The sequence below is a fragment of the Xenopus laevis genome, chromosome 3L, assembly GCF_017654675.1.
Source record: "Xenopus laevis strain J_2021 chromosome 3L, Xenopus_laevis_v10.1, whole genome shotgun sequence".
NCBI classification, from domain to species: Eukaryota; Metazoa; Chordata; class Amphibia; order Anura; family Pipidae; genus Xenopus; species Xenopus laevis.
Window position 1 is genome coordinate 99,760,131 of NC_054375.1, and position 124,153 is coordinate 99,884,283.

At 38.6% G+C, this 124,153-nt stretch overlaps 3 protein-coding genes and 1 non-coding gene across 7 annotated transcripts; 2 read left to right on the forward strand and 2 right to left on the reverse strand.

Annotated features, from left to right (window-relative positions):
- The first annotated feature begins 804 nt into the window (after positions 1-804).
- LOC108711324 (putative leucine-rich repeat-containing protein DDB_G0290503) lies at positions 805-41,777 on the forward strand. The gene is made up of 30 exons (XM_041586697.1): positions 805-962; positions 2,460-2,794; positions 3,866-4,002; positions 5,856-6,144; positions 10,289-10,386; positions 11,011-11,104; positions 11,730-11,855; positions 12,396-12,521; positions 13,333-13,437; positions 14,560-14,748; positions 16,656-16,867; positions 17,685-17,913; positions 21,571-21,650; positions 22,494-22,590; positions 23,834-23,895; positions 24,732-24,795; positions 26,597-26,746; positions 27,070-27,119; positions 27,643-27,751; positions 28,142-28,183; positions 29,484-29,615; positions 31,258-31,331; positions 34,477-34,561; positions 34,737-34,905; positions 35,712-35,794; positions 35,906-36,004; positions 36,767-36,874; positions 37,203-37,358; positions 38,130-38,190; positions 40,397-41,777. Exons 2-30 carry the CDS (start codon positions 2,606-2,608, stop codon positions 40,897-40,899), a joined length of 3,918 nt encoding a protein of 1,305 aa, XP_041442631.1. The 5' UTR covers positions 805-962; positions 2,460-2,605; the 3' UTR covers positions 40,900-41,777.
- A 3,595-nt stretch (positions 41,778-45,372) lies between these two features.
- On the reverse strand, positions 45,373-69,350 carry LOC108711325 (synaptotagmin-4). Of its 3 annotated transcripts, XM_041586699.1 has the most exons (7): positions 68,421-69,350; positions 67,216-67,278; positions 66,189-66,568; positions 51,571-52,385; positions 48,953-49,121; positions 47,829-47,995; positions 45,373-46,557 (listed from the first exon to the last, which is right to left on the reverse strand). In XM_041586699.1, the coding sequence occupies exons 3-7, from the start codon at positions 66,280-66,282 to the stop codon at positions 46,408-46,410; spliced, it is 1,395 nt and encodes a 464-aa protein (XP_041442633.1). In that variant the 5' UTR covers positions 66,283-66,568; positions 67,216-67,278; positions 68,421-69,350; the 3' UTR covers positions 45,373-46,407. The 3 variants fall into 3 exon arrangements, with proteins under 3 accessions (XP_041442633.1, XP_018108438.1, XP_041442632.1); XM_018252949.2 differs by lacking the exon at positions 68,421-69,350 and having other exon boundaries at positions 67,216-67,524; XM_041586698.1 differs by lacking the exons at positions 66,189-66,568; positions 67,216-67,278; positions 68,421-69,350 and adding an exon at positions 56,696-58,096.
- A 1,864-nt stretch (positions 69,351-71,214) lies between these two features.
- On the reverse strand, positions 71,215-113,954 carry arid3b.L (AT-rich interaction domain 3B L homeolog). Of its 2 annotated transcripts, none has more exons than XM_018252948.2 (9): positions 113,760-113,954; positions 109,160-109,702; positions 94,803-94,868; positions 88,915-88,987; positions 83,149-83,332; positions 80,740-80,888; positions 78,372-78,602; positions 77,269-77,352; positions 71,215-77,102 (listed from the first exon to the last, which is right to left on the reverse strand). In XM_018252948.2, exons 1-9 carry the CDS (start codon positions 113,793-113,795, stop codon positions 76,945-76,947), a joined length of 1,524 nt encoding a protein of 507 aa, XP_018108437.1. In that variant the 5' UTR covers positions 113,796-113,954; the 3' UTR covers positions 71,215-76,944. The 2 variants fall into 2 exon arrangements, with proteins under 2 accessions (XP_018108437.1, XP_018108436.1); XM_018252947.2 differs by having other exon boundaries at positions 80,644-80,888; positions 113,760-113,952.
- On the forward strand, positions 79,628-79,700 carry trnak-uuu. The gene has a single exon. It is a non-coding gene; the product is annotated as a tRNA-Lys (tRNA).
- Positions 113,955-124,153: the final 10,199 nt, after the last annotated feature.

A 124,153-nucleotide genomic window follows, 5' to 3' on the forward strand; every position in this document is an offset into this window, starting at 1 on the left:
TGGAACCTTTATTCCCAAATTATATCACCTATTATTGTGTTATGTATGAATCGTATTGTCATGATATGCATCTTGAGTATACACTCATGATATACACTCTCTGCTTTAACAGCACCCCCAAAAGTACACAATTATGTGAAATGTGAGAACTTTTCTGGGTTTTGCCAACAAATTCATTTTCTACAAATCTAGTATTAGCATCTGTATACAGACTTCGTCCAGAAAACCAGGTTGATTTTGGTTGATGTGTTTGCCCCCCCCTCCCCATAAATGTTTCTGCATATGTCCATGAGTATTTTTTTTGTTCTACAAACTGGTGCATTTTTTTCCTAAAAGGAGAATGGCTCAGTGAAAATACATAGAGATAAGATTTATTGGGGTGCAGTATTAGCAGCCTCAGTGAATCAGGGTTTCCTTGTCCTTTATATGACAGAAGATACTGTAGCTAAATCTTGTGTAATGACTATAACACACATCCCACTGTTATTATTAATTCATAAGATATAATTGACAGTCACACAATTGCCTGACACAAGCTCATCCAAGCAAGTATATGTAACATCACTATCAAAACTGCACTTGTTTTATCATTACTCTTGTGTTTATTTAGCAAGACACCGATACTTGTTCAGTGCTCTCTGTAGCAGACAAAACAGTAAACATTGGGAGAGAAGTCACTTATAATTCCAGGTTGCTGTGTCCGAATGACAAAATCCTTATGCCCCCTCCCGGAGAACAAAGAGTTAATCCCAGGCCTGCAAGAAGGGGTAGTAGCACTGGCGTGGGTCCTGTGCTTTTAGGTAGTGACAGTTGCCTAGTTTCACAATCACTGCTAGTTAATCATAAAAAGTAGCAGCTCACGCCTTGTTGCTGGCAGTCACCATAGCAGCAGTCACAAGCTTTCTTTTCCTGTGAAACTTAACTGGACTCAGGGGAGGAAACAAAATAATACCTAAAACCAGGTAAGTCATTCTTTTACACTATACTTGATTCTGTTAGTATATTAAATAGAATTGTGCCATAATTCTTATATTACTCCTAGCTCACCCATGACATTAACCTGCTGTCAGTGGTTCTGTGAGCTGTAGTTTAACAAAGGCTGTGGGATGTTACAAGGTCTAAAGTTAGGCGCCCAGGGTTTCATGATCTCTCAGGGTCCCAAAACTTCTCTGTGGCTGTATAGCCTGAGTATATTCACAAATTACTGGAATATTTATGATTAAATAATAGCAAGTGTTGTGTGCGAGATTGGACAGCTATCTTTAGACATTGCCGCAGGCATTTTCAAAGGTATTTCAGGATTGTCATGCCTTCCCAGCCCCCCAATGCAGCTGTCCTGGCCAATGCACATGTGCATTCGAGCAAAAGTTCTTCTTAAGGGGAGATTTAGGTAAAAGTCTAGAAGTTATGGGACCTGTTATCCAAAATGCTCAGGACCTGGGATATTGCATAATTTGGATCCTTATACTTCAGACTACTAAAAAATCATTTAAACATTAAATAAATGCAATAAGCTGGTTTTGCTTCCAATAAGGATTAATGATATCTTATCTTGGCTCGAGTACAAGGTACTATTTTATTATTACAGAGAAAAAGGGAATAATTTTAAAAAATTTGGATTATTTGGATAAAATTCAGTCTATGGAAGATTTCTGAGATTTCTGGATAATGGGTTTACGGATAATGGATCCCATACCTTTACTAGCTTTCCTAACTATTGCACATGAACCCATACTGATACTGTATACAATTACATTTGCCCATTGTCCAGGTTACATTTTCAGTTTATTCACAGGCTTAATTGATATATTTTGATGTATGTTTTTGCATTCTGCCTCCCATATAAATGTGTAAATATATAGGGATGCACCGAATCCACTATTTTGGATTCAGCCGAACCCCAGAATCCTTCAGATTTGGTCGAATATGAACCCTAATTTGCATATGCCAGATGGCACCAAAATCAGCCTGCTGCAATCCGCTGGTTGATTTTAGCCCCTAGCACCAGCGGTATTCTCCTTCTTCATTTCCATTTGGAACCATTGTTGATTTCTGCAAAGAAATATGAAACTTTGCTTTGCCGAAATCCGCAAGTTTGTTTGTGCCAGAGCTGACACAGGGCTTCAGACATGAATGACGATACTGCTCATGCAGCAGGCTGATTTTGGCCCCGTCTGTCCCTAGCCTATAAGGGTGGCTTTATGTTGTTGTTATACTATACATCTCAAATTACTCATCCATATGCTGGGTAATATAGCACACAACAGCAGTTTGTCTTACACCATTGTAACACCATTTGTGTGTTACTTTTGGAAGCCTTCATTGTGATAATCACATGACTAAAGGAACCAAGGAGATATTGGAATGTTTATGTTTCCCCCTAGTTTAATTTATCATTGTATTGACATTGCAGTATGTGGTTTGCTTTCTGACATCTTACAAAACTTTGTTTACCACAGAGCAAAGATTTCTAATCACAAGCTCACAATCACTAAGAACTAGGCAGAACAAAGAGCCGGTATGTTGCACTTTTGTGTCCATTTCACAGGCAAATACAATATTAGCTTGCAATATTAACATCCACTGAAAACACGGGACAGTGTAAATGTCTTACAGAGTGTGTAACGGTTATGTGAGTTTGCCCTCACGGTATGGCACAGGTGGGAGCTCCCAACATCATGTTGACAGTGGCAGGATATCTCCTTGTTGGTCTTACAAAGATCTTGGAAGCAGCAGACATGGTTTGGAGTTATCAAAATCCCCTGTCTTATCTGACCTGGAGAAAAATATTGAGGTTAGTGAGTTTCTGATTATCAAAATTGTAATGCCAAAATATAAATGCTTAAAAGAAAATATTTCAATATGAAGGTTAAAAGCCACCACTGGGTCCTGAAATAAAAGACCAGAAGCAATGTTACGTTACATATGGTAGATTCCTTATTATGAACAGTTGAGAAAACGTTTTTAGCATGCTCTTGATGCATCAAAATATATTCTGCTGCATGGAAGGTGATAGAATGCATCAGGGATTAGGATCCATCCTTATCCTCCTATAGACTGGAATGTACAGTATAACTCAGCAATGTGTATTTATATATGTATTTACATATAAACATTCCAGCAAACCAGTTATTATAATGTGGCCTGGTGAATACAAACCATTTATCAAAAACGCACTGCCATCTTGTGGCCTGCTCCAGAAATGCACTAAGGTGATGCAATCGTATTGTTACACAGTAATATCAACAAATGACTGTATATGTAAAAAAGGATTAGCAGTGTATCATCATACCAGTCTGGATAAATAAAGTCGGTAGTATCTCTCAAGCATTGTGGTAACATTTTAAAAATCTCTTATAAATACGAGTACATAAACTGTGAGAGCGGTTGCAAAAGTGAGCCTACAAATGATACAATAGGCCAGCCAGACAAATTCTCTAAACAATGTACTTTAAGATATAAGGAAAAATCACGTATCCTTGGGTTGTTATTGAAAACCGTAGTAAATTTAGAGATCAATCCAGAGTCAAATTCACCAGGTATCAGTTTATCAGTATACCGTTTGAATTCCTTTGAAGGATCACTATTAACATTAGTGCAATGATACCTGTTGTTCTACTGCCTGTTCTCAGATACAAAGAGCAATTGGTTTAATGTTCCATATTTTATTGTACTTTGTACCTTGCCCAAATTACATTTGCTCTTATACCCCAAATGGAACCCAAAGAATTGCACCTCACTCTGCATGTAGCTCTGCACTTGTGTCTAGTCTTAGGCCCACTATGTTGTTCTAAAGATGCTAAATAAGTTATGGCATTTGTTGTGTTAAAATTTAATTTTCTGGTCTGTTTTCTTTTTTTAAAAGACTGCAGTGAATTTAGAATCTAGTTTTCTATCTGGGCAATGGAAAGATTACAGCAGGAGTTCAGTAAGTCCACGTCACTCAGAAAGAGCAAAGTCTACAAGTCCAATAAGGGGGATCCACTCTTTAGAATATTCCAGGTAATATACAGTCTGCAGGACAATGGTAAACAAATGATATCCAGTTAAACCTGATTTTTTTAACAATATTCTATAGCCATTGACAAGAGCGGCAGCCGCAGAAGTGAGTAAAGTTCAGGGCTGAAACTAGGGGTTGGCAGAAGAGGGTGCAATAATGGGGGGCACGTACCTCTTCTGTCTAAATACCACTAATTCAGCATCCTGGAACTCCTGGATGGTCGTCAACACTCCCCTCCTCCACACTCATCACTCTCTTACATGTGTAGGAAATGGAGGGTGGCTTGCCTTAGGCAAAATAGCTGCTTGGCCCATCACTGGTAAAAGAGATCCATACAGAGATTCATACATGGTCAGATTGCTTGTTTGATTAGGTCACCAAGCAATCAGATCTGGGCAAGATTTGCCACCCACATGCTAAGCCAAATCAGTCCTGGGGCCAATGATCAGATCATCCCATGGAGCCTGCAAAGACACACTGGATGAGAGCACATCAACGTGCGGATGCTCCCCTCGTTCAATGGGATTTTGAAACCCAAGCAACAGATATCTGGCTGATTTATGGCCAGCTATTAAACAGGCAAGCCTGCTGGTAGACCAGTACACAGGCAGATAAGCTAGTGGCTTTGTCTGAAGGGGATGCCATGTATGGGCAAAAAAACTACTACAGACCTAGCTAATACATTTGTTATGCTTTATGGATTACCCTTTCCTCATACCGCCCAACTGTCCCGTTTTTTAGTGGGGCAGTCCCAATTTTGACAACTCAGCCCGTAGTCCTGATTGTTACTGAAATGTCCAGAATTTCTCTTTAATCTCCTGCACTGAACAGCCAGAAAAAGATACAAAGTTTCTAAAACTTAATTAAATTAAATTGAAGAGGATTCTGGCAGAGAGGCCAGAATACTGCACTTAGATACATTTGTAACCATTTAAGAAAAACAAAGATATAATTGTAACTATTTAAGATAAGCAGGTCTCTTGGCAGCTTAAAGGGCAATTCACGTTCATTAGTAAATTAGTGTAATAACACCTAAAACCTGACTGTAAAACCCCCTAGAAATGTGTTCAAACTTTCCATAACCTGCCAAATTTTGTAAAATGGGTGTAGTATTTAGGGGGTGTGGCCTTAAAATAGGTATGGTCAAAAAAATTTCGTGGCAGAACTTTTTTTCCCTCCTTCTATTTTTCAACTGTTTTTCTGCCATGTATGGCCAAAACAACTGCTACAAACCTAACTAATACATTATGATTTACCCTTTCCTCTGTACCCTGATAAAATCCATACATTTAATTAAGAGGCATTTAATTAATTGGCTAGTAGCCAATCTATCAAGGTCCAATGTTTTGTTTTCTTTTGTTTTTATTAAGGGATAACAATAATTACCTCTCAATAAGTAAATATATTGAACATTTGAAATTTAAATTGCTTGTTAATCCAGTGCAGAATAGAATTGTCCAAATTTTTCCTCTTTGCATGCTTCGGGAAGCAAAGATATGGAAGGGTGATATTTCTCAGCAATGACTACTAACACTCCACATGGCTGAATACCGTTCCAGTGCTCAAAGACGTCAAACACATTCTGCCAAATTGACACATCTTTAATTAATGCGTCAATCTGTATGACAGGTAGAAAGGTTTTGATAAATCCTACAACAGATTGAACTATTGGGAATCCTTCCCCAATCATTCATAAATTAACCCCTGAAAGATGAAAATCAAGAATTCATGGCATACTTTTAAGATAGAACATAAACCACATAAGAAATAGCCTAACAAAAGTCATTATTCTACGTCTACATCTGTTTAAGATTTTTTATATAAAGGGAAATGTTTTTCCTGGTTTCTCCTCCAGAATCCAGTCCAGTCCTCCCATTTCAAGGAGAAATTCACTGTCCCGTCTACCTACATCATCTTCTGAGGATTTCAGTCTGGAGCTGCCATTGAGCCGAAGAGGGTGGAGTGGGTCTGAGATGGATCTAAGGGCATCACTGACTGAAAGTGCCCAAAAGCGAGCAGATTTGGTCCAGAGACTGAGAGATACTCAGGTGAAGCTGGAAGGGCAATCAGAGGAGCTGCAGCAGCGAGATAAGGAGCTGGAGTTCAGCAGAGCCAAAATTGAACTACTGGCAGTAAAACAAAAAGTAAGTATACTTGAGGATCAACATGCTTAGACAGTTTTATGTCACTACACCAATCTTTAGCATTCTACATTTGGTAATGCAGGGATTTTATTAAAGTAAAAGCATGAAAATATATTATTCCATATCAGGGTTTAAAGGAGAACTAAACCCTAAAAATGTATATGGCTAAAAATGCCATATTTTATATACTGAACTTATTGTACCAGCCTAAAGTTTCAGCTTCTCAATAGAAACGATGACCCAGGACTTCAAACTTGTCACAGGAGGTCACCATCCTGGAAAGTGTCTGTAACACTCACATGCTCAGTGGGCTCTGAGCAGCTGTTGAGAAGCTAAGCTTAGGGGTCGTCGCAAATTATCAAGCAGAAAATGAGGTTGGCCTGTAATATAAGTTGATGCTACAGGGCTGATTATTAAAGTCTGGTGCTAGTTGCACTGGTTTCTATGCTGCCATGTAGTAATTATCTGTATTAATTACTAATCAGCCTTTTTACTGTGACATTTCAATTCTATGCGTACTGTAGATTTTGAGTTGGTCCCTAAGCTCAGTTATTGACAGCAGCACAGAGGCTCCATAACTCCCAACTGTCCCATTTTTTGCGGGACAGTCACGATTTTGACAGCTCAACCTGCAGTCTTGGATTGTTACTGAAATGTCCCGTCTGTCTCTTTGATCTCCTGCACTGAACAGCCAGAAAAAAATACAAAGGGGCAAATTCACTAAAGCGCGAATCGGGTAACGCTAGCGCAAATTTGCCAGCGTGACGTAATTTCGTTATTTCGCCGATTTACTAACGGGTGCTGGCGTAAATTCGCTAGCGAAGTGGACCTACTCTAGCGCTACTTCGCACCCTTACCCACGCAGAGTTACGCTATGGCGAAGGGATGTAACCACGGTAATTCACTAACTTGCGCATTTTACTGAACGTTACCTGCACCAGACTTTCCTTCGCCACCTCAGACCAGGCGAAGTGCAATAGAGTAAATAGGTGTCTTTTACTTTTTTAAGGGTGATAGGCTGAAAAAGATCGTAAATTTTTTTGGGGTACCCTCCTTCCCCCCTACATTTCCTAACATATGGCACCTAAACTGTACAGTGGTCACATGTGTAGGGCAATATAACAACTCTATTTTATTTTATGAAGCTTTTCCAGGCTTGTGTAGTGTAATGTATTTGCTGCTACATATATGTCCATTGTACTTTAACTTGGTGCCGTATGCAAATTAGGCATCCCTAGTGTAACTGTGCTTTCCTTGACAAATTAACGCTAGCGCAACTTCGTTACCTTTCGTCTCCCTGAGCGCAACTTTGGATTTAAGTTAATTAGCGGCAACCTGGTGAAACTTCGCCTGGAGAAGTGCGTTGCTAGTGTATTTTTGGCGCTTAGAGAATTTGCCCCAAAGTTTCTAAAACTTAATTGGATTTTGGCAGAGAGCCCAGAACACTCATCAGGTGCACTTCGATAAATTTGTAGCAATTTTAGATAAGCAAAGAAGAAATTGTAACAATTTAAGATAAGCAAGGTTCTTGGCGAAACTGTGACATGCAGCTTAAAGGGCAATTCACCTTTATTAGCAAAACTGTAACAACACATAAAAACCACAGAAATGTGTTCAAACTTTCATAACCTGCCAAATTTGTAAAATTAACATGGTAATTAGGTGGTGTGGCCACCTAATTGGCCATGGCTATGGGCATGGTAAAAGAAATTTGCCACGCTACGCTTGGCAGATCTTTTTGTCCCTGTTTCTATTTCCAAAATGTTGGGAGGCATGCAAAGCATGTGCAGTGAATCAGCAGAAAAGAAGATGGGTGCTACTGGGGCATATTTTGGGGCACAGATCTACTCTGCTAAAGGGCTGTGTTTGCCTTGGGCTGGTACAGAAGACAAAATATAATGTACAGCATTTCTTCACTACTTCTTTAGTTAAGCTTTAGTTCTCTTTAACTATAATGCATCTAAACCTCAGACCAAGTATCGTGCCTTTTCTAAACATGTTACTTTACAGAAAGTGAGCAACAATCCCGCACAAATAAGGTGAACACTGTTTCCAATTATTATAATTGTTGATTTATGAGTATAACAAATGCATGTCTCAAAGGGCAATGGCTCAGCTATGTCACTGATGTGGCTGCCCATGCAACCAAAATGACTTATAGCAGAGAATCAATCAATTGCTATAGAGTTAATAAGTAGGTACCATACTATAGGGATAACAAAGTAAAACTGGCAAAATTTGGAAAAGGAATATTGGCCTGGAACCTAATATTTGTGCTTGGATAGAGAACTGGCTGATGGATACAAAGACTGGTGGTAAATGGAACATTTTCTAATTGAACCAGTGTTGTTAGTGGAGTAACGCAGGGGTCTCTCCTTGGTTTTTGCTTTTCACTTGTTCATTTAATACCTGTAGGTGAACATTTTAAGTATTGTATCTATTTTTTTTCTGATGGGACTAATTTGGAGAACTGGGCAGGAAATAAGCTTGATGCTGATAAATACAAGTTTATGCACTATGGTACAATTCACATAAATGCCAGTTATACACTAAATGGCAGTGCATTGTGGGTATCCTTAATTAAGAAGGATTGGATGATAACAAACTGTGTAAAGGTCCCCATAGACGCGACGATTCTTCTTGCCGAACGACCGATTTTAGGGAAGCCCGACCAATCCTTCGAAATTATCGTGCGGTTAGTGGTATTCGAACGATCGTACATCTTACGATTTTTCGGCCGACATCTGTCGGGAAATTGATCGGCCAGGTCAAAAAATCTTTGTCGGTCCCAGTGCAATCTATCTATGTTTGCAGGGCCAAGCAGGCAGCTCCCCTTTGTTTTCCTGGTAAATTGGTCTTTTTAGTTGATGGTAGATTCGTACGATCGTACGATCGTTCTGAGAAGATCGTGGTCTCACGATCAGGATCTGATCTTTTAAAAATCTCAACATCTATGGCCAGCTTAACTCTATGCAGTGTCAGTCAGTGGCTACTAAAGCAAACAAATGATTGCCTTGCAAAAAATAATACATAAACTCTATAGATCTACGGTAAGGCCTCACTTGGAGTATGCAGTGCATACTTGCATTAAAATTGGTAAAAGGAATGGAATAATTAAACTATGAGGAAAAACAAGGTTGGGGCTATTTTTTTCTGGAGAAAAGGCACTTGCAAGGAGATATGATTAATTTTACAAATACATTAGAAGACATTATATAGTGAATAAAGTACCCCCTCTTGTAAAATATAAGGATATTATAAGTTACCGAGGAGTTTCATGACCATATAAAAACACGAGGCCGAAGGCCGAGTGTTTTTATACAGGTCATGGAACTCCGAGGTAACTTATAATATCCTCATATTTTACAACTGGGGGTACTTTATTAATTATAATACACAAGTTTCAGTGAGTCATGTGACAGAAATTACATCACTACTCACCGTTTATAACTGATGACATTACTACTCACCGTTTATAAGGATATAATTTACAAGATATTCACAGCTTTTGTGTATTATATACTGATAACCAATCCAAGTGATGTTGAGATGGCAGACGCCATTAATGCCTTTCTGAGGACTATTTGGACTGGAATTATATCCAGGGCTACTGTAATTTCAAGTTCTACAGCAGTGATCTCTGGGAGGAACATATTGTTCTCAGTGGCCTCAATGCAAGTGTTTGGTTTTCAATTTCAGGCTTGAAGGCAAGTTTTAGTTGCAAAAAAATGAGGTTTATGACCAAACCAAGCCTCCTGTAAGCTGTCAATTTATGGCTACCAGATATCAATCTTATAGAGAGTAAGAGGAGAGCACTCAAAATGCAGAATTAACTGCTTATAATTATTTATTCCAGTCTGTGAGACACAATTTATGGCTACCAGATCTGGAACTTTTTTCATGCTTGTGTTGCTTCCCAACTCTTTTTGCATTTGAATGTAGCTCATGGGTAAAAAAGGTTGAGGACCATTATTCTATAATTAATTTTTTATTTTGATGAGTTATTGCTTTTTTTCAACCCAAATTAGCTATGTAACTTGGGCACTTGAAGGTGAACAGCATCTTGAGGGTGAGGGAGGAGTTTGGGATGTTTTCTTTCCTGCAATCACACTATTCTTGATCTTTTTTTTATATTCTCTCTTAGCAACTGGAAACATCCATATCTCAGCTAGAAAAGGAAAAGGGATGGTTAGAGGTATCTCGCTATGAGGACAAGAGGCAACGTGGTGAACTGCAAGACCGGTGAGCAGAATTCTCAATCTATTTTAGAACAATGTTAGAGTTACTGTAATTCATATATTTTGCTGTTAGAAAGAAATATTGGCTAAAATGTTACTAGTTGTTCTTTTGCAGTGGTCCCTATACTTTGCTTCCATTTTAGGCAAAAATAGGAGTAAAAGCATATAGGGAGTTATGCTATAGGGTTAATGGGAGCACTCCTTTTCCTTTAACATTTATGAACAACCAAACACATTATCCCCTCCTTTTCTGTTTAAAAATCTGAAGCAGCGCACATACACAAAGCCAGGACTCTTGGCCTATCTTTCCTTACACTAATATTTTCTGGTCCTCTAAAAAACATAAAATGGGAGTTCTACTCTATTACACCTAGTTTAAGAGAGAGAGAGATTAAACAAATTTATTTCCTGCTTTAAAAACCCCCTACTGCTAAAACCAAGCAGTTTTATGTTTTCTATTTTACAGTAAATTGCATTTGGAGTAACAAGACCATTAAGTATCTTTGGCATGTGAAAACAAAACTATATTTCTCACTTACTGAATCTTTGTTAGTATGGCAACATGCTTTCAGTATTGCTTTGTTTTGTCTTTGTTTGAAACCTTACCTGTGGCCTATATTATTGCTAGGATTATTAATCTAGAAATGGAAGTAATGAAGACCAAATCTAACCTGGAAAATCTCAACTACACCAACATATTCAAGGACCAGAAGACTCCAATGGTAACTTCACAATGACCTTTGGAAGGAGTTATATATTTCTATTATAATCTATTTTTCTTAACACTGGTGGCACCTTATTTAAAGTCATGTGCTCATTACTTGCCATGGAAATGTTGTGAGATTGCAGCATTTCCTAAATTAACAGTACTTCCCTCCTCAAAAATTATTAACATTTCTAAATTACAAGCAAACTACAGTTATAAAACATATGTAGCAATGAATACAAGCAGCCAAAGGGTACAAGGCATCATTCATATGCAATGGCATTTTATGAGTTCTTTGATTGGTATCCCTAGGATTTGCATGTACTTATAAACAGGTCTGGATTGGGAATCAAAACAGGCCCTGGCATTTCATGTACACCGAGGCCCAAATAGCTTCCCACCAGCCCAATAAATATTGAGTGTCTATGGCAACTTACAGCAGCCCCTCTGGCATTTGCCAGAACCCACAGATTGCCAGTCCATGCCTGTTTTATAAATTCAAATTATTATCAACTCAATGTTACTTTGACTTGTGCAATAACTGTGTCTTTTTTTGTGCAACCGCATCTGTGACTGTAAATGAGCACTATTATGTTCACTGGCTGTAATATAACATTGTAAATGTTACTGATGGCTTAAAGGAAAATGATGAACTAAACCGAGAGCTGAGAACTGTACGTGAGAATCTCCTCTACCTTCGCAATCGAGTCAAAGTCCTGGAGGCAGAAAAGAATCAAGCTGTTGTGGAACTAAAGATTCTGAGAGAGGTGGGTCATTAAATTTAGTTGCATTGAGGGAAAACTTTTTTTTCCCAATTTTGAGGCCATGTTTAACACTTATCTGACATTTTCACCACTTCATTACTGCCTAAAAAGCCATTACATCATTTACAGTGTACAGTTTCTCTGCAGCATTTTGTGAGTTTTCATGAAAGAAAGTCTTTGCCACTTGAATTTGTCCTTTTGACTTCAACATTACAAATTTACATATGGTTTGATGTTAATTTATATTTTATCAATCATTAATGTAGATATTTGGAGGTACAACATAAAATTGAAATACATTTCAATAATAGCCAAACTGTAGGCCATGTCTATAACAGTAGACTAAACCTGACCATTCACATTTTCATCACACATGACAATGCGCATATAAAAGGTATGTTTGGCAGAGTAGTTTTACTGTGTATTCTTGACATTCTTTATGTGTTAAAGTGTTGATTTTTTTTTAGAAATACAACTTGGTCTCTTGTATTATAGGGGATGATTCAATAACAAATCAATATATCAGATTGTGTTTATTTTAAGGGAAGTCAGCAGGCCTTTAGCCAAACCAATGAGGCTAACCAGAGAGTTACAGACACACTCCGAGCTCATCAGGATCTGCAAGAAGAGCTGTCTAATCTTCAGCTGAACTTTAACACTACCAGTCTGGTATGGCTCAAGGGCACAATTTCTCAAAAATTAACTGATTCATCATGTCATCTGCTACGTATGTTATTAAGTTTGGATTTAGCCACTTCACTGTTAGCAAAAGAGATGTTTTCCTCGCTGTCTATGTCTGTTAATTAACAGTAACAATACTGACGGATTTGTTGTTATGCACGATTTCCTCAATAAAAAATATTGAAATAAAAAAAAAAAAATTAACTGATTCAACTGTGCTTAGATCAGAAATGACAATAAGTCAGCCGTAAGATTGCTCTAAGGAAGGAATATGTTTCACTTATATCCTGTATTGTAAATTCTAAATAGCTGGCAGTCTTTGCATAGTAATTATAAGAGTAAGAAGACATTGCTTCAGTGTTATGAGTAGATTGCCAGTGAGATAAACTAGGGCAGAAAAAATAAGCAAACAAAAACTATTTTATTGGCATCATTAACTATGTATTACACCAGGTGCAACTGTTTCAATACGAGGTCTGATATCCACTTTATAAAATATTTTGAGTAAGGTTGGGGAATGGGTGGCAACTGGCTAAATGCATTAAAACGATGACAAGTTTTCAGAAGTAATCGGGTGATCCTGGGATACCATAAAAATCCTACCAGGGGCTGGTCCACAGTCAAATAATAATATCAGCATGTCATGTGTCCAATTATTTTCCTCAATGAGTGATACTTCTGTCCTATTAATCATGTAATTTATAGCCTCATGCCATTGGTCTACTTAGTAAACCAGACAACAGATTTTAACAAGGAAGATAATGGCTTTATAATGTGATTCATATGTTAATGTTGTTAGGAGAAGGAGCTCACGTCCACAAAAATTATGAGACTGGAGGAAAAAGTTAAAGATCTGGATTTAAGACTAAATATTGCACAGTCTGACAGGGAGAGATTTCTGCAGGTAAGATATGTAACTGTATTACTGTATTACTTTGTTTTGCATGCACCAGTGTGTTTTTCAACTAATGTTTTCAGGACATACTAGTATACCTGGTGTTATAATTTATTTAAATGTACATTTAAAAAGGCCAGTTGACTGACAAATTATAGATTTGTAAATCAGTGTTTTGCATGGATTTTCTTACATTAAAATGTCATTGTTTGTTAAACTCAGATCTCTATATCAAAGCTTCTCCTTCTGATATTATTATTATTTGCATTTATAGAACACCAGCATATCCCACAGCACTGTGCAATAAATGGTTTATACTTTAAACATATACATCTACATACAAAAACAAACAGTAACGGACCACAAGGACCTTCAATAATTCCACCTTGAAGGGGCAAAAAGGCTCATTCCACCCATTTTTTGCACACTGCCTTTCTTAAAGTAAACCCATCTAGCTGGCATTTAGTCATCTAATCTGTAAAACTGCCTTGATTATATCTAAGTTATAACCCCTTTCATACAGAGACCAACTTTAAGATAATGCAACTGGTTAGGTCGGAGATTGCGTGCTATATTAATCAATGTTAATAGATTGATCTGAAAAAAGTTCATTTGAAAGAGGCGTAAGCATTTGAGGTTGTGCATCAAGTATGGACAGCCTGAATATGATCTAACAATGTTGCAAAAGAGTGTATGCAAATGCCCTCTTAGGCACCAATAGGATGCACACATTGTTTAGCATTAAAAAAAAAAAACTCTGCATTTACAAACAAAAAAATCTAATTAATACCTATTAACAACTGTCTTTGCAGAATTATGACCATGACCTCTAGGACATCAAAAACCCTGTTTCACTAGTCAACGTTAAAGTTAGGTTTCTAACCCTCAATGTGTGGCTCTAGGGAAATATATATGATCCAGAGCCTTCGAATCCAGTATCCTTTCTCTTATGCACGTTTTTCAGGGAAATGGAAATTACCCAAGATTAAAATATTAACAAGCTGCATGTTGTTTTATCAGTTTTGCAGCAAAAGTTGACTAAATATAGTTGTGTTTTATACCCGAATGCAAGCTTCTTCCCCAGTTCCCTGCTTTTACCAAAATTTACTTTAACTTTTTTTTTCTCTGCAGGATAAGTTAGAGCTGAATAAGCGAAATCAAGAACTGTCTCTAGAACTGGAACGGGCTCAGAGGGGTCGGGAGGGGTTTAATGACCAGGTCAGTGACCTCCACATTGAGTTGGTGGGAGCTAAATCCCAGGCCAACCGTCAGGACCAGGAGAAGGTGCAGATGAAGGAGGAGCTGGTGATGCTGAAACAGGTGTGTAGATGTTAGGTTGCTATGGCAGGGGAAAATCTGACAGATAAATGATTGTACAAGTACCTTTAGACAATTGCTATAGTGGGCAATGGCGGGGATGCAAATTGGGCAATGTGGTGATGTCCCGTGGTTTACTGACAAACACAGATACCAAAGTACTCAGTATCACCATGTTTGCTATTGCCTATTGCAGCCTACCACAGAGTTAACATGACTTCTGCAGAATACTTAATCGTGTAAAAGTGAATGTTACAGCACTATAATCCCTTTGTTAGGTTATATCAATATTTATTTCTTTATAGTACAATAATGATTTTTTCTTACTTTGTGAAAGGCTATGCAGTAAGATTCGGTTATGGCTATCAAGTTTCAATATTATAATGCCTGCACTGTGACCCTCTGGCATAGCCTGGGAGATTCGTTGAAATATACTTTTGTTTGCATTGTGCAACTAGGTATGCAGATCTTTACAAAGTTACAAACTAGAACACAAAGTAAATGCCGTACAGTAGATAAATTACACGGTACATTAGCAAGTGGTAAATATACAGAGAAAGCGTTACCTGTCCGCTAGAGGTCACAATGAAGCAGAATGGAGAAATGTTTCTTTTATCCTTCACAGTGGACCAGCACTCCAGTAAAATTTTAAATCAAACGTGTTTATTTAAACAACACTCTTGTGTCCAACGTTTCGGCCCACATTGGGGCCTTTATCAATGTGGGCCGAAATGTTGGACACGAGAGTGATGTTTTAATAAAGACGTTTGATTTAAAATTTTACTGGAGTGCTGGTCCACTGTGAAGGATACATACTATTATTCACCATTGCACCCACTCCGAACCGTGGAAGGAAGAGTGCAGGTACTTAAAGAACAGACTATATATGTATATATATATTATATATATATATATATATATATATATATATATATATATATATATATATATGGCCTTCTCACTCTTTATTGGATATTTAATTAACATACTGGGTGCACTCCTTATTTACCAGGGGCCTGGGCTCCTTTTTCCTATTGTTACAGTGACAGGACCTGATGATGATATTGGCTATCGATGTTAACTGCTACCCACTGTAAAACTGCTGTACTCTGCCTGTGACATGTATTGCCTGCCTATTCACTTATAACAAAAATGTCTTTAAAAAACCAACAGTAATAATAATTCCCACACAACATTTTCAAGTGATAAAAATATATCAATGGTTTTCCATAAATATGAAAGTAATTTTGCAGCTAAAGGTGTTCAAAAATAACCAGTCCAATTGTGTCTGTAAGTAACCGCTAAAACCTCCATATATCCAGGTGGGCATTTTTTATCATAATTGGAGGGGTGTGGGTTTTTTTAACTTCATAATTATTTTCCATTTCTAACATCTGTTTCAATGCATTCTAGTAATTGTTATAGTAATAATATGTAACAGGAATATACATTAAGATGAAGAACCTGTTCTGAAGTACCAGAGCCCCTTACATACGGGCCTGATGACAGTATCATTACCTGTTTCCAATACTCTTGAACTCTTGTATTCTTCACGGCAAAATTTACATTTTTATTTACATTACTGCTTAGGATTCCAATAACTATCGGTGTCATTTGTAGATAAAAAGGGCTCCCCTGCTTTAGTTGGCTGCTGCTGCTAAATTGTAACAGGCCAAGAAGTGTTTAGGCTTAGACCAAAGCAAACAACAATGTTATAGATTAAAATGGACACTGATATAATAGTTAAAGAGAATTTTAAAAATGCCAAAATTACATGAGACAAAATGACACTACTTATCATATCAGGGTAACTAATCATATACAGCTTATTACATGAAAATGTTGAATCAAATGGGCTCCAATAACTACAACTACCATCTTATATATACTGTCCATGGCATTCCCATTAGGTGAATGAGAAACTGGCAACCGAGCTGGGGCAGACACAGCATAAACTGCAGAGCACCCTTGATGAACTGCATCAGCTCCAGGCAGAACACAAGATTTCTACCAACCTTACAACTGCCCTGGAGGCAGAGCGTGCCCAGCTCTTGGGTGAGAAAGAGCTGCTGATGTCAACTGTGGAGGAACATGGGGAAAGCCAGACCATCCAGGAGCTCAGGTAAAGACACCTGATTCAATCAGGGAATTTGATGGGCTGAATTAACATTCTTATGTTTAATTGTAATTTATTATATATAAGTGTAATTAATATTAATTAAGTGTAATTTATGTACAGGTATGGGACCTATTATCTGGAAACCCATTATCCAGAAAGGAATGATCTTCTCCCATAGACTCTGTTTTATCCAAATAATCCAAATTTTTAAAAATTATTTCCCTTTTCTCTGTTATTATAGTACCTTGTATTTGAGCCAAACTAATATATAATTAATCCTTACTGGAAGCAAAACCAGCCTATTGGGGTTATTTAATGTTTTCATGATTTTCTAGTAGACTTAAGGTATGAAGACCCAAATTATGGCTCTGTCATCTGAAAAATCCCAGGTCCCGAGCATTCTGTATGGCAGGTCCCATACCTTTATACAACATATTAATTTAATTATATTTTTCATGCATGTCCTTCAGATTCAACCTTTCCAAACCATTTGCATGATGATCTAGAAGACAGCTTCCTACCCTTTAACCTAGCAGGGACTCTTACAATTTAACCTTCCGTTGGGAGAATTAATTTCTTTACTGACTGCAAAATATACTGTGTATTAGGTCTCAATTCAAGTCCTGCCAGCTTGTGAAAATTGGCTTAAATACTTGGTTATGTTATTAAATCTAGGGAGTGTTTGCACATCCCTGATTTTATTTAGTAATGTATGTGCATATACAGCACCAATAGTACCATATACTGTAATGATGTTTGTCCAGAAAATAGAATCACTTTAGAACAATTTACTTTGTTTAATTGTTCCTATTGTTCCCAGATCTTCTCAAGCTCAGTTAATTGAAGAGAGGGATAACCTATGCACCCGTGGCCAGAACCTGCAGGTCTCTCTGGAACAAGCGCATGAACAACTAGGTTCCCAGATCCAGGAGCAGCAGCAGCTCACCCTCTATTGGAAGGAGAGATGGCAGCAGACTGCTGTTAATTTAAAAAGCACAGAGGAACAACTGGAACAGGCAAAGGCTCAGTACCAGAGTACAACAAATAAGGTAGAGGACCTTAAATCTAATGTCTTTGCTGTGGTGTTGTGTGGTAAATACAGTATGCATTTGGGAAGTGCTATACCTAGTTATTTATATTGTCTTTTTAATTCTGCATCTTGCCAAAAAAAGTCTTATATAGATGTCCCATATTCCTGCTTTACTGATTTGTAATTTGTAGATTATTCAGTATGTCTTTATCTTAATGTCTCCCTGCAACCCACTGTAAACTGAACATTAATATACCTTTCAACCTTTTGTTATGCAAATCTTTATTCTGCAGAAAAAATTATATATTTAATATTATGCTTTCATTGTTGTAGTGTTTAATAGCAACCCTGCTGTAAAATGATTGTTATTGCTATGCAGCACCCTCTATAGCCCACCAGAGTATCCGAGGCACTATGGCACTATGAGACAGCCATGTGGGAGCAAAGCTTTATATCTTGTAAAATAAACTCTACATCCAAAGCTGTCTGTGTGTGGTGGGTCAATACTTTACATGTGTGTATGGCTCTATAATAATATTTTGTTAACCCCCAAAAATTGGATTTTCCTACTTCACAGCGTGTACATGCTGAAAGAAAGACATGGTAAATGCGTATATATACAGTATATATATATATATTTTTTTTTTTTTTTTTTACAATTTACAAAATTGCCTAGGAGCTTTTGGGGTAAGTCCCGCATCCAAGGAAGCAATACATATTATTATACATAGGAATGCTTAACCTCCCCAAAAAAAGAGACCAACCACCATGTGTATAAGTATATAGTTATAAGCTTTCCCATGAAAAGCCATCTCTTGGTAGCCTCTCATAAATAATACATTTAAAAAAATTATAAACATAAATATCACCCTCCTCCCCTGATAGCAAGACATTTAAAAAAAAACGTGTAGGCATCTTTTATATTGTTATACTTTTAACTCCACCTCCATTCTGTGATCTTCCGTATCTGTCGGACATTAGCACTTTATTTTTAGAGTAACAAAGCCTAAAACTCACACCTTGTAATCACTTTGTGCCCACTTACCCCTAAACTAAAGGTGCTCTTGAAGTGCTCTCTGACCTCATGTCTCAGTTTGTTTATGATTGTACCATTGTCTGTAATAAGTTTGTTTCTGATTGTTGTTATGTTTGTTATTACCCAATCCAGTGTACAGTCCACTGAAGAATAAGCTGGTGCTCTATAAATTCAAACTGTAATAATAACAGAGTGGGGCAGGACAGTGTGAAACAGGCTGATGCATGTCAAATAAGGGGTTGCAAAAGATCAAGAACAGGTTCTCCAGGACATAATTACCAGTTGCAACTCAGTTGCATTTTACTAATACCAGCTGACAGTATTATCTGTGGTCATATTTTCAACTAAAGTCTTTAATCTGACTTCAATTGCAGGATGCTTGTTATGCATTCCTCTTGGGTTGGGTAAACATAATCCATCAGGCTGCAGGAAACAGCTAGTACTCTTTAGGACTGGCTAAGGAATATGACTTGAACAAAAGGCAGGTGCAGCTAATGGAACTGGTGCCAATTTCAATGCCTTTTATTTTTTTGTGTTTTTCATCACCTTTCTCCCTGTGGTCCGTTTTTGTCCGCTATAGCAACAACAATGACCATAAGTTTCTGTCAGTGGCAAGGAATGTGCATCCCTTGGAGGCAGGTCGATAATGATCAGGGAAAAAAAAAATCTGTCATCTCAGATTTCCAGGTTCTCTAAAGTGTGACCCAGGCATGTTAGATGGCCATAGACGTGCAGATTTATGCTTATGTCTGACAAATCATCATCTGTTGCATTTTCCCAACTACCACTACTCATTCAGATTAAATAAAGTAGTAAAAAAACAAATCAGATGATATTCTGGGCATTAATTGACAAATAGTAGTGGCAGTCACCCCTAGATATCGTCAGATAGGCAATAGATGCAGAAATATTAACTTTCTAACCTGTCCGATTGACTAAATGACCGATCGCCATGGCATGCAAACTGTCGCGACAATCCCCACCTGTCCGAAAACCATATGAACATTCATTTCAAAGGACTTTATTTTTGCGTCTATGGCCAGCTTTAGAGTTTTTTTTATCTCGGGTTAGCCCACATGTAGACCACATTACATATTTTGATCTGTTGTCTAATAATCCCTTGACGGGGCTATAGTGCTTGAAAGAGCCATATTCTTGACCCCAAACACCCTGCAAGTTGTCTGTTTCTTCTTGTGCACTATCCCCTATATCTAATATAAGGCACTAAGTTTGCCCAGGAGCAGTAACCCATAGCAACCAATGAGATGTTTGCATTTAAACAACTGACCAGTAAATTCTACCTGCTGATTGGTTCCTATGTGCTACTGCGTTACGTAGTGCTTTTTATTACATAACCCCATAAGACATCGTTACCCACTTTTAGGGCATTTTCATTTTGTGGTGTTACGGACCCTTTAATAGTCAATGGCAATCTTTTAAGTCTAAAAAGTGCTCTTCTGCCGCTTGTAATTTTCTACATAATACTTGTGCTGCCACACAACAGCCACACAACAGTGTTTCCAGTGACTCTCTTGTAGGGATGCACCGAATCCAGGATTCTGTTCGGGATTCGGCCAGGATTCAGCCTTTTTCAGCAGGATTCGGATTCAGCCGAATCCTTCTGCCTGGCCGAACCGAATTCTAATTAGCATATGTAAATTAGGGGTGTGGAGGGAAATCACGTGACTTTTTGTCACAAAACAAGGAAGTAAAAAATGTTTTCCCCTTCCCACCCATATATGCAAATTAGGGTTCGGATTCGGTTTGGTATTCGGCCGAATCTTTCACAAAGGGTTCGGGGTTTCGGCCGAATCCAAAAAAGTGGATTCGGTGCATCCCTACTCTCTTAGGAAGTTTTGCTATCTAGTCTTCTTTTTTAAATGAACCAGCGGTGGAAATGAATGACAAGACATTTTATGCATAGGGATGAAGAGGAATAATGTTATCTTTCTCAAGTCTTGTGCCTTCTTGTATGCAGGAATGGTTTCCTTGTCCCCTAAAGAAATTAAAAGAAAAATATTTAGCATTTTCATTCTTGTAGATGAGACTAGAGATTAGATCAAGGTGATCTAGGATGATTTTTGAGGAAACAGACAATGAGTAGTGAGTACCTTTACACAGTGTCGGACTGGCTCACAGTGATACCAGGAAAACTCCCGGTGGGCCAAGGTGTCAGTGGGCCCTCCTGCTTCTAAACATTTGGCTTATTTCATGGCCATTCCCTATTTCTATGAGAATAAAGAGGCTAAATAGATGGAATAATAAGTTATAGTATGTAAATAAAAGAGAATAGGAGAATAGAGGTTGAGAGAGGAAAGGAAGAAAATAATACTTTGAGTGGGCCCCTGGTCTAAAGGTTTTTGGGTGGGCCACTGGTCTAAGGTTTTTGGTGGGCCCCTGGCTTCCCAGTCCGACACTGCCTTTACATGATTCATTTTAAAAAATGTGAAATATCTCTCTTGTTAAGCAGTACATTAATCCTCTAATGAAGGCTTTCAAGTTCTGGCATTTTAAGCACACAGCAAGTTCAGTTTTGGGCTCTGGATTATAATGATGTGAATATATACCAGAAGATTCTCAAGAGTCTACTCTGCTATTGGCTTTGCCTGTATGAACCATGCTTTTTTTCTTGATATGCAGAACTCTGAGATCCTTCAAGATTATGAACTGCTACAAGCAGATGCAGAGGAGCTGGCTGAGCTCAGGATGGCTATCAGCAGGTTGGTAGGCCATTAGCCTTATAGTATCCTTATATATTGCATTTTTCTTATGTCTGTTACATTGAGGGATAATCAACTTTTGGTTTAATTTTCGGCACTGTTATTAAATAGGTGGTTCACCTTTAATGGAACTTTCAGTATGTTACAGAATGGCTAATTCGAAGCGACTTTTTTATTTGCCTTCTTGTTCTTACTCTTTCCAGCCTTTCAATGGGAGTCACTGACCACTTCTAAAAAACAAATGTTCTGTAATTCTACAGATTTATAGTTAGTGCTACTTTATATTACTCATCTTTCTAGTCATGGCCTCTCCTATTCATATTCCAGTCTCTTATTCAGATGGTTGCTAGGGTAATTTGGGCCCTAGCAATGGATGGCTGAAATTGCAAACTGAAGAGTTGCTGAATAAAACGTTAAATAACTCAAAAACCGCAAAAAATGAAAAACCAATTGCAAATTGTCTCAGAATATCACTCTCTACATCATGCTTAATGGTAATTTAAAGGTGAACAACCCCTTTAAGCATAAGTCAGACATGAAATATTATGAGTTTTGAAACATATAGCAATCAAAGGTAATGTAACTAGGATCATGTGAAAATGTGTTTTCTAGCACTAATAGAGTGTTAATAATCAGTATTAGCTGGTGGTGTAATCTGAAAAAAGGTTCCTAAACTCCATTTTTGACCAAAGAAAAAAAACCTATGTATAGAATTGTCTATGAGTATCATGGCAAATAATATTATTGCAAATAGATACTGGTCATACACTACCTTAAAAAACAGACACGTCTTGTGAACAGAAGCATCTTGTATACATTGTCTATGTAAAATTCCATCTCTAGCCTGAAGAAAGAAAACAACCTCTTAAAAGAGCAGATAAAAGAGCAGGAACAGAACAAGCATCTGCAGCATCTTCAGAGCCACATCCAGGCTAATGTGGTATGTACAAATGAGACAGCTCGTGCCAGTGTAAAGAGTAGGGAACATATCAGCCAGCTGGGGGTATGCAATAAACAGCACAAAGACTATCGCTAACCTCTTTTCATCCTGAAATATGTAGTTCAGTTAAGAGCCTGCAAGACGTATGGAAATGTGAGTGTCAGCTTCATTATCAAGATGGACTGCAAATATACAAATTGTAGGGAAAGTGTTTCATAAAGTAGTTCCTGTCAGCAGACACCACAGTGTAATCTTTGAATTCTATAATGAAGTACACAGAATAGGAAATAATATTTCACTAACATAACACTGAGAATAAGCACTCTAAACGTTAGTATCCTCAACACCTAACGAAATTGGTATAGAGAAAAGGGGATAAAGGATGCACAGCAAATACGTTCACAAGGTCCTTTATGCACCCTCCAAAAACAGTTTGGAGGGTGCATAAAGGAGAAGGAAAGCTACTGAAGAAGTTTATTGCCAATAGATTAGCCACAAAAGTACAAGCTATAACACAATATTTATTCTGCAGAATGCTTTACCATACCAGAGAAAACAGCTCTAGAAGCTATCCGTTTTTTCAGAATAGCAGCTGCCATATTAGCTTGGTGTAACATCACTTCCTGCTTGAGTCTCTCCCTGCTCACTCATTGCTCTGGGCTCAGATTACAGCAAGGAGGGGAGAGAGGAGCAAACTGAGCATGGTTAAGCTCTAGCCCTGGAGGTTTAAGCAGAAAGGAGGAAGTCTGATACTGAAGCCATTGTGTACACAATAGAAGTAAAGAAATGCTGTGTTTCTTTTGACAGAGGACTCAGAGCAGCAATACTTTGTGGGTTTACTGGTGTATTTATATAGACCTTTCTGATAAAGCTTACTTAATTTTAGCCTTTCCTTCTCCTTTCAAATGAATAGCTAAATGAATTATAGAAATTATATCAGCCATATAAATGAGCTTTGCATGGCAAAGAATAAACTAACAGTTCAGTTTGTTTGTTAACCCTAAAGATGAACAAGTTGTGGTGTGCCTACTCACAAACATTAAGGGTATACCTTGTCGGTATCCACGTAGAAAACGACCATGCTACTGGTTCTTTTTGGATCTATTCATGACACAGATAATAACATGAATTTTGATTAAATCTAGTCTTGTTTCTAGTGTACAGTCTTACCTCTTCATAAAGTTTTTTAAGTAAATTAAATCAAGATTAATAACTATTCTATTTTTTTGCTTTGTCTTTACAGGACAGCACAGAGGATGTAAATTTGAAACTTGCCGCAATGTATTCAGAATTACAGCAGGCTCAGTGAGTCTCATTCCTCACCTGAAGTACAGTTTAAAGGGGTGGTTCACAACTTTTCAATTGGTCTTATTTTTTTCTTTATTATAGTGTTTGAATTATTTGCCTTCTTCTTATGTTTCCAGCTTTCAAATGGGGGTCACTGATCCCATCTAAAAACAAATGCTTTGTAAGGCTACACATTTAGGCCCTCTCCTATTCATATTTCAGTCTCTTGTGTCAATGCATGGTTGCTAGGGTAATATGGACCCTGAAATTATGAACTGGAGAGCTGCTGAATAAAAAGCTAAATAACTCAAAAACCACAAATAAAGAAAAATGAAAACCAATTGTTTCAGAATAGCACACAACCCCTTTAACATGCATTTTCTTTGCTCTGTTTTTTCATGTTAGTTTATTCCCATGGGAATATTAGCTGTCTGCTTTTAATTCTAAATGGTATATGTTGTTTTTTTTTGTTTTTTTTGGATTCTTAGCCTTTACATTTAGCTGATTTCTAGCCTACAACTGAAATTCTCCTCCAGTTGTTGAGGTCACAGTCCAAAAAAATATTAAAAGGAATGCCCAACCAAAAACTATTGTAATTCTATGTAATTCTAACCACACAAAAAATCTAAAAACTGAAGACTAGTTGCAAATTTTATTAGAATACTACTGTCTACACTAATTTTAAAGTTAATTACTCCTTTATGTTATGCAGAGCAAACCAGATTTTCTCACAATATTGCTCATTATAATGAAGACAGATCGTGATACTATATAGGCCTAGTAAAGAGCTATAAATAGGTAAATATCTTCTGTACACAAATTGTATTCGTGATGAATATTTATATTCTTTGCAGTGAAAGGTTAAAACTCTTGGAAAGAGAAAAGTCAGAAAAAGAACTGGAAATAATAAAACTTAAGGTAATGGTAATACAATCAATATGTAATTCTTTATTTAAATGATTATAATCCCAATATATGGAATATTTTATTGTACCCTCAGATGGCTGTATAAATGAATCTGAATGCTTGAGAACTACTGGTGTATCATTTTGCATGTTAAGACCAACTTCAGATGCCCCCTTGGCATCTCCTATTTTTTTCCTTTGAGTGAGTGGTAAGTGATGGCCAGGGTACCCCCTGCATAAAGAGAAGAGAAGGAAGGTGCACATCTGTAGATACAAATGTGTTTTGAATGCACTTGTAGCATGAAGATAGCCTTCAGCACTACACTGGCTCTTATATGGGGCCCTTAGTGGTCACCTGACAGCAGATATACCGGGAGAAGAATGGACAGCACTGATATCTTGCATAAAAAGCCTTTATGTAATGATTCATTGTCACAAACTATGACCACATTTCAGACCTATATTGGTGTATTTTCAAGCGAGGATGGAGTAGGCCTGAAATGTTGTGGTTTGTGCCAATGAATTGTTAAAGGCTTTTTAATCTGGATTAATTCATTGGAGCACTGTTCTTACTTCTGTGCACTTGCTCTGGCACCATAACCTTCATATTTACATTCATATAAATGAACATACCCTGCTATATTACTTAGTTTAGCACCTAAGCACCACCTCTGTTGGACATCAAGATGATGCTCTTTTGGGAATATCTTAATTGAGGAAAGTGAAACAACTGTCCCCACACTCCAGCTACACGTAAATCATAAGGATGTACCAAATTCAGGGTTTTGGCAGATCCTAAGAAAGAGATATATTCATTTTTCATGAATGAAACATTTTTGGAGAGTGATTTTGCGTAAAACTGTGCAAACGAACACCGCATTGTGCCATTAATATCCACTGAGGCTGTAAGATTTGCCTTGAAAGTCAATGAAAAAATCTTGAACATCAACTTGCTTAAATGCTGATGGGACACTACCCATTGACTTCTATAAAAATGTCTGCAGATTTTAGTTGCAATCAACTTTTTCCTTTGATAAGTGTTAAATATTCAGTGATGCATATTTGCCCACATGGACTCTTCTATTGAATTGTTTCAATACTTTTAAATGTACTTAACAATTAGGGGCCGATTCACTAAGGGTCGAATATCGAGGGTTAATTAACCCTCGATATTCGACTAGGAATTAAAATCCTTCGACTTCGAATATCGAAGTCGAAGGATTTAGCGCAGATAGTTCGATCAAACGATCGAAGGATAATTCCTTCGATCGAACGATAAAATCCTTCGAATCGAACGATTCGAAGGATTTTAATCCAACGATCGAAGGAATATCCTTCGATCAAAAAAAGTGAGCCAAGCCTATGGGGACCTTCCCCATAGGCTAACATTGACTTCGGTAGCTTTTAGATGGCGAACTAGGGGGTCTTTTTTAAAGAGACAGTACTTCGACTATTGAATGGTCGAATAGTCAAATGATTTTTTGTTCGAATCCTTCGATTCGAAGCCGTAGTCGTAGTCGAAGGTTGAAGTAGCCCATTCGATAGTCGAAGTAGCCCAAAAAAAACTTCGAAATTTTTTGAATCGGTGAATCGGCCCCTAAGCCTAATGTGTAATAACTGAACATTGCTACAGTAAGTTGTATCTGCAGATGACAAAGAGACAGGGCATTCCTAGGTATTTTTCACTTAAAGCATCTAAAATTGAGGTCCGGTCCTGTGATTGCAAAGTACATTTTTTTCTGCAGCACATAATAAGATGTTATATTTGGAAAGATAGTGAAATATGGAATATTTATGGACTAATGTCTCCACAGACTGAGAGTGGATCCATACTTCGCATTGAGCTTGATGCCTGCAAACAACAGCTGGAGTTGGAGAGAAGTCGTACCACCACTATGCAGGCCAAGATTGCAGCAATGGAATCCAGAAACAAGATGGAGGTTGCAAATAATCAGGTCCACAGGGTAAGGAATTCATTGCCTGTATTAAACTGCAGCTGTTATTAGCATGTGGGGGACTCACAAGGTACAATAGTAATCTAGCTAAGACATATAGCAGTTCATTATGAGAAAGGGTCCATACAATATGGTTCAAGTTACCATGTTTTTGCCACATGCCTTATTAACTAGCATGCTGTTACTTCTGCAAAGATGGAAAGTTTGTGAATATTTGCCTTTTTTCCATGTACATATAATGTTGGGACACAGTTTTTTGAAAGGATATGAGCCATTGCCTTGGCATGTTGGTGTTATAATGTTTTGTTAATGTTAATATTATATGTTGGTAGGATCGTGTAGACAGTTTGCAGAATCAAAGCTGGTCTCTCCCATCGGAAAGGTGAGTAAACAGCAGGCCAGTGTGGGTGCATAACATTGTACCTGCATATGTAAGAAATGTTGGAGATAAATGCATAAACTTCCAATGCTGTAACATTTAATTATACATCTGCTATAATGCTGTGTAATAATTGTGTCCACATACTTTTGTGTTGTGTCAGTCATTGCGCATTCATAATTTCTACACCAGGTGACACTGGGGCTTTTTTCCCAAACATATTGTAAGTTTACTGATGTTGGTTTGCCAAGAGGCATAAGTAAATGATGGAGCTTGACTTAGTTCACCAGAGGGAAATTTCACAGCTCTCTATTCACTTGTATAGGATTTCCAAGGACATATATAACAAAGTGTGAAAGCATAGTGAACTCTTTTACACCCTCTGATAAATTATCCTCTAAAAATCTTATAAAAGTGAACGGAGAGCTGTAAATTCCTTTCTGGTGAACTGTGGTGAACCCAATTCTCACTCCGATAAATATGCCTCATAGTGTTTTTCTGCTTAGTAAATGTTGTTGCTCTTCAGGCTAACATCAGATGAACTGAGTTCTGAGATTGAGAATCTTCATCAGCAGCTGCAAGAGGAGAGAGATGCAAAAAAGAAGAAAGAAGAACTGATATTTAATCTTAAAGAAGTGAGCAGCTCTTTTTATTCTTCTTGCATAAATGTAGCTGAACAAATGGAGTTACAGTTTCTCAATATCTCTTATTATACACATATCAGTGTCTGTGTGTGTGTTTAATATATTTATGTTTGATAAATACTTATCCAGTGGCTGTCATTAATTGAATTTCAATTTACCTAAAATTCACCAAACATTATCTCCCCTGGAAAGTTTAAGCACTTTCCCTACTGTTTAATCCAACTAGATTTACCATGCTACAGTACTATATGCAATTGTGTCAATAAAATAGGTCCTTGTGGATTCTTTTGAAGCATAGATAATGCAAAATAACCAAATCACAGCTCATATTTCCCCAAACTGACTGATCACGATTACTGTCTGTGCAATCACCGTCTCTAGGAGCTTGACGATCTGAAGCACAAGAAGCCTGGAGAAATCAAGGTACTTACTGAATATAGATATTTTTTGTGTGTTAATGTGTGTGGCATTAGACTAATCTAAAAATAAAAGATCTGCCATTTTCTTTCCTCATTCATTGAGAAAATTCAAAGTGCTTTTCCTGAATAAAATGTAGTATTTGCTATTTCACAGCAGACTATATTAACACTAGTCAAAAATAACATGTAAGAGTTTGTATGTTCTCCCCATGATTACGTGGGTTTCCTACAAGTTCTTTGGTTTCCTCCCACACTCCAAAACCGTACAAGCCCCATGTGAAAGAGACCTTAAGGTGGCCATACACGGGCCGATAAAAGCTGCCGACAGACCGTGTCGGCAGCTTATTGGCCCGTGTATGGGGGCCCCCGACGGGCTTCCCCGATCGAGATCTGGCCGAAAGTCGGCCAGATCTCGATCGGATGGGGTTAAAAATCCCGTCGGATCGCGGCCGCATCTGTTCGTTGATGCGGTCCCGCGATCCGACCGCCCGTTTGGCGAACGCTAGGATCCGATCGTTGGGCCCTAGGGCCCACGATCGGATCAGCCCGATATTGCCCACCTCAAGGTGGGCATATCGGAGGGAGATCCGCTCGTTTGGCGACATCGCCAAACGAGCGGATCTATCCGTGTATGGCCACCTTTAGAGTGTAAGCTCCACAGGGGCAATGACTGATGTTTAATCTCTGTAAAGCACTGTGTGAATCTGTCAGCATTATATCAATAAATATTATTTCTTATATCACCTTTCAAATCTAAGTCAGAAGTTCCAAAATCATTGAGCTGTCATAACCTATTAGGGATAAACCTAGAACCCAACATATATAATTCATTTAGAGAGTTATTTGGAGATAAAACGTATTCGCTTACCAAAATATTCTTGGAACTATAGCAGAATACACCAATGTTTCATATGTCTGTTACCTTATCTTTAGAGAGTGAATTGGACGGAAAGGGTCCAAAAACCACCATTGTCTAAATGTCAGTCCAAAGAAGAAGAAAAAAATAAACAAATAAAAATCAGGCACTGAATATTCGTTATTCTGGATAACCATCTAAAAATGTACATTGTCTGGGAAGTCTGGTATTTTCCCTCACACCACCAACATTTTTGCAATTTCATTTACAAATAACTTTGATTATTAAACATATGTAATTAATGTATACTGGAAAGTTGCTTATAATTACATTTTGTATTAATATGTAAACCATAGATTTTGGGTGGACGTTACTTTTAACTTTATGCTAGAATTCTATAGCATAATTAGTATGTATTAAACTGGTGATTTTCCATACTGCAATGCAGGCATCTCTGGAAGAAATGGACTCTGAACTAATCTTTGTGCGAGAAGAGCTGCAGAAAGTCTGGGACATGCTGAAGACAAAAGATACAGAACTTGAGGAACAGTATCAGGAACTGGAGTCTGCTCGAGGACAGGTATAAGTCTACAGCAGTATTGTAGTCGCCCAGTAAAGAACAACATAAATAGGCCTAGTAAAGAATAACATGATGCAGAAAGTGTAAAGGGCTCACATGAAAGTAGGTACAAAATGTGAGTAATAGATAGAAAGTAACAGGTATTGGATCTGTTATCCAGAAAGGTCCAAATTACAGAATGGTAGTCTCCCATAGACTGCATTTTATCTAAGTAATTTAAATGATTTATTATTTCTTTTTTCTCTGTAATAATAAAACAGTACTTGTGCTTGATCCAAACTAAGATATAATTAATCCTTATTGGAAGCAAAACCAGCCTATTGGTTTAATTTAATTTTAAAGAGATCCTGTCATCGGAAAACATGTTTTTTTCAAAATGAATCAGTTAATAGTGCTACTCCAGCAGAATTCTGCACTGAAATCCATTTCTCAAAAGAGCAAACAGATTTTTTTATATTCAATTTAGAAATCTGACATGGGGCTAGACATTTTGTCAATTTCCCAGCTGCCCCTGGTCATGTGACTTGTGCCTGCACTTTAGGAGAGAAATGTTTTCTGGCAGGCTGCTGTTTTTCCTTCTCAATGTAACTGAATGTGTCTCAGTGAGACATGGGTTTTTACTATTGAGTGTTATTCTGATATCTACCAGGCAGCTGTTATCTTGTGTTAGGGAGCTGCTATCAGGTTACCTTCCCATTGTTCTTTTGTTTGGCTGCTGGGGTGGAAAAGGGAGGGGGGTGATAGGGGGGTGATATCACTCCAACTTGCAGTACAGCAGTAAAGAGTGATTGAAGTTTATCAGAGCACAAGTCACATGACTTGGGGCAGCTGGGAAATTGACAATATGTCTAGCCCCATGTCAGATTTCAAAATTGAATAGACAAAAATCTGTTTGCTCTTTTGAGAAATGGATTTCAGTGCAGAATTCTGCTGGAGCAGCACTATTAACTGATTCATTTTGAAAAAATGTTTTTTCCCTTGATAGTATCCCTTTAACATTATTTTCTAGTAGATCCAAATTGCACTTTGCCCCATGGAGCACCATTGTCACTGGCCCATACTGAATTGGTCACTAAGGTTCCCTGGATAGAGGGTCCTGCCAAAAATAGGATGGGACTCTAGTGGAAAATAATTGTCCAGCACAAGCACAGCTACACCTCTGATACTCTCTGTCAACCCCAATTAGGCTAAAACATATTTCTGTACAGGGTTGGATTTGTATTTGAGGCCCCCCTAGGCTGTCCTTTGTCCTCAAATTAAGAAGTAAATGCAGCTGGACAACCTACTCACATATCCAAACCTGTGCCCCTAATCAACCAAAAACCTACCTACTCCCTTGCAATACGGGAATTTACTTTGGTGTTTCTTAGGGTCCTATCTGTCACTCGGCTGCAGAAATATCCCATACCTTCCAGTTAGTAGCACAGGCCATATACGTAATAAATTACCCCCATATGTATGGTTCTTTTATAATAACTGCCCATTTTGATTTATTTTGCTATTAAAATTGCATTCACACCAGTACATATGTGGTTCCATTAAGCTTTTTCTACTGTGCATGCCTTTCTGTGATATATACCTGATGAATGAGTACTGGTGTGGGTGAGATAGTCTGCAATTAATGTATTTTGCCTCCCTGCAGTACACAGAGTGCAGCACAGAGAAGGTGAGACTGGAGCAGGTTGTGGCCTCCTTGCAGCAGCAGTTGGCTGAGAAGTAAGTTATTCAGTTGCCAAACAGATATTGAGACATAAAGGAGCTGCTAGACCCTAATAATAACAGTGCTCTTCATTCCAAACATGAGCCAGTGGCCCACATTCTGAGAGTTATCACCATCTTTCATTTGATTTAGAGTGCAAAAAACTTTTTGTTGTGAAGAACATTCTCTCTCCTCCATTGAGTAGGATTATCTCATGTGACCTGACAGTAGTATCCTTACTACCACCAGTAAAACCCCATTCCCTGCTAACTAGGGCATTTGTGTGGAGGTGATGAGTTGTTAAGGTCATTTGAATGTTCACCAATTTTTTTAACGATTGTAAAAAAAAAAAACAGGAGAACACATATGTTAAAGGGGATTTAACTAAAGAAACTCTATAAACTGTGCTTCTCTGTGCATGATTACCATTTACATTCCTTATCTATTTTTGTGGTTTCAGAGATATTAACATTTAATTTTAATAATTTAATTTTGGCTCAACAGTGTGTCTGAAAGTCAGAGTGAGCAACCCTAGGGATAATGAACCCAAGAAGTGCATAGACAGGTAGAGGCAGATTTATTAAAATTTACATTTTCAAGTTTATAGAAGTTTTTTAAAAACTCAAATTGAGTTTCTTTTTCTCGATTTCTAGCATATTTATAAAGAACCTTGAATTGGACAAAGACAATTCTGAATTTGAAGTTGCTGACAGCGATCTTCAAAAAGGGCTGGCAAAAAGCCTGGTTTTAGCAGTTTAAAACTATCTAAGACTGGAAAAGTTCTGAAACCCATATAAATATCAAATTATTGTAAATTAGAGGACCACTCTGTTTGATTCACATCAATTCATTCTTTCGATTTAGAAACCCTTTAACATAATTTGTGCTAGTGCGGTAACCCCATAGTAATTAATGAGACGTGAAGAGTCTGTCCTGGAATCATGGCTAAGAAGCAAAAATAATTAATAGTACTACAATGTCTGTATGTGTGTCTTGATTTAGATATCATTAGGCCCCCAACTGGCATTCTGTAGCACAAGGACTGCTGTAAAATGCCATAGACCATTGCTATCCAACTGGCAGCCACGGGCTGCCAGTTGGACAGCCATGGTCTATGGCATTCCCTTATGTGGCCCCCCACCTACCTGCTGTTTGCTTACCATGTGTAAATTTTAAATGTTATCACTACAGAGATTAACTGGCCCCTGCATTGTTTAAACCTCAAATTCAGAGTGATCCCCTGTATTTTTCACACCTGTGATACCCCTGCATTGTTCACACTTGTGACACCTCTATTGTTCACACCCCTAAAACCTGTACTGTTCACACCTGAGACCCAGACTGAAACTACCCACATTGTTCACCTCTTCACATTTTCACATCAAAATGCTAATGGAGCACCAGCACTGTGTCACTGTATGTAGTACATATTAGAGTGGTCCTGATCAGTGGAAACTGTCTCCTGCTCTGTTCTGCCTTCCCTTGTGCCCTGCTCTACTTGTGTGTGATATACTCTGCCTGTTTGTGCCCTGCTCTGCCGGTGGGTGACATACTCTGCCTGCGTATGCCCTGCTTTGCCTCTGTGTGCCCTGCTCTGCCTGTTTGTGCCCTGCTCTGCCTGTTTGTGCCCTGCTCTGCCTGTGGAACATAAGCCTGGTATTTGTTCTGGGGGCTTGTTTGAAAATAAATTATTGTTAGGGGCCCCTAAGGTGTTGGCGATGCTGTGTTATCCAAGGGGAAGAGGAGGCATATGGATTTAAGGGTATGTCTTAATATGATGACTTTTTTCACATATAAGTGATAAGTGATGTCCCTGCAGTGAGCACCAACCATTTGGTTTTTTTGGTGTGTTACCACAATTAATGCGGATTTGGTCTTGTGATAACATGGGTGTAGTTTAAAGAGGGTGTGGTTTAAAAACAGGGAGTGTTCAACACTGGCTTCCATTATTGGCCCTCCACTATGTAGGCTGGAAAAATTTTGGCCCTCTGTACCACAGAAATTGGACAGCACTGCCATAGACAGTCACTATTGTGCTCCTCTAGGTTAAATAAATACCTTGATGAGGACTGGGCTGACTTGGTGGCATATAGGCAGCTGCTCTATAAGTGTGATTAGGCTATTCTGGCTCCCAGCCAGATCAAACATTACCAGGCAGCGAAATAGTATTTTACCATTTACTAAACATGGCAAACTACATGCAGTGTAAGCAGATTTCAATCTACAATGGTACCTAATCATTTTGGCCCTTCTAATATTTCTTATATCAACATCTACTGACTGTAAATACATGTAGTTTTGCTTGCAGTACAGTAACAAAAAATATGATGAACTTTGTGTCTGACCATGATCCATAATATATTACCCTGTGTTGGAACTGAACCCAAGCTTTGACAGTCTTTACAGAAGTCCTTGGCATGTAACCCCTTGCTTTTACTAGTTAATTTTTCATAATGTCTCTCTCCAATATGTCAGATATAAGGAGGAGCTAAAGAGAGGATGGGGCTGTGATAGGCAGAGTTCCTGCCTATCAAACCTGAAAGCAATACAAGGATGGTTTCAAACAAAGGAAAAGTAAAATATACTGGTGTACTCAGGGCCATATTTATATATAGGCACAGTTTTGGGGGCAGCCCTCTGGGTGCCTATTTTTTTTCTAAAGCCTCCCCACACTCTGCCACAGAATTCCATAGGAATGAGGGGTGAGGGGTAGGGGGTCTGAGGAAGAATGTGAAAGTGACATCACGTGCATGGGCCGCTGATGTCACTTCCTCTGAATACGTCATGTGACGTCAACATGCATGTCGCGTGACGTCATCGTGCACAACGCGTGACGTCCACGCACAACGTATGGGCGTGTTTAGGTCCGATGCCTAGGACAGCATTGGACCTAAATACAGCCCTGTGTTTACTACTGATGGTCATGTGGTTGGGAGCCATTTAGATCAAAAGGACAATGAGAAAACATGAAGAAAGATCTGCTTACAGACTAACATATAGCTAGCTAGCCATCAATTTTAATAGCTGATCTGGCAACAATCTAGAGAGTATTATGATGTCCTGCCTCTGGCAACACATTTTGTTTTTGCTTTCTCGTTTGAACAGTTAATTCAAAAAAAATCTGTTAACTGAAAGTAAGACTTGTTCTCATTCTGCTTACAGAGAGCAGATGATGAAACATTTCAAGCAAATGAGAGAGATGGAGAAAACTGAAATGGATATTGAGAAGTCCTCACTGAAACTGAAGGTGAATGCTCTGCTAACAAAGGCAGGGTTGACTTTTAGCGTAATTGTTTTAAAAACCTCATAAAAAAAGTATTTATTAATGTACAAAATTGTAAAAACTGTCACAGTAACAGTATAGTCATTACCGACCATATTCTGTCCTGACCCACTGTATTTGCCTACTTATCCCTCCACAGCTGGCAGAGCTGCAAGGACAGAAAGGAGATGTCACACCTCAGACTGTGCAGCAAATAGAGGGGACTGGGCCTAAATGGTGGCGTTCAAAGGGAACAAAGGTTGTGGAGTCATCAAAGAAATGTATTCGATGTGAAGCATTTTTGCAACAGTTGGATGAGACAATCAAGGGTGAGAGGCCAGAGATATATGTGGATAACCAAAAAATGTTGCCTAGGCTTAGCGTTTCTGAAATGTTCTCAAATGGATGGAAATGTTTGCAGATCTAAGATGGCCTTACCTTAAACTTGTATATACACACTTATGCATGTATGAAATATACACTGGTTTCCCCCTCACACTGCATGGCACATTGCTGTCCTGGCACGAATCTTGTTCATCTAGTTGGATTTACTCAAGGTTTTATATACAGCAAATTTTAAACTATTGGGGGTGGTGTTAAGCTCAATTTCTGATTCTTCTCAAATATTTTCTTCTCCAGCTGTGTGGTGTCCCGGAGGTAGAAAAAGAACAAGTTAGTTTCTTGGGACAACTCCACCCTCTATGAATTTCATTTTCTCTTCTTTTATTAATGAATTGAGATGCAAGTATACTGATTTGAAGGATTGGTATTCTACTATTTAATAAATTATCAGCACAAGCCACTTTATTATTAATGATTATATCTATTTATCTAATGACAAATACTAATTATGTTTATTAATGGGTCTATGAATTCGAGTTGGTAAATTAATAGAAAATCATATTATCACGGGAATCAACTGTATAAAGTAATTAGGCAACCGAACAAAAATTGATTAACAAGGGGTTCTTTCTCTTCACAAACTCTGAAAACTCAATTGATACTGACGGTAGTCAGACCCCTATCTTGGTCAATTATAGGATATTACAGGTGAATCTAAATCACAACAATACATTGCTGTCCTGTTAACTATTTCAAGAAAATGTTACAGCAAAGTAATACATTTCTTAACCAGGTTGCCAGGAAAGCAATACTGAGTTACAAGAAGAAAAGAACCAAACATTGGAATCCCTATACCAGTTACAGGAAGTCCTAACGGTGAGTGAAAGCAACACATGAATGCACCCTACTTACTGTGTCGCTTATTCATCCTGGACCTCTGTTTTAAACCACTTCTTAAGGATTGCCTTTTTGTCCGTGTGTCTGCAGAACCTCTCTAAGCAATCAAAAGTAAATGAACAAGTGGCCCAGAGTCTACAAGTGGACAACAACACTCTTAAAAACCAACACAGACTGGTGACAGAGCAGGTAATACAAACTGCCAAGAAGTGTTCCTAAAAGAAAGTTAGTGTAATATTGAACAAGCACCTTAAACCACCATTGCACACTTTAATAATCTAGGACAGTAGTTGTCATTCTATCACGATTCCAAGAATATCTGGGGCAGCAAATACATATTTACCCCAAATCTAAGCCTGACATTCAGTTTGGAATTTCAGGTGTATTTTTTTTCAACATTTATTTTTATTGATTTTTAAGTAGTTAGAAAAAGGGGAAGGAATAAGGAGAGGGGGTAATAGCCTGGGGGATCTGTACAGATACTATTAGTTAATCAGTTGAGCCACACATTACACCATACAAATTTTACACTTAAACAATGAAGTGGTCTTTCAATTGTATTTAGGAGATCAAACGGCCATTCTCTCCAATTCTTACCCTATATTTTTTTCAGGCTGAACCTTCAGTGCTACTGATACCTACTAAGGTATCTGCTCATAACCCATGACCTTTAGGACATCACCTGGGCTTTTTATAGGGTAATATAATATTTCAATGAAAGGGGCACACTTCGCTAGTGCTCTAGGAACTCATAGCAAACAACTAGCAGGTACCATTTACCAGTAAGCTGTCTGAAACCTGGCCAACACAAACTTTGTGCCTTTTATTACATAACCCCCCTTTATATTCTAAATTCAGTCCTAATCAGGTTATAAATCTTTGAAAGTTAATTTTGATTCTTGGATTGCTATGTGACTTTGCCATCCTTAATGTGTACCTCTGTGTCTGCAGCTAAAATGTCTGTTCAAAGAGAAAGAACTTCTGGGAGAAGCCTACAATAAGCTTCCAAAGGAGGATAAGCCAACAGAAGACTGGAATGTTCAGTCTAGATTAGTAAAGGTAAGTAAATAAAACTCCAAGCAAAAACACATTATTCTGATGGTAAAAGAGGATCTGTCATTCCAATAAAAGTCACTCAACCTGTAGTGGGTATTTAATAATTATCTTTCTAAATAGTTTGTTTGAATCCTCAACCTCATCCAGCACAGCAGACCAGGGAAGAAGTGCTGTTTGACTGAGCACTAAGGGGTGTGCTCTGTTGTAGATGACCTCTTTATCAAGCCAGTCTAAGACAGTTTGTGTAATGATATTGTTCTGATGCTTGAGGTTTGGTGATATATAACAAATTGAATTTTGTTTTAATTATTCATACCATGCTTTTTTTCAGAATGTGCATAGTTCCATAAATAGCCATAAAAAACAGCAAGAAGAGCTTACAGAGGAGACAGGCGATCATCCTGAAAAAGTCAATGCTTTTCTGGTGGAAACTAATAAAACAGACATGAGAAACTTGCAGAGACAGCTTAAGGAAAAGTCTGAGCAGGTAAAAAACTGCAACAAAGCAGTTGAAACCATGTGGTACATTAGGAATGCCAGCTGAACCAGCTCTAGGCAGAGCTTAGAGGCCCGACTCGGAATATCAAATGCAGTCACTTCCTTCCCGTTGCCTGTCACCCTTACTCACTCACTCACTAGTTAGAGTCCGACAAGTGGAGGGTAATAGAAGGTTGAACTGAACAACTGGATCTGTTCCCAGTTTGTCAATGCACATAAAGTACCACAATCACAAAAACATGCACAGATCCAGCTGTTCAACAGAGGGGAAAAAAACTTATGGCTAGAAACCCAACAGCCAGTGACCCTTCGCAATATACACTGGTAAACTACAACCTTACAAATGTTATTAAACTACAATCCATGGAACTCTTGAGCCTTTGTGAAGAGGTTATCCATCCCTGCCTTAGGCCCATGGCACACCAGGGGGCCTATTTATTATAGTGTGTAAAAATGGTATTCAACTACACAACTGTACACTATCATTCACCCAGCTTCATGGCATAAAATCCAGTGTATTTATCAAGCAGATAAAACCTGTGTTTACTCTGCTGGTGGAGAATCACCTGTTACCACTCATGAATGACTGCAATTAAAGTGAATGTTTTCACCAGTAATCTAAAACAATGATAAAACCATTTGTATGGCATATTAACAGATTCATGTCATTATGTCAGCTCCTCAGGATTTACATAATTTGCTTGAGTAAGTAAACACAAAAGTAAAATGTGTTTTATTTCTCACTCTGTTCTCATTACAGATATCAAAAATGGCTTCAGAAATGAAACTGTTACAAGAAAAAAATGAGTCTTTAATGAAAGGTAATTAATGAAACCAACAAATACATGTAAAAAAAAAATATATACTGCAGCACACTTTGAAGAATGCAATATATATAATATATAAATACATAAAACTTTCTAGATACTGTGCAGTAAAAATTAGTCAGACTACTGGCCACACACCCTCTCTTATAGAATACACCCCTAGGGTATTTTACCAGTCTGGAGGTCTGTTTGGTGTAACTGGCACAGTGGGGTGGCAGTGGTGAGTGAGGAGGTAGATTGGCCTTGTAGCAGCGACTCTGGTGGTGGTGGGGTTTGAGAGGACAAGCAGGCTCGCTGGCCTAGGCACATACCAGTTTTAAATCTGACTCTGTCTACTGATTGGTTGCTGGTGTTAAACAGCCTTCTACAGTCTGGCCTGCTCCACATTGTTCTTATCCATTGCTCAGTGTCCCACTGTAACCAGAACTACCCACAATGCAACCTCAGCCATCATTCTGTAGAGTAGGGTAGAAAGGGCTGAACAGAGAGGGGGTTATAATGTGAGTGGAATATTTACTCACACAAATAGGAAGAAGCCCAGATGCACCGCCCTGAGCCCTCAGCTTGGGGAGCTGATAACCGTAAATAAATCTGGTGGCAGGCACTCAAATAAAGGCGATCTTCCAACAAATTGTAGAAATCAAGTAGAAAAGATATACTGTGTCCTCCGCCTTACGCGTTTCGTGTTACAAACACTTAATCATAATCACTATGATTAAGTGTTTGCAACACGAAACAAATAAGGCGGAGGACACAGTAAATCTTTTCTACTTGATTTCTACAATTTGTTGGAAGATCGCCTTTATTTGAGTGCCTGCCACCAGATTTATTTCGGGTAGAAAGGGCAGCTAGGAGTGGCGGCACACGGGGAGATTTAGTCGCCTGAGATAAATCTTTGCTACTTCAGGCAACTAATCTCCCGAAGTGCCTTTATCGCAGGCGACTAAATCTACCTGTGTGCCGCCACCCTAAAGGGCAGAGTAGAGGATGTTTATTCTGATAAACACAGTGGTATATGGCTAGGGCCAGACAGGGCAGAAATCAGCCTGCAGAAATCCGCAGGCTGAATTCACCCCCCAACTACTAGCCGAATCTTCTTGTCCGCTCATGTCTGGAAGCCTTGTGTCGGCCCAACGCGAATAGACTCGACAGATTTCAGTGAAGAAATGCAAAACTTTGCATTTCGAGCTGAAATTTGCCAAGTCTGTTCACATCGAGTCTGTCTGTCTAGCGGTCTGGGACTGAAATCAGCCTGCGGATTTCCACAGTCTAATTTCTGCCACATCTGACCCTAGCCTATAGGTTCTAAGGCACTGATGAGTGGATCAACCTCAAACCCAAATGGGGTCCTGGAGGTTTGGGCCTAGGAATGAGCCCAGGTTATATGTTTAACATGTTGCAGCACATACTTTTTTTCTTTTTAAAATATGTTTATTAATTTCATAAACAAGTCAATTACAAAGCAGTACAATGAGTAAACAATCCAACTAAGGCAGAAAAATGTACATAGAAATACTTCCAGAAATCAGAACATAAAAAAATACACAACAGTTAAATCATTATGCACTTAGAAATGTTAGGCGGATGGAACTACTACATTTTAGGAATTTCTGCCAAAATCTCCTTAGCAACCCCCAGATGAAATAATAAATTCTTTTTAGGACTATCAAAGCTCATACTTTAAACAGAGGCTCTCCCTTTTGGTGATAAAATTGCACTGAACCTTCCCCTTTGGTAGCTGTTCTCACCCATCTGTGAAGTGATCAGAAGTGAGCCAGGTGCAGGTCATAAAATTAGAAAAGGACTTTGAGAAACAGCAGCTTACGGTGGGCACAGTATAGTAATGAGGTCATGGAATAAAAGGTGCAAAGTTTGCAAAGTCTAGTAATTTACAGAAATTAATTATCAAGCAGCATTTACTGGTAACCTGTTAAAAAGCAAATATCTTATTGGTATTACTATGGGTTAATGCACCTGGTCAAACTTTGCGCCATTTATTATATATGGTGGCAGAGTTCCAACAGCCACAGAAGGAAAATAAATTCAGCTGCATTTTAATTTTTAGCATATATGTTTAAAACTATAGAAGTGAATTGAAGCCATAATGGAAATGTATTTTATTTGACTCAGGAAATCTATTGATATATACTTTTTAGGGTGGACGTGCTTTTCCTCTGTAATGTTTTCATTTCCTGTCTAGCCAAGATGCGTTTCCAACAACAAGTCCAGCAAATTCGGAGCGTGTCACATCTAGATCCTCAAAGAGAAATGGTAGATCCTGCTGTACCACCTCTGTCTGGAGACACCTCTCATCACAAAAAGGATAAGTTTTTGGCATCAGAGAGCCAAGATTCTTCTAGAGGAGTGCAGGGAACACAAGCCTCTTTTCAGAGCTACTCAGAGGGGTCCTGGACTTCATCGCCTCAAAGCTCAAGACCTCAAACCCCCATCAGCCCAAAAGTTATGCCACCTGCATCTTTACTGAGACTTCAGCTCCCTGGTACAGTGGGGAAACACTGGGTAAAATCAAAAGTGGAATCTCCATTAAGCCCGAGAAGCCTAGTGGACAGTGAAGGCAGCCGTGATAACCCAGGGTCAGTTACTCCCAGGGCTTCTGCATTGCTGTCTCCTAGACCCTTCCATCCACCAAACTCTGCACAGGCCTTTAGATATGGAAAGAATGTGCAACACACAAACAGCTAAAAATATAGGCCATCATTTGGTGCAGTGCCAAAAACTGATCTAAGAGAGTCTGCAGCAGATATTAGGGTACTTAGACCAGCTCTCATTGCATAAATTTAAGATATAGGGGAAATGCATTTCAAAAAGATGGAATAGATACAAATATTTTATAAACAGCCTTTAACAAGAGAGACAGCACGAAAGAAAGTGAGAACATTAAAACAAGGGGATAAAACTAGAACAAAATTATATAAACAAAAAAAGGAAGTCATAAAGTATACCTGCCATCAATTATCTGCACAATGTCATTTTGATCATTCACTTAACGTGTGTCTTATTCTAGTTCAGGTCTGGACTGGCAATCTGTGGGTTCTGGCAAATGCCAGATGGGCTGCTGTAAGATGCCATAGAAAGTGACTATTTAGTGGGCTAATAGGGAGCTGATTGGGCCTCTCTATACTTGGAATGCCAGGGCCTATTTTGACTCCCAGTCCAGACCTGTTTTTGCCACTCTGCTCATACCTTTGACTTTGCTGCATGCTATTGTTTGGATGAAGGGCACAACTATTCAGTAGTAGTGTAGTGTTCAGGCCATGTTTTACTGTGTGTACAAATATATAAGAAACAATATTCCACATAATTTTTACAGGCCTTAGTATATTAGCCTACAGACTAATTAACTGCATGAACCTGTGTGCTTCTTAAAGGGATCCTGTCATCGGAATACATGTTTTTTTTCAAAATACATCAGTTAATAGTGCTACTCCAGCAGAATTCTGCACTTAAATCCATTTCTCAAAAGAGCAAACAGATTTTTTTATATTCAATTTTGAAATCTGACATGGGGCTAGACATTTTGTCAATTTCCCAGCTGCCCCCAGTCATGTGACTTGTGCCTGCACTTTAGGAGAGAAATGCTTTCTGGCAGGCTGCTGTTTTTCCTTCTCAATGTAACTGAATGTGTCTTAGTGGGACATGGGTTTTTACTATTGAGTGCTGATCTACCAGGCAGCTGTTATCTTGTGTTAGGGAGCTGCTATCTGGTTACCTTCCCATTGTTCTTTTGTTTGGCTGCTGGAGGAAAAAAGGGAGGGGGGTGATATCACTCTAAATTGCAGTACAGCAGTAAAGAGTGATTGAAGTCACATGACTTGGGGCAGCTGGGAAATTGACAATATGTCTAGCCACATGTCAGATTTCAAAATTGAATATAAAAAATCTGTTTGCTCTTTTGAGAAATGGATTTCAGTGCAGAATCCTGCTGGAGCAGCACTATTAACTGATTCATTTTGGAAAAAAATGTTTTCCCATGATAGTATCAGACTGCTCTGATGGGAGCAGCGAGTTGTTAATGGGAAGGAAACTGAAGAATAATCAATGTATTATTTAAATAGCACAAATCCAATACTGAATAACTTGTTTCCTGAATTATTTTTAAGCATTTTAAAAGGAGTGATGATAACACATAAATATTAAAAACAAACAAATCTGGCTATGAGATAAATTAAATCCACACTCCCATTAAGGAAGTATTGCTTCTCCCACAAACCAGCAAACAACTTCATATGTTCAGCTGCATTTCAAGTGTTTATTCCCTCACCACAGCCAGTGCTTTTTTCTCTCCGAACTGCCTTCCCTCTTCCATGTTGTGGCCCATACAGCGGTCTTGATTGCCTACAGAGGAACAACCACCTGCAGCACAGCATGGACTGCAACATGGCAAATGAGAAACTAGGTAGAAAGGGATATTACAGTGGATGTAATAGACTCAATGAACCTTGTATACCTGGGAATTGTCACACTAGGTAGGTAAACGTGTAGGTTCACAAGTAGAACACATGAGCCAAAGAGCATACAGTGGCACAGTCTATTTTTCCAGTCCCTTTCATTACTGGTCCCAATACATTGTCATAAATAAACAAAACATCTATGAAAACATACTGACATATAGAGGACTAGTTATTCAGGATACACAGTATGCACACATGCTTCCCTGTACCTACATTGCCCCAGTTAAAGAAACTATACATTAAAGTGCACCAGATTCTCTATATTCCTTTATAAATCTATTCATATAAACTAACTTTGGTTGGCATTAGAGAAGATAGGGGTCTGAGTCTGAGGGGTAAATGTTACTGGGTGGCTACAGCCTGAACATCCCTAAAATATGAATTCCAATTAAATCTATACATTTCATTATAATCTGTCCTGCATGTTAGTATAAACGTTGTAATCCCAAAGGCCTATTTTAAATTGGGGGCAAATCTTCTTATTATACTCCAAGGGTCTGGCCACATGTTTTCCGAAGTCGACTGTAATCGCCTCACGAGGAAACTTCAGGCGAATCGATCAGTGTGCCTGCCCCCAGGCGATTTACATTTTAGCTGGCGGAAGGCAGGGGAAGGCAGATCGGGGAGATTAGTCGCCGTGAAGAAGAATCTGCCTGTGTGGCCAGACCCTAAAAGCAGCCCTGCCTGCCCTGTGCATATCAGGGACAACAAATTGTGCAACATAGTGACTACAGTACAAAGCATGGGGTACCACTTCAGCTCCAGACATCTTGTACTTCTACTGTTACATTACAATAATGAAGCAGGCTTCTGGGAACATTAACTCATGAACTGCATAAAGAAACATTTGCAGGAAAGTGTCTTGTGACTTTTCTTTGCCCACACCCTAATGGAGCAAATTTCAGGCTGCGGCTGTCAGGGGGGCTGGGAATTTTAGTCCAACAACAGCCTGAGAACTGCAAGTTTTTCCATGTCCTTCTTTTTGTGTATTTATGTTGTGTCCGTATGCAAGTGTTCCATTTTCCATAGTTTGTTTTTCGTTCTGCAAGTTCTTCTTGTATGTATATGTATCTACTGGTGTTTGCATATGTGTATCCAATAGGTAAATGCGTGTGAACTCTCCCACCTGCACACTTTCTATATATACAGTATTTGTGCAGGTGTTTATATCTGCACAGTGATACTTTGCTGCTATATCATGTGTCTGTCCATTTATTAATTTCTTTCCTGTTCCAATATATATATGCATGTGTGAAAGGTGAATAAATCATATAAGAACCGCATGTTTGGGCTCTTGCAGGTGTGTTATTGGTGGGGCTTTCTAAGAATCTGTTTAAAATGTGAAATTAAATGAGTGAAAGGGAAAGATTACTAGAACTGAGTGAAAGGGAAAGATTACTAGAACTAATTCCATTTATTGAAGGTGGATGAAAAACAAAGAAACCAATTCCAAGGAGGAGGTTCCGGCTAAATATTCAGAAGGGTTTTTTTTACAGTGAGAGCTGTGAAGATGTGGAATTCTCTCCCTGAATCAGTTGTACAGGATGATACATTAGCTTTAAGTTGGATGGCTTTTTAGCAAGCGAGGGAATACACGGCTATGGAAGATAGCCCATAGTACAAGTTGATCCAGGGACTGGTCCGATTGCCTTTTGGGAGATAGGAAGGAACTAGCAGTTATGCAGGTTATATATAAAGACTTAAAGGAATTGTTCAGTATAAAATAAAAACTGGGTAAATAGATAGAACATTACTTCCTGCTTTGCAACTCTCTTGGTTTCCACTGATTGGTTACCAGGCAGTAACCAATCAACGACTTGAGGGGGGCCACATGGGTCATAACTGTTGCTTTTGAATCTGAGCTGAGGATCAATTACAAACTCACTGAACAGTTATGTCCCATGTGGCTGACTAACTCAGAGTTAGAGAGCTGAAAAGCAGGGAGTTGGGTTATGTTCTGTTATATTAGACATCCAGTCAATCCAGCCTTTATAGATTATATTATTGGCTTATTAGCTGTATTAGAGACATTTTTTATTTTGCACAGCCTATTTACCGGTACCCAGTTTTTAGTTTTACACTGAACTGTTTCTTTAAATGGTCAAACTTGATGGAGGTTTGTCTTTTTTCAACCTAACTTACTATGTTACTATGGTTAACTATGTTAAACCGATGTCCTACCTCAGCCTTATACATGGCTTCCCCTTGTTCTCCCATTATGATATTGTAGCTGAATGAAATGTTGTGCCAGTGACACAGTGATCTGATTCACCACTGAAGTGCCAGTTTTCTGTTTGTATATCACTGCAGTAATATATCTACAGTAGAACCCCCATTTTACGTTGTTCAGGGGACCAGAAAAAAAATGGTGTAAAATCCAGGAAAATGTAAAATCAGGGAAATGTATTATGCATAATATATAGGTGTGGCCACAAAACAACAATGTAAAATGAGGGAAAACTTAAAATGGAGGTGTATATATCCAGTATATGGTCGATATATATACATATATTTACTATACTACATATATCTATATAGTAGATTTATACCCAACAATGGGTACAGGAATATCTCATTCTCTGATCTTCTCCTACCATGATGATTTTACATTACACCCTTCTGCAGTCCAATCACAATATTGTTATAGCTTTAAGGTACTACATTGGTAAGTAGAGTGCCAAAAACAAGCATGCAGCGCCTAGTATAAAACCACCATTGATACTTTATTTAGACATGATGAGCACAAACGCATAGGGTTTTGAGGGTTGTGGTCCTGTTTATGTCCAAATAAAGCACCAACTTTTTGTAAAGGAGACAAATAGCATAACTAAAAACCCCTGCAGGCTTGTAGACAATAATGAATAAGAAATTGTGCTGGTTTTACTTTGGGCTAAAAATGATAATTAACTTTAAAAATGACCCCTTTATTGGAGCTCCCTATAGATCTGCTATTGTCCCTGTCTGAATTTCAAATGAGAGGTTGGCGTGTTCTAACAGTCCCTACCAGAAGCTCAATAGGAGGGGGATAGCCAATCACAGCCATGCAGTCACACAAGCAAAGACAGGCTCCAGTTCTCTATCATTGTTGGCCTAGCTGCTGATTGGTTCCTGTCCTACAGTGCAGTGTGCACATCCAGAGATTTAGCCAGCAGGAAGTGGAAAAGATGGGCAGTACTAGTAGGAATTTTGCAGAAATTTTCAATGAATCAACATAAAACACCTAATGAGCATAATGCTCTGTCTCATTCTTGTTTTTCATACATTATATTATATTTAATGGGATGTATGATTTCATTCCTGTCTCCTGTCATAAAACAGCATTGAATTGCTGAATAAATACCTAACGAAGCAAGTTTACAAGCTAATCTAATAATGACAATAGGGAAACTGCAAGTATGACTGGAATTGTCCCATGGTTTCTTGTACGCTTTCCACAACCAGAGAACTAAATTCAAACCTAATCAAGGTCTATCGCTTAGTGCAGTGATTCCCAACAGGTGCACTGACCCTTCCAGCCTCTAGATATTACCCCACCCCAAGCCAACTCTCAGCACTACCACTAACAGCAGGTTTAAAGAGTCTGTTTTATAAAAACTGACTAACTTCATTAGTTTCCTTGATATGGTTGTCCATTCCAGGAATCTCGGGTTGGAATTCACTGACACACACACACACACACACGCACACAAAATCAATTCAAGGCAGAAAATAAATCACTGGTTGCAAAATGGCGGAAATTCTAAAACACATCAGATTGGAGGGCATGCCAACGGGCACATTCCTTTGGGTCTCTGTCCTGCATCTCCTTCCAGTGAGCCAGCCCAGCTTCTGAAGCACCAGCACCAATTCGCACACGACCAAGAGTACGAGCACGATTATGAACACGGCCCTGGAAAAAAAAGAGAATCAAAAGGTATTCATAACTCATATCAATATGCACTTTGTATTTAACTAGTAAGCTGCAATCTACGGCACCACAGGAATAAATGCCATAGAAATAAATAGAATTAAAATAAAAACATGACATTAGACATAGCACATAGAAAAAGGTTTACTGACTCTGAATAATTATTCCAAAATGGACTTTCTTTCTTTCTTTCAAGGCCAATCTTTAATGGTTGCCTTATGTATCCTGCAGAACAGGATTGAAAATTGTAAAAAAAAGTATAATTATGTTATTATGATTTAGGTACTTCATCTAACTGGGTGATGATGTCATACAGGTGACACATAACAATAAAAAAGTGGGTGGGTGCTGCGAGTAGTAGCCAGAGTAGGAGCAACTGAGCATTTTGATTGACTTTTCAGTTATGGAGCATGTGCATGTGCAACTACTTAGTAGTTGTGACAGTGTTGCTTACACATCCATACACTTGGAGGCCTATTTATCAAAGGTCAGATTTTAGTGTTTTTAGAAGTGTTTAAAACCATGACTAAAACTATGAATGCCATGATATTAATAATAAGATCCAAATTAAAAACGTATCAATGGAAAATATGGAGCTAAAAAATACGAACACTTCTAAAAACCTAAAAAAATTCCTAGTAAAAAAAATATGCTCCAATTGACTTCTATAGAACCTCATCAACTTTTACCTGGCAAAGTTTTGTATTAGAGGTTTTTGTAGTTTTAACACTAAATAAATCTCTAATTTTTACAGCTTTTAAAAAAATAGGTAAAACCACAATTTTTTGAGATTTGTAGGAAAAAAATTAAATTTGATTGGTAATGGGACCCATAATGCCTGACTATATATATATATACTGTATAAATATATATATATATATATATATATATATATATATATATATATATATATATATATATATATATATATATCTCACGGGGTTTTCTGGATAAAGGGTCTTACAAGTCACCTATTTAAAAGCAAAGATCATATTGGTTGCTATGGGTTACTGCTCCTGGACAAACTTACTGCCTTTTATTGCATATGGTGGTAATTCTACTAAAAAAAATACATTTAAATATTAAATAAACCAAATAGGATTGTTTTGCTTCCAGTAAAGTGCATGAGCTCAAATGACAGGTGCAACACAACACCCCTGGGTGACACCTGCTGCTCTACTAATAAATGGCAACTGATTCCTTTAGGACTAGGTAGTTACTAGCAATATTTGCGCTGTCCTCTTTAAACTCACCTGCATGATCACAAACTCAAGAGCAATAGTGTCTTCCTCTAAGGCCTGGGCAGGGATATCAAAGAGAAACGGAGCATTCCATACAGGGCTGGATCCTGTTGCTGCGCGAGTCTCTTTCCTCTCCTTGACTACATTTTCCTGGATCAGGCGTATACTAACAAAGTGATCTGTGACAAAGGGATACACCAAATAAATGAGACAAAACTACAGAGGAAGGATTGGAAAGAGACAAAGCTGGTGGCACTTGGGATTACAAGAATAAAAAGCAGTGGGCAAGCAGGTGTGAGAGAGCAGAGCATTCAGTTAGGTTCTTGCTTGCACACACCCCTCATTGGTTCATTAATATTTTATATAAATGTTTTTGATTCAGCTAAGGTTCTTTCTCTTTGCCCCACTATGTTAATCTAATTCTAATATGTTCTCTATAAATTACAATGGTAAAAAAATACATTTATTGATTTTTCCTACATCTTTGGGACAATTAGAGCCAACTGGCCAACTGGCTGGGGACACTGAAGAGTGACTAAGGACATAAGGAAAGAATATAAAGGTCCTATACAGACACATTTGTTTATATGCAGGTAGCAATAGATGACATATGTGAGGTTGTGCAAATAAATAACCTAATAGTGTGATACTCTTTTATATTATTTTGCAAATACACTAGTCGGACATCCCTGATCTACTCTATTTGCCAAGCACATGCTCTTGGTTTTATTATCATTTTAAGGATCCCAACTGCTATTTTCATCACTGTTCACTAGAGATGCACCGAATCCCTAATTCAGTTTGGTATTCGGCCCATTCCAGCTATTTTTATCAGGATTCAGCTGAATTCAAACTGAATCCAAACCCCATATTACTGCAAAAAAAAATGGGGGACGCGCTCATCAGGTATTTCTACCCATGCGCCAGCTTTTCCCGTGCAGAAGAAGGATTCCGATTCATTTCAGTATTTGGCCTAGTCTGTACCCATGAATACAGGGATTTAACCAACCCTGACAAGCAGGGTTCGGTGCATTCCTACCATTCACAAGATACCATTATGAAGAAAAATACAGAGATACAGACAACTGAAATAAACGAATATCTTAATCTGAGACTGGGGAGATTTAATCTGTTACCTGTTGGGCCAGGAACACGTGCACGTGTCCGCTTGCCCAAGTTCTCTGCCTTTTGCACCATCACTTTTACACGACTGGCTGTGCACTGATATTGAAGAAGGATAAATATCTGTCCGATGAATTTTGGTTGTCCGGTTGAAGGGGAGATTACATCTGTTGTGCTCCGACTCTATAGGTACAAAATAAAATGTTATATTACAAGGTCTTTTATCATTAGTTTATAACTTTGCCAAAAAACCTCTAGAGCAATAGTCTCCAAGCAGTGGCTTGTGAGCATGATTTTGCTCACCAACCCCTTGGCTGTTGCTCCCAGTGGCCTCAAAGCAGGGGTTTATTTTTGAATTCCTGGTTTGGAGGTAAATTCTGGTTCTATACAAATCAGATGTACAGCAGAAGAGAGCCTCCTGTAAGCTGCCACTCCATATAGGGGCTACAAAATAGCCAATCACAGCGCATAATTGGCATCCCCAGTAATTTTTTTCATGCTTTTTTCACTCTCCAACTTTCTTACATTTGTATGTGGCTTATGGGGGAAAAAAATTTGGATCCCTGTTGCAGAGGATGTGGGAATTTTCATATAAATCATTGCTCGGGGCCAGATAATAAACATATTTGCAACACTGCTATAATACAATTATAATATTAATAATATAATAATATAATTAAACCTATCCACATGGGTTAAAGGGGTGGTTCACCTTTGAGTTAACTTTTTATATGTTATAAAATGGGCAATTCTAAGCAACTTTTCAATTGGTCTTCATTATTTATTTTTTGTTGTTTGCCTTTTACTTCTGGCTCTTTCCAGCTTTTAAACGGCAGTCACTGACCCATCTAAAAACAAATGCTCTGTAAATCTACACATTTTATTGTTATTGCTACTTTTTAATTACTGACCCTTCTATTTAGGCCTCTCCTATTCATATTCCAGTCTCTTATTCAAATCAATGCATGGTTGCTAGGATCATTTGGACCCTAGAAACCAGCTTGCTGAAGCTGCAAACTGGAGAGCCGCTGAATAAAAAAAACTAAATAACTCAAAAATCACAGATAATAAAAAATGAAATCTAATTGCAAATTGTCTCAGAATATCACTCTACATCAGTGATCCCAACCAGTAGCTTGTGAGTAACATGTTGCTCTCCAACCCCTTGGATGTTGCTCCCAGTGGCCTCAAAGCAGGAGCTTATTTTTGAATTCCAGGATTGGAGGCGAATTTTGGTTGTATAAAAACCAGGTGCACTGCCAAACAGAGTCTCAATGTAGGTTGACAATCCATATAGGGGGCTATCAAATAGCCAATCACAGCACTTATTTGACACCCCAAGAACATTTTTCATGCATGTGTTGCTCCCCAACTCCTTTTACTTTTGAATGTTGCTCACGGGTTCAAAAGGTTGAGGATCCCTGCTCTACATCATACTAGAAGTTAGCTCAAAGGGGAACAACCCCTTTAACATATGTTGTGATGATACTCTTTAGACAATTGAAAAAAATACACATCTCCAAGTAAAATATGGGGCAGGTTAGATCTTCCTATGCACTATGAAAGAGAAATTGCATAGACCAGATTGAGGCCCAGTACAACTGCATGATGGATGTGTTTCTGTTGAATTGTACTTAATACAATACCTATGCTGGCACAGCTTTATGGTCTCCTTTTGTGCTGACCTGTGACCTCTACCCTAGGCTGCACCACCAGATGTAAATGCACAGGGGAATTGAGGACCCTGTCCGTGATGGAGGAGGGGCTGGGGGGGGGCCTGGGAGGCCACTTTATGTCCCTGATTGTAGAACCATGTTTTCCTAGCATACAAGCATGTGTGCTGTAAATAGTATGAAACCCAAGCTCACTCAGCACACAGATCACTGCCACATGCTACTTCTGGCACACAGAGAATTGGTGCTGCTATGAACATATTAACAGGCCACAGGGGTGTGTGAATGGGTGCGCAGAATAGTCCGACAAGAACTCTGTCTGTTGCACCAGCCTATTTTTAGGGTAATGGCATGTATTGTATGTACAGTATGGGAGAGTGAGGCAATAAGAGTGTGTGAGACCATGTATTTTTACTTATGTTGCAAAACTGTATTGTAAATATGTAGGAGTAAGGAAATGAGTGTGTGTGTATATATTGGTATGATTGCTTTTATATTGTATCCTGCAACTCAGCTGTCCAGCTTCCTGCTCACTACACCATAAAAAGCAAGTAAATTTGCTTGACAAGGCTTGACCCTCTTTAAACCATGCTGGTGATTATATATGAATGAATATGATGTGTAATTCAAAGACCTTGATGTCCAACCAAAGGCCTGTGTTCCATATGTAGCCCTGTGAGGGATTTAATGGCTGCCATCAAGCCTGAATGACTACATGTTTTTACTTAGTATAAAAAGAATAGGAAAATAAAATAAAGTTTAGGAACAAATAGATAATATAACAGCTTTTATGGGTGATGAGTTGTAGTTGTAATTTCAATTAACTGTACTAAACAAAAGTCTATATTATTATGTGAAGGGTTTCAATGATGGCAAGAATTCCATACATATTCCAGGATATGCTGAATGCTCAAGTTATTTCAGTCTCAAAAATCATCTAAAGAAATGGCAGCACCCACCTTCTTAAGCTTGGTTTTGGTAACAGATAGTTCCTTTGTGAAGACGCATGGTTGCTGACTTTGCCAGTCAATATCTGTGCAGGAGAACAGCACATCTCCAATGAATCCTTCCCTTAGACTTTGCTTCTCTTGAGCATACACAGCAAGCCGTAAAGTGAGCTCCTTCATCTGCTCTGGGCTGTACTTACAGAACAAGAACTTCTGTCCTTTGTCTGGACCCTCATTCACCGCTGGTAGTGGCTCAATAAAACCAGGCATCAGATAGACTCTAACCAAGGACTCTCTCTTCTGATGGAACTTCTTGGGCAGATTAGAGAGGCCAGTAACTGTCACTGTGAGTGACTCTTCTTCTAAGGAATAGTGCAAAGAGAAGTGCAGGAATGGATGGGATTTATGTTTTGTTTTCGAAAGCCCACTTGGATCAGTGCGGGAGGCAGACATCCTCACAAGTTTTACATTATCACGTTCTTGAGAATAGTCCACTGCTAATGTGCTATGCCGATGTAGCATGCGTTTGGTCTTTGATGAAATACGGTGTAAACTGGACAGCGAAGCTCTAGAATATAAACCTCTTGTTGGTACATCTTCCCCATGGTCAACACTTTGTGCAGTGATGTCCTCATCCATGTCTTGGTAGCAAGTTGGTATTGGAACTGCAGCAGATCTGACTGAGATTTCTTCCAGCTCCTTGTCTGTCTCACTGAGGCTATGTAAAGAATCGCTTCTGTGTCTTTGGTGCCAACAGATGGCACATCCAAGCAAGAGGCAGAAACAAAAAAGTGCCAGGCCGGCTACCAGGAGTATCTGCAAGTGAACTGAAAAGGAAAACCATTAATGATTATTTTATTATTTAGCAAAAAATATAAATAAAATACCCTCTTCAGCCAGCCCACAATGACCATTGTATTATTGTGTAATAATTCTGCTGAACATAAATCAAATGTATTTTCAATACAGGATTCACAATACACAGGACCAGGGCATCTATTCATATTGGGGCACCCAGGAGGCCTCAATTATTTTCCCACTGGTCACCTGAGCTCCCTGGATGCTGGGTCCTGCTAAAAAGTAAAATGGGACGCAATTTAAAAAAAAACTCCTCTTGCACAAATGGTCATACCCCTGATCCACCCAAGGGCAATTGGCAATTAGGAATATGGTGTCCATCTGTATAGTATAACTAGGGATATAGTATCACTAGGGGCCTCTTATCTATTTCCCACAAGGTCTTGCTTCACAGGTCTGTTATTCAGGCAGCTTCTGCAACAGTGTTGTATTAGTCTGAACCAGCAGTGCAGAGAATAGCAAGGAACAGACACTTTCAAAAGCAATTGAATTTACAAATAACTGTTAAAGCAATTGGAATTCATAATTAATGCATACTGGAAAGTTGCTTAAAATGGAATTCCCTTAGAAATATGCGTTCCTTCATTTGGGTTTACTTCTATGTAGTTGATTATCTTAATTATATTATTCTGAATTACTGTACAAGCATAGGAATCCTATGCTGGTACAGATTTATGGTATTTCTCTGTGCTAATCTCTATGAGATATTCCTGCCTTAATTTTACCTGTTGATAACCACTAATTGTTGTTTTTGGTTGTAAATGGCAAACCATGAACCCTTAGTTACCAGGCCCTGTCCCTTGCTAGCTTTGTGTAAAAGGATTATAATATGATAAGAGGGCTATGGAATTTGGTAATGAATCTTGTGTCCAGCCAGCCTGAAGCATTGTCCTCTTGTCTCTGAAATATGTATTTAAACAAGCAAAATAACGAACAGTGCTATACAATAACTTTAGACAATTCTTGCTACTTGTATATCTTGCATGAAAATGTATTATGGGCGGCAGAGTTGGAAAAAAAAACAGCAATGGGTCTGATCATGGAAAGAAAAACAGCCTAATCTCCAGATCACTGATAACATACATTTAATCTCAAAAGTATATGCACTTTGATGAAGTATTAATTCACTTGACAGCAAATATTAAGGATGTATTGATAATAGCTAACAGCTGAGGTGTTGGTTAATATGTGTATAGGTATCTTATAGGTAGGAGTAATAGGAAAAGTTATAATGGTCATTTATATGACTTAAGCCTCCCTATGGTTTAATAGGGTGTTTGAGTTTAAATGCTTTGGCTTAGTATATATATTACTAAGATAGGTATCCAGAGTATTTTTAGGAGTGTGGCTCACGTGCATGCCATATGGTGCACTTCAGTTCCTTCAGCCCTTTTCAAGTGATGAAGAGAAGACAAATCATACACAGTTTAATATTATTGATATTCTGGTCAAACCATTAGATTACAATTGTGGAAATAGGTGCCCAGTGTTGGCCCACCAGGATACCTGGAAAAGTCCCGGTGGGCCAAGGCCTATTTCTATGAGAACAAAGTGGCTAAATAGATGGAATAATAGATTATAGTATGTAAAGAAAAGAGACTACTAGGAGAATAGAGGTTAAGTGAGGAGAGGAATAATAATAGTACGTAAGAGTGGGCCCCTGGTCTAAGATTAATTGGTGGGCCCCTGGTCAAAGGTTTTTGGGTGGGCCCCTGGTGTCCCAGTCCAACACTGTAGGTGCCGTTGGGGCAAAGACCACATCAATGAGCCAATGGCCAGATATTGGTCAGGGTGGCTCATTGGAGGGCCTCATACACAGGCAGATAAGCTGCTTACTCAGTCTAAAGGATCTGAATTGGCAGTTTAAAGGGGACCTGTCACCAAAAGAAATAATTCCAAATCCTGTTTTCTGATGATAGTCAAGCAAAATAAACTTCACTTGCACTATATAAATTATTTGAATTTTGTTTCTGTAAGCATTAGAATTCACAATCACATCAAGCAGCCATGTGACATTTGGTGGACACTGTTATTAAGGGAGGTTTTGCATTAAGTCAAAATCTTGTTTATGCACCAGAATAGGGCACCCGAAGCCCATCCCCATGCACTGGCTACACAATTAGATGGTGGGGAGGGAGGGGGAATGTGAGAAAGTCTAAGGCATAGATGAGGGGCAAGCAACAAATGATTGACAGCTGAGATTTTTAAATACGTTTATAACAGGTATGGATGTTTTAATGAAAAAAGGGCTTTTATTATACAGCTTTTTATGTCTGGATGACAGGTGCCCTTTAAATCTGCCCCTGTATTAGTCCAGCAGAGCCTGCAAGTGGATAGCTTTAGGCGCTGGACTCCAATATATAGTACAGAGGGATTAGAATGATCCTAAACACGCTTGTATAAGAGGTGGGGTGATGCCGGATTTTGGGAGGTGGTGCCCCAAGGCCGCAGTGACGGGCACCCGCCCGACGCTGCCGCATGGTCCTAGCGCCCGCCCCGAAAGGTCCCATCACCGGCCCTGCATTGTCTTAGCTCTGACATCGCCCAGACCCTTCCCACACGAGCGCGCTCTCAAGTATCCGAGCACTGGGGAGTTTTGTGTCCCCAATGCTCCTTAGGGAAGCGGCTTGGCGGCATGCTGCCCCTAAAGTTTTGCCGCCCTAGGCCTGGGCCTTTGTGGCCTTGCCACAAATCCAGGCCTGGGGAGATGTATACCTAAAAGAATCCCTATGAACAGTTGATCTGGATAATAAATAGTTAAGCAAGATTTTGTATAGGCAGTGTACCAGAAAGCACAGATATCTGAATACTATTCTATGGATACTCCTAGGAATTGCTAGCTACAGATATTCTCCATTTTGGGATTTGCACCGCCCTGCTGTTACATTCCAGCACTGTAGTTACAGCTTCTGCAGCTTTCTCTCAATGACAACTGAACTGTTTGCAACTAATATACAACATTCCCCTACAAATGCAGGGAGAACATTTTCCTTTCATAATTTAATGAGATACAGTATGGCACCTCCTAAGGCATAAATATGCAGATAAATTAAACAGATTTTCAATATGATGTGCTGACCAGTTTTGGAAATATAAAGCCTATGTGAACCCTATAAATTAACAGGGTTTATTTCCCTCAATATGATCACTAACAATAACAATAGAGGCACATGATGATGACTTATTCACTGAAGAGAAATGATCCCAGGGAGGGGTTTCCTATGTTAACAATATGATACTTTGTAAGGAAAAACAACAGGATTATGTTTAACTCAGGGCTGTCATGATGGATAGTTTTTTCCGTTTATTTGCAGTCGTGTTATTATTTGCCTTTTCATTATATGGGTAATCATTTATGTACAGCAAGTTGGGAAATATTAGCTGACCTGCCCCTAGGTTACATGTAGAAGTAAACCTTGGGGGTCATTTATCAACACTAGGCAAATTTGCCCATGGGCAGTAACCCATGACAACCAATCAGATTGCTGCATTCATTGTTCTGCTTGCAGCTGACTTCAAAAAGCTAATCACTGATTGGTTGCTATAGGTAACTGCTAATGGGCAAATTTGCCCAGTGTTGATAAATGAGCCCCAATGTGTTTAAAAGGATCATTTATAAATAGATACCCCCACTGACTCCTACAGAATCTCCACAGGTTTCAAGTACCAATGGTTTTCATTTGCATTTTCACAATTTTTGTGTTTTATACATTGCAAATATTTGAGTTTGAGATATTTTAACAAACATGTTCACGATTATGGGTTTTCACCTTTTTTCGATAAATCATGGAAAATCAAGATCTTTAATACTGATAAATTTGCCCCTTACTCTCACAAATACAAAAAAATGTATCACATCAATAAATAACATGACATTTGCATCCCAACATAAAATGTATTATTATTGCAGGAAAAAACACTTGTGTAGTAACAGAGATATAAAGAGCTATATCAGGGAAGGGTAATGTTAGCTGGTAACAGTGCTGGAGAATGGAAATGGCTGGTAAAAAACATTTTAATTCTGGGGGACCAAGAGAAACTGCATTGAAGATAAAATAGGACACTTAGTTGATAGTTTAAATGAAAAGGATTGTTGCAATATCCACTGCAAACCTGAAAAGGAAAAAGTGAAGTGAGAAGAAAATGGAGATGAAAGAGGAAAAGAAGCAGGAAATAAAGGGGAAAAGACAAAAGTGGGCAAAAAGCAGCAGTGCGAGCACAAATGAAGGGTGACAATCATGCAAGAAGGAGTGTCGTGTTCAGACATAGATAGTCCCACCTTCCTGTTGCTTATTGAGGAGGACCTGAATGAGCAGCCAGATAAAAAGGAATACCACCACACCCTCGATCATGCCTTTGGAACAAAAAAAAACAACTGAGTGACACAGAGCTCGGGGAGATGTCTGTTCTTTTGTTGACTCTGCCAGGCTGCAGGCACCTTCCACCATTCTTCTGAATGCAGATCCTCCACCAGTTTATGGGATATGGATTAATTTATGAAATCTTAATACCAATCCCTGCTGTAAGATTGCAAGCCATTTCCAGAAAAAGTATAACCTTGGCCATCATCCTGCTTTGAGCTTGTCAGCAGCAGGTTAGTCCACTGGTTTTTCTGCCCCTCCATCAGGTCCTGCCAGTTTATTGAGTTTACGGTCTATTTTGTGTCAATTGCAAATGGACAAAGGTAGCAGGGAGCTTCTGTTGTTACCATTGGCAGAAACCCATTGCAGTTGCCAAGAGAAAGCTTTACAGAATCAGAAGCCTCCTGCTCTCCCTCCTTCTAATACCGTTGTGAAATGAGATGAGTTTTTGGGAGGCGTTCATGCAGAGTGGAGCTCATATTAACTGATTTCATACCAGGCAGCACAGTAGAGTACATTAGTTTTGATTAATCTTCAAATAACATTTCTCTGTTATTTTTTGCTGAATGACGTGGGATATACTTTGCACTGATTTTACGTGTAAACAACATCAGAACAAAGTGCTGTAATGGTTGCAAGTGATCAGAGGATATACATTTACAAAGATTCTAAAATTCAGCTATCACAATGTTATATGGAAAAACATTGTAAGCTTTCATCTCCAAAAAACATCTATATGCTATAAATACAGCTATGCATACACCCACTGAACTGTAAAGTAGTTATCTCAGTAGAGACTGGGTCTTGTTTTTTAATTGTTTTTTTAAACTTTTTTTCAGGATGTTAGCAGTAAAGCCCAGTCCCATGGGGACACTGCTGCAGGAATTCGCCACACGACTTGCTTGTTTCTCATTTACATGGGGTCAACTGCTAACATTTTTTTTTTGAGAGTGGAAAGGGGGTTGTTTGATTTGCACTGCCCACTGCCTCTATCTGTAGAATGGGTTTGGGGTGACACTACCCACTGCCAGTCTTTATAATGTGCTTGGGGCTCCAATACACAATGCATTATAATGTCTCTATGTTGCTTGTGTCCAATCCCTCTCATTGTATTATGTACTTTGAATGCCAATCCTCACTACTTTTTTTGTAATGTTATTGGGGAAGGGGACCCGATGCTGTCACATGACATTATTGGGATGCAATTTCTGTCCCTGTATAATGTACATGATATGCAATTAATTTGCTTTCACTTTATACAGTATAATACCTTCCATCTCCTATGACAGTGATCCCCAACCAGTAGCTCGTGAGTAACATGTTGCTCTCCAACTTGTTGGATGTTGCTCCCAGTGACCTCAAAGCAGGGGCTTATTTTTTAATTCCAGGCTTGGAGGAAAGTTTGCGTTGTATAAAAACCAGGTGCACTGCCAAACAGAGCCTCAATGTAGGTTGACAATCCTCATAGGGACTACAAAATGGCAGCATTTATAGCACTTATTTGGCACCACAAGAACATTTTTCATGCTTGTGTTGCTCTCCAACTCCTTTTATTTCTGAATGTTGCTCAGGGGTTTAAAAGGTTGGGGATCCCTGTCCTATGGGATGCTATTCCAACAATTTCTCTCACTGTACAGTGTATTATGGACACTAGTACCTATCACTCATACTCTACAATGTGCTGGAGATGTTATTATATTACACACAGTTTTCACTCTTTAATGTGATTGGATAATATTACCATATATACTCGAGTATAAGCAGAGTTTTTCAGCATCCAAAATGTGCTGAAAAAGTCTACCTCGGCTTATACTCGGGTCAGCGGGCAGTAGCTGAGATTGCAGTCACTTTTAATCATTCCTATACCAACAGTTCACTTGGGGAGAGACTGCAATAGCCCACAATGCCCTCTGTTGGTTACATGAAAGAATAACAGTGACTGCAATATCACACAGCGCCATCTGTTGGTTATATGAAAGAATAACAGTACGCCCTCTGTTGGTTATATGAAAGAATAACAGTGACTGCAATATCACACAGCGCCCTCTGTTGGTTATATGAAAGAATAACAGTGACTGCAATATCACACAGCGCCCTCTGTTGGTTATATGGAAGAATAACAGTGACTGCAATATCACACAGCGCCCTCTGTTGGTTATATGAAAGAATAACAGTGCGCCCTCTGTTGGTTATTCGAAAGATTAACAGTGACTGCAATATCACACAGCACCCTCTGCACATGCTAGTGGGACAGTGGGACAATGCACACAGTAATCCGTTTGGCAATTCTCTGTCACCATCAACTTTGCAAAGAAGTCCGGTTGATCGCTGGGGGGGTCGCTTTGGCAGAATGTGCGCTGCTGGGAGACAGGGCTGTAGTTGTGTCTAGGCTTATACTAGAGTCAATAAGTTTTCCCAGTTTTCGTAGGTAAAATTAGGTACCTCAGCTTATACTCGGGTCGGCTTATACTCAAGTATATACGGTATCTATTGCTCACATTGAGCTGGGGATAATGAGTTGGGAAAAATGTTGCATTACCCATTGCTCTCATTGCCTAATGTGCTAGGATTACAGTTACATCCTTACTTTGAATGCATAATATGTCAAATTGCTAGTAGCTACCTTGTACTTACACCAGGAAATGCTCATTGACTGTGTTGTAGTAAGAAAGTATTCTTTGGTGGTACATTGACACTGTGAACTTGCAACCATATATGTGTAATATTGCACTCATGCCTCATCTCATTAATTAAGCGTCTACTTATGCAATTATGTTAATAACAATAAGGAGTCACAAGTGATGGTGTTCTACTTTGCTATAGAATCTGCATGAAATACGATTTCAGAATCCAGCAAAAGAAAATGTACAAACCTACAAGCAACTGAAGCTCTTCCCTGATATTACGTGCTTAATAAAATTATAATGACATGCACAGCTTCCCTGCATAAGCAAATAATTCTGGGGAATAAGATGAAGACTGTGAGCCTGCAGACAGAAGATAACAGATTAAAGAAAAGAATTAAGATGAGGAAACAAGGGGAAGGATAGCAAATGCTCCAAGTTAATAAGAAAGGATTAAGACATTGAGATTAGCTGCACCACAGTGAAGAGAATGGACACAGGGATGTTTATACTTTTTCCTTTATTTTGTTACATACAAAATGAGCTTAGAAATATAGTCAAAACTTTATGTGGATCCTAACCAAATCATTAAAGGGAAATCAAATTAATTGCCAATATTGTACCTATTTATTTGAAATACCACCCTTACAGTTTTAGCATTTGTTTTTACTTGTATGGGCAACATATCACATTAGACATCATGCCCACTGTGTGTTGCCTCAATGCACTGATTCTGTGAGTGTGACTGAGCATGGGGTGTAGCACAGGGTGGCATGGGAGGCCCTTAACGTGTTAGGAAGAGGCAGAAGCAGTGCTGGCCTTAGGGGAAGGGAAGGAGGATTTGGAGCACATTATAAGTATCATTCTAAGTCCTTGCTTTGAGTAAGGTTATGTGATGGGTAGTTTTAGTTACAAACCATAGCTGGTGGGGAGTGCTCTCCATTTAATTACAGAAATGTAGCTGACTGGGATGGATACATACTCTGGGGATGGGTTCTGATAGGTGAATCAGTTTCCAGTCTTAACTTGCCCATTAGAATTCTTGTGGTTGGATACTTGTCATGACAGGAATCCCAAAAAGGCTTGTGTTTAGTAGTGGTAGTACTTGTGGCAAGCCTTCCTTGGGGTTGATTGGTATTGTTAGGTTGCTTTAACCAAAACTATTTTTGTATAACTTATAACATATTGTGTTAGTTATTTTGTTATATTGTTCTCATGTGTTAACTAAAGCTGTGATCATCATGAATCCCAAAACTGGTTTCTCTCTTTGTTTTTAGTCACTAGGTTGGCTCAATGGTTTGTTAAGTACAGGTGAGATTGTTGCCTTTTATGCTGTTTATGCTGGGCTGTGACTAGGGTAGCCACCTGACCGGTATTTTACCGGCATGGACCGTAAAAATGATGGTTGATCCCAATGTTATTAAAGGGATGCTATCATGGGAAAAAAAAATTCAGAATGAATCAGTTAATAGTGCTGCTCCAGCAGAATTCTGCACTGAAATCCATTTCTCAAAAGAGCAAACAGATTTTTTTAATATTCAGTTTTGAAATCTAACATGGCGCTAGACATATTGTCAATTTCCCAGCTGCCCCAAGCCATGACAGTATCCCTTTAATAAGGAAAGAAGATAAATATATGGAAAGGCTGGTATTTTTATCTAAAAAAGATGGCAACCCTAGCTGTGACATAAGTCAGTGTAGGAAAATAGTATCTGCTTCACTGGAGGTTGCTGTAGGGTAATGCACAGAACAGGGGGCAAAAGTAAGTGAAATAGGGCTTGTGCTGAACATACATTTTGACTATTTCTTGAGCTATACAGGGCAAACAGGGAAACTGAAGCTTCTCCATGTTTGGTTCTTGGGAGGTAGATAATTAGATTGCTAGTATACAGCCCCTTTGTTGGGACTGTTTTGGTTCAGTCTATTATATGTGCCCTGGTAATCTAATTAACGGCCTCACAAGGACCAAACATGGAGGAGCTTCAGTTTCCATGTTTGCCCTGTTTAAAATCAAGAAATAACTAAAACCATAGATTTTTCATGATTAAAAAAATAGGCAAAAAGTATGATCAGTACAAGCCATATTCATTGCACTCATATTGAACAAGGGGCTATGCAGTCCCTTTAAAACACACCTGGCACAAATTCATTGCGTGTTTAGGATTATTGTCCTCTCAAGAATCAAATAGTCTTCCACACAGCTCTAAGCCAGACCGGATGGCATTTCACTGCAGAATAGAGAGTGTTATCTTTGGTCAGTCTATAGTAAATCCTGTGCAAGTCACACAGCATATATGATAAATAACATCTCACACATGAACTATGATGTCTGTCCATATGTTTTACAAACTGTTACTTTCATTTCTCATTCTGCTGTCTCCTCACATTAGCTTACCAAAAGCAAGTGTAAATGTTCAATCTGTATTTATCTGCAAACAAGACTTTCCCCCACTATTCAAAAGTGATATATCGCTATTATATGGCCCATGCTAAATGTTTACCTTTGTTTTGTTGACGAATTGGTTTGGAAACTGTTACTCTTCCATGAAGGCATTTTAGGGCAGCTTTGATGGTTGCACATGCTGTCCTGTCTTGTTAGCTGTCTGTTTTTAAATGGGTGTAAAATACTGGCCTTCAGATCCTATTCTCACTTAGGGCCTCATTTACCAAAATCCGAGTATTTGAATAAAAAAAAAGTCCAACCAAACTAGAATCCACGATTGGACCTTATTTATTATTAAAAAAGCACAATTTAATCGTAACTGGGACAAACTCTATAAAACTGAGCGAAAAAATCCAAATCCTACAATTTTTTCAGTATTTTTTTCCTGAATCGCTCTATTTTTTCGGGCTTTTTAACAAAAAAAAACAAAAACGAAAAAGTCGGATTTTCGGCTAAATCCAGTGCAAACCCTAGAAAGCTCCAAATAGGATAGGGACCTCTCCCATTAACTTCTATACAATTACTTGAAAAAAGCTGAAATTTCCACGCACTGCCTTAGCTAACTAGAAATGCATCAAATCCTCTTCTGGGTGAACCGCTATCCTGACATCCATTAGTTAATTTAAAAATGAGGAGAGCACTCCAGGGTTGCAAAATGCTGTGGTTGTGTTTATTCAAGACTTCTACACTCACAATAGTCTTGAATAAACACAACCACAGCATTTTCATCTCAAAAACTCGAGCATTTGGACTTATAATACTAATATACTATATATACTAAAATATACTATATACTAATAAATAACCCCCTTAAAGTCTGCATGGCCTTGCTTTAGTTAAAAATAACTTGGTTTGTGCAAATCTATCCAGTGTGCACAGTATGGGTAGGATTACCAATGAATATGACATGTACAGATCCCAACATGAAAATGGGTAAATATGTCTTCTTCATGCCCTTCAGTAACCAAGCTGCAAAGCATTTAGATGAAACTTCTGAAAATGGCCATGAAGTTTCCAATTTAGAGTATGGCATCTGCCATATGTTCTGTGGTACAGAAAGAAAACATAAATGTGAATTATGAGGATCTCCATGGGGATCTCCTGAGCAGTTTCATAACCAATATGCAGAAGTACAACCAATCTATGTGGTATGAAAAGATCTTAATAATTGATTAGTACAGGTATGGGATCTGTTATCCAGAAGCCCATTATCCAGAAAGCTCTCAATTAAGAAATAGCAGTCTCCCATAGACCCACTTTCATAACATAATTCATATTTTAAAAAATTATTTCCATTTTCTCTGTAATAATAAAACAGTAATTTGTACTTGATCCAAACTAAGATATAATTGGAGCCAAAACAATCCTATAATGTGTATTTCATGTTTACATTATTTTTTTAGTAGACTAAATGTAATCCAAATTATGGACTTATCTGGAATGCCCCAGTTTTTGGTCATTTTGCCTGGTCATGTGCTTTCAGAAAAAGCCAGCACTTTAGGATGGAACTGCTTTCTGGCAGGCTCCAACTCAATGTAAGTGAAGTTGCAGCAGTGGGACTTGGATTTCTACTACTGTGGAGTGCTGTTTTCATATCTATGGGATATGTTATCTTGAGGCAGGTTACCTTTCCATTGTTCTGTTGTTGGGCTGCTGGGAGGAAAGGGAGGAGGGTGATATCACTCCAACTTGAAGTGCAGAAGTAAAGAGTGACTGAAGTTTATCAGAGCACAAGTCACATGACTGGGGGCTCCAGGGAAACCAATTGCATGACTAGCCCCATGTCAGATATCAAAATTAAATATAAAAAGTGTTTCCTCTTTTAAAAAATGTATTTCACTGCAGAAATCTGATGGAGTAGCACTATTAATTGATGTATTTTGAAAAAAACATGTTTTCCCATGACAGTATCCCTATAAGTTTCCCTACACACACACACACACCTGTAAAAACAACATATTCAGTTTAATGACAGTTACTTTCACTGGATTAAGACATTACATATCCATGACTTGGGTCAGATACACCTTTCAAGAGAAGATTTTATTTGAATTTAATTTTCATTTTTGAAGTCGAGAAGGAGTTGACCGGGTCGGCTCTATAACATAGCACATAAGGTGCTCATGTCAGCACACGCATGTTGTTAGCACAATGACACACCTGTCTGGACAACACAAATGGAAAATTTCACTCTTTGTACTTTATGATTGATTTGTATGTAAACTAATGGGCTTTGGTGCAAAGTAAAATACAGTCTGGGAAATTTCCCATAGTGACACTAATATAGGATTGGATATGGAGTTTTAAAACATACAGGTGTAACAACTATGTGTGATAACCTGTACATGTTTCCCATTAATTTACTTTGAAACAAACATGAAAGCCAGGTGATTTCATAATATTTTAAATTATATATTGATTTTTAATGTCATATAAAAGCATTAAAAAATGTCAGGTGGGTTGATAGTGCCTAGAAAATACATTCCATAGAGAAAACTCGGCTGACCCAAGATGTTTCAGTGGTTGTGGCCACAAAGGCTCTATGTCAGCGCTGCGCAATATATTGGCGCTCTATAAATATTTGTTAATAATAATAATAATGTATGGTGATCCTGCCCAATGTCCAGAGTTTCTGGATTAGGGTTTTGATTATGGTTCATTCTATCTTTGGAATGTCTGTTCCCAAGCACCCTCTTACTGATCTATTGTGTATAACACCAGAAGGACCAGCCGTAAAAACATTTCACAGACGCAGAGCATAAGAAAACTGCTTCTTTCTGAAAAAATGGAAGAAGACTTAAGTGCACTTACCACTACTGAAATACTACCCTCATTGGGAACTTAAACTTGCAGGTACATATTCAGCTATGGCTGTGAACAGAGGGGTATAATGACTGGCACCCTGCATGGGTGCACCACTTTTTAGTGTTAGAACTGTTTCTCTCACCCAGAGAGAGGCTGTGTCAGATGAGCTCCAGCAAAGGAAGCATATGAGTAGTCATAGGTGGCCTTTAATTGTTTGATTCCTTCCCCTTCCTTCAAACAAAAGTAATACAAAATATCTTCATTTGTGTTGGTATGACAATATGCTTCTATGGGCATTTGTCCTAAACACTGCTGGAGGGCTCTGTTGACATATTATAAACCAGTATTATAAAGAATACTTAGAAATAATATTAAAGCTCTGCCTTTTTGTCTTTTAAAGAAGGCACATGACTACCACGAATTGCTTAAAGGGGTGGGTCACCTTTAGGTTAACGTTTAGTATGTTAAAATGCAACAATTCAATTGGTCTTCATTATTTATTTTTTTTTTATAGTTTTTTCATTATTTGCCTTCTTCTTCTGACGCTTCCCAGCTTTCAAATGGGGGTCACTGACCCCATCTAAAAACAAATGCTCTATAAGGCTACAAATATATTGTTATTGCTACTTTTTAGTGCTCGTCTTGCTATCCAGACCCTCTCCTATTCATATTCCAGTCTCTTATTCAAATCAATGCATGATTGCTCATACTAAAAGTTATTGCATGGGTTAACAACCCCTTTAAGATGGCTGTATATAGTTAGATTCATTAATATCAAAGTGAACCTTTAAATTTATCCATAATGCCCATATGCCCAATAATCTGGTCATGTATTGCAAGTCACAGGGACATTTGTTAGTTTTCATTTGGAGGGGTTGAACTTGATGGACTTAGTCTTTTGTCAACCCAATTTAACTATGTAACTATGTAACTATACTGGTTGATGAAGGAATATGCATCATACAGCTAGCTTCTTCAATCATTTGGGTGGTCATCCTGAACAAATTCAACAATAGAAAAGTGTCCATAGTCTTGTATAGTCATATTTGGTCACAATCGGTCAGTTTGGCTTGTGTATGGCACAATCATAGAAAATAATCTTTCTTCTAACTCTGCATTCATTTGCCCAGTGTAATATTTCATCTCTCACATTCAGAGACACAAAAACTATTTTTGTTATAAGGATCATCTTAAGACATAAAACAGGTTAGTCTGATAATTTAATAGAAAAGCAGATGTGCCTGGCAAAGAACAAAACTGAAATGAAAGACAATGTTGATTTTTATAGGCTATGCAGGATTATCCTGCCGCCAAGCTATTTGCGCAGATTCTTGACTAAAGACTTCCAGTGTGTCTGGGGCAAAACTACATCTCCCAGCATCCTCCACTAGCTGAGCTACTCTATATAAATCAGCAAAAAAGAGCAAGGCTTAAGTAATCTTATAAAGAAACCCTGCCCCTCAGCAATTCTATATGCAAACCCACCATTGCCCCCCACGTCAGTGTTAAGTAGCACATTGGTGCAGGTTAGAGGTTTACCTGTCCAGGATTCCCACGGTGGATCTACAGCTACTCCCAGGTCCATGGCTGGTTTCTGAAAGGCAGCAGATATAAAGAAGAAGCAGGCAGCCATAAGAGCAAGCTGGTCAAGCTGATTGGGAGCGAGATGGTGGGAATGTACAGTTTGGAAGCAAAGGAGCTGAAACCGGTCTGATAAGGAGAAAGAGGAGGGAGTGGGCAGGATCTGCTTCCACAGCCAGTGTCAACAAACATGGCCTATTTGTTCTGCTGTAGATGGGCTTAAAGGCCTCTAAGACACGTTGTGGAAAGATGATGACAGGCACATGGGATAAGAGTACTACTTTATTGTTTTGTTATGGCTGCTCCTCTTGTCACTCATGTAGCCACAAACTTCTCTCCTGACAGAACACAAAACATTGTCCTTGTATTAGTATCATTCATAATGAGACAGGCTCTCCTGTCAATTTCACATACAATTCATATTCAAGGGATAAGATCACTGTATTTTATTATACCCTCGGGTAAAATGGGAAAAGCATTGAGCTGCTGGCAATCCTGTAGAATTCCTCAATTTAATAGTCCTACAAGTGTGCAGTCTCAACTATAACATGGCATGCACTACTGCAGTGATCCCCAACCACTAGCTAGTGAGTAACATGTTGCTCTCCAACCCCACAGATGTTGCTCCCAGTGGCCTCAAAGCAGGTGTTTATTTTTGAATATGTTTTGGTTTTCAAGTTTTGGTTGTATAAAAAAAACAGGTGCACTGCCAAACAGAGCCTCAATGTAGGTTGACAATCCACATAGGGGCTATCAAATGGTCAATCACAGCACTTATTTGGGTCCCCAGGAACATATTTCATGCTAGTGTTGCTCCCCAACTCCTTTTACTTCTAAATGTTGCTGATGGGTTTAAAAGGTTGGGGATCCTGCACTGCTGTCTGCCTTTTTTTGAAGTTCTTACGCATCTGCTAGCTTTGCCTTATGTTAAAGACCCTAAATGCCACACTCCTAACTGTTAGCCTTTACCTAAGGCTTGTCTTACCTTTAGGTGCCACAGCTAGCATAGGAGAAGCTGCTTCTCATCAATCCAGATCTGCCAGTGAACCTGTTCATAATGTGAGAGAGAGAAAACTGAATGTGTGCTATAGAAAGAGTTTGAGTAGAGTGCAGGGCTGTACATTTTCATATAGGAGTGTGGAGGGAGCTGTAGGAAGGTAAGGCAGATTGTACTAATAGGGGATTCAGTTAGGGCAGAGACACACGCGCAGATTTGGGTAGAGTTAGTCACCCAGCGATAAATTGCCTAAACTCCCCGAACTGCTTCCCACCGGCTAGAATGTAAATTGCGGAGTGCTTTGTTTGCCGAAGTTGCCTGAAGTTTCCTTGTGAGGCAACTTCGGAAAAGGAAGCACAGAGATTGCCATCCCGCCGGCGATTTATATTTTAGCCGATGGGAGGCAGTTCGGGGAGATAAGTTGCCCAGAAGAAATTTGTCGCTGGATGACTAATCTCCCTGAATCTGAGAGTGTGTCTCTGCACTTATTAGGAAGGTGGATTGCATAATCGGTCACAGAAAACTACATGTCTTTTGGATGCCTAGAGTTTCAGTATAATGTGAACTAAGTTGACTGCAGCTTAATTAATAAGATGGGCTGGAAAAGACCCAGAGGTCATGGTACATATTGGTACAAAAGGGATACTGTTATGGGAAAACAATTTTTTTTCAAAATACATCAGTTAATAATGCTGCTCCAGCAGACTTCTGCACTGCATTTTTCAAATGAGCAAACAATTTATATTTAATTTTGAAAACTGACATGGGGCTAGACATATTGTCAGTTTCTCAGCAGGCCAGAGTCATGTGACTTGTGCTCTGATAAACCTCAGTCACTTTTTACTGCTGCACTGCAGCTTCCTGGTAGGAGAACATCACTCAATAGTAAAAATGCATGTCCCACTGTGACTCCTTCAGTTACATTACATTGAGTAGGGGAAGCATAATAAATGCTTGTTTCACCTTTGAAAGAACCCAGGGCTCCAGTAGCCTAACTATAGGGAAAACAGACTCTATTCACTGAAAATTTGCAAGTGAGCAGATGTAGAGGGCGGTAGGTTGCAATGCATGCTGGGCTCCTCAAAAGCTATTGTTTGAGGGGGGTGAGGCCAACTCATTACACTGCTGCAGGGGTCTAAGGTGTTACATGACAGCTGTGCTACCCTCCCTAATACCAAAAACTCTATACCTACCTCTTGAAAAAGGTTGCTGGGTAGGGAGTAGGGTTTGCCATGTTGATAGGAGTAGAAGCCTTGTTTCATGCAAGACAAATAATAGGTATCGGATCGTCTTGTGTTTTCTTTATACCAGCAAGTATTGGTTAAATGTGAATATATCCAACCAATAAAAACCAAATAATTTATACCAGCTGACTTCAGTTGAGATCTCCGGAGATAAAGATTTAGGCTGGAACTACACGATGTGTCTTCTTCAGGCCTGGACATCTGTGGGTTCTGGCAAATGCCATAGGGGCTGCTATATCGTGCCATTGAAAGTCACTATTTAGTGGGCTGTTTGGGCCTCTGTGTACCTGAAATACCAGAGACTATTTTGATTCTCAGTCCGGACCTGGTCTTCTTGAGATCCGACGTGCAGAGAAGAAACGGACATGGTCTTGTGGTAACATGGGTGTGGTTTAAAAACAGGGAGTGGTCAATACTGGCTTCCATTATCAGACCTTGGTAACACAGAAGTTGGACAGCACTGCTGCACACCGTTCAATATGGCATCACTTGGTTCAGTGGTTGGTGCTTTAGACTTATTTGCTGTTTTTTTACAGTGAGAGCAGTGACGTTGTGGAATTGTCTCCCTGAATTTGTTGTACAGGCTGATACATTAGATAGTTTTACGAAGGGGTTGGATGGCTTTTTAGCAAGTGAGGAAATACTGGTTTATGGAAATAGCTCAAAGAAGTACAAGTTGATCCAGGGACTGGTCTCATTTCCATCTTGAAGGAGCAGTCTACTGTGTATACTGTGCATGAATGGCTCTCCTCCCATGGCTATTCAGCAGCTTGTTTATATAAACTATTGTGTTTCTGAAGCAAACTCACCAGTTTTCCAAGTGTTACACAACTGTACATTATATTTTCATTACTTGACATTTTCATGTTTTGGTGTTATGGTTCCTTTAACGGTCAGGGCACACAGGCAGATTTGGCGGGGTTGATTAGTTGCCCAGCGACAAATATCTTCTTCTTCGGGGTGACTAATTCCTAGAACTACCTTCTGCCGGCTATAATGAAAAAATGCCGGCGGGAAGGCACTGGAATGGATTAGTTTTCCGAAGTCGGCCAAAGTTGCCTCATGAGAAAACGTCGGGCGACTTCAGAAAACGAATCACTCCGAGTGCCTTCCCACTGGCGATTTTCATTATAGCCAGCAAAAGGCAGTTTGGGGAGATTAGTTGCCCTGAAGAAAAGGAGATTTGTCGCCGGGCGACTAATCTCCCAGAATCTGCCTGTGTGCCCTGACCCTAAGAGTCAGGAAACTTCCACTCTGATGCAAAAGGCAAAGGCTTTAGATCGAGCTTTCAATCTTCTTCTGGATCAAAAAAGTTTGACTTTGTTTTATTTTTTCACACTTAAATGATGGTAACATATCAGAAATTAAGTTAGCCGATACTTGAATGTCTCAAGCACCATAAACTCATTATGGCTATAAATGATGGTGCAATGTGTGTGCTAATTTAACTAGATCAGTATGAAGTATTAGTTTTCAGTTACACCTAAGAATATAAATAAAAAGGACCTATTACCTAGGAGAAATAATTCCAAACTCTATTTTATGTTAGTCAAGCAAAATAAACGTCACTTTCACTACATAAATTGATGCATATGAACTGCATACATTCAGGATTGTGACAAAGCCATCCAATTGGATTTTTACCATTTAAATTTTTTCAAATTTCAAATTTTTTTTTCATTTGAGCAGCCTTGAGGTATGGCATTTTGAAAATAATTCTTATCTGGAAAAAACTAGGGCCCAGACATTCTGGATAACAGATCCATATTGAAAGTCTCCACATATATTAAGATAATTTGTCAGGTTTTTTTTTTTACCTTATAACAATATCTTGAACATTTAAATGAAAAGCAAATGGATAATTGGTAAACAATCAAGCCTTGACAACAACAATAACGTTTAAATGAGTGTTTGTTGCGTCTATTAATAGCCATATTATATGAGCAGACTTTGACATTATCCTCACTAGTATTTAAAGTAGAGCTTACTTGTAATTCATTTCTCAATAATAAGAAACCATAAGTAATCACTTGGTAGAGCTAAGTAATGAAATAATTTCTTAGAAATGGCATTCCCAATGGTCAAATTATACACATCTGTAAGAATGCATTCTTGCGTTTACCAAATATATTGCCTTCTTAAAGAAGCATTGCTAAGAGAAGTAGTAAGAGTACTTTGCAAGAAAGCCATTTATCAGCTAAAAATTCAAATATGGGCAGATATTGTTTTAAAAATCAAAATCTATGGCCCACTGAAAGTTGAAGGTGGCTTTTTCTAGACACTTCAGATATATAAAGTGAAACCTAAGGCCGGATCTCGGCCTGCAGAGAAACACAGGTAGAGGATCCGCTTCTTCTGTTCAGGTTAATGTGCCTGCACCTGGAAGCATAGTCTCTGCTCGACGCAGGCAGACGCAGCAGATCGGCTGTGAAATGCAAACTTCCGAGGTTTTTTTGCAGACATCTCCTGCATCTGCCTGCACCTGAATGGAGACTATGCTTTTGGGTGCAGCAGAGCAGCTGAAGATGATCAGAGGGAAAGTGGATTTTTTGCCTGCAAGTGTCTACAAGACCTGCATTCCCGTGGCTCTAGCATGGACCAGTGTGAAAATGCACCTTGTGTAAGATTTAGGAAATAGATTCTATTAGCATTAATCTCATTTCCGTTAAACTTCCTGGATACAGAGGAAAAACAAACGTACAACCAAACTGAAGACAAGAGGCAAAAACTGGAGACAGACTAATTTTTTTCCGTTCTTTTAATTGACACTTTACTGCAAAAATCATTAAAAATTTCCTTAACAAACAATATCTTTGTACCAGAGGCAACCTATTCCTCCTCCTTCCCCTTTATGCCTAAAACATTCTTCTCCCCACCCTTTACTTTCACCCACCCAATGTGTGCCTGGAGTTCAGACTTTACTTCTAAGGCTTAAAAATAGTGATTAAAACTCATAGTTTTCCCCTATCCCCGAGGTTCTTTGGTTTAACATTAAAAAAATATACACACAGAAAAAAATACACAAGACCACACAAATATTACAAAAAGAATAAAACCTTTTCAGAACCAGAGAGTTGTATCACTTCTCCGTCTCTCCGACACATAAAAAGGCTGAAATAATGCAAAAACAATTTAATAACAGAATACAACTTTTTGCTGAGGTAATTAATCTGGGGATGTGAAATGGGCCGTGCGAACACTGTCCACCAATGAACAATAATATTCTGTCCAGAATTCAGCTGAGGGTAAACATTACCTGGACAATCTAAAGCCATTCTCTTATGCTCATTGCTTAGCAGGCCCACTGCATTTCCATGCCCCATATTCTATAAAAATTCAGTGTCTTGCCTTCATGAAGAAGAAAAGATGGTTTTGAGGTATGTGAGAAAAAGCACCAGCTACTCAAAATATGTCACAAGTGAAATGAGCTTTATCTGTTGTTGTGTGAAAATAACGACCGCTTAACCCTGCAGGTGCCAACCAGACTTTGTCTTGCAGGACTGTCCCAGTGGGAGCCCTATCCCTTGAGTGTAATGTTGATGAGATAAACTGGGCAGCACTGGCCAAGTACAGTTGCCTATGTTTACCCTGGCAGACTGATTTGGAGCTACACTTTCAAAATTAGAGGTATCCCAGTTTTCACAATACAAAAGTACATGTTTTGAGCATGTGGTGCTTCAAGTATTTAACAGCAAATAATATAATTCAAGCTAATATCACAACTAAACAAGTTCCATTCATGAGGTCCGACATTTCCCTAAGGTAACATTGCTACAGTTCAGAAAAATCTGGCGGTGCCCAACACCATTTCATGCTCCGCCATAAGGTAGCAGAAAGCTTATTGTGTGCATATATTGCGGCAAATCTAGAGTGTGTGTGTTATAATGAAATCCAGATGTTCTAGATCATTTTTAACAGCTTTCTTTTATAACTTATTGCATGTATCTATTTTAAGAAATCCAGATGTTAACTACTTTCTACTAAAGCACAGATAACATGTTCGACACTGGCGATACTAAACAAAATAAATATTTCTATTATAAATACTTCTAGTGTGGTATATTCTGTAAATGTATTAAAGCAATATTAAAGGCACCCCTTTCTCTTGCAGGAAGAGCAGAAGATGCAGGAAGTGTGTGTGTGTGTGTGTGTGTGTGCGTGTGTGCGTGTGTGCGTGTGTATAAACACACACACACAGACATATATGTAAGCATTACAGATGCATGTCTGATTCCACTGGATGGTGACACGCTGCAGCCTGGATCTGATGCCCTTCGTACAGTTTGAGATTACTGAGACAATGATTTAGCCTCCTTTATGGAGCGTGTAAAGTTTTTAATACGTCTTCAATAAAATAATTTTTCAGAATATTCCATACTAGAGGTGGTTATTCTCTTCTCTTTTTTTGAATAGGTGACACAATATGTCAATCTCTAAGGAATAGTAGCAGCACCAGGAATCTGCGTAGCTGTGCTACATGGGGAGAGTATCTGGAAGACCATATTTCTTTTTAATGGATGCTTGAAGGGATTAGAAACATTTATTAACATAAGATATTTAAGACTCTTTATAGGGACTAATAATTAAAGTTATCAGTAACTGGTAATAATGCAAAAGCTTTTTTTTATTTTTTTATTTTTTAATATAGCAATCTTATTGTATGTCTTTATAAAAGGGATGCACCGAATCCACTAATTTGGATTCGGCCGAACTCCCGAATCCTTCCTGAAAGATTCGACCGAATCCTATTTAGAATATGGGGAAATTAGGGGTTGGAAGGGGAAAACATTTTTTACTTCCTTGTTTTGTGACAAAAAAGTCACAATTTCCCTACTCATCCCTAATTTGAATATGCAAATTAGGATTCAGATTCAGTTCGGCCGGGCAGAATCTGAATCCTGCTGGAAAAGGCAGAATCCCGAAACGAATCCTGGATTCGGTGCATCCTTACTTTATAACAGATTTATTTATAAATGAAAATTGCCTAATAGATATTTATTTAGGAATTTCAGTTGATTGAATTTAGACTTCGTTATTCTCTTATTTATATATTATGTCAGTAGGACAGGTCTGCTATTCATCATCATGTATTGACAGATTTAGAACTTCTTTGATTTTCATGAATCTACGTCATGTATTCCATTAAGGTTATTGAAATAAATAATAAAAGGGATAGCCTATAAATATTAAAGGACCAAACTATAATCTCATACATGTCATTAAGGCCAACTACTTTGGTAAAGTTATAAGACAAGACACTAGTTTTAGAAAAATCTGCCTGCCTATCGAACGCGACAATGGACCACAAGGAAGTTTTCTTTTTTGGGATCAAGGTAAAAGAAACCAACAAATCTTAAAGGGGACAAAAATATTAAACACACTCAGAGTAGTGCTGTTCTGAAAATTTAACTTTCTAATCGTAGCCATTTAAATGATATTAACAGTTTTGCACTGCTAAATGGGACCGATAGCTCAACAAAAATAAAAACAAGGCAGCTTGGGCTGGAGATCTGAGAGTTAACTTTGGATATTGTGCGGTTCTTCACTGGGGACTTTAGAGCTGTACATACAGCCTATCACAGCTTTCTTGCTATTTGTTGGGTTCCGATATGAAACAAACAAGAACGGTTTATATACACTATAATACTGCAAAGATCATTTAAACGGCTAAAAATGTAGAATGCAAGCAACTTGCAGAAGCACTAAAACAAAACTCTGTGCAAGCATATTATCTTTTTGAATTTGCATATGTTAGAGCTATAGCACAGGGCTAATCACCTGGCACCACTTCCTACAAAGGAGTAGAGGGAATGCTCTGCCTACACAAGTATATAATCACCCTGGCAATGACAGTGAGTTGGTCTCTACTCAGATATGCTCGACTTGACATTTCCAAGCACATGCTATCTATCACAGCAAAGATCTGCCCTGTTTCTCTGCAGAAAGTGGAGATATGTAACAGGTCCAGACTAAGATTCAAAATAGGCCCTGGCATTTCAACCATACAGAGGCCCAAACAGGCCCAGCAAAAGGTGACTTTATGGCATCATTCAGCAGCCTCTCTGGCATTTGCCGGAATCTACAGATTACTAGTGCAGGCCTGATAAGTACTTCGGTGCATTTTGAATTCTGTTGTTCTCCATAAATACCCTTAGTGCCATATTCCTTCATCTTGATGAACTGCCCTGCAAACTTAACCTGAACTCTATTCTGCACTAACACCCAAATTAGGACATTCTAAAAGCATTGGTAGGAGTCTACGAAAATTTTCAGTAGAAAAGATACATCAAACAAAGTTCACAGCCTCTTTGATAGCCTTTGATAAACAGATTTTAGAACTCTGGACCTTTGTTTTTTTTTTTTTTTTGCATCTCCCCTAAGAAGCGTGTAACAGCTCAGACATGCACCAAAATACTCTTGCTCCATTAATGCTTTTGAAATTATCCACTAATTACGCTTAATAAAACACACAAAATCTATCAAATCAAAACGTCACAAACATATGATTGAGGATGCAATGTGCCCCTACAGGCAATGCGATTGTCATAAAGATGGCCTCCGAAAAGTTACACAAAACATTTGGAGACAACTCAGTCTTTGCACCAAGTCAGCTTAAAGACATGGTTTTATCAATCCAATAATTTAAATAGCTGTGTTGTACATACACCAAATCAGGGCCTTTATTTTGGAAATCTAGCAAACAGTTTTAAAAATTGTGCATTACTGCTCTTATCACAAAACTTAAAAAAAAAAAAAAAAAGGTCAATGGAAGTTTGAAATACAAATGTTGCTGAAATCTGATTCGTAACTGTTTTTTTAAAAAAAAATCTAATTAATGAAATAGAAATTTGTTAAAATTGATTTGATCCAAGCATTATTTTTGTTGCCTATATGATTACACTCCCTAAAATATGATACATTACACTCACAGACGTTTACAACCTTTACAAAATACATAAAGGTTTCCTGCCAAAAAGAAGCAAAATATACGTTAAAAATGGAAAGCTGATTATGGATGGGTGAATTTGTTTCGCCTCGTTTCGCAGAAAAAATTACGCCCATAGACTTGTATGGCGGCGTGCGTCAAAAAAAAAAAACCAGACAAAAACACACGCGTCAAAAAAAAAAATTCGCCGCGCGACAAAATGTTTTTGACGCCCATAGGGTGTTTGCGACATTTCACTGGCGGTGAATTTTTGGCGAAACGAAACGGGTCAAATTCTCCCATCCCTAGCTGGAATATCTTTTTCTAAATAAAAAAAAATTGCAGGCCTCTGTCATTTTGTTCTTCTAATGTGCTGTGAAGAGTATCTCAAATATCAGTTTTTGAATTGTATTGCAGCAGTCTATTCTAGGAGCTTGGGCAACCATGGATCTGAGGAAATTCACTAATCAAGGTAACTAAAACACATTCCCATTATACCCAATGCTACAGTGCCCTAAAACCCCAAACACTAAATAAAAAAGATAATGCATGCTGTGTGGCTTTGAATAAGATTTCTTCCACTTAGTATTTTGCTGATGGAATATGTATATTTTTGCTAACAGTGTGATTTAGAAAGGTGCAGTCTTCTACATCTGTGGCAGAAGGAGAAGGACATTATATACACTTCTGGTCTTTGGTGATAGATATTATGCAATTAAAAACTGCAGTATAACATCCACTTTTGTTTTTTGTCTCAACCAAAATGGATGCTTGCTGTAGGTTAGTGACAAGTATCAGTAACTCCAAATACACAAGTTAAATGAATCTCTAGAACAGCAAAAGCAACATGACTGCACCTTTCAACGTGTGAATATAAGGTGTATATGTCGATATGTCCAGTCTTAAATGATAGGACACTTAAAAACTCGCCTTCTCATTCAGGAAGGAATTTTGATAAAAACCACACATGGTTTCAGCTTTTCCAACCTATATAAAAGTCAATAATTCATTCTGAGGTTAGCACCACAGCAACAGGGGGGAATGTAGATTCTAGTGCTCTATGGAGTTATGGGTAGGTATGTATCCCAAGGTTAGTAGAAATGTCCTTGCCACCATCTTGCATTTCTCAAGTTTCCCAAATTAGATGACCCCCTTTTCATTGTGCCTTTCCCATAAAAGAGATGATCTCTTCCCTAGAACTTAAAAGAATGAGGAATGCAGTGACAGGACAACTATTTGCTGTACATTTACATTCCTAAAATGCCATAGAGCACAAGAGAGATGCTGCCCCAAAAGAGGCATTTGCTAATCCTCTTGTCCCCCTGTATCCCGTAGGTCACTGAAGCTGTGTAATGCCATTTTAAAACACGAGGTAAGTCGGTTGTAAGTTTTCCATAATGTGAGGTAAGCCAAGTTAATGTCTTTCTGCAAGCTGAGGTAGGTACGGTTGTGTAACGCTTTCTTGCGAAGGAGGTAAGTAGAAAAAAAAAAGCATATTTCCCCTCCATCCCCAATTTTTGGTTCTCGCTCTCCCCATAGCATGGGAGCTCAGATGGACCAGCTGGTGGAGGGCTCAGCCCCTGGGGTTCCCCTAGAGGAAGTGGGGCTCTGTGATGCCTGGGAAGTGTTGCTGCTGCTGCCACTCCCCACACTCTGTCCAGTGTACCCAGCAATTAAAGGAACTGGTTTCTGAGCATACAGGATACCTGGAAAAATGGAAAGGGTTATTGTGGAAAGGTAGAAACTTGAAAGTAAAAAAAAAATATGAAAACAATGCCAGGACACAAGGCCAGGCATCCAGTCAAACCAAACCAAATGGCAAGATGATTAATGTATGTTGAAAAGGAAGCATGGCTTTTTATTTCAACTCACCTGTATACATCGTGCCATTAATTTCAATAGACATGTTGATACTGCTTGTTGCCAGATTCAGAGCTGCCTCTTGCCGGTCCTGTGCTACTCAGAAGGAGAAGTAGGTTAGCGAGGATTTGACAGAATAGAAAAATGTGAAAAGGAAGACTGTTGCAGTCATAAAAAAAAGTAAAAAAAAAAAAAAGTTTACTTTTGCCTAATCTCATGGTGTAATATTGGGTAAATGTGGTTTTGAAACAAATGAAACGTTATTGCTGAGTTTTCATGATCTAGATCTCTTGCGCTAGCAGAATTCCTGTCGCATGTGTGTGTATATATTTATATAATACACAAAAGCCATGAAAATCTTGTAAATTATATCTTTATAAACAGTGAGTTCTGATGTCATTTCTGTCACATGACTCACTGAAATTCATGTATTATAATAAATATAGTACCCCCAGTTGCAAAATATGAGGATATTAGAAGTTACCTCGGAGTTCCATGACCTGTATAAAAACACTCAGCCTTGTGTTTTTATATGGTCATGAAACTCCTCGGTAACTTATAATATCCCTATATTTTACAAAAGGGGTACTATATATATATATATATATATATATATATATATATATATATATATATATATATATATATATATATATATAAACATCATATTACACCGCACTCTCAGGTCTTTGGTGATGAACAAAGAAATAGAAGTTTATTGAACCAACGTTCCACTAAGACCACTCACAGGTCTTTTGTGATGTATATATATATGGGCCGTTATTCTGAGACTTAATATCCACAAAGCTCTGAATTACTGCAAGGCCATCCCCCAGAGAGTCCATTTTAACAAAATAATTCTAACTTTAGAAAATGATTTCTTTTTTCTCTGTAATAATAAAATAGTATCTTGTACTTGATCCGAACTAAGTTGTACAAATGAATCGAAACAATCCTTTTAGGTTTCCTTTTTAAATTATATTTAACAAGGTGTCGTGTCTTAATGAAAGAAAAAAAACCTTTATCTGGGAAACCCCAGTCCCACATTTTCCAGATAGATCCTATACCTGTAATAAATGGAATACAATTCAGTGAACACAAAAAATGCTACTTACCTTTGCCATTAATTTTTAGTTTCATAGGTATCTGTCGGGCCATGTTAAGAAAATTCTGCTGAAGCGCTTGCTGCATGAGCCTTTGCTGCTCCTCTATAGATGTTCGAGAAGCTCTCTTTTCTGGGGGCTCGCCAGTCTCCAGTCTATCCTTCAGCTGTTCAAAGGATGCTGCACGTACACCAGGAGTCTGTTGCAGCATGCGGCCTGCCATCAAGCCAACAGGATTGTCACCTAAAAAGTAATAAACCAGCGATTAATCCATAAACTAAATTCTGCATTTGCACCGTTGAATAGTAAAACAGGACTTGTAAGGTATACACCAGGTCTTCAGCACAAAAGACAACTTGTGAACTTTTGACTGCACGCTACAAAATATGCAAAAAGAACCTACAACTTACACTTTAAACAGGCGCATCTTTGGTTTTATCTGTGCCCCTGATTACCAACTCCCCCAACCACGATCGATTATGTATAAAATACAATGAATTCCTTGCTTTAAGATATATTAGAATTAATTGCAAACGTTTGGGACCATAATAAGACAGGAGGGTAAGGCCAAGTACCATATTACAGGTCATGGAAATTGAAGTCCATTCAGGGTGACATATGGCACATCATGTTGGCTGACCTGGTAAGGACACAATATTAAACACACAATTCCAGGTGAACAGAGGCAATTGACATGTTCTCCTGTATGATTAAACAGTACTATCCTGACTGTATATTGGAACCTGCCAATGAATTCATACAATTCATACATACATTCATCTACAATATGTGAAAAGTAATCCCCCCCCCATCATGTTGAAGACACACAGGGGCTCATTTATAAACACTGGGCAAATTTGCACCTGGGCAACCCATAGCAACCAATCAAAGCTTTGCTCAACCTGCAGGAGGCTGAAGAAAGCCAGTTACCGATTGGTCACTATAGGTTACTGCCCAGGTGCAAATTTGCCCATTGTTTATAAATGAGCCCCCCAGAGTTACTAGTAGGTGCTACAAAATAGACCAGGGCAGTGGAGTCAGCACATAAACCCTTCAACTCAATGTATGGTACCTCTGACTGTAATTACAATATAATGTACTGTTTTTCTGCACTGGTAAAACTGGTGTGTTTGCTTCAGAAAGACATAACAGATAAGCTCTGTCCAGTACAATAGTGTTTTATCTGCTATGTGCTATGTATCCTGTGCCTTTTTTTCAGCTTGAATGGCTGCTCCCACGGCTACACAGCAGCTTGTTTATATAAACAAGCCCAGATAGCTCAGTCGGTAGAGCATCAGATTTTTAAACTGAGGGTCCAGGGTTCATGTCCCTGTTCGGGTGCTCAATTTTAAAGCACTGCGTATCTTGTCGGCGCTATATAAATAAATGAAGATGATAAACTGTAGTAGTCTTTCTGAAGCAAAAACATACCAGGTTTACTAGTGCAGAGCAACAGTACATTATATTTTAATATTTTTAATATATTTTAAATATTGTTCTTAGAAACAAAATTGCTTCTGCCATATCCTCCTTCATAGAAGCTCTTAAATTTGATTTAATTATTTCCAGTGCTTGTATTTAAAGGAGAACTAAACCCCCCTAAAGAGAGAGTCATCATCCACTAATCCTCAATCACCTCCCTCCACACTTCCTCTAACAAGGGTTGCACTGACACACTGATCCTTATTAATCTGTAGACCCCTCTATATGATTCTTAGACCAATAGCCACGATTTGGCCAAGCGTGAGGGTGGCCAAATCAAGCCCAGATCTGCTCATGTAGCACCCTTGTGAAACGAGCAGATCTTCTAGTGTATCCAGCTTAAGTTACAGCAAAATAACTAGCAATTCAGATTTCAGGTTTTATTAGGGTTCACTCCACTGGCGCAGAGGGAAAGAATATTTAAATAAAAGTGTGGAGGCCAACTCCAAATTGCAGTTTGGGCAGGTACTGTGGGCTGTATGTATAATGATAGAGTAATGAAATCTCAAATGGAGATTGAAAGGGTTATGTGGGGTGGGAAATTAGTTAAAGGGTGCTCCATTTTGGTGGAATAATGTGTTAGTGTTCCCTGGAACCAAGCACAATTTTGCAGAATGCACGATGGTATAGAGGAATGCTTACTAGAGTTATATATATCATACTTTGTTTTAAAATGTGCTCTAGTACGGACAAATAAAGTGAATATACTTTGCTGCGATTGCAGTAAACTATTTTTCCAACAAAATATCTTCCAGAGCAGCTTATATTATATATTTATTCTCACTAGCATCCATCAACAGACCTTTTTTCAAAGCGGTCATGGGTGAGATGCGGGTGCTGGAGTGACCTCCCATTAAGGCTACAGGAATCTTGTTCGCTCCGAGTAGTCCAGCGGTACCTTGTGGAGTTGGAGAATAGCTAAAAGAAGATGATCCATAGCTTGGGCGTCTGCCTTCTCTCCTGTTGCCATCAATAGCAGCCTGCAACTCTGCTGGAGAACTAAGAGATTTCTTCTCACACTCATAAATGTAAAGGTACTTCATGTATCTAAAAAAGAAAAAAGGAAACAGACATATATACTCAACTACTACAAGGTGGTAGATATAGACAACAAAACATTTAGGCATACCTCCCAACATTTTGGAAGTAAAAAGAGGGACAAAATTTTTTTTTCCGCACGTAGCGCAGTAATTTTTTGACCACACCCCTTCCTGTGGCCACACCCCCTAATTACCATGTTTGTTTTACAAAATTTGCCAAACTACTGTCTGTTAAGGTGGCCATACACCATAAAAACCATTCATTTAGTGAGGTTATTAAACGAGTTGATCTTTTGCCCAGATGGGGTGAGTGACCCCCATTTGAAAGCTGGGAAGTACCAGAAACAGAAGGCAAATCATTCAAAAATGATAAAAAGGAAAAAGCGATTGCCAATTGAAAAATTATTTAGAATGAGCCATTCCATAACATACTAAAAGTTAACTTAAAGGGATACTGTCATGGGAAAAAACATTTATTTTTTCAAAATGAATCAGTTAATAGTGCTGCTCCAGCAGAATTCTGCACTGAAATCCATTTATCAAAAGAGCAAACAGATTTTTTTATAATCAATTTTGAAATCTGACATGGGGCTAGACATATTGTCAATTTCCCAGCTGCCCCAAATCATGTGACTTGTGCTCTGATAAACTTCAATCACTCTTTACTGCTGTACTTCAAGTTGGAGTGATATCACACCTCCCTTCCCCCCCCTCCAGCAGCCAAACAAAAGAACAATGGGAAGGTAACCAAATAGCAGCTCCCTAACACGAGATAACAGCTGCCTGGTAGATCTAAGAACAACACTCAATAGTAAAAACCCATGTTAACTCAATTCAGTTACATCGAGAAGGAAAAACAGCAGCCTGCCAGAAAGCATTTCTCTCCTAAAGTGCAGGCACAAGTCACAAGTCACATGACCAGGGGCAGCTGGGAAACTGACAAAATGTCTAGCCCCATGTCAGATTTCAAAATTGAATATAAAAAAAATCTGTTTGCTCTTTTGAGAAATGGATTTCAGTGCAGAATTCTGCTGGAGTAGCACTATTAACTGATGTGTTTTGAAAAAATTTTTTTCCCCCATGACAGTATCCCTTTAAAGTTGAACCACCCCTTTAAGCAAGTGATCCTTCCATTAAACATATATTAAGTGCCACATATAAAGATACGAAAGATGAATAAATCACTTATAAAAGAGATACTACACCAGAACATCTATCATAATATTTCCTTTGAAAGCAACTTATAACTTTGCCATAAAGAATTTGCACAATGCGTTTACATTACCTGTCTGATCCCCCATGTTCATGTATGAGGGGGCTGCCATATTTGTGCAGCAGTAGTCTGTTAGCATTAGAAACTCTGACAGTCAAGTTGGCAAACAGTAAGGTTTAAAAACTTCAACAAACAATTGCTTACAAAAACAAACCTCTCACGATCAACATGACCTATAGGTAACTTTTAATGTACATTCATATTTTAAAAAGTCATTTTTTAGTGTCCGTATCACTTTAAAGTTTCTTACTTTATCAAATAATGAAGTGCACACTGCTTGTAAAATCAAAACACATATATAACTAAATGCAGCTACCATTCGGGCTTTGCTTTGGATACATTTACATTTATTAAAACAGTTACTTTATCAATAATGAAGTGGTGTAATATGCACACTGCTTGAAAAGTCAAAACACATATACAAGTATGGGACCTGTTATCCAGAATGCTCGGGACCTGGGGTTTTCCGGATAACGGATCTTTCCGTAATTTGGGTCTTCATGCTTTAAGTCTACTAGAAATTAATTTGAACATTAAATAAACCCAATAGGCTGGTTTTGCTTCCAATAAGGATTAATTATATCTTAGTTGGGATCAAGTACAAGCTACTGTTTTATTATTACAGCGAAAAAGGAAATCATTTTTAAAAATTTGGATTATTTGGATAAAACGGAGTCTATGGGAGACAGCCATTCCGTAATTCGGAGCTTTCTGGATATCGGGTTTCCGGATAAGGGATCCTATACCTGTATAACTAAATGCAGCTACCATTTGAGCTTTGCTATTGATACATTTACATTTATTAAAACAGTTACTTTATAAATAATGAAGTGGTGTAACATGCACACTGCTTGAAAAGTCAAAACACATAACTAAATGTGGCTACCATTCAGGCTTTGCTTTGGATACATTTACATTTATTAAAACATTTCCAAAAAACTAATGATATAATGCACTGCACAAGAAGATCCCTGCAAGAACAGCAACTACTTACTGTGTACGTAAAGTAAAAGCTGCACTAGTGATAGATGTAGGAAGGCTTAACCCCTTAGTAATCTCTCTCCAGATCTTCTTGTTGATCACCTCCACAAGACCACCTTTCTCTGTCACAAGTTTATATAGCATGTAGAGGTCCAACAACTGCTTTGCCATGATAGGGATACGGCTAATTGGTGTACCTGATTGAAGAAGAAGAAGAAAAAAAAGAAAATTGGTGGAGAAAAATATTGGTGGAGAAAAAGAAGCTGTGGCATTTAAGTTCAACCAATGTTAATAATGAGCATAATTATAATTTATATTATGTTTAAAAAGTATGTTTTAGTATATGAGACTACAAGTGGAGGACAGTGTATAATGCTTTACATACTGCCCTGATCTACCATTAAGAGGAAGGCAACATGCTAATTTCCTCCTCTTAAGAGTTAAATGTTCTGCCTGTAGTTCCAGCCTTTCTACACCACTCACCATTCTACTTTATGACTATCCATATGTCCAGAGATTTTTTTTGTAGTACACCACAACATGGATTAATAATGCATAGAGAAAAAAAACAAAAAACTGCTGACAACAAACAAATAAAAGCAAGTAATGTAGAGGCCATGCTGTGAGCAGTGCTTGAGGTTAAGACCAGCGACTAGTGCCCAGACATTGATCACAATGGAAGTCTAATCAATGGCAGTAGAGTATGTGCAGGAACACATAGCTACCAAAAAGATGTTTTAGGGTAAGGTTACACTTGGAGATTCGGGGAGAATAAGTTGCCCGGTGACTAATCGCCTCTTCTTTTGGGAGACTAATCTCCCCAAACTACTTGCCCCTGCTAGAATGAAAAATCATCTGTGGCATGGCACTCGCGTCGCTCCGTTTTCCGAAGTCGGGCGACGTTTCCTTCAGGTGACTTCAGAAAACAAAGTGACGCGAGTGCCATGCCACAGGCGATTTTCATTCTAGAAGACGTAAGATGAGGGGAAGCAGTTCGGGGAGATTAGTCGCCCCAAAGAAGAGGCGATTAGTCACCGGGCTACTAAATCTCCCCAAATCTCCCAGTGTGACCTTACACTTAAACATGTAATCAATAAATGATTGGTTACTATAGCTGATTAGATGTAATGTATTGTACATAAAAGTGAATGGAAAGAAAAGAATACTAATTCAAACATACATCTTCAGATATGAGCACAAAATATGGACACAATGCAAAACAGTTATTTTTAGGCCTCTGTCCACCACAGAGTTGAGTACAGTACAAAGGCAGCAAACACCTTAAAAGACAGTCACACACACACATACTTTCTATTTACCCAAGTACCACCTGCTGGAGGAGGGTGTTGATATGAAACCCTTCCCCTACCATCCCATTGTAGTGTCAAAAGTAGCAACAGTCACCACTAAAATGTATTATTGTCACAGGAATCTCCCCTTGACGAGTGTTTCTTGAGGTGAGATGGATACATTACATAGATTTAATGAAGACCAAAGGGTGTGCTACAAACCTTACAATTAATATAAGGTGGCTGGTTCACCCATATCGGACTTGTAAATGCGTAATACCAAACAGAATACAGGGATATGAATACTATTTGATGTTTAGTTGTGACACATCAGAACAATGATGGATCATAGCAGGTAATGAAGCCAGTGGAGGATCCTATGCTCATACTGGCCAAGCCCTGGAACTAAATAAGTAACTAAATCTGCCTCTTTGTTGCCCTGCAGCAAATAAAACGGTATTTCTACATATTAATGGATGCTTTCCTGTGCCTTCTCTCTAAACTTAACAGATTGGGTATAGAAAAAAAGACTAAGGAAAATATTCTAACTAAAGGAAGGCAAATACTAAAAATCTAAAAAAATAATGGAGACCAGTTGCATAGTTGGTAGGAATAGGACATTCTATAACCACCTCTTTCAATCTAACATAGGGCTTCATTACTCGAAGTCTCCCCAGACTGATACTAAAAGGGCATTTTTATTATTTCATGTTCTCTATATACTACTGTATGCACCATGTATCAGATAAAAGCACATACATTACAGCAGGGATCTTTAGCTGTCACTTAACTACAACTCCCAGTAAGAGCCCTGTTCTACAGACTTCAACAAAACAGTGCAATCAATAAGTGGCCACTAGGATGGCTCATCCGTGAATTTTTTTGTGTAGAATATTTGTGCCAAAATAAACAATATGCAATGAAAACATGTTTTGGTGCCATATTCAGACATTTTCAGTAAATGCCTTGATATTACATTTAAAAAATATATATTTTTCTGAAATGTATACAATTGTATATAGCTCCTAGGAACTCAAACACCCACTATTTGATTTTATACATTACTGCATTTTATATTTGTTTCCCATCAGAAGTGTTAAATTAGACACTTAACCAAGTATCTGAGCTTCGAGTCACAATTTTGTGATGAGCGTCACTATATTGTTTCCTGCCTTCCAGGTTTCTGTATAGAATTAAGTTTCCAGGAAGGGCATCAGAGCTCAGATATCTATCACAAGCAGTAGTAATGGCTTCATTAATCATGTTCCAAATGTCAGACTTCCAACCCCCTAGTCCAGCATTCGTTTTCTCTCCTTCAATTGTACACCTCACCTCCCCCAAAACAAAACAACTTCCTCAATAAATGATAGTGACAGATCTTCAAGGATTATCAGATTTCAGGATCTGTGTGAAAGGGGAGGGAATTGGTGCCCATGCACAGAAAAAGGAGAATCGGTTATGAACGTATGCATTGGCACAATATTTTGACAAATGAAATCATTATTGGCAAGTATACAGATGCATAACTACAGGAGGTGCAGGAAAAGACTACACTCGGGACCAGGGCCTGACCATTGCCATTAGAAGTTTAATCTCAAAACAGATATGAGAGAATAGAAGACATGTATTTTTGACTGAAATGTGTATGAGAGAAAAAATAAATTAAGAGCAAAAGAATGAATGAAATTCTTGTTAAAAGTGACCTAGTCCAGTACTTGGAAGGAATGTTCTATGAGTAAATCAGCAACAGGTGAATTGAGTATATTAAAAAGAGCAGATCTCTGCACAAGTATATGTAGATCTCACTGCTTTTTTTTCTTTTTATTGCCTTGAGTCACTTAAATGTGTTCTGCATTGTTCTTGATTACTTAGTTTTCTCTTTCTCTTCTCTAAAACTTTTGTGTGCACTTCGCCTATGGGCTGACGCATGATTTGAGTATCTATATGTATGAGCTGGGGCGCTGCTGCCATCAGGCAAGTTTCTCAATTTGACTCTGTTGGCAAAATGCTGAATTTAGATTTTTTTAAAAACATAAATTTGTCTCTTCTTGTACAAGTATGGGATCCAGAAACCAGTTATCCATGAAGCCAAGGCATCTCCCATAGACTGCATTTTATCCAATTAATAATCAGTTTATTCAATTTAATAATGATTTCCTTTTATTCCCTTCCTCTGTAATACTAAAACAGTAGCTTGTAGATATAATTAATTAATCCTTATTGGAGGCAAAACCAGCCTATTGGGTTTATTTAATGTTTACGTGATTTTCTAGTAGACTTAAGGTGGTATGTAGATACAAATCATGGAAAGATCAGTTATTCAGAAAAGCCCCAGGTCTCAAGCATTCTGGATAACAGGTCCTGTATCTGTACAGTAAAGCACTATTGCGCTCTCAAAACGCATTCGTTAATAGTGCTATGTCAGATTTCAAAATTTAAAGGGATACTGTCATGGGAAAAATATTTTTTCCAAAATGAATCAGTTAATAGTGCCACTCCAGCAGAATTCTGCACTGAAATCCATTTCTCAAAAGAGCAAACAGATTTTTTAATATTCAATTTTGAAATCTGACATGGGGCTAGTCAATTTCCCAGCTGCCCCAAGTCATGTGACCTGTGCTCTGATAAACTTCCATCACTCTTTACTGCTGTACTGCAAGTTGGAGTGATATCACCCCCTCCCCTTTCCCCCCAGCAGCCAAACAAAAGAACAATGGGAAGGTAACCAGATAGCAGCTTCCTAACACAAGATAACAGCTGCCTGGTAGATCTAAGAACAGCACTCAATAGTAAAAACCCATGTCCCACTGAGACACATTCAGTTACATTGAGAAGGAAAAACAGCAGCCTGCCAGAAAGCATTTCTCTCCTAAAGTGCAGGCACAAGTCACATGACTGGGGGCAGCTGGGAAATTGACAAAATGTCTAGCCCCATGTCAGATTTCAAAACTGAATATAAAAAAATCTGTTTGCTCTTTTGAGAAATGGATTTCAGTGCAGAATTCTGCTGGAGCAGCACTATTAACTGATTCATTTTGAATTTTTTTTTTCCCATGACAGTATCCCTTTAAGGTGTAGTAGACCAAACTTCTAATCACCATCTATTTCATCGCAAAAATATTCCAGTAATACAGAATTAATCTTTAGTATTGTGGATAACATTGATGTATAAAGGTTAAGTGCAAGTTTTGAGCTAATTTTTGGAAAATGTTAACTGTTTTGATAAGGGACAAAGATATGCAGTTCGGCAGTTTGGTGTAGAAGTAGTTTTCCCATTTTGCATTTGTCTCGCAGGTGTGACATTTATAAACCATACAAAAATATACAGATCATGGATTAGCATTAACTAATGTTTCATATAAATACACACCCCACATCTGATACAAAATTAGTAAAAGGACATTGACACACATAAAATGACTGCACAACTAGGTCACTTATCCCTATATGCTACTTAAGCCATAGTAGGAAAGGAAGCCTTCCCTAAGTAGTTAATATATGTGAACAGATGATGTTTCAAAGGTCAGTTTCCCAGTCTCGAGGTTTGTGTATTTATTTATAACACACAAGAACCATTAATAACCACTAAAGTATGCCCTTATATTTCAGGGGGTGAAGGGGAGGTAGGTATTGCTATTATGAAATGAATGTTCCCAAAACTATAAATCATACAGATATACAAGTCACTGAAGAGTTCCAAGACCATATGAAACCACAAGGCCAAAGGCTGAGTGAATTTCTATAAGTCATAAAACTCCAGGTTGACATCTAATATCCTCTTATTTTACAGCTGGGATACATTTATTTTGGAATAAACATCTTACCATTTACATGTAAAGTTTATGGCTGAGGAGCCTGACATTAGTTTTAAAGGAACCTGCACATTTGAGTATTTTTAGGCTAAAATAAGCCTTTCACTTAGCTGACAAGTGCTATCCTTTAAAACGGACTTGTAGAAATAGGTCCTGTATTCCATGAGCCTAAGGAACATGGATATTAAATTTTGACCCACACAACTAGATCTGACTTTCAGGATGCATTTTGTTGATCAGACATCCTACAAAGCCTCCAGTGTAGTTTAGCATAGAAACACTAAGCCAGTGATCCCCAACCAGTAGCTCATGAGCAACATGTTGCTCTCCAACCCCTTCCAGGCTTGGAAGCAAGTTTTAGTTGGATAAAACCCAGGTGCACTGCCAAACAGAGCCTCAATCTAGGTTGACAATCCACACAGGGGCTACCAAATGGCCTATCACAGCCCTTATTTGGCACCCAAAGAATATTTTTTATGCTAGTGTTGCTCCCCAACTCCTTTTACTTCTGAATGTTGCTCACGGATTCAAAAGATTGGGGATCCCTGCAATAAGCAATACAAAATATTATATAACTTCATTTTCCCATGTAGATTTCAGTCACTAAGTTAAATAACATTGTGTGTTGCTTGGTGTTTCTTTGCAGGAGAATTTGCTGCATGGCAGTTTTGAGCTCACCTTTCTTCTGCATGAACAGGAAGAGGTCGTCGAGGAACTCCTTGCGTTTAGGATCACTGTCCAGTTCATATAACTTTAAAGAAAAAAAAAAAAGTTTATGATTAATGAAAATAGTGTGATCAAGCTAACACCCAAAAGGTAGCTTTCCATGGGAAGTTTAGAACTGGTTCAGAATTACAGTAGAAGTCACATGACTGGGGTCACCTGGGAAACTAATTTGACTAGCCCCATATCAGATTTCAAAATTTAAAAAAAAAAATCAGTTTTCTCTTTTGAAAAATGGATTTCAGTGCAGAAGTCTGCTGGAGCAGCACTATTAACTGATGCATTTAGAAAAAGAAAAAAAAAGGTTTTCCATGACAGTATCCCTTTAAAACTGTGTCTGATACATTGCAAGACATCCCGCTGGGCACAAATGTGAAAGATGTATACAACTTGTTTGTGCTATGGCTACCTTTCAGTCTCATTTAAATGACATTTCTAGACAGGTATGAATATACATTAGTTACACCAGTCCACTATTTGGGGATTTGTATATATTTGGTTTAGCCAGACAGTTGGGTTTGGTGTATTCCTAAAACAAATGAGAGATTGCATGAAACAGTGTTCTAAAAGTATTTATACATATAATAACTAAACTTATAATGGCGAGCAAAGACATTACAGTAAATTACTTTTACTACACTACTACTCAAAAGTGTGCAAATGTTTACCATTCTGTAATCACTTCCACATAAAGATGTACCTAATCCACTATTTTGGGATTCAGCTTAATCCAGAAACCTCCATGAAAGATTTGGAACAAAAGAGAACTGCGTGTAACGCACGGTTAGAAAACATTTTAATTTCCTTTTTTGAGCAAGAAAATGTCATGTGATTTTGAATTGAGTTTGGCCAGGTATTTGTTTCTGTTTGAATCAGGCTAAAAAAGGCTGAATCCTGGATTTGGTACATCCCGCTTCCAAATCAGTTAAAGTGCCCATTGATGTTACCGTATATACTCGCGTATAAGACGAGATTTTCAGCACCCAAAATGTGCTTGAAAATCCTACCTCGGCTTATACGTGGGTCAGCTGCCTTACCGGTGAATTTGTAGGCCCGCAACCCATCCATGGGACCCCGATCCTAAGGAGCCAACAAGGAACATCCCCCTCCCAGCCAGAAACACGCCGCGAAGAAAAGCGCAACAGCGCAAGGAGTGTGTGTCCCGCTGCCGGTGGTGCGCACACTGACGTCATCAGCTCTGCGACAACTCCGGGCCGTAACAACTCCGGGCCGGCCCCCCGCAAAAAATCTTGGAGGGGCCCGGCGCCGGCTGCAGTAAGCATGATCCCCGGCTCGCCCCTTCTGCCTGCCAGCATCTCCGGGCTGCCCCTACCCCAGCGATCGATTAAACTTTGAAGAGGCCCAGCAGCAGAGAGCAGCTTCCCCTCCCACCCACTAACAACTCTTTGAAGGCGATCAGCGCCTACTACAGGGAGCAGCTTCCTGACTCTCCCCTCCCATTGGAGCAAATTTACCGGTAAGGCAGCTGTCTTCTTAATATATCTATTTCATCTACCAGAGGTTTTTTTATCATTGTACTATGAATTAATGTTTTAAGCATCATGGCTTGATTTTTAACATTAAACCGACTGTTTGATATTTCTGAGACTTTTCTGAGTTGTGTCTAGGCTTATACTAGAGTCAATAAGTTTTTCTGGTTTTCATAGGTAAAATTAGGTACCTCGGCTTATACTCGGGTCGGCTTATACACGAGTATATACGGTAAGATTATTTCAACCAATTTTCGTGCGATCTGACAAACCCATCAAAGTATTGTGAGGTTTAGTGGGCATCGAAGAGCATGCATCTTACAATTTTCATCCGACATCGAACAGAAAATTGATGTCGGGTTAGAAAATGTTAATCGGTCACAGTGAAATGTATACATTGTCCAACTGTTTGCAGGACCAAACAGGCCGCTACACAGCTTCCTAGCTTCAACTACTCGATATCACTTGAAATGGTCTTTTTTGTTGATTGACAAATCGTACATTTAAACAATCTCTTCAGGTCCTTAAGGTGACCATACACGGGCCGATAAAAGCTGCAAACAGACCGAGTCGGCAGCTTATTGGCCCGTGTATGGGGCCCCTCGGGGGGCTTTCCCGATCGAGACCTGTCCGAAAGTTGGCCAGCTCTCGATCGGATGGGACTAAAAATCCTGTCGGATCGCGGCCGCATCTGTTTGTTGATGGGGTGATCCGTGATCCGACTGCCCGTTGCCGTTCGTTAGGATCCGATCGTTGGGCCCTAGGACCCACGATCGGATCAGCCCGATATTGCCCACCTCAAGGTGGGCATATCGGAGAGAGATCTGCTCGTTTTGGCAACATCGCCAAACGCGCGGATCTCTCCGTGTATGGCCACCTTAAGTTAACAAAGAGATACTTTAAACATCTTAACATCTATGGCCTCCTTTAGACTGCATGGAGGGAGAAAGGCACAATCAGATTTAGATTAGCTGTAAAATGAGTGGACCTTTCAGAAATCCTAACAGGGCCCTACACGATAATATCTCCACAAGCCATATTTGTTGTGCTTTTGTTAAAGATGTTGTTCACAGTACATTTTTTAAGATTATTAACCAGAAATGAAGTATTTTTCCAATTCCTTTCCATCTTATATATTTTGGTGTTTTTCCAAAAGTAAAGTTTAAAGTTGCTGTCTCTGGTAGCTCAGTGATCCAGGAGCATTCTGAACGGTTACAATTTGCTACATTAGTTGATAAATTTGTCAGCAGCATCTGTTGGATATTAGCAACTATTGAATCAATTCTAACATTTAATGAAACTCAGGGATTGAGCTCAGCAGGGACAAAGATAAGAAATGTATCACACAAATATTACTGATTTGACCTTTCATATCTTAAATGGAAGCATATTGTTTGGAATTAAAAAACATACCCATTTCATGACCATCATCAATTAGATACAGAATGGACTGGGCACAAATATTGTTAACAGAGGAGAACACTGGAAATTGTAAGGAAGAGAATCAGATCACCAGTGCATAGATAAAACTCTGCATAATGACCTTCTATTTATCTATGCTCTGGTAATCCATCTACCTTGCAAAGACAAAGCATGAAGTATATTCAGTTTTCCTGTTTAGCTCATAAAAATAATGTTGTTTATTGAAGTCATGCTGAAGAAGAGGGCATGCTGCCCATTTAAAGTAAATGCAGACAGAGAGAGAGAATGGGGTAACATTTGGTGCATCGTGTGGACCCAAGGGTTGCACCTCAATATACAGTGCTACAAAATCTCTCTCAGGGTAACATTGGCTATTTGGATTACGGCACATAAGGTGTTTACCCAGAAAGTGACAAGTAGGTTTTGGGGAAAAAAAACTGGAGCATTTGAGCAGCTGCCATTCTAGTCAGAATCAGGCAGTACTAGGTATTTCTCCATACTGGAAATATGATGCAAATGCTACATATTGCATGAGCCTAAAGCAGGCAATGTAACAAATGGTCTGCTAATTGTCTAGCAACCTGGTCTGCATGTAGTATGTACTGGTCAGCTGAAAAACATCTGACTGGTTGATATGGGTTAATAGCTGTGGGCAAGCTTAAAACATTTAATCATATTAACACGCTAGTTTAAACTCCCACTTCTTCGACTTCTCCCTCCCTTTGGTCCCAGGTGAAAAGAGAGAGCACAACCCACTGTCAAATTGATAGCTCTTGCATGCTGGTTTTTGGAGTTTTCTGGGTACTTATTTTATGTTTTTCAAGGGACCAGAAAAATATGGTGTTAAATCTAGGAAAATCGGGGAAATGTGTTATGCATAATATATAGGTGGGACCACAAAACAACAATGTAAAATGAGGGAAAACTTAAAATCAGGGAATGTAAATGTGGGACCTACTTTATCCATAAAATATTTCCAGTGGAACACCACCACAAAACCATCTTCACCACAAGTCATTGAATTTAACGGCAGTTTGGTGTGAAAATATGCACTTGATATTTTTGAGCCAAATCTGCCATTATCCTTGGAGGCCCAGTAATTGAAAATGCCCAATAATTAAATATTTACAGATGATGTTTCAATACCATGCACTTTTAAAGCTTTGTATTACGTTTGACTGACATTACGGTTATTTCTGTGACATTTTGTATCTAAATCATTCTATTGTTGTGCTCTTAAGAACATCTGTGGCAGTGTTAACTCCCTTGATCATCGGATGCTGCCTCTCATAGCAAAGCATGCATTTGTTTTTTTTGAGAGCAGGAAGTGTGGCTAGCGAATTAAAACTGGAATTACCGCTTCAAAGAAAATAAAAGGTTGTTTAAGTCTTGTCACTAGTAAAATACAAATGGGAACATTTTTCTTTTGAAAGATTGTCGCCCAACCTCCAATACATTTAGGGCTGATATGAATTGAATGACCAGGAATGTAACAATGAAATGTAAACGGACAGCTTTCAGTACTACGTAGCAAGTTTTCCATTGAAAAGTACAGGGTACAACAGTCACAAAAACAAATAAGCAGTGAATAATGTGTTGTGGAAATAAAACTCATATAAATACCATACCTAGTTGACCTCCCTCCAGCTTTGACGATGTCAATAAGTTAAGCAATTTTTTTTTTAAAAAAAAAGTGCTTTTAATTTGAAATTATGTTCTGCAGCTTGGGGAGACAAATGTTAGGCAGTTGCCCGATACCCTGGGGCACCTGTTAGCAGAAAACTACAATGGCTCACGACACTTTTGTCGAGCTTCTTCTCATTCCAAGTTTCTTAATGTCCCAGCCAATGAATGCCCAGTAGAGTGAAAAGGCTGGTTTTTGTTTTAAGGGATACTGTCATAGGAAAAAAAAAAATTTTCTGCACTGAAATCCATTTCTCAAAAGAGCAAACAGATTTTTTTTTATTCAATTTTGAAATCTGACATGGGGCTAGACATGCCAATTTCCCAGCTGCCCCAAGTCATGTTACTTGTGCTCTGATAAACATCAAATCACTCTTTACTGCTGTACTGCAAGTTGGAGTGATATCACCCCCTCCCTTTCCCCCCAGCAGCCAAACAAAAGAACAATGGGAAGGTAACCAGATAACAGCTTCCTAACACAAGATAACAGCTGCCTGGTAGATCTAAGAACAGCACTCAATAGTAAAAACCCATGTCCCACTGAGACACATTCAGTTATATTGAGAAGGAAAAACAGCAGCCTGCCAGAAAGCATTTCTCTCCTAAAGTGCAGGCACAAGTCACATGACCAGGGGCAGCTGGGAAATTGACAAAATGTCTAGCCCCATGTCAGATTTCAAAATTGAATATAACAAAATCTGTTTACTCTTTTGATCAATGGATTTCAGTGCAGAATTCTGCTGGAGTAGCACTATTAACTGATGTGTTTTGAAAAAAAACATGTTTTCCGATGACAGGATCCCTTTAACGTTTGTCTCTTCACTCTACTGCACACGGGCAAGACGAAACGTATAAGGAAAGGTAGGCATAACCACAACCTGGATGCTTATTCACATATTACATGCATAGCATATAATAGTAGAATGAAGATTGTGTAAAGGGGTTTCTACACTGAAAACAGAGCATGTGAATGTCTCCCCAAATCAGTCATACAAGCAGATACATCTTCAAAAATTGTAAACGCATATTAAAAAATTGCCTGGCCAGTTATGCGGGCATCACATATACTAGCGCCTACCTACCCGCCCATCTCTGACATCACAGGAAGAGGCAGGGAAAGTGGGTTTTAGACCAGTGACAAATCTTTCTGTGTGCCTTTACCCGAATACAATCTAAACTGCAGTCCAGACTCAAATTAATGTACCCATGTGAATGGTTTTAGAACTAAAACAAAATAGTCATTCGCACCTTTGCAAAATCCCTTGATGTTTCTCTGCTCCGGCCATCGGGATCTTCACACCACGAAGAGTTTTCCTGAATAAACACAAGGAAAAGATCATTAGCATTGGTACCATGGTCTTCCGTGAATGTTATTTTTAGTGAAATTAAAAGTGTCACACGCTTAGATTCGGGGAGATTAGTCACCCAGCGACAAATCTCCTTCTTCGGGCGACTAATCTCCCCGAACTGCCTTCCACTAGCTAGAATGTAAATCACCTCACGAGGAAACTTTGGAAAACGAAACGATCCGAGTACCATCCCGCCGGCGATTTACATTCACCCCGAATCTTAACCTGTCACTGTCCTAAGAAGTTTAAAGTACTAATCAGATGCATAGTTTGGCCTGGTTCTCTCTGTAAATAAGTGAATTGCAATTTATCTACATCTCAACAAGTCATGCTCAAATCCCCATTGCTTAAGGTTGTGCATCTGTCAAAGAGAACCTGCACACACATTCTATAATGCTGCAATGCTTAAACCTGGTCATAAATACGGTAAATATTGCATTTCAAAGAAATTCCTATGCATGTAGCCTTGAAGAATAAGTTTCCCAAATTTTTGTTCTGGTCCCTTTACCAAACGTTTTGCATACATGTTACAAGGTGCTAAAGAATGCAAATACCACTTAGGTTTAATATTTGGAAGTATTACTAACCTAAGGGTAAACAGAAGTTAATAATCCCACACAAATAAACAGATTTTGTCAATTCTGAGCCAGACAACAGCACAAAAATAAAAATACTGTTTTCAACACAAAAATACACCCATTAATAACACATCTATTAATAATACACAAAATAAAAGCCCCAACATCTTCAATAAAAAGCTCAAGAAAACCTAAAATTCATTTTCTAATCATTTGATAAAAAAAAATTGTACCACAAAATTCTACCCAGTATAACAAAATAAGATTTTTTTATACTGAAAAAACTCCTACGGAATGCAAACAACCCAGCACATCTGGAAGTTTATAGGTTTTTTGAACAAGTCATCTTCTGCTATTTATTTCTCTAGATACACTTCCCATTGATTATCAGTAGCTAAGTTCAAAATGTGCTCATCTTGCTCTGACACAGGAGTCCCAACCTTTTTTTTTTACCCATGAGCCACATTCAAACCTAAAAAGAGCAAACGTGAAAAAAGTCCCTGGGGAGCAAAATTAGGGTTGTGACTGGCTATTTGGTAGCCCCTATGTGGACTGGCAGCTTACTGGAGGCTTTAATTCGCAGTACAACCAATTTTTATGCAACCAAAACTTCTGGCCTGCAGTACAATAATAAGCACCTGCTTTGAGACCATGGAGTGCAACATACAAGGGGTTGGTGAGCAACATGTTGCTTGCGAGCCACAGTTTGGGGATCACTGCTCTAACAGCTTGTATATTGAAACAATATGTTTTGGTGCTTCAGGACTCCAAATATACGGTAGATTCAAAATGGGTGCGCTCTGCACAGTTTTTAATCCCGTACTAGGGTAGAGTAATAATGTGCCATTTGCTGATATTTCTAAGCTTCAAACCCGTGAAATTCTGGGAGTTCCTATAACGATGCCCAAAGTATTATTACCTATTGCCAATTTCTATATGTATTTATATGCCATCAGAGAAAATCCAGGTAGTCTATTATGGGTATTGGGATAATGGGGTATAGAAATATTTATTGGCTTTATTACCCTGATCACAGGTTAACAGTACAGGCCACCAGAGGATGGGCCTTACAAATTAAGCACCATTTATGCTTTTGGAGGATGCTTATCCTGTATATTGTGAGACCAATCTTGAGACTCTACTCAATGCAGCTACTTCATAATATATTTTACAATCAGGAAAGCCTACTCCTCCCTTCATCTTCCCTCAATACCGTAATTGACATTTTAAAACATGGATTATTTGTACCCATACAAATTTAGAAATGGCATTTTGTAATCTGTGTATACATTTGGTGGGCAGGTATACAGGCAATACTTGTAATAAATATAAAATTTTAAACATTATCGTCATTTTACGAAAGAACCATTTGCTGTCCAGTTTGTTAGGATTTTTTGACATTTGCGAACAGAGCTATAATGTTAATTTTACCCCAATCCGGGTAATCTCTGATCAGGGAAATACCATGATAGATGACCATGTGGGATGATTACGGATATGAGATTTTTTATGAACAAGCCTGAATTTTCAGAGTGAGAACAGTGATGCATTAAATTTGCAAAGTTGACGGAGGGCTTCACATTCTTACTAATAATCATATATAAAAAGTAGACGTTTATTGGTTTTAAAACAACTGGCCATAAACCAGTCTGGATCTTGTATAGATTTGATAATGTTGAGAGTAGTGTAACCTGAAGAATTGCATATACTGTAATAAATTCTTGACCTTACGGATTTGTTTGTAGGCTACACTAGACTACCTTATAGAGCAGTCTAGACTTGGGTCAAGAACATTTACATTTCCTCCCAACTGAAAAGAACTATTTGCAAAGTCACTCCTCATTATGTAGGTATATAGATGCAAGCGTTAAATGTTTATTTCACATTTTACTTTTCAGGAACATATAACTTATATTGCTATCTTATACTGGTAAAAAACCATATTGTAAAAACCAGCCACAAATAGTAAACCACATATGCTCTTATGCATCAACTTAACTATGGTTTCCAAAGCAGAGAATTGTTTTTCTATAAAAAAAAAAAATCTGGATTTTTTTTTCTTCTAGAAAACAAAATTACAGTTGCATAGTAAAGAGTGTAAAACATAGAAGAGAATAAAAAAAGCAGCTGGGATTAACACCAAACCACCTGGTATTGCGGTTTAAATGCAATTTCAAATGCCTGGAGCGCTCCCAACCCCCCACCACAGAATGTTAGCCTCAAACCTCCTGTTGGTAATTATAAATCTTACATTTACGTGTAGTAATTAACGGACTAAACCCTATAAGAGGCCAAACGGATTCCATTGTTTATACAGGCCACAGTGTGTCAATGCAAGAGGCTTGTTTGTACAGCCATAATCACCAGCTTGTCGAAACCCTCAATAAATAGCAAGTTCCAAAAAAACAACCACATGCAAACCAGTTAGTACTGTGCAGCAGAGTGATTCAACAACTTGATGCCCTCAGGCCAGATGTGGCCCACAAAAGTTCTCTTTTATGACTCTCAGGTTTTTTATGGACCTGTAATAATAATAAAATACAAATACTGAATGTTTGTTGGTTCTTTTTCCTTGACCATTACATGGGAAAATTTGAAGAAAGCTGCTGAGTTAAGTTCTGCAGATCAGCTATAAAGTCTCAATTCACTTTCCATTATGGTGTATGGAATTTACATTATTCATGGTACATAAACAACTACTGCTTGAACATGCAGACCTCCAGAATTCCACTAAACAGCAGGCTAGTGCTTTCCTTTAACTATAGTGGTAAAGTATTTGCAACATCTCTTACATCTAAGGCAGGCATAAATACATCTCCACCTGGTATTTGGGCTTGACAAAATGCGGTAACATCAATATATACAGAGCTTTGCACCTAGCTGGACTTTAGCCTGCCACCAAGCAAGAGGATCACACTAAAAACTCCAAACACCAAGCCCAGGGCATTTCTGTAGAAGCTCATTTGACACAATCTGCTTTTGGCTCCATTTTTCTGGGACTGTGCAAGCCATCTGCCTGGAACTAAGATAGGATGGAAGAAAACGAAGATGGCAACAGGTCTCTCCAGATTTTAGTAGGGATGCACTGAATCCACTATTTTGGATTCGGCCGAACCCCCGAATCAATCATGAAAGATTCGGCCGAAAACCGAATCCTAATTTGCATATGCAAATTAGGATTTGGTTCGGCTGGACAGAAGGATTTGGCCGAATCCAGGATTCGGTGCATCCCTAGATTTTAGTAAACAGGAGCACTGTTTCGGTGGTAATCAGGTAAGCGATTATAATGCACAAAAGCCATGAATATCTTGTAAATTATATCCTTATAAACGGTGACTAGTAATGAGCTATAAACGTGAGAAGTGATGTAATTTTTGTCACATGACTCACTTAAACTTGTGTATTATAATAAATAATGAATACCCCCTGCAGCAAAATAGGATATTAGAAGTCACCTTGGAGTTCCATGATTTGTATAAAAACATTCTGCCTTCGGTCTCGTGCTTTTATATGGTCATGGAACTCCTCTGTGATATCCTTATATTTTACAATAGGGGGTTCTTTATTCACTATATAATTACTGGAGAAAAGGGCAAGCCTAACTAGTTGCACCTAAAGGTTCTTCCTTTTGCACCTTGTGGGCCATATGCAAAGCATAAGCCCCTACTCCTTTCTTTGATGTGCATATAACTATCCTCATTGGGTCAAAAATTTAAGAGAGCTGAACACTAACCCATTCTTAGCCCACTCCCTTCAACAGCTATTCTATTTAAAAGTGCCGGGAGGTAGCAGTGAGGATGGGCTAGAGTTTATTTCTCCTTCAAAGGAATGGTAACACCAAAAAATGAACACATTTTAAATAAATGGTAAAACTGGTGTGTTTGTTTGGTTTATATAAAAAAAGCTATTATATAGCCATGGAGACAGCCATTCAAACACACGATACATAGAAGATAACTGATACATTCTGAAGAATCCCATTGTATAATACAGAGCTTAGGTTTATCTGCTGTGTATACTGTCTTTTTTTCTCCTTTTTCAGTTTGAATGGCTGCCCCCCATGGCTACACAGTAGCTTGTTTATATAAACTATAATAGTGTTTCTGAAGCAAATTCACCCGTTTAACCAGTGCAACACAACAGTACATTATATTTGCATTACTTTAAAACGCTTTCGTTTTTTTGTGTTACTGTTTCTTTATGCATAAAAGAAAGCACAACTTTAATATACAAAGTCTAATATGATCCAAGGCTCGCGTTCCAGGCAATGCCAAATCATGACGTAGCAACTATCACAATTTATTTTCTTTTTAACAATGTATTATTGCTCAAGCGAACATTTTTGTCTGGTTGTAAAAAAAACAGGCAGTTAGAGCAGGTGAAATCTGTCAGCGATATATATACAAATATATATAGACAAATATATATGTATTTTGTGGTCACACCCTCATTGCACCCCCGCCTATTATATATATATATATATATATATATATATATATATATATATATATATATATATATAAAAATTACGCACCCACTACACTGTTTATACCAAAACCAGTTCCTCATTAACCTTGTTTTGTACTTATGATTAGTATAACAAATTGCCTCAAATTGTTCTGCATAGAGAGCATTGTTATCTTCATATTTATGCTTATTATAGCACTGGAAACTGCCATGATCACTACGACTAGGTAACCTAATTCCCAGACCTCCCAGTTTCATCAAACTTTAATGACGAAATGATGAAATGCTAGGGTGGATTTACATATGATTAATTTATAAACAAAGCATCACATAGGACATAGGAGCACTAATGTTTTACTCAGCAAGAGAAGCCCTGCAAAATACATCATTTTCTAAAACTATAACTGGTCAGTACAGCATTACTGTAGGCAAGGACAGTCAAAGAAATATGAAGCAAGACAAATACAACAACAAAACAAAGGCCTCACCGAGACAATACTCAATCTTCCTCTCAAAACAGAGGAGCCCAAGTCGGAGGTAACAAATTGGATTGTCAGATATACAGGAAAAATAGAATTCTACCTCTATCAGACAATTCAGAAGTATCCCTTTGCCGATGTTTGAGGCCGATAAAAATTCTCCATCTTGGCTGATAGAGGAGACAATCGCTTTCCAAGTCCTTTTGCAGATATTGGTCACCTCATCTCCTAGCACAGATGCACTGAATACAATATGAAACAATAGGGGAAAAGTACATTCTGCACAGGCCCTTTTCATTGAACTCACGTTTGGAAGGGAGTATACTGTCCCTTTAATTATTGTATATTGGAAATTTGGTTACAATTACAATTTCTTTCACTACATAAAAAAAAAAAAAAAAGTGACTGCAAAATACTTTCCATGGACAGATGTTTGATCTAAAATGCAGATTTGTTTACATCTTACAAAGCAGCATTCGACAAAACCAGCCCCCCGCACTGAAAGGGTTAAATCCCATGTTGTAAAAGGAGGAGAATAAAGAAAAAAAAAAACCCCTACAGCCTGTAAAAAGGTTTTGATTACAGCTGCTCCTTTTAGTAACAACACTAGTAACAGTACTATTTCAGATCCAGAGGCAGGGGTTGGCGGAGATAACAACTGAAGACAATCAATCACAATGAAACAAACACAAAACTGACATATGGAGCCAGAGGGCTTTTAACCCAAGAGGTTACAGTTGGTAGAATGACCAAAATGTTACCTATAGACACAAATCTTTACTACCCAAAAGACAGGTTCAAATGTTTAGTGTCCAAACAAACAGTCTGTGTTGTTCCACATGAATTCAATGAATAGGGCTTGCGCTGAGCATACTTTTTGCCGGTTTTGATTAAAAAAATAATAAACCTTTCCGTTATTTTTTATTTTGTACTAACAATGTCAATGTTTGATCCTTACCAACAAACCTCTTGCTTCTTTGCATATCTCTCCCATGTAATAATATGCCTTCAGCTACACATGATGTGGGTCTCCAAGGCAGGCCCTTCTGTCCCTAGGAGATGCTTAGGACTTCCCTTGCTTTGTTTGTTTGTGTCTCAATCCTGGATGTGCAGCCCAGATCACATGCAGCATTCTATTCTATGCAACATGGGCTTCCTAGTCACCTCTTAAAAGCTGTAAAAGGAACCCTCTCTTTTGAACTGTCTGGAAACATTCTGTCGGACCATTACAGTGAATAGGGGTTCTTAACGTGCTCACTTTCCATTTAGCACTTCCTAAATGTAACTGCCCTCGTCACATGACCCCTTCCCCCTACATACACTTTAATTGTGTAGGGCATTAAGACCAAAACAAATTGCCACAAAATGGCTCCTGCCTGCTTGCTGTAATTGTATAATTCCAAGACTTAAAGAAATAAAATATAAATAATAAATGTGGTGTAAGTAAAGTTTATTTTGCTCAACTACATGACAGAAAAGAATATGGAATTGTTTCTTAGGGTGACAGGTCCCCTTTAAGCTGGTGTGTCTAAGATTGCCATTACAAGAATAAGTAATCAAGCATTTTAAAAGGAAGGGGCATTGGGGTTCTCCTGGGATGGAATATATCCACTCGCTCTACAAAAAAGGTGGTGTCTGGTGCAAGTCCTCCCAACAATTTTTCACATAACCATTTATTTAACACTACATTTAATTTGCCACTTAGTTGCTTAGATCACTAGTTGGTCAAAATCCCATAAAATAATGACATATTCAGAACAGATTCAATTGGTTTGCATAGTTTTATTTTTGTAACTTTTTTATTGAGTTTTTTCTATTCTTTTTCAAGTTCACATAGGTGTCAATTGTGTAAATGACATCAAAATAACATGTTATACGAATATCAACACTTATGCATAGATATACAGTATTGGTATCAGCGCGCTGTGAATGGTTATACTGTGATAAACAAATGAGATCAAATCTCAAACATATCTTGGTGTGGACTTGTGTTTCAATTTTGCATATCATTTTAGTTTTAAACATAAAACATTCATACAACAAACCCCAAAAGAAGGGGAGGGAGGAAGTATAGGGGATGTGCCCTTGGGAGGGAGAAATCAGTAGATCTGTTATGTTTCACCTCAGGCTGTTTCATTCTCATTTCCATCTTCATCTTGGGGGGTTGATATCACTCACATTATGGGTTAATGTTATGTAGGTGTCCCATCTGGACCAAAACTTCTCCCATCTACTCCGGTGACCCCTAATATTTGCGGTCATAAATTCCATTTCCCTCATATCTCTCACTCTATGTATTATATCACCTATCTTATGGGAGAAAGTGGTACCACACAAGGGGGTAACTGCCAACCGGGATGCTGTTAAAATAAATTTCTAAGTCTTTGTTCTGCAAATGTATTGTCTGGTAACTACTTAACCACTAAGGTTGCATAGAATTCCAGGTGAATTTCCCTACGTAGGCTCTAGTGATGTGCGGGCTGACCCGATACCCGCGGGTAGGGCGGGTTCAGGTCGACCTCACACTGCTCCTCGCGGGTGGCGGGCGGGTGTGGGTTGAGCTCTTCTCCTGCTCTCCCCGCCCGCCACCTTCAAATGCCGGCTTCTGACTTCCGGTTTTATAGTCTCACATCTGCTCGCCCCGCCCCTTTTGTGATGTCATCGGCGGACGGTTCGGGTCTATAAAAGGACCCTGGAAGCGTGGGTGTGGGCTGGAGCAGGGCAGGTTAGGAAAACCCTGACCCGCACATCACTAGTAGGCTCCTCCACTTTTTGCCACATTATATGTTGTTGAGTCCCCCTATGATCACAATTTGGTTTGCATAGTTTTGAGTTACACTAGACATACTGTTTAAAGTCATGCTCTGGAACATTAAATCAGATTAAATAAAAAGTGAGGGCAGCAAAGAAATGTAACATAAATAAACTAAATTTAACATAAAAACCTAGTCATTAAATGTTCCTCTAATGATTTTAAACACATGCATGTTTTTTCTTCTAAAACAGTGCTTTAGAAGAACATAGATTAACTGGCCTATTCTTAGCAACTTTTCAATTGGCCTTCATATTTTTCATTACAGTTTATGAATTATTTGCCTTACTCTTCTGACTCTTTCCTGCTTTCAAATGGGGGCCACTGACCCCAACAGCTAAAAAACTAATGTTCTGTGAGGATACAATTTTATGGTTATTGCTACTTTGAATTACTTATGTTTCTTTCAAACCACTGCCTGTTCCTAGGTTAAACTGAACCCTAGCAAGCAGATAGCTGCTTAAATTCTGGAGAACTGCTAAACAAAAGGATAATTATTTCAAGAATGGCAAATACAAAATGAACACCAATTGCAAATTGTCTCAGAATACAACGGTCTACATCATGCTAAAAGTTACTTTAAAGGGGAACTCCACACAAACATAACTTATGCTTAAACATAACTTGAAGCAACTTTACAATATACATCAACTAAAAATAAAAAAAATTCATGATTTTTAATGGTTTGGAACAGTTCTCTAAGCCAATCCCCCCTGCTCTCCTGCTGATCTGTCTGACTACTGTTACTTTTGTATCAGCAGCCATCTGTCCTCAGCCTGGATCCTACAAACCCCACAATTCCCTGCACATGTGATTTCAATAAGGAAAGGAACATCACAGTGCAATGCATTGTGGGTTATGTAGTTCCTGCATGATGGATGTAAATTGTGGAGAAGTTGTTTAGTCCCTCCTTCCCTGCCAGGATTTCAAATGATGCAGAAAGAGATGCAGAAACAGTTGGATTGCAGCATAGAAAATACCATTTATTCATACTTTTTGAAGAAACATGTAATTGTGATGGATATATTAGGGGTTTCTGTGTTATGTGGGCCTCAATCAAATTTTGGTTTGGAAGCCAGAGTTCCCCTTTAACACCCATAACACAGCAAATAATTCTTTAAAAATTGTATAGGGGAAAAAACGGTTTTACACAGATGCAACTTTATGGGTACTAAATGATGAGGGTGAGCAGGTCATGGGTTGTGTCTACTTTAGTAAAGGCTCCTGTTATGCAAAACGCTAGAGACATTGGGTTTTCCAGGTAAGGGGTCTTTTCGTAATTTGGATCTCCATACAATAAGCCTCCACAAAAATCACTTAAACATGAATTAAACACACAAAGATTGTTTTACTTCCAATAACAATTAATTAGAGCTTAGTTGGGATGACTTACAAGCTACTGTTTTATTATAACAAAGAAAAAGGAAATCATTTAAAAACAATTGAATTATGTGATTAAAATAAAGTCTATGGAAAATTGCCTCCCATTTTATTTGGGGGGGGGGGTAACATATCCCATTCCTGTACTGTTAAATGCTACCTTTGTGATATCTTTACCTACCTCCTACCTACCCACCTGACATAACGCCTGCACCGATTGTGTCAGTTTCATGCAGGTAACTAGAGCCTATGGGTCTAGGTCTACTGAAAAAATTTATTTATGTTCCTATGTAATCTAAACAATACTGCTAATCAATTTCATATGCATTTTTTTCTCTAAAACATTAAGCTATACATGCATTAATGTTTTGTGAGCAAATATATTAGCATACAGAGCGCTTTACATAAAACACCCAAATCAGTGCATAAGGGCTTTCCTATAATGAAAAAGTGACTGCCCACGTAGGAATTTCAAATATATATTAAATACAAGATGAAATTACATACATGAAAAAGACAAGTAAATGGCCAGTGGGTCAAGCTAAACTGGTCCTTCAATTGGTTTAATGAAGACGGGAGTCACCATATCCAACATGTGGCAGGTTGTAAGAGGAGACAGAAGGCTTAACGCATTTAACCCATTCAATGTAAGTCTTCCTAAAAGGATTAGCTCCTCTGAAATACTATAATACATAATGTCCTTAGTAAGATGTTTACAACACAGCTTTAATTTAAAGAAGTCAGGATCTCATTCAGTCAAGGTTTCACCTAAAACCTTACTGTGAAAGAGGGTGAATTAGAACAGTTTTTTGTTTACTGAATATGCTACATGACAACCAGTTTCTTTGTAAATCACACTACGACCAATGCTTCAAGTTAAAAAAAATGTATACACCTTAAAGGACCAGTAACACCAAAAAATTAAAGTGTTTTAAAGTAAAGAAAATATCATGTACTGGTGCCCTGCACTGATAAAACTGATCTGTTTGCTTCAGAAACACTACTATAGTTCATATAAACAAGCTGCTTTGTAGCAATGGCGGAAATTGAAAAAAGGCTAAATGGCACAGGATAAGTAATGGACAACAGATAACATTATGTTCTACAGAGCTTATCTGTTATCTGCTGTGTAACTTGAGCTATTGCTCCTTTGAATGGCTGCCCCCATTGCTACACAGCAGCATATTTATATAAACAATAGTAGTCTTTCTGAAGCAAACACAGCAGTTTTACTGCATTATATTTTTATTACTTTAAAACAATTTCATTTTTTGATATTACTGGTCCTTTAAAGGGACAGTAACACCAACACATTGAAAAGTGTTGAAAAGGAAAGACAATATAATGTAATTGTGCTCTGCTAAAACTGGTGTATTTGCTTCATGAACACAATTATAGTTTTTATAAACAAGCTGTGTAGCCATGGGGGGCAGCCATTAGATTGTAAGCTCCAGTGGGGCAGGGACTCCAGTGAATGAATAAGCTTTGCTGTGCTATATAAATACCAAAAACTAATAATAATATGGGAAATGCTCTCAGTTAAACAAGGCATCTGAGATCACTTCCCCCACAAGACTCAAGCCACAGGGAATGTGACCACTAAGGCAGTTTTATGTCACAAGTTGACATAGAACCTGTCCAACTTGATACACAGGTTTAGAGCACTGATTAGAGACAAGGCCTATTGCACAGTTTGATCCCGCAAACAGCAATGGACAATTGTCTGTCACTGCTTCCCAAACATGGAAAATGCTCTTAGGACAGGTCTCAGAAATGCACTTGAGGCCACCTGTCACTCACATGTAAAATGCTTTGCTATGGGAAGCAGTGACAGGCTGTTTGTGGTGTTCAGACTGCACATGCCACAGAAAGCAGTGTTCTGTTTTTGAAATTATCGGCTTGATTTTACAAAAAAAACAAAAAAAAACAGGGGCAACTAATTTTATCCCTCAAAATGTCAATTACAAGGGCTTATCAGGATTGTTAGTTTGAGAAAAGATTCTGATGCTTAGCTAATATTTACTTATTTGGCAAAAGGCGTCCACTAAAACATTATGGCTTTCTCATGGTATTTAAACCCTATTCAAAAACTGTCATTTTTGTATAAGCACCTGAGGAAGAGCTAGTTGGCTCGAAACATGTCGTGCACTGTATGAATAAAATGAATCACTGAACTACTTTCTTGGTTCTCCTGAGTCCTATTTTCAAATTGTGTAAGTCTGCAGGTCTGGCGGGGCCCTGACTCTGAAGTGGAACCAGACAAAATTACGAAAGGATCACATCATCCATAAGAATTTATCTTTGTCCCTCCAAGAAAATATCTGAAAATCAGCTTTATACAACTATTTTATACTGCATAAATGTGCTCTGCAATGAATACAAATGTCTACAGCTAAGGAACTGGATTTTGAAGTGTGTGGAATTCCAAAACCTTAGTTTTCCATGGCTCCGCTTCTGTATTTCACATTCATGAAACAGGGGGTAGTGGTGGATTCCTTTGACAATGGCTTGTTACTGGCCAGTAAAGACACAGTTGTAAATCACGCTATTCTATTGAGAAAGTGCCATGTTTTAAAACATTTCAGAACAGACAAGGTGAGAGAACAGATACTCACGCAAAGGCTTTTAGAAGACTATGCATACCCATTTAAAGATGCTGCTGTTGTAGAAGTCCAATGTTTAGTTAGGATAATGTTACACAAGTGACATATGTCACCACTGTGACACTTAATACAACCTGTAGCTCCAAGAAAGATCATTAATTACCACATTTAAAGCCCTTAAAGTTTTTTTTAAGAGACAAGAGAATGTAATTACAATTGGATGATGTAATGTGAATTGCAGTCAGACAATCCCTATCCCTTGGCTATTATATTTATTTGTCCTATATATTATATATATTACCCTATATTTTTTGTTGTTACTCTGCTTTAAAGTGAAGCAAAGTACCCACCATGAAGAGCTGTAATTTGTGGTCTCCCAGAGATCTCACTTTGCCAAGGAGCTCAGGTTATATTTTTTAACAGATTTCAAAGGAATCAGTGTATTTTTACATTTTTTTTTTTTATTATTTTGTTTATACTACCTCATTCGGTCGTTTACTTTAAAAATTATAACTGCCACATTTCTGGTAGAGAGAATTTTCAGACCGAAGAGCCACTGGGGCAAATTTACTAAGGGTGAATTTTCGCTTCAGGACTTCGCACAACTTCGTCAGATGTTATTTTGCAGTGAATACACGCATTTATCAAAATGCAAAGTTTTGTCTCAGCAGATGCATGCTGACAAAAGTTTGTCATCGCAAACATTTCTAAGTGTATTTTCTTTAGCGTTATTTTCTTCCTAGTGAAAGTTTGTTAACATACTTACGGTTGCATCAATTTAAATATGACTGGTACATATAGGTCATATATTTGTCTTTATTAAGTATCGTTAGTGAAATTACTTTTTATTAAAAATGTCCAAGTAAGCAAAATAAACACAAAAGAGATCTTCTATTGTCCTAGACATGAGCTTCCAATGGTTTAAAAAACATTTAACAGTTTTAAACATAATCCGATATTAAAATATGAAAACTCCAGTGTTTTGTCTTTTTTAATGACTTTTTGGCATAAAGGATGTGATGTCACAGACATAATAATGTTGAGGATATAGCTTCATCTTTTCAATTAACCAGGTATAACCTGGTGAAACAGACCCTAAATTTAGGGTTGAGCAAATATTTGCCGGGCGAACCAGCACAAAACTTTGCTAGATAATTGTCCACTTCGCCTTTTAGTAAATTAGCGATGTCCCTGCAAATTGTCTTTTTGGTGAATTTTAGCTAGAAAAGCCCACTTCGCCCTTAAGCAAATCTGCCTCAATGTATCTAAAATTTTCTGAGATTACCATTCACGTAAATGGGAGCCACAGCATGAGGTGTGTAATCTTTTTCAGATGGACCAAAAAGCACTAGGCTGAAAAGTGCCCCACAATAACCTCAAATGAAGGCACCGGCAGACCAGATTTATCTTACATACAGAAACACTGATCCAGAAGGTCTAGCAGGCTATCAAATGTGACCACCAAGACCTCATAAGTATAAAAGGTCATGAGATGTTTGCAATAATCCACAACTGGCTAACCATTTTGCTCTGCTCAAGACAGAGATGTGTCAGGAACATTCCCAGCAAGTGTCATTAGAATGGTCAAATTGACACTCTTGTAACATTCAGCAAATGCACATTTAGGGGAATTTAACAACAAAGTGGGGGACAAAGGCTTCTAGACCAACAACTGCTCATACAATGGGGCACGTCTTGGTCCCACATATAAAACAAATTCCACCCCCATTCAAGCTATAGTTTGGTAGGAAAGTGGTCATGTGCCCTTATTGCAGCCAACAAAAAGCATAAAGTCATTTATAGATGTGATGATAAACCACATTTGTATAACTATGCTAAATAAACCACTGAAATACCATGTTTTATGAGAAATGAAGAGACTACAATAACTCCAATAATAACTTTTTGGTGGCAAGAAAAATGTTTGGAAGTTTTACCTGTTTAATTTGTTCTTCTGAGTTTTGCTTGCTGAGATTAGCAGGAGAAGCACTTTCCTCAGCAGGCTCCTCTTTTACTGTTAGAGGTCGATGACTCTGAACTCCTTGTCGATTAGGAACACTTAGGCCCTGGAGCTCTCGTTGAGCTTGGAGGTATTTCTGTGCCAGTGTGGTACCATGTGTCTCCCTATTTTCTTCCCTCTCCTCATACGAGTCACCTTCCTCACTCAAATCTCCATCCATTTCATCATCATCTTCAGGATCACTAGCACTATGGGATGGTCCTACTGGCAGTCGTGTCCTACCCAACGAGTTTGGAGAAGGGCCTGGTATAGATTTCATTGCATGTTGGGATGCCAGTTGTTGTGCATATAAGCGTTGGGTTTCTCTGATTTGTCTCTCACGCTCCTCCATACTTCGGGCAGCTTGCAGTTGCTGTTTTTGGAGCTGCTCCATCACAGCTTCCAGTTTCATGCCCTGCTTTGGATGCATGTGGGAACTGCTGGACAGAGCAGGATTCAACCCACTGGGAATTAAAGAGGGCTGTCAAAAAGGAAAGAAAAAGTAAAACTTCATAATAGAATACTGCAAAACAAAACATTACACATATCCACAGTACAGGTAGAGAAGATTGAGATAATATACTGAGATTTATGGATAGAGTTGTTTGACTATTAAAGAGCATGTGTAAGTAGCAGGCAGATTATTTCAAATAGAAATAATCTTTCTGGTTTTAACTACCAAAGATATCAGAGGAAACTCTAAGGGCAATGGCAGAATGTTTTGTCACCCGCAATTAATCTCAGCTACAGAGACAAAACATCCCTTGTTTCCTCTCCAATGCTGCCAATGTCTTAGAATACACCGGGGAAATTGGCAACAGTCAAAAAGCTCTGTGTGTCATAGGTCAACAAGTAAATGTTCCCTAATATTGTTTGCATAGGTTAAAAGAAATTAAATGGGGCTCATCTACCAACACTGGGACAATCAGACGCTCCCTCCCATTGTTCTACCTGCAGCAGGCTGCATCAAGGCAATCAATGAGTGGTTGCTATGGGTTACTGCTCAGGTGCAAATTTGCTTAGTGCTGGTAAACGAATTTTTTTCTTTAATGTTAATGTCACAACGGTTACTCTTTCACTGCAATTAAGTCCCTGAAGAATAATGTGCCCTCCCAGAGGGCAAGAAACAAAAGAGTGACAGCTGAGAATATACAGGCCCTTCTGTCTTTACAGCAATAGGCCAGCAAAAAAAATGTGAGACAAGCGATTAACTCTTTCAATTCCCAATGAAGGAGACACTGGTGGTCACCCCCTGAATAAACAATATACTGACAGTATTTGCAATACAGCAGCAACCTCCACCTGTGTGACACTAGACAAAATGCACTGTACACTGGTTCCTGCAGCAATGGGGGAGGAAACTATTTGCTCAGTTACACTAAGAGCTTTAATAACGACAAATTATTTAGCAACTGGGATTTATAACTATATTTTTATGGAAAAAAACAGAAAATAATTTCCAAAATTGAGCCAGGTGGGGGAAAAAAATTAAATATATATGTGCCTCTCCCTCCTATGTTGTTTTAAAATAGAGACACTAATACAATACACAGTCCTTGTAGAACATCTTCTTTAAAGCAATAGCACACAGAGTGAGTCACGGAGCTCTAAAGTGATTAACAGTAGGTGGGTGTCCAAAAAACATTTGGAATTATCAACTGGCATGCAAATCCTAGAGCGGCTAAATGCCAGTCAAACCAGCAGGGGGAAATTTAAAGTGAGTTGTCATCTGCCCACAGAACTATTTAGCAAAACTGCAAAATAATATTAAGGGCTTTTGTTGCCCATGCAATTAATATCTCTGCTGGTGAATGAAAATAAATGCTCGGAATAACCGTGATTGAACAGCTACTGCCTGAATTCTCGGGTGCAGTCCCATGACAGGCAATTGTTGCTCAGAAAGGTGTCAGTCAGCATTTCCAAGGGACAAACATCTGATACACAGCTGCACCCACGATTGCAGGCAATTGCAATTTAATGCATTGGGGAGAGATTCTGTGTACTTTGTCCCTTGCCAACAAAATCCTAACATGTGCCATTATCCTTACAGGTGTAATAAATGGTAAATGGGGGGAGGAATGTTGCAGGCCACTGTCATCCCTTTAAATGTAAATGTAACAGACTGTAATCACAAGCCTTAGGCCCACATGATGTCATATCAAATGTCCTCTGCTGACTAGAATGGCCAGTTCACAAAGTAAAAGGTAAATGGCTAATACACCATTAAGCTCTGAAGGCAGTTCTAACGCAGACATTAACAAAACAGACCTGTACAGAGAGACCCATGCTGAATTAAACTAATTTTTTGGCATACAACTTGTACTGTATAATGTATAAGCCAAAAAGGGGGAAGTTATATTTTTATTAACTTTAAGTTAACAAATTGTAACACATTTTTAATGGCTTTTTTTATTTTATTTATTCAGACCTTGGAAACGGGCAAATGCTCTAACTGTGGGGCATCAGTTTTATGTATTATCTTTGCTTTCAGGCCCTATACTTATTCATTTTCCATTTTGATTTCTAACATGCTACCTTGGTTGCTAGAGTAGTTAATCACTCATAACAGTCAGAAAAAAACAAACAAAAGCAATCTTAAAATTCTAATACGTTCACAAAACCCCTTCAACCACAGCTTTGTAAAGCCACAAACTATTCACCACTGTGAGACAATTGCAATGGTTGACTCAAAGTGCAAATTTTCCTGACATACTGATGCATTAACGCCAGACTAAATACTTTATAAAGTTACCCTAACAGGTGTGTGTGGGTGTGTGACTCAAGTCTGACTTGCCTCCAGCATTACTATGTATGAAATGTGAATCATGGAGATGAAACAAAGAGGAGATACATAGTTCAAAAATGATTTGCTACTGCATTACACACCTCTAAAAATGAAATGTCCTTTCATAAATTACCTTATTTGTGCTTTTTAAAAAAAATAACCACCCAAAATGTTACTAGCACCACACAGCCATTACACCACTGGCTGCAATCTGAAGCTATTCTGAAGAGATGATGGCACTTAGCATTTTGAACTGTAGGATATCAGCCCATCCCTATCCTGTGGACAAGCAACATGGTGGAGCAGACAGAGAACTGCAGTACATATATTACCCTGTGTAAGAGAAGCTGACGTTGGCTACCTACATTGTACTGGGCTTCTGGAGAAGAAAAGCTGGCATATGCCAACCTTGCACTGGTAATATGGAGGAGTGCCAATGCAGGTGTTATGTTTAAATGTCACAATTTAAGTAAGGGTGCATGTTTTATTTCTAAAGGGTTACACAATAAAGTTTATATAGTGAATAAAGTACCCCCTCTTGTAAAATATAAGGATATTATAAGTTACCGAGGAGTTTCATGACCATATAAAAACACGAGGCCGAAGGCCGAGTGTTTTTATACAGGTCATGGAACTCCGAGGTAACTTCTAATATCCTCATATTTTACAACTGGGGGTACTTTATTAATTATAATACACAAATTTTAGTGAGTCATGTGACAGAAATTACATCACTACTCACCGTTTATAACTGATGACATCACTACTCACCGTTTATAAGGATATAATTTACAAGATATTCATGGCTTTTGTGTATTATATCAAAATATACCCCATGGACCCTTTAAAACTTCTCTCTGTGGTTGATGTGTAAGACACTATTGCCTGTACGTTAAAATCATGACAAAAACAGGCATGGACCAATATGATCTAAAATGACTATATATTTAGCATGCGGCACCTCATTGTTAGGTCACAAATCCCCACACACCGTGGTGTAGCAGGAGATATTCTAATCTGGATAACATATGCTGCTAGTCGCTAACTGGGGGATGGGGGTCAGAGCAGGCCCCCTTGTCTCTTCTTAGAGATGATTTGTTTTATTAGGGCTTTCCAACCTGAGCGGAACTAAACCAGCAGCCCCCCAACTGGTTACTGTAGTGCCACATCAGCTAAAGGGCCAGGTGAGACACCCCACTCAACTGACAAAAATCATTTGCACCATTATTGTAGTGCAAGCTGTACAGTTGTGATTACAATAGTGCAAGTGAGGAAGCAAAATAGCTGCAAAGGTTACTTGTAAATATGAAACTTCCCTTGGCCCAAATGTGTGAAGAATGAAGATGCTAAACAAGCCCCTGCCTTGTCGTTGTGAAATGGGATTGTGGGATATAATGCATATGTGGATACTTTACAAACAAGCACTTCCCCCCACCGTCTCCCAAACGCACACGATTCATTGACTGCGCACATTCCACGCCGGATCATTAGTACTCGGCTCTGTGCTTGTTGCTTTGCAATTGCTGTACGGCTGCTGCTGCAGCTTTAGCCAGCGTGTCTCTGAGGCTTCCCTCCTATTTCTAATAGCTGGGCGTTGGACTGAGGGACATGTTTACGTTTTTATCACGCACAGTAGCGAGTACCCACTGTGTAGTTTCAGGCAGGGTGAATACACAACAAGGATTCCGATTACGCTTTGCCCTATACACACTGTACGTGTGTGTTTATAAACCCTGACTCCGTTTCGCCTCACCATTGACTCTCTCCCGCCGCCGGCTTTCTCCACCATCACGTCTGCCAGAAGGCCGTTCGGCCCCGCGCTATCCTGTTGCAGCTCCACCGCCCACCCCGACTTCCCCTCCGTTTCCGTCTCGCCGCAACCTCCTGGATCTCCTAGGCCCCTCCCGGTACAGCGAACCCATAGCTGACGTCAACCCGCATACCCAACCAAGCGTCAGCACGTCCTCTTGTAAAAACGTGCGCAGAAGCAAATAACTCCGCCATCTTTGTACACCTACTTCCGCCACCGATGTTTGGAGTGTGATGGAGTCGTTACAACGTTGTGAATAAAGCGTTTATTGCATACATGGGAATATGATCTAACGTTTCTTTTTTTTTTTTCTCCCATATTGTAATTTTATTGAGATTTCAATACAGCACACAGAGATAATTGTAAATATTTTACAAGTGTACATAGAAATCTCACATTTGTATCACATTAAAGCCGTATGCATAATATTTGTCTACCCAATGCTGCTTAAAGTTTAATAGTCAAAGCAGTTCCTAGAAGAGGAAAGGAGAGAGAAAGAAAAGATGAGGGGGGAGAGAGGAAAAAAAAAGGGGGGAGGGTTAATTAGCCCTCCGTGTCTTCCTTGCTCGGTGATGTCGTATTAGATCAATTATTATTATTAACATGTATTTATATAGCGCCAACATATTGCGTAGCACTGTATCAATAATTTGTACCGGTCCGTTCCTTTAAATGAAACCATCTCCACCAGATGGAGGTGAACATTGTGTTTTGTTCTTCTGTATTTGCGGAAAGCCCCTCGAAGACACAGAGCTCCTCCAGCTTGGCCAGCCACTCCTTTAAGCTCCCCATAGACACGACGATTCTTCTTGCCGAACGACCGATTTTAGGGAAGTCCGACCAATCCTTAGAAACTATCGTCCGACATCTGTAAGGAAATTAATCAGCCAGGTCAAAAGATCTTTGTCGGTCCCAGTGCAATCTATCTATGTTTGCAGGGCCAAGCAGGCAGCTCCCCTTTGATTTTCTGGCAAATTGATCTTTTTAGTTGATGGTCAATTCGTACAATAGTTCAGAGAAAATCGTGGTCTCAAGATGAGGATCTGATCTTTTAAAAATCTCAATATCTATGGCCAGCTTTACTGTCGGAGCTTGTTTGGATTTCCAATGTAAACGAATGAGGTATTTTGCTGCGTTAAGAAGGTACGGTTCGAGGGAATTTTTGAAACTAGAAATAGATTTCTCCGTGTGAAACAACAGGTAGTATTCAGGTTGTCTGCCTAGTGTATCATTTAGTATTTCCTCGGCTATAGTGATAATTTGGTCCCAGTAGGACTTTATCAACGGGAATTCCCAGAAGATGTGCATCATTGTGCCCCTATTTTCAGGCATCCCCAGCAAATTTCAGATGTTTGCAGGAATATGCGTTGGAGTTTTGCCGGTGTTCTATACCATTTGGTAAGGATTTTGTAATTCATTTGCTGAAGTCTGCTGCATCTTGTACTGCAAAGAAGTTTCACTATAAGGTTGGCAATCTGTTCCTCTGTAAATGAGGTGTTCAGATAGATCTTCTGTTTGTTGAAGGCACTTATACTGTATATCACCGAAATATTGTGTCTGGGTGGTTCTAGTAAAGTGCAACATTGTCAGTGGGCAGGAGAGTGTTTTTGCACCCCCTAGTATGCGGTAGTAATGTGTAATTTGTGCGAATTTCAGATGGTCTAAGGCAGTAAATGGTTTTATGTTGTGAAGTTTTTGCTTGTCGATGAATTCTCCTTTTTCTATAAAATGTATTAGTTGTAAATTTCCCTGATGATTTAACATTTCAGTAAGTTCTTGTCATTATTTTGAGGCTTTAGGGACTTGTATAAACATTTTTGCAGCTGCCAAAAACGTACTTTTAGCCATGTTTATACATAAAAGTACCCCTTTGTGGGCTTGGCAAGTAATGCCATATAGCTTCACCCCTTACATTGAATTATAGAATGATATTGATGTACTTGTGGATATATACTGGAGCAAAGTCTGTCTGCACTTAATATCCATCCTATTTGTGTCTAAGATACCCTCCTATTTAGGCTGTAAACTCTACAGGGCAGGGTTCTCCTTCCTTTTGTCTCTGACAATAAGCATTTCATATGTATTGTAACTATACTTATTTGTACTTATTATTGCAATGATCTACTAATTTATTGTTCTGCTGTACAGTGCTTTGCCCTCAAAGAGCACTATACATATAAAAATATACATACATGACTGAAACGCGGGGTTTGTTGAACATATGTCTTCTCATAGGGGGAATTTTCATGTCCTTGTGTGTGAACATGAGTGTCTGTACTAAAAATAAACATTCTGCTTTGCATGTCATCATTTATGTCAATATACAGTCATATGAAAAAGTTTGGGAACCCTTCATAATTCTTTGGAGTTTTGTTTATCATTGGCTGAGCTTTCAAAGTAGCAACTTCCTTTTAATATATAACATGCCTTACAGAAACAGTAGTATTTCAGCAGTGACAAAGTTTAATGGATTAACAGAAAATATGCAATATGCATCATAATAAAATTAGACAGGTGCATAAATGTGGGCACCCCAACAGAGATATTAAATCAATACTTAGTTGAGCCTCCATTTGCAAATGTAACAGCCTCTAGACACCTCCTATAGCCTTTGATGAGATTCTAAACAATGTTTTTGACTATTCGTTCATACAAAATCTCTACAGGTCAGCTATATTTGATGGCTGCCTAGCACGGACAGCCTGCTTTAAATCATCCTATAGATTTTCAACGATATTCAAGTCGGGGGACTGTGACGGCCATTCCAGAATATTGTACTTCTCCTTCTGCATAAATGCCTTTGTAGATTTCTAAGTGTGTTTAGGGTCATTCTTTTGTTGGAATATCCAACCTCTGCATAACCTCAGCTTTGTGACTAATGCTTGAACATTATCCTGAAGAATTTGTTGATATTGGGTTGAATGCATCCGACCCTCGACTTTAACAAGGGCCCCAGTCCCTGAACTAGCCCCACAGCCCCACAGCATAATGGAACCTCCACCAAATTTGACAGTAGGTAGTAGGTGTTCTTCCTCCATGCAAAGTGCTTTTTGTTATGACCAAATAACAACATTTTTGTGGCTTGTCAAGCGCAGTGGCGTAACTAGATATTACTGCGCCCCACAGCAAATTATTTTTCAAAGCCCCCAAAATTTCTAGAGGTTGACCAGTTTTATGTGGGACCCCTATACCTCCTCAGCCCCCTGCAGCTGCAGGGTCTGCTTCCTCTATAGTTACGCCCCTGAACAATCGACTCTGTGGCGTGAGTGCAGAAAGGACTTCTTTCTCATTTCTTGGCCTGCCAGACCTGGGTTTTACAGCAACTGTGCCTGAGGGTAGGCTTCTCTAAAGAAGTGCGTTTTAAGAGATCTTTTGAAAGCAGAAAGGTTGGGAGAAAGTCGGACAGACTGTGGGAGAGAATTCCAGAGGAGGGGTGCAGCCCTTGCAAAGTCTTGAATGCGATTGTGTGAGGAGGTAATGAGAGAATAGTTGAGAAGCAGGTCAGTAGAGGAGCATAGCAAGCGGTTGGGTGAGTATATAGAGATGAGTTCAGAGATGTAGGGTGGGGCAGAGTTATGAAGTGCTTTAAATGTCAGGGTCATTAATTTGAATTTTATTCTGAAAGGTAGCGGAAGCCAGTGTAGGGATTGGCAGAGTGGCCTGGCAGAGGAGGAGCGGTTGCTGTGGTTTATGAGCCTCGCAGCAGTGTTCATTATGGACTGGAGAGGCGACAGTTTCTGAAGGGGAAGGCCAATTAAAAGAGAGTTACAGTAGACTATACGTGATATGACGAGAGAGTGGATAAGAACTTTGGCAGCTTCTTGGGTGATAAATGATCGTATTTTGGATATGTTCCTTAGGTGGAAGTGACATGATTTAATAAGTGACTGGATATGAGGAGTGAATGACAGGGCAGAATCTAGGATAACCCCAAGGCACCGGGCCTGGGGAGATGGGGTGATAGTGGAATTGTTAGTTATGATGGATACTTCCGGGATGATACTGGTGTAAGTTGGAGGGAAGAAGACCATTTCTATTTTAGAGGTTTAATTTAAGGTAATGTTGCGACATCCAAGTAGAAATAGCGGACAGGCAGGAGGAGACTCGTGTTAGGAGTTCTGGGTTGAGATAAGGAGAGATAGATCTGAGTGTCATCAGCATAGAGGTGGTAGTGGAAACCATATGAGTTGATTAGATGTTGAAGGAGAGAGAACTGTGGCGACAGCTAGCATTAATGTGGCACACAATTTTATAGATCTGAAAGTAAGTGAAAGCAGCACTATTTAGACAAGTTAATTTATATAAATTTGCGACTCACTTCAGCAAAGTGATGTCTATCATATAGGCCAGTGATCCCCAACCAGTAGCTCATGAGCAACATGTTGCTCTCCAACCCCTTGGATGTTGCTCCCAGTGGCCTCAAAGCAGGAGTTTATTTTTGAATCCCAGGCTTGGAGGCAAGTTTTAGTTGCATAAAAACTAGGTGCACTGCCAAACAGAGCCTCAATGTAGGTTGACAATCCACATAGGGGCTACCAAATGGCCAATCACAGCACTTATTTGGCACCCCAAGAACATTTTTCATGCTAGTGTTGCTCCCCAACTCCTTTTACTCCTGAATGTTGCTCACTGGTTCAAACGGTTGGGGATCCCTGATATAGGCAGTCAAAACAAGGGGTTCCTTGTCCTTTAAATAGTAACTGTAGATCCCATTGTAAAATGGAAGAGCTGCCTGTGATAACCAGCTTTATCTATTTCTGCAAGCGCTATACACCTCAGGGCACATGCATCTATTGCACCTATATGTTATATGCATTTCCATTCAATAGCAGAATTTTGCAGTACACAAAAAGTTTACACTGAATGGAAAGCAACAGCCAGCCATCTACTACTTTGCCATGTTATCCACAAACCTTGCATTCTGTAATAACTGCCCTCTATTTAGTTAAAAAGTAATTTCCTGGTGAATACATTGGCCAATAAATCATATACAATAGAAGTTTCCCTTGCCCTGAAGTGCTTCTAGTCTAGTCTCTCCTGTTTTTAATGTTGAATGGAAACATATTTCAGTTCCACGTCTGTGCAAAGAATTGCCAATAAATCTAGAAAACTAAGGTGCTGTTAAATATGCTATCCTATAAGCCAATTTTAATCATTTGGGGACATCATATATGGCTCAAAATAAACATACACTGTACATGGTGAAGCTTTGTATATGTTAAAACAACTACCCCCAATTCTGCAACTTCATAGTATACTCACAACTCAAATGGGTTGTAAAGTCATCCCAGTAGATTTAAAAGACTCTTTTATGGTTCTATAACAAAGTAAAGAAGGGACACTTTTTAGAATTTCCCCAGCCCATCCGTATTTACAGACCCGACCCAGTGTAAAGGGAAAGTTCACTTTTAAAGGGTCATCCACCCAAAAACTATTTTTGCAGTGAAAAGAAGAAGTGAAAGAAGATATAATTGTAAGCAACTTTCCAATATACATTCATTATGAATTTCCAACACATTTAAATTTAATTGCTATTGAAAGAAGTCTGTTCATATTCTCTGCACTCCTGTCTGATAGCCAGCTTAACCCATTAAATGAACTGGAGGAGACCTGACTCCTGTTAGGGCAGAGACAAACGTGGAGATTCGGGGAGATTTAGTCGCCCGGCGACAAATTGCCTCTTCTTCGGGCAACTAATCTCCTTGAACTGCCTTCCCGCCGGCTAGAATCTAAATCATCAGAGCGATTCGTTTTCCAAAGTCGCCTGAAGTTGCCTCACGAGAAAACTTCAGACGACTTCGGAAAACTAAGCTCTCCCACCGGCAATTTAGTTTCTAGCCAACGGGAAGGCATTGCAGGGGAGATTAGTCACCCGAAGAAGATGCGATTAGTCGCTGGGAGAATCTCCCCGAATCAGGCTAATTTTGGTCAAAGTGTAATCCTTTCTGCTTTGGATTAGAAGTTTTAGCCACCCTGTTTGTGTTATTTACTAGGCAGTCAATTCCCACTGGTTATCCATTGCTATGTGTAAGAACAGGAATGCCTTCTCATAGTTAGTGATTTCCTTTCCTGAACTGGAATATGGCAGTGGGCAAGATATTTCCCATCCCTACTTCCTGGCTAGAGGAGAAAGCAGTCTAGCAAGGAGAAGAAAGAAAAGTGAGTGACTTTCAAACATTCATATTTTACTGTCCTTTCATACATTCAATTAAAAAGACAAAGCAGCCCATGGTCTAGACCGTGGGCTGCTTTATCCTTTTAATTGAATGTAATGAATAAAGACTGATTAACTTCACATTGAACTGAGCGATCTTTGGCTTTAGGAGTGCGCCACAACCTTTGGTTTTTCTTTGCACAAGTTGCCTCCTTAGCGACAGACTTGGGGCGGCAGCACCCAGGTCACACCACAAAGCAGGTAAGCTTTTCCATATACGGCTGCTTATGGGAGATTGGAAATTGGGGTAACACTTACCATGGATGGATTCACCTTAACATAATAAGAGCAGGGTTCAAGGCATAGTGCACCCGAACCACTTTGTTTAAACGGTGAGCGGACATTGGATTTAGCAAGCTCCCTAGCAATATGGGTTGTGGTGATTAAGCATTCATTAGGAAACTCCAAATAGGGTGCTGGACTTTGTTGTATATAATTGTGTGTTACAATGTAAAAATAAAACTGGATGTAAAAACAGTTTCTAATATAGTTAGCCAAAAATGTAATGTATAAAGGCTGGAATGAATACATGTCTAACATAATAGCCAGAACACCACTTCCTGCTTTTCAGCTCTCTAACTCTGAGTTAGTCAGCAACTTGTTTGCTTTTGATTCTTAGCACACAGGTCAGACTTAAAAGCAAACTAACTGAACAGTTATGTCCCCTTCAAGTCATGGATTGGTTACTGAGCTGTAACAGGTTACAGAGTTGCAAAGCAGGAAGTAGTGTTCTGGCTATTATGTTAGAAATACAGCCTTTATAGATTACATTTTTAGCTAACTATATTAGAAACATTTTTTATTTTGCACAACTGAACAGTTCCTTCACCACAACGATGCAGAATTCATAACAAAAACAAACTGAAAAAACCAACCAAATATAATTGACATCCTCATATACAGTCATGTACTCAAAGCACAGAGGGGAACAGGACAGTCCCCACACCACATCCCTTTTTAAAAGTTTATTCCATATACAATCAGCTCTGTTTACAACAAGCAATACAAAAAAGAACTTTATTGGAAAACTTCCAGAAAGGGTTAAATACAATTTTTTGTCTGTTTTGTAATTTCAGCACAAATCCTTCCATACGTCTCCTGGAGTGCAACTAGCAGAAAACAAACACAATTAAAAAAAAAACAACAAAATAACACATTGACAGACCACATCAGTGTTGCATATTTTGATGGAAACTGGAGATCTCCCATCAGACTCCCACCCACTTCCCATTGAGAATGCAGGCTGGCGCATTTAAAAATACAGTTGAGTTTGACAGGAGGGTTTTAACCCCAAAACTTTTTAGTATAAGCCACATGAATACGTATGGCAAATAATTTCCAGCTGCTCAAAGTGAAGTCATCTATGAATCTTCTACTGCAGGAGTTTGGTTCTTAATGCAAGGTTATTCTTTATGAGGAAATAAACAAATCATAATTGTACCATATGCAATGAAGGACCGGATATGGTATTCAACACACTATGCTTGTTTGGAAAAACTGAACAAATCTTCGGGTGTTTTATTTGTACTCCAGGGTAACGGGAATTTCTAAACCGCTATGACATTGCCATCCAATTTGAAGTGTCTGCTGCAGAATTTTTAAACGTGCAGATGTCAGAGAAGCAAATCTATGCAGCAGAAGAAATGATGTTTTATACCTATATGTGTGCATTTGTCCATGGCATAACCCCATAATGATCTTTAAGGGCTTCCTGTGGAATGAAAAGTGCAGCCACTGGAAAACTGATTAAAATGTGACAGTGTCCTGAGGATCTTGCTGAACTAAAGTCTATTTTGAAAAAATATGGCTACAGTTTTACTTTTTTTTATGATAGTTCAATATACGGTTTCTCTACAGATGTTCTTGAAATACAGCTCCCAGCAATTCCAAACAGTTAGAAGCATAATTATTAACATCGGAGACAAATATGACTGGTAATGCTACCATTAGCATCCAATCAGATCTTTGCTTTTGTTTTGGCCATAGACGTTACAATTACGATCTTTCCAAGAAAGACTGTTCATTTCAATACATACTTGTAGAGCTGAACTGTCAGATAAACAGGTAGAACAATATAATTCTACCTTTATCTGATGATTCAGCACTAACTATGGCCGATGTTCAGGTGCCATTAAAGGCCAAGTCTTCTGCAGATATCACTCAGCTCGTCTGCCACAATACATGCACCGAATATCGTCGAAAATTTGTTTGTACGATATTAATGGTAGGTCTACAGCCACCTCAATTTGTAGGTGACTGGTCAAATCTAATTGCTGATTGGTTGCTATGGACAACATCACCAGTAATGTTTGTCTCCAATGTTAATAAACACACCCCTTATGTGCTGAAAGCAGTTGCATTGGTCTCCCCAGAAAAAACTTTTTTTTCAACATAATGTACAATGTGACTCAAACAAAGCCATAACCTGACCTGCAGTAAAAGAAAACTTAACAGAAGCCACTAAAACTACAGGTTAAAGTTAAATCTCCTGCAGTCCAATCCTACCTTATCATGTATTTGCAGCAGGGCACAGTCCTACTGGCTTCTGTAAAAATATTTCTATTACAGAAATATTTCCATTACGAGTGTTGGGCAACATAAAAAAATATGCCTGGGTAGTACCTGGCTAAAAGCACTGAGGAGAACACTGAACTGGACAGCCAGACATTGCAAACTACTGATACATGGGTCAGCAACACCATTAAATTCTCCTAAACAGTGGCAGCAAATCACAATTAAGAAAGGCTGCAAAACACTTCAATCACCATGTCCAAACAATGCAGTATTAAGTCACAATAACTATTAAACCAGTTGACTCTCATGCAATGAGAACATTATGTATGGCCAAAACACCTATATAGTTCTCTACACTAAAATCTGGGGTGAAAGTTTCTTTGGGGGAAAAAAGCAAAATAGCAAGATAAATACTAAATATACCCAACTTTTATAGGCCCATCCAAGACACAAGCCGGCAGAATAGTAACCTGCAGGCCATCCCACTAACGATGGGTCACCCACATCATCTTTTTTTTTTAAAAAGTGGCTTTCACTTTTCATTTCAAATATTTAGGCATATATAAATACACTGTTTTAAATGTTCCGTAAAAATTAAAAAGAAGAAATCAAATGGGTGGAGAGTAAAATAGTGCAGTTTTGCTGCAGTTAAGGTGGCCATAGACGCAAAGATCCACTCAATTGGCGACATTGCCAAACAAGCCGATCTTTCCCCGATATGCCACTAACGGGCATGGCTATATCGGGGGTAATCTGAACGTTCGGCCGTATGGCTGAACGATCGGATTACGATGAGAGCGCAATGGGCTCCGGTGGGACAAAATCAAACTTGTCCGATCGACCAATCTCCGCCAGACGAAAAATGTCGGGACTCTCCACACACGGTACGAAAATCGTACGAATCCTCGATTCGTACGATAGGATGTTTGCGTCTATGGCCAGCTTTACTCTTGGTTCACTTATGTAGAGGGGAGATTTCTTAGCTGGTTACGCAATTTTGGCACTAGGCAACTAAACTCCTGCAGTCATGGAACTTGGTGTTAAACCATTATCAATGTAAACAACGGCTTTCCAACCAAACAAAACAAATATTGTAAAGCAGCAGGGCCTGCAAAGCATATACAGTTGTGTGTATTTATATCAATTTATACACACAGACTTCCAGGGGTAGGGGTTTGTGTGTGTGTGCGTGTGTGCATATATACATACATACATACAGCTAGAAAAATATATATACACACTGTTATATACCTATAACATACATATGTCAGATGTATTATATGCATTTCAGACCCTTCATAGGGTGAACAGTTAGTGGTTTATTAGATCTAAAATGCATGTTTGAGTATCTTTCCATTTTTAATATTAGTGTTTTATAAAAGGATGCATCAGGGTGTATTTACATTATACACAGCAACGGGCTTTTACAGGAGTCCCACGCGATGACATCACAGTTGCGATGCCTCTTCTGCTTTTTCAATTTATTCCGATTCCCCCAAAGAAACTGGGGTGGGGAAGGAGTGTAGCAGAAGCAATATAGATTAAAATATTCCTCTAAGAGCTCCCTGGTTAAAAGAATTTTGCAACTGTTCAACAAGGCCCAAGCATG

Excerpts from the sequence above, each read along its gene's own strand:
- arid3b.L (XM_018252947.2), bottom strand. The coding sequence starts at position 113,795 with ATGGTGGAGAAAGCCGGCGGCGGGAGAGAGTCAATG. Across the intron at positions 88,988-94,802 it reads CATCAAGGGATTTTGCAAAG|TTATATGAACTGGACAGTGA; the intron begins GTGCGAATGACT and ends TTTTCTTTAAAG. Across the intron at positions 77,103-77,268 it reads TAATGGCACGATGTATACAG|GTATCCTGTATGCTCAGAAA; the intron begins GTGAGTTGAAAT and ends CCATTTTTCCAG.
- LOC108711324 (XM_041586697.1), top strand. The coding sequence starts at position 2,606 with ATGTCTTACAGAGTGTGTAACGGTTATGTGAGTTTGCCCTCACGGTAT. Across the intron at positions 2,795-3,865 it reads ACCTGGAGAAAAATATTGAG|ACTGCAGTGAATTTAGAATC; the intron begins GTTAGTGAGTTT and ends TTTTTTTAAAAG. Across the intron at positions 27,120-27,642 it reads TGGTCTCTCCCATCGGAAAG|GCTAACATCAGATGAACTGA; the intron begins GTGAGTAAACAG and ends GTTGCTCTTCAG.
- LOC108711325 (XM_041586698.1), bottom strand. The coding sequence starts at position 56,864 with ATGGTGGAAGGTGCCTGCAGCCTGGCAGAGTCAACAAAAGAACAGACA. Across the intron at positions 52,386-56,695 it reads CCTCAATAAGCAACAGGAAG|TTCACTTGCAGATACTCCTG; the intron begins GTGGGACTATCT and ends TTTCCTTTTCAG. Across the intron at positions 46,558-47,828 it reads TTGAGTTTGTGATCATGCAG|GGCCGTGTTCATAATCGTGC; the intron begins GTGAGTTTAAAG and ends TTTTTTTTCCAG.